Source organism: Paroedura picta, chromosome 7 (assembly GCF_049243985.1).
Source record: "Paroedura picta isolate Pp20150507F chromosome 7, Ppicta_v3.0, whole genome shotgun sequence".
NCBI lineage: Eukaryota > Metazoa > Chordata > Lepidosauria > Squamata > Gekkonidae > Paroedura > Paroedura picta.
The window spans coordinates 96559453-96682484 of NC_135375.1; the positions used below are offsets into that span (position 1 = coordinate 96559453).

The window sequence follows — 123032 nt, forward strand, 5'->3', positions numbered from 1 at the left end:
CTGTCTTGAGGTTGGCAACCCTAGGCAGGTGTTAACTTACATTTCTTACCAGCCTTCAGGTGGGTCCTGGAGGCCCATCAGAATGACAACTGTTCTCCAGACCAGGGGTAGTCAACCTGTGGTCCTCCAGATGTTCATGGAGCCAGCATTTGCTCATGGGAATTGTAGTCCATGGACATCTGGAGGACCACAGGTTGACTACCTGCTCCAGACTACAGAGATCAGTAGAAAATGGCATCTTCAGAAGGTGGATTCTACAGCATCCCATCCATCCTGAACTCTGCCCACTCCCCAAACTTCACCCTTCCCAGTCTCCACCTCCACATTTCCAGAAATGTCCCAAGTAGGGCAACCTTAGCCTTGCCTCTTTCAGGAGTCTCAAAGCACAATAACTGCTTTGGTCACTTTCTCTCCAGTCTTCTGTACCCCTAAGGGCAAGCTACTCTTCATCTCCCATTCCCCAGGTGCCCCACTGCCTTGGGGTCCCTCTGGGAGTGAAGTGAAGTCATGGAAGTGCTTGGTCACCCTTGCACACTTGTGCCAGACTCTTATAGGAGGAGAGAGGAAATCAGGAGCACCCAGGGGGAAAAACAGCCCCACAATGGCAATTAGCGTGATCTATAATTCATTCTTCAGTTGTCAGCACTTGCAAGCTTTGTGGAGGCAGAGCCCGTGGGAGCAGAGGGCAGAGGGGCAAGGAACTTCGACAGGGTACGGGTTCCATGGCAAGCAATTTTGATCCCTTCTAAATTCGGGCGGCTAAAGTTGGTTCCTTATCCTGTATTCTTTCCTTATGCATGCTATATTTGCCAATTTAACCTGAAACAGTGAGGAGAGTTTGAGAGCTGCAAATGCCCAAAAGAGGCTTGGACCACTATAAATCATACACCCTCATGCTCAGGGGACTCTCTCCTTCGAGAGGAGATGTGCTGTTTCCTGGTCCAAAGCCCAGTGCTTGGGCCAGCTGCTCCAGACTGGGGTTCCCCCAGAACAATCAGGCGGACACTGGGGCAAGATTGCGCCTTCATTCAACGGTGCTTCAGGAAAAAAGATACATTTGAATATCCAGTTAATAAAAGGAGTAGGATTGTTGGGGGGGGGGAAACCCATCCCTACCCACAAGATTTAAGCCTTCCCCAAAATACTTTACATTAAGGTAAGGTGACCAGATTTTATTGGTAAAGCAGGACACCTTTGACCAGTAGGGTAGGGGTTCTTGATTTAAAATTTGGCCTATATGGAGCAACAAAAAGTTTCATAGAATGCAAAAATAGTACTGTAATATATATTTTTAAATTTCAACGTAAGTACAATTTGCCAGGTGCCCCCAAATGTCCCTTCAAAAGGGAGACAATCTGGTCACCTTAAATTAAGGGCCTGGTTACTTTTACTTCCATGGTAAAGATTAAATACTCCCTGAAAATCTGTTACCCATCCAAAGAAGGAAACCAAAAGTCCTCCTGTTCTTTTAGGCCTCACCCATCTTTTCTTTTTTTGTAGGCAAGACAAACATTTTCTATGAGAAACCTGTGCAATTGAATCTAAATCCGCAAGAGGGTTCCTGGAAGAAACTGTGCAGCTGATGTCACACCCTGTTCTGTTTGTAATAAAATCCCTCCAAAGAGCAAGTCAGAGCTGACTTTCTCCCTGCCCTGGGGGACACTGAGTGTCAGCCTGTTGACTATGATCCCGTAGGTTGCTCGAATCCGGTTCCGTTCATGGGGAGGGGTTTCTGAGGGGCCCAGCAGAAGTAGTTGGGTCAGTTGACCTCAACCTGGCAGAAGAGCTCTGCTTTACAGGCCCTGTGGAACTGCAATAGCTTAGGCAGGGCCCTGATCTCTTAGGGGAGCTCATTCCACCAGGTGGGGGCCAGAATGGAGAAAGCTCTAGCCATGAATGAGGTCAAGCGAGCTTCCCTGGGGCCAGGAATCACCAGGCAGTTGGAGGTAAGGATAGAGAAAGCCCTGGCCCTGGCGGAGGCCAGATGTACTTGAGGGGGGAAGGAGGAAGAGTCGAAGGATTACAGACAAAGTCCAGAAGTAGACTGAAAGCCTGCCACCAGCTGCCAAACAGACATGTAAATAGAATTAGAGTACCCTTCTGTTAATGCTTGGCAAACCAGGAAATATAGGAACGATCCTTGTAGCCAGAGAGAGGATGACTGGACTTGTGCTGCTGAAGAAGAGTACCTGACTGTCTGGAATAATTTAATGATGATGGATAGTAAAGAAGACCAGTGGGGAGAAGATGTATTTTTATTGCATTGTTCAGTGAGACGATGAAGAGACCAGGCATTATAACTAATTGCACAACCTCACCTTTTAATACAGAAACTAAAATTGCAGTGGTCAGCAGAGACATCTCAAAACCCTCACTTTAAGCACGCTTAAAAATTGCTTCCAGTTTTAATTAATAGATACTTTCATCACAGATTAGGATTTGCCTCTCAGTCCTTGAGACGGACAAAAAACAACGCCGGGCTCTTTCTTACGCAGTGCAAAATGCACACTTTTTGCTTCTTCATCTCAAGTTGCCGGACTGCTTCACGCAGTCCCGGATGAGCAAGCTGGGGTCCAGAAACCCACAGACATCACCCATTAAGCCTTCCCTATGATTGTAATACTGGATACCTTCTAGCCATTAGCACCAGTTGCTATTATCAGGACGAGAAACTAGAGAGAAGGTCACCCCTCATTTTGCACAGACAGACTGTGAAAAGAAGGGGGGAAAGGAGGGGAACACAGTAAAATAGGGGATCCAAAACAAAGAGAAACGGTAAAATGGCAAAAAGAATACCTCAGTAAAATGGCAAAAAGAATACCTTCAAAAAGAATGCCATCTTTTATAAGATGGCATTTTAATTTTCTTGTATAATATCACAAAGTATACAGAAACAATATCAGCATGGAAAAAGTCGCTTGGGCTGATTCTGCACAGGAAGGATAATGCACTTTCACACGCTGGATAATGTGTGGAACGGGAAAATCTACTTCTAAAGTGCATTGAAAGCATATTATCCAACAAGTGCAGAATGGGCCTGGGTTTTCCTCTGCAGAACAGGAAAATCTCTCTCTAAAGTGCTTTGAAAGTACACTAACCAATAACCACTGTGTGTGGAACTAATGTGGCAAAAAACAAACAAAAAAGACAAATAAACCGCCTGTGCAATTTCTGACGACAGGAGTCCTTCCTCAGTTTTGCACGTGACAAGATATTCTCACTACCAACTAGGGTCTGTACCGAGATCAAGGGAGGAGATTAAATTGCCATCTTATATGACTGTGGAAAGAATCTGGTAAGGAACCCCGGGCATCTCTTGAAGGGGTTTGGATGGCTTGTTAGCAGGCACAGTTGCCAGCCCTTTATGGGAAACCATTGGGAATATTGGAGGGGCACACAGGAATGGCATCATATGACAACCTCCATTATCATAGATTTCAGGATTCCTAGAACATAATGTGTCTTACTTCTGGCTTTGTGCCAGGAATGTCCTGCAATACCATTCCTTCCCCATTTATTGAGCACCAGTGAGGGGACAGGACAAAAGCAGGCAATCAGCAGCCCTACTTGCAGATCCAAGAAATCAAGCCCCCCCCCCCCAAATGTGTTCACACAGGTTGTAAAGGGGAGGTTGCATGTGTCCATGGGTTATTGCCCTTCCTAGCCCAGACTCAGGCTGCAAATCAAAGTAAGATGGGAAAGCCAGCATGGTAAGACCCACAAGGTGGAATACAAACCACCCCACAAGGCAGAGGGGGAATGGGGAAAGGGAACTTGGTAACCCAAGAGGTCACGGAAACATTGGCACGATTATATAGCTACTGAGTTCCAGCTAGCAGCCGGAGGTCTAGGAGACTTCCCGTCTGGCAGTTCTAGCCAGTTAGGGAGTCATAATACTACTTTGAATCACCAAACAGGAGAGGGAATCAATATAATTATTGACCACTCATATCGCCCGTCACAATTTAAAAGCTCCTACCCCTTTTGCTCCTGTTTTAAGCTTTATGGCTTGGAGCTCCTGGAATATTTTCACAATAGGGTGACCAACTCTACTGTGAGGCCAGAGTTCTCTCGGGATTACAATTGATCTTCTCCAGAATATAGAGATCAGGACATGAACATTTCAGAGGGTAAAGTCATCCAGCCGAACTCCCTCCTGTCCGTAAACTCTGCCCTCTACAAGCTGCACCCCCAAATCTCCAGGAATATCCTAACCTAAAGTTATCAATCCTTAGAGTGATTTTTGCAACTCCCCCCCTTCCACTTTGGGCCTCTGGGCCTTAAGCAGAAGGTGGGATGTGAGGTCAACCTCCATGGTTGGAAATCTTTTTGCCTGCAGAAAGGTTCTGGTGGGTCCAAAGTGAGGGGCAATTCTGTTGGACTATACAATATCAAGCATACAGTAACTTTTGGAAGGGGCACCAAACGGAAATGCACAGTAAACTCTGTTTTCATGGCTGTTCCCAGAATGCCGCTCTTAAATTTGTTTCCTGCTCCCCCCCCCCCCCATCTCCTGTCAACCATGTCACTAGAAGCTTGGAAGAACTCCACTCTCTCTCTTTCTCTCCCTCCGGTATTGTTAACTTCTCAAGCGAACACTTTGTTCTCTTTAACTGGCTGTGCCTCCCAGCACAATTCTTCATGAACAAAAACTCACTCTGCCAACAAATGGCGCCTTTGTCACAACTGAATGACACACCAGCGCCCACTTGATGTGTGACATACTGTCTGGACAATCCCCTCAGTGACAAGGAAAGGAGGAGGAGGAGGGAAGCTGAATGTAGAAATGAGGGCTCTCTCTGTACTTTGCTTTCACCAATTTAAATTATGGACTCCACCCCCCCCCCTTTTTTTTCTTTACATGGAGTCCAGCCAGGACCGTCCAGAAGAGGCTGAATACTGGGACTTTTGATCCACTTTCTATGCAATTTGCAAACGGATTTAACTGTGTGAAATAGCCAAAGCCATTGGCAAACAATCGCCAAAGTGGTTGGAAAATGAACAGAAAGTGCATTATTGAGTTGAGGGTCAAATTTTGTCCTCACTGTCAGCTTGCCAAAAGGCTACGGGCAAGAACATAGGCCCCTGACCCGGTTTCCCAAGGGAAAGTGAGGTCACCGTGTCAGTGACACTGTAGGATTCACCCGAAACTCAGGCGAATGTCACCCCTGGATGGTGACATCATTTCCAGGTTTGTGCCAGAAGGATGCTGCCCCCCCCCCCGATATTACTCCTGCTGCTCCACCAATAAGCAGAGGGAGCAGTGGGGCAGGAGAGGGGTTAAGATGTGCTTTCTCTACCGACCACCTTGAGGAGGGCGCTGTGGGGCAGAGGAGATTGGGCCAATGGAAGGCAGAAACCCTAGTGGCACACAGCTACCAACCCCTGGGGTCTGGATGGTCCTAATCATTGCACTTCCATCTTGCCTCCCTTCCCCTTTGATTCTCCCTCCTTTCCTTTAAAAGCAGTCTCTTCTGCTGCCATTGCCATGTGATTGTGCTCATTTCCCATGCTCTGGAAAGCTTCCGCTGTTGATTTCGACCGCTCAAAGGGCTCTTAAAGCCAGAAGAGAGCAAGGCAGGCTGGGGTAGTGTGTGCTTATTTTCTCAATTCTGTAAAGAGCATCTGGCAACCCTGTTAAACTAGAACCGGATCTCCTGGCTCCCCGAATACCCTGAATCCATTTTGAAGAGTTTTTAATTGGGGACTGGATGGCGATGTAAAAACTCCAGTGCCGAGTCAAGGATTTCCCCCCCACCACAAAAAAACGCAGTGTATAATCATGCATTGATGTTGTGTGTTAATAACAGAGAGTTGCAGAGAATCAGGTGACTTACAGGCAGGGAGTTGCTTATTAACACAATGCATGAAAAACACAGGAGCCATTGTTAAGAGGAGATTTCAGACGTTATGCCGGAGGGACTCTCCAAATGACCGGTACGTTGCTGTCCTACAAGCACTTGCTTAGGAATAAAGATGCTTCCATTTTTGCAAGGTGCGCCTCTGGGAATCAGACTTCCCCTCATAGCAAGGTTTTTTTATCCTACCTCGAATACCCCATACGATCCTATTGATGATTTGCTATTCAGTACGAGTCAGGTTTTGAGTAGGCTCACCCTGGCATCAGCTGGCACAGTGGGCACCACTGATGTATGCTCAGTTTACTCACTAGCTTGGATTACACATCAAAATTGAAAATACGCTGCCTTTGGACAGTCCGCATGGTGTCAGCATCTGCAGCATGGGCAGCATCCGTCTTGACGGCGCATGTGCTGTGTGCAGTTCTGGTGGCCATCCCTCAAAAAGGAGGTTGAAAAATTTTTCTGTGAGGGGAAGCATGTTGTTACCTGCCCAGAGCCAACCGGGAAGGGTGGGCTATTAAAGTTCTTATTAAAGAGTATCTCAGTTTTGAAAAAGTTCTGCAAGTTGCAGAACAATGGACCATGGGGAACATATTAGGGATTTACCAAATTGTGCAGAGAGAATTTGCCCCCCTCCCCAAATAATGGAAGTTGAGGATATTCATGAAGTTGATAGTTGAGCAATAAGTTCATGACAGGCAAAAGGAAGCACTTCTTTATTTAATGCGGCCTTTTTTTCATTCTTTCGATAGTGGAGGAGCCCCTTAAATAATTTTCCAGGTTTCGAGGAACCCCAGAAGAGACGTCAGCCGGCCATGCCTCCCTGCCACGCCCCCTGGAAGTGACTTGTTACCAGAAGTGACATCACCACCAGCGATAACAGGCTCAAGCAGGACTGAGGAGGGGAGAGACAGTAGGCAATCAAAGGCAGGAGTAGGCATGCAGACTCCACCTCCCCCCAGGCACAGACGCCATGTGGGGACTCACTCACTCATGCTTGGGGGCGGGGAGGGGAATATTGGAAGCGGCCAGTTCTCTACCTTGTGCCAGAGTCTATTAAAACAGGAGGGAACAGCAGCAGGCGCCCTTCAGACCCCTGGTTGTGAATCCCTGATTTAATAATTAATTTGTGGCACTCACTGCAAGGGGATCTAGTGCTGGCTGCAGGCATCAATGGCTTTAAGAGGCTATTGATCTCACAAAGGTCCATCATTCACCTATAATTTTTTAAGGGAAAATTCCATGTTCTGGATCATTCAGCCTCTGAAACCCAACACTAGGAGGCAACATCAGACCTGCCATAACCTGAGGTTGGCCTTCCAGAGCACCTGGCTGGCTACTGCCCTGACCTGGATAGGCCAGGGTAGTCCCATCCCGTCAGATCTCGGAGGCTAAGCAGGGCTGAGCCTAGATAGTATTTGGATGGGAGACCTCCAGAGATTTGGATGGAGTTCCTCCAATGAGCATCCGGGGTCATGATGTGGAGGCAGGCAATGGCAAACCAGCTCTCAACATCCGTTGCCCGGATGCCAGACTATCCTCGGACCTTCTGGCTACATTACCCACATGGCATACAATAAACAAGGGGTTAGCTACTGGCTGAAACAGGATCCTGGACTAGATGAACTACCGGTCTGATGCCGCAGGGCTCTCCTCACCGAGTGAAACGACAGTTCCCCAATGGCATTGCAAGAGCATGCTAGGCGTTTGCAACCCAATTTAGAACTTTTGATCCAATCAACACCAACATGGCTGCGAGGTCACAAGTGATGCCCTCTTGGGCCGATTCCACTCACGCTCCCTCCTGTCACAGTGGTCCAGATACAGTTGCATTTGGAGGGTCACAGGCTTTCGGCACAGGCAGGCTTCCAAACACATCCGTCTTCCCAGATCAGAGGCCTTTTGTAGCTGGTCGCCTGAGAAAAGTGTATTGGGTGGAAGGGAAAAGAAAGAACCAGCGATCCCGAGAAAAGGAGAGAGAGAGAGAAAGCAAGCAAAGACCCTCATTTGTAAACAGAAGACTGAAAGTTAGTAACTAACCTGGTCGTCACTGTGGATCGTGTTCATTCTTGTCCAATAATACAGGGACTGGTGGTGGTGTAAAGTGCCGTCAAACCACAGCTGACTCATGGAGAATCCAGAAGGTTTTCAGAGAAGACATCATGAGGGCCGGCCTCTACTAAGCAATCTTAGGCTTCCTTGATAAGACCCCTATATTCCAGCACTGACCAGGCCCAGCCCAGCTTAGCTTCCAAGTTCTGATGAACCTGCGCTACGCAGGGCCATCCAGGTCTTTAGCAAACCAAAGGCAAAGGTTGCAAGTTCCCTTCCTTTTAACAGGCACATAAAGAATACGTTTAGGAAAGCCTTTCTCAACTTCTTTAACCTTGAAGCCCTCTTTAGGCTTCAAGAAACCCTGGAAGTGGCTCAATCATGCAGAATATGGTTGGGAAGCAGAGCTGTGTACATGCCCACCCAGGGAACCGCCCCTTCCCACCCTCTCCAAGCCCATCACTGGCCATCTTGGGAGGGGGTGGGTGGGAGGGTTAACATGCCCATATATGGTCACAGCACCAGATAAATGATTAGCAAATTTAAAAAATATATTTAAAATTAATTAACTCCCACCCATTCAGGAAACCCTTGCAAGATCATCAAGAAAACCCAGGGTTTCAGGAAACCCTGGCTGAGAAAGGCCTTCCCCTGATGTTGCTGCCTGGCTCTGGGACTCACCAGAGCTAGCAGTCCCTGATAGACCTACATGCCATGAATCCCTCTAATTGCCTTCTGAAGCCATCTATGCCCGTGGCATCCTCTGTCAGCAAATCCCACATTTAAAGCACTAGCTGAGACCAGGGCAGAGTCCCAGCATTCCAACTAAGGATCCCCCAAGGTCTATCACCTCACTGGAAGAGGACGTGGCCTCTGGCTGAACGAGATGAGGTTTGGGTAAAGAGGCTGCAACCACTGCTGCCTTTGTTGGTATAATGGGTAGTTTCACTGGGTTTTATCGTATTAATAATGTTTTATTGTGTGAACCACCACGAGACCAGTCGGGGAGCAGCGGTATATAAATTGAAAAATAAATAAATAAAATAAAAATGGCTGTGCCATAAGAACACAACATCAAGCCACCTATGCACAGCTGTTGCTCTGAAACACCCGCAGTCCTGCTCTCTGCACGCTCCAGTGCTTATATAGGCCAGGTTTGTGACTTGGGGACAGCCGGTCAGTGTTCAGAGCTAGAACGGAAGGGACGGGCACAGGGAATAGTTCACAGGAAGCGGCCCTCCTGCGAGGGAGATCTCAGGGCCATAGACAGCTGTTGAGTCAGACGGACTGGTTTTCTCGTGCTGATGGGGTGCGGGAGAGTAATGTTTTGCGGCACCTGGAAGCAAGTAATGCGCAGCTTGGCTCTTGAAGCCTGCTGGACTCCCTTCCGGCACCACTGCTGATTCTCACTTTAGTTCAAGGGCAACCGAAGGCATTCATTACCGGTGCCACCAAGCTTAGAGCAAGGATCCTTGTGGTTTTGGCCTACATTCGCCAATGTTGTTCTACTACATGTTCTTCTCAGCGTCACACAGTGGGCTGGCTCACATGGTCCAGTGATGGGTCACAGATCAGTTTCCAGCCTAAGGGGAGATGTGCTGGCACAATTGTGACGTTCAGACACATTAGCCCAGCGTGTGACCTTGCTATCGATCCCCTGCAAAAAATAGACTGTGATCAATGAGGTTATTATCGTCCAGAACATATTTAGAAAATTTATTTATACACTCCCGTAAATACAGGTTCCGGATGCAACCACCGCGGGCTGAGACGTCCCGCCTTGATGAGATGAAAGTCGCTGTTGTGGGGGATCCTAGTGCGAATCCTTACGCAAAACATATAATAGATTGGTGGAAATTCCCCCACCCTACCAAGCTGCTGGGAATTCAGATCACAAAAGCACTATCCCTTATTCTGGGGTGCAATTCCATAAGAGTTTTTGATTAAAAAGTTAAAAATGCTGACAAACTGTGCTGTCATTCAGAAGAATTGGTGAGGCCTTCTGGCTACTGTGTGATCGGGGCCTGTGAAAAGAGACTGGAGCAGTGCTGTTTGGGTTTTGGTTTGGTTCAGGGAGAAATGGGCCAAGGCAGAAAGGTTAAAATGTCCTTTCCACATACTGTTCTCCTTGATAAAACAACACTAGCCACTCTGCTTGTAAAGAAATAAAAGTTTGGGGGGGGGGGGAGAAGAAATTGCAACAGGTAGTTGAGCATCTCCAGGTATTGAGATCTCCTGATATTGCAGACCTCCAGACTGCAGAGATCAGTTCCCCTAGACCAGGTGTAGTCAACCTGTGGTCCTCCAGATGTTCATGGACTACAATTCCCACGAGCCCGCTGCCAGCGAATGCTGGCAGGGGCTCATGGGAATTGTAGTCCATGAACATCTGGAGGACCACAGGTCGACTATCCCTGCCCTTGACTAGAGAAAATGGTTGCTTTGGAGGATGACTTTTATGGCATTGCACCCAGTTGAGGTCCCTCCCCTCCTCTCCTCCCCAGGCTCCACCCCAAACCTTCAGGTATTCCCCAACCCAGAACTGGCAAACCTAAAAGATAGGGAGGGGAAGGGCTAGGGAAAAGAGCAGGGCTCTTACCACAACGGGGCTTAACAAGAGGACAGCACCTTCCAGGCTAGAAAAGCAATATTGTCTCTGAGCATGTGCAAAGTGTATTCTGCCCTCAGCTCTGTACAGGGTGTGGGGCGTGGCTTCCAACACAAAGGGCGTGGCCTTGCTAGCGGCTCGGGGACTTGGCTTCTCTCTTGGCAAGGAATCACCGCCTGCCCAAGAAGCCGCTGAAGAAATAGCCTCCGGCAGGCAACGCCAGAGGCGGGACAGAGGGCGGGGCTTGTTGCCATTAGCTCCGCCCCTTCGCGGCGCAGCCGGCACCTGCCACCGATTGCCAGTCAGACGCTCCAAAGGCTTCCTCGCCGGCCGCAGCCGAACTAAAGCCGAGCGCCCCCGCCCAGGTACCGTAATTCTCTCTATTTCTGCGCGCGGAAAGAAAAGTTGGAAGCGCCGCTCACGCCCCGGCGGCGGGAGCGGAGCGCGACTAAAGATGCTTTGAGCATCGCTCCGACGAGTTTGGTTTCCCCCTCCTTCGCGCGTTTCCTTTGGCAAGCCCGATCCGGGGCATGTTTTATTCGTTAATCCCATTACGTAATGGGGTTTACTCCCAGGTAAAGCGTTGCAGCCCGATACTAGGCGCGTTGCCTCGTAAATGCCCTTATGTAATAGGGCAAAAACAAAACCCAACAAAAAACACACACACACGGGGTTGCAGCGCGGCCAGACGCCTGCTGCTAATTCGGAAGTAAGTCCGGCGGACTGCAAGGCTTGGCTCGGCGAGAGCGCCGGATCGCAGCCTCCTCCTGCTGCCCTTTCTCCCGCGTCCGCTTGGCGTTTCTCCGTTGGACGGTGCGCGGCAGGCGCCCGGCCGGCCTTAATCCCTTCTGGGCCCCGAGAGACGGCGGGAGAGAGCCGCTCGCTCTGTGCGCGGAAAGCTTTCGGAGCGTCTCCGGCGGCTTGCCGGGGAGGAGTCCGCGGAGTTGGCGGCGAGCTTGTTGGAAGGGCTCGGGGCCGGTTCAAGCCGGAGCGTTTGCAGACTTCGGGCCGGCTGCTTTCCGCGCCCTCGCAGGGGGCTCTCCTGGGCGGATGGTCAGGCGGAAAGTCGGCAGGTCGGGCAAGGGGTCCGTTCCTCTCGCTCGCCCGCGTTGCCCGGCCCGCTCCTCCCTGAGTTGGGGCTGATGCGATCCCAACGTTTCCAGTTTGGCGATCAGGCCACTCCCTGGTGGGAGCATTTTTGGGAAGCGACACACACGCCGATCCCATCCTCGTCCCTTGGGAAAAAAGGTCCCGGGGAGTTCCGCGGGCTTTACTCTCTCCCTGGCAGGTAGGATCATTACTTGGAGAGGGGAACGTGGTCTCCTGCAGAATTCATTGCCTTGCAGCGATTTTGCCGGAAAGGTCGTCGAGGTGCGTTGGATTGGCTTAGGGCTGCCAGAAACAAGTTGGAGAAATATTTGGGGTCGGAGCCTGGGGAGGACAGGGGTCTCAGCGCGCTACAGTGCCCCCGAGTTCCCTCTTTTCTCCAAAGAAACTGATCTCTGTAGTCTGGAGAGGAACGGGAATTCCTGGGAAACCCAGGTCCCACCTGGAGGCTGGCATCCCTAGTTGGGACCCTTTCCTAAACTTTGGCTTGCAATCCTATGCTTGCTTACCCACTGAACCCAGTGGAACTTAACCTCTGATGAGCTATGGATTGGGAGAGGAGTGTGGGGAGGTTGCATGCCAGCGTTTTTCTCTTCTGCTTCAAAACTGCCGTTTTTGCACAGGTCTTGCCCAATCTAGACAAAAACAGCGGTTTCATCTTTTATGCACACACAAAAAGAGCCCAACGAAAGGAACAAACCAATACAGGATGTTAAAAGTGCTTTGGGGGAACTTCTGTCTGCCAGAGACCGTTCTCCAGTGGCAGAGGAGGGGAGGGCTGCCATCCCCTTGGAAGTTGCGGGGAAGAATCCATCCCAAGCCACTGGGGCTATGATGCATGTAAAAGTTTTCACTGGGGGGGTCCGCTGTGCTCCACAGCCACATGAGTGGGGAACCCTGGCTGCTTTCCCCATGGGGTCAGCTGTGGTGACCCTTCCTCAGGGCTTTGCAGCCGGCTGGAAGAGTATTTCGAAAGTGCTCTGCTGGGCCTTTCTGCCGTTTGGGAACGAGAGCATAAAATATTCAGAAGGTAATGATTTTCTTTTCTCGGGGAACCACAGAGCTGGGCTCTGCTTGCGCTTCTTTTTTTCCATATTCTTTTATTCTCTTCCCCTCCCAGGTGAAAGCAGGATGTAGCCTTGTGCCTTGTCTTTCAGAGGTGGGAGAAAGGGAGGACCAAGTGAGCAAGCGGCGGTTGGCTCATTGCAGATTGTGCCTTAACGTGCGTTTAAGTGTCCGAAAAATGTCATCTTAGAGTAGCCAGGCTTTTTTCCATTACTCCTTTGTATTTTCTAGCAGAAAGAGACGTGGTAGGTAGCGGTCAGTGGTGGACTAGGACAGGGGTAGTCAAACTGCGGCCCTCCAGATGTCCATGGACTACAATTCCCATGAGCCCCTGCCAGCGAATGCTGGCAGGGGCTCTTGGGAATTGTAGTCCATGGACAACTGGAGGGCCGCAGTTTGACTACGCCTGGACTAGGATCTAGGAGGCCTGGGTTCGAGTTCTTATTCGGTCATGAAACTCACAGGGTACCCATGGGTAATTTCCTCTCTCTGTGCATAACCTACCTTACAGGGTTGTTGTGAAAATACAATGGAGGAAGGAAGAATAATGTATGCCACCCTGCACTTCTGGGAAGATGGGATGGGATACAGATGTCATGATAGGAAGTTCCCTGAGTGACCAGTCATTTCCTCTCAGCCTAACCTACCCTACAGAGTTGTTGTGTGGAGAAAAGGTGGGAGGAGAAGTCATGCGCACCGCCTTGAAAGGGGCAGCAGCACAGGACGAAAATGCGCTCGCCTGATGTGCAGAAGTGAAGTTCATGAAACTCGTCCTGGCATGGAGGGAAAGTGACTGAATAAAGTTTTTCCTAATGGATTTCGCCGGGAGGAGCTCTCAGGACTCTTTCCTGAGAGCAGAGCCCAGAAAATAGCAGCACAATGCTCTCCACAGTTTTGCCTCTTTAGAGATAGTTGTGAAATCATTCCTCTTGCATTCTTTTTAGAACCTCAGGATACACACGCACGCACGCACACGTATCACAGCATCTTTCTGCTGAGTCAGTAGATCAGAGTCTCTATTGCAGAATCTGACTGATAGAGGCAAAGCAAGAAGTCTTTCACATCACTACTTGATCCTTTTAAGGTGTGATGCTGGGGGAAGGGGGGGCTTATTTATTTATTTATATTTGTTAACCGCCACTCGAGATGGGAATACCAGAGCATCTTATTTGTCTCTTGAGAAATTTATATGCAGAAGCAATAGTGAGAACTGAACATGGAATCACTAACTGGTTCAAAATTGAGAAAGGAGTTTGGCAAGGCTGTATACTGTCGCTTTGCCTATTTAACTTGCAGAGCACATCATGAGAAATGCGGGATTAGAGGAGTCACAAATTGGGATCAAGATTGCAGGGAGAAATATCAACAACCTCAGATATGCAGATGATACCACTCTAATGGCAGAAAGTGAAGAGGAACTAAAGAGCCTGTTGATGCGAGTGAAGGAGGAGAGTGCAAAATTTGGCTTGAAACTCAACATCAAGAAAACAAAGATCATGGCATCCGGCCCTCTCAATTCCTGGCAAATAGATGGGGAAGAAATGGAGGTAGTGACATATTTTATTTTCCTGGGCTCCAAGATCACTGCAGATGGGGACTGCAGCAAAGAAATTAAAAGATGCTTGCTCCTGGGGAGGAAAGCTATGGCAAATCTAGACAGCATCCTAAAAAGCAGAGACATCACCCTGCCAACAAAAGTGCGTTTAGTCAAGGCTATGGTATTCCCAGTTGCAATGTATGGCTGCGAAAGTTGGACCATAAGGAAGGCCGAGCGTCAAAGAATTGAGGCTTTTGAACTCTGGTGCTGGAGAAGACTCTTGCGAGTCCCTTGGACTGCAAGGCGAACAAACTGGTCATTCCTAGAGGAGATCAGCCCTGACTGCTCCTTAGAAGGCCAGATCCTGAAGATGAAACTCAAATACTTTGGCCACCTCATGAGAAGGAAGGACTCCCTGGAGAAGAGCCTAATGCTGGGAGCGATCGAGGGCAAAAGAAGAAGGGGGCGACAGAGAATGAGGTGGCTGGATGGAGTCACTGAAGCAGTAGGTGCAAACTTAAATGGACTCCGGGGAATGGTAGAGGACAGGAAGGCCTGGAGGACCATTGTCCATGGGGTCGCGATGGGTCGGACACAACTTCGCACATAACAACAACAACAACCGCCTCTCCCGGACCCAGCTGGCTCGTGGCGGTGTACAACAAGGTTAAAACCCACATAAAATACAGACAGTATCATAAAACCATAATGACGGCAAAAAAACAATCTAAAACCTTCCCCCCTCCCACGCTCTATAATAGCAACCATGACCGCCCACACCCAGTGGGGGATCTACTGGGGAAACCCAACCTGTAGGCCTATATAAGGAGGGATCCGTTCTTTCTAGCCTGTCGTTAACCAAGTGCCTGATGGAAGAGCTCCGTCTTGCAGGCCCTGCGGAACTGTGATAGATCCATTAGGGCCCTTAGCTCTTCCAGGAGTTCATTCCACCAGGTTAGGGCCAGGACCGAAAAGGCCGTGGCCCTGGTCGAGGCCAGGCGTGCCTCCCAGGGTCCAGGGACAACCCACCGATTTGAACCCGCAGAACGAAGAGCCCTGTTGGAAGCATAAGGAGATAAGCAGGGCCCAGGCCGCGGATGGCCCTAAAAGTAAGAAAAAACCTGAAACCTGATCCAGAAGTTAACCGGTAATAAATGTAGCTGCCTCAGCACAGGCTAGTTATGGGTCCTCCAAGATGACCTCGTAAGAACCCTAGCAGCCACATTTTGCACCAGTTTCAGTTTCCGGGTCAGAGATAAGGGTAGGCCCATGTAGAGCAAGTTACAGAAGTCTAATCTGGAAGTGACCATTGCATGGATCACTGTGGCCAAGTGTACTGGAGACAGGTAGAGCACCTCACCAGGCGCAGATGGAAAAATGCCAGTTGAGCTATCCTCGTGATCTGAGACTCCATAGAAAGGGTGGCATCAAAGATCACCCCCAAGTTCCTGGCCATACGTACAGCAATAAACTGCACCCCATCCAGGGAGGGGAGGCACACTTCCTGATCCTGCCCCCTTCTACCCAGCCCCAGGATCTCCATCTTGGAGGGGTTGAGCCATCCAGACACCGCTTCCAAACAACTGGCAAATGTTTCTTGGGGGTGGGGGGGTCTGGCCTGCCATTCGTCAGGAGACACAGCTGGGTGTCATCCACATACTGGTGAGAACCCAGCCCCAAACCCCAGACCGGCTGTGCCAGAGGGCGCATATAGATGTTGAAAAGCATGGGGGAGAGTATCATCCCCTGCAGCACCCCGCAAGAGAGCGCATAAGGCCATGACAACTCTCCCCCCACTGCCACCCTCTGTGTCCGGTTCTGTAGAAAGGAGACTAGTCACTGTAAGGCTGTCCCCCTGATCCCCGTTCTGGTGAGACAGTGTGCTAACATCTCATGGTCGACTACGTCAAATGCAGCCGACAGATCCAAAAGCATGAGGATAGCTGAGCTGCCCTGATCCAGCTGGCAACGAAGATCATCCATCAAGACAACTAGCACAGTCACCACCCCATGACCAGGTCAGAAGCCTGACTGGTACGGATCCAAGGCCGAAGTTTCCTCCAAGAATGCCAGGAGCTGGTCCTCAGAGGCCCTCTCAGCCATCTTACCCAGAAATGCCATATGCAAAACCAGGCAGTAGCTGGCAGGGTCCCGCGGATCCAGCTATGGGTTTTTTTTAGAAGAGGGCAACCCACTGCCTCCTTCAGCCCTTCAGGGAACTCTGCAGATAGTAAGGAAAGGTTGACAATGTCCCTCAAAGGACCTCCTATCCGTTGGTCACCCAGTTTGAGTAACCATGACAATGATCTAAGTCAGGGGTAGTCAACCTGTGGTCCTCCAGATGTCCATGGACTACAATTCCCATGAGCCCCTGCCAGCATTTGCTGGCAGGGGCTCATGGCAATTGTAGTCCATGGACATCTGGAGGACCACAGGTTGACTACCCCTGATCTAAGTGACATGTAGTCGCCCTCACCAAATCCAGCAACTTGTCCACTTTGGTTAGAAAGAGCCACCCGAGGACCTTCTGCATGCCAAGCAGATACTGTTCTGAGCCACAGCTCTTTTCCCTGCCAGCCTTGGAAAGAAGAAATGTCCTGTTTGTGAGAGAGGATGTGAAAGGGTGCATGTTTATTTCTCTGAATAGGAGAATCCGTCCCACACTCCAGACATGCTAATACTAGTGCTCGTTGCCTTGACGACTCAAGGTCATTTGTCTTCAGATGGCTTTTAGAAGATGCCACAAGTCCTTTTATTTTTTTTCCCCCTTCCTGCTGCAACAGACCAATATAGAGAGGTCCGTGGATTCTGCACCCAAAGCACTATCTGTATGGCGGCCTGATTCTCTTTTAGGTTTAAAATCCTGCCTCTCCCCACCCCCCAGCTGCCACCACCACTACCACCACCAAAGTTCAAAGGGCCCAATTTCAACTCAGTGTGCCTAGATCAGGGGTAGTCTAACTGCGGCCCTCCAGATGTCCATGGACTACAATTCCCAGAAGCCCCTGCCAGCGAATGCTGGCAGGGGCTTCTGGGAATTGTAGTCCATGGACATCTGGAGGGCCGCAGTTTGACTACCCCTGGCCTAGATTGTAGCCATAGGGAATTAAGGCTGCAGTGTTGATTGCATGATGAGTTTAGAATTTAACAGCTTCTAAATGACATATATAGTAAAACAAACCTGCAATTTGTGATTCACTTCCATAGCATGCTTAGGGCTGGCTCAGGATAGCCGATGATGGCTCGGAGAGCGCAGTGGCAGGTGACTACGCGCATGCCATTGCTCACCAAACCCCGCAATTATAACTTTCATGTCCCTTGATGCTGCTGCTTCACACACCGTGCTTTTTCAGTCCGTTCCGTATTGCCCACCCTGAATCATAGAATCATAGAGTTGGAAGGGACCTCCAGGGTCATCTAGTCCAACCCCCTGCAGAACGCAAGAAATGGCCACAAGAGCCAAGCAACTACACAAATAGTGTGAGGATAATTCGAGAGTGAAATGTCCTACGATTGACGTGCTTGCATGTATCATCCTTTACTTCCAATGGGTTTCTGAGAGATGAACCTGCTGGGTCATGAGCCCAACAGAGCCGCCATAATATTTTGGTTGTTAGTCTTCAGAAGGACCTGATGCCACAGTACGTGTGTGTGTGAAGAACAAGGCTGCCACTAGCATGCTTCTAGCCTCTCTCTGCATGAACATTTTGGGGCACAGTGGAAGGGAAGGCCAGTTAGTGGTAGAAAGCATTCCTCTATGGCTCTACCCCATGGCATGTTCCTAGAGCTGTCATGTCCCCCTTGGCCACTGGTTGGGCATGGGTGGGCAGCTGGATGACAATTCCCAGATGGGGAATCTCCTGGCTTTACAGCTCATCCCCTGGAGAAAGTGGCTGCTTTGGAGGGGGACTCTGTAGCATTAGACTGCACTGAGGTCCTATCCTGCCCACTCCCAGCTCCTCCTCCAAAGTCTCCAGGTATTTCTCAACCTCGAACTAGAAACTGTAGTGGATAGAATTGCCGGATCCACAAAGGAAAACTGGAGATTTGGGCATGGAGTCTAGAGAGGACTGAGACCTCAGTGGGTACAATGCCATAGAGTCCCCCCTCCAAAGCAGCCATTTTCTCCAGGGGAGTTAATCTTTGTCATCTGGAAATGAACTGTATTTCCATGGGGGATCCCCAGGTCCCACCTGGAGCCTGGTATCTCTATGTGTTCCTTACTATGGCACACTTGCTTTTCCTGTGTAGCTTTCTTGGTCCCTCCCCTGTTTTCCTGGCCTTGACAGGCATTCATAATCCTGGCTCCCCCTTTTCCTATCACATATTTCTGATTGGCAGTGATCATTGATGTGGGTCCTCTGCTGTCCCCTAGGGGCTAAAAGTGGATCTGGGACTTTGAATCTTGAAGGGCTGTGCTCTGTAGTAAATTTGGCATGGCCCTAGGGAAGGAGGCACATATCCTCTGGTGGTTTGCAGCCCCTAACAGGAGTCTTGAAGAAGAAATGTACTTCCTGAATGAATCCCCTAAAGTTTGCCTCGGTCTTTTGTCTTATTGCTGGGGTCAGAAGGCCCAGTGGGCTGCCACGTGCCCCCGCCTCCTGTAGTTGTAATGCCAGAGAAACTAGGCTAAACTTTTGAGGTAAAAACCCTTGCCATTCCAAAGAACCCCCCCCCCCTAAAAATCAGTAAGACTTCAGTGTGGCTAAGCTGTAAGCCCTAGTCAATTTAGAGGGCTGGAAAGGGTGGCCAGGTCTCCTTAGCCGAATTGCATCATTTTATATAGGAGAATGAGATGGCTTTTCCTTTTGGTTCCTCGCGGCCCTGCCATTTGTGCTACAGTTTATTGATACTAAGAGCCTCTTGTGGTGCAGAATGGTAAGGCAGCAGACATGCAGTCTGAAAGCTCTGCCCATGAGGCTGGGAGTTTGATCCCAGCAGCCGGCTCAAGGTTGACTCAGCCTCCCGAGGTCGATAAAATGAGTACCCAGGTTGCTGGGGGGTAAATGGTAATGACTGGGGAAGGGAATGGCAAACCACCCCGTATTGAGTCTGCCATGAAAACGCTAGAGGGCGTCACCCCAAGGGTCCGACATGACCCAGTGCTTGCACAGGGGATACCTTTACCTTTAACTTTTTATTGATACAAACAGCATGATTACCCTTCTCTGTTTTACTGGGAAGTGGTTACATACTCCTCAAGAGAGGGACAGTTGACAGGTATCTCTGGGAGATGACTCCTTGCCCTTTAGCAGCAGGGGAATATTTGGTGTGTTCTGGCATGCGCTAACAGTGAGACCCCAAAGGCCTCATTGGTACTTCCTGTGAAATCCATGCGCATCTGCGACTCTCCAGACCCCCCTGCAAGAACTTTGCAGCAAATACAGAAGAATTCCTTAGGTGACAAGTGGAGGTGGAAGTGAAGGTAGAAACATTTGAAACTGCTGCTGCGTAGCAGAAGAAACATCTATGCCCTTTTCCTGTTGGCAACCATTGAATTATTCTCCAAGGAGAACAGGGCAGCACGTGAGGTGAATTTGCTGTGTCTTTATAATAACTGGGGAGAAGACAGAAGGGGAGTAAGCAGTCCAGAGCTGCTCAGTGAGGTAGGTGGAAAATTGAATGCAGGGCCCATTCCGTACACATTGGATAATGCACTTTCAATGTGCTTTTGCAGCTGGATTTTCTGTGGAATAGGCAAAGCTGCTTCTAAACAGTACTTGTAAAGGGCAGTCCCTTTCCAACACACCGCAGTTCTTCATCATTAGTTCAGTATTTCTCCAGTCAACTGAACGCTTACTCCAGCCTTAACTGGAATTGTTAAAGTCAGTTCCATTAGGGGACTTGAAGAAGAGAAGTAGGGTTTTATACCCTCTTTTCTCTACATTAAGGAACTTCTCCCCACAATAGGCACCTTGCTAGGTAGATGGGGCCGAGACAGTTCTGAGAGAATTGTGACTGTCCCAAGGTCACTCAACAGGCTTCATATGCAGAAGTAGGGGGTTAAACCAGATTAGAGTCCAGGTTAGAGTCTGCTGCTCTTAACCATTACACCACACTGGTTTATACTGCCTTACACTGAATCAGACAGACTGATAGTTTATCCCTGTCAATCCTGTCTACTCAGACAGCAGAAGATGTCCAAGGTCTCAGGCAAAAGCCTTTCACATCACTTGCTACTTGAATTTTTAACTGGAGATGCCAGGGATTGTACCTGGGACCTTCTGCATGAAAGCTGATGCTCTAGGTCAGCAAAAAGATTCTGTTGACAAAGTGCTACCTGGGTTTTTTTTAACTGAAATTTACTGATTTTGAGCCTTGCCCTTTTTGAAGTGCATTACTCTTTCTAGATTACTAGAGTCCCTTAGAGCAGTGGTCCCCAACCTTTATTAGGCTGGGGACCGGCAGGGCATTGGGCCGCGCCCGCAGGGACCGCGCGGGCCACGCCCACGAGCCGCGCCCGGCCGCGCCCGCGGGCCGCACCCGCGAATCGGGCCTGGGAAGTTTTTTACTGCGGGGGGGCGGGGAGAGGGAGCCACGGCCCGGCACCATGGCTTTTGCGGCCCGGCGCCGGGCCGCGGCCCGCAGGTTGGGGACCACTGCCTTAGAGTAGCGATCCCCAACCTGTGGGCCACGGACCACATGTGGTCCTTCGACTAATTGGTGGTGGGCCCTGAAGGATGCCTTCTCCCCCCCCCCGGCACTTTACTTCATCCCCCCCAGCCCTTTACAACACACTTCATTGTTGTGGCGTGTCTGTATCTTATTTTGAAGGGATGTTTAAACATTACCATAGCGATCAGAGAGCCTTAGGGCAGTGGTTGAGAATAGAGGAGTAAACTACCCCCCCCTACCGGGCCTCAGTAAAAGGTGTTGAGTGGTCCCCGGTGATAAAAAGGTTGGGGACCACTGCCTTAGAGCAGTGGTCCTCAACCTTTTTACCACCGGGGACCGGTCAACACTTGACAATTTTACTGAGGCCCAGGGGGTGGTAGTCTTTTGCTGAGGGATGTCGCTGCTGCCACCTGAGCCCCTGCTCCACTTGCTTTCCCACCGGAACCCTGACGTCCTGCTGCCCGCTGGGGGGTGCTGCCAGCAGCAGCTGTGCAGTGTCATGCTGAGGGGGAGCCCCCGCCATGGCAGCCGCTGGAGAGCACCAAAGGTGAGCCGGTGGCAGAGTGACAGGGCAGCCCCCAGGGAGGAGGACAAGGGGGAGCCACAGCCCAGTACTGACTGATCCACGGACCGGTACCTGTCCCCAGACTGGGGGTTGGGGACCACTGCCTTAGAGTGCATTGGTGTGTGAGTAATTAAGGAAGGAATTAAGGTCATTTGATTTCCACATTTATTGATCAAGGTTCTGCGTCTTATCAGCATTGGAAGGCCGATGTTCTCAGGCTGTTTCAGATGAGAAAGTCAAGGTGGCTGATGTTATTAGGGTGGCTTAAGCGTTCTTTGTGGATTTATCTCTGTATCGGTATGGATTTTGAGAAGAAATGTTAATTTGTGTCAATACCACAGTGTTCACCACAGTAAATTGGATCATAGGGAAACCAGTCAGTTGCTAACAGCTGGAAAATTCCGGACCCCACCTGGAGGTGAGCAATTCTGGTAGGCCTGTGGACTTTAGTCAGTAGATTGAAATTGGCTCAGATTCCCCCTTGGCTGTGAAAACTCCCTGGGTGATCTTGGTATAGGCTGCTAGTTGTCAGGATGAAATGGAAACAGAGCAAACGTTGTAAACCACTTTAGGTCCTTATTGGGGACAAAAGTGGATATAAATGTCCAAATGAATCCTTTCTTGGTGAAGTGGATATAAATATCTTGGGTAATTAGTGGAGTAAATTTCAGTAGGTGGGGCACATTTCTTTTTTAATTTAGAGAAGCTGTTTTTCTTCTGGTGGTGTGTTATTGAAGTCAGAAATTAGGGAGGATATTCACAGTTTCCTTTCCTTCTAGCAACTGGAGGGAGCTTTTGATGTTTAGGTTGCAAGAGCTCTCTAATCTGTTTCAAGATCTTAAAAAAAAACCTCGGTTGTGGTTTTTGGTGATCTATTTAACGGAGTAAGTTACTTCATTTAAAGGCAGGTGTGAGTCACCTAAATTTTATTTAGTTGAGAATAGGCATCTTTGGTAAGGAAGACCCCAGGCCCATAGTCAGAAAACTTTTATTGGGGAAGGACAATTAGTAGATGGGTGATCAGGCATTGTTATTTATTTTCTCTGCTTTGCTCCAACATAATCTTACACACACATACACATCTTTGCAGATGTTTTGAAAACCAGGATTCTGGACTCTTCTGCCCTGCTAACCGCTAATACTGTTCTACTCAATTGCATAGAGAATTCACATTTGGAAGATTTATGACAGGATTCACACCTTTTTACCTCAACTCCTTCCTTTTTTGCACAGACAATTTACACTTGAAAGACTTGTGACAGATTTCACACCCAACCATGAGTGCTGATTGGAGAGGCATGATAAATAATTGATAGGCCCAGCTTTCTTTTCCCACCATGGTGGCTAAGAAGAGCTGTCTCATAACTAACATTTTAAGCTCCATTCAGTACATGTTGACATGGGTGCCATCCCTGTTCTTATATTGTATGTTTATGCCTAGCGTGGCCAAAGTGTAGCTCTCCAGATTTCTTTGGATTACAAATCCCATGAGCACCTGTCAGGGTCTCATGGGAATTGTAGTCCACTGGCAGAGTAGTAAATAGTTCTATAGTACATGTCCCCCCACTGTTCCTGATACACTGTTCTCTGTTCCTCCATTTTTATATTCATAACAATCCTGTGAGATATGCTCATCAGGGAAGGTGACTGTTCCAAGGCCATGTATTTAGCTTTGGGCCAGAGTGGGGATCTGAACTTGGCTCTCCCAGTTCCTGCCCTGACTGGATGGCCTGGCTAGCTTGTTCTCATCCAACCTTGGAAGCTAAGCAGGGTCAGCCCTGGTCAGTGTTTGGCTGGGAGACCACCAAGGAAATCCAGGGTTGCCACACAATGGCAGGGCAATGGCAAATCACCTGAGTTCCCTTGAAAACCATATGGCAGGGGATGCCAAACTGTGGCTTTCCAGATATCCATGGACTACAATTACCATGAGCCCCTGCCAGCATGGCCAATTGGCAGGGGTTCATGGTAACTATAGTCCATGAACATCTGGAGAGCCACCGTTTGGCCATCCCTGCCCTCTGGGGTCACTATGACTTGACTGCGACTTGACATCACTGCCTCCCAATATGTACTCCAACGTTTTAAAAGCTATGCCTTTCCTGAGCTGGGGACAAGGTAAAGGGGAAAGCTTCACCGGTTGTACTTCTGATTGTCCGACTGTTGTTGAAGACACTGGAGCAGGGCCAGGGTAACAAAGAGAGCAAACCCAGAGCTCACACCTGATCAGCTTCGTTTTGCCATTGTTAAAGGCTTGGGAACTCTGCCTTGTATCGAACCTGCTAGCCCTAATGCATTCTGTAATTATTCCTGATGTGATTTCCTCCCCGCATTTGCACCGGATTCTCCCATCCTGCATTTCAGAACTTCAGTAGTGATCTCTCAAATGCCCTGGCAGGAAATTCCAGGGAGCCATTTGACAAGGATGCCCTGTCCAAGGGAGATTATATGAAAATAGTGCATGCTTGTTTTTCTTCAGAGGATCCCCCCCCCTCCCCATGCTGTGATTGTCTTGTGCTAGGCCTTCACCTGGCTCTTTGTTTGAGCTCTGTTGTCACTGTGGCATAACATGCGGCCCATGGTTATCCAGTCTTATCTATATAGTTTTGGGAAATGGTGTTAAGAACGACAGAAACCATAAGATGATATATGTATTTCCATGTTGTTGCCAAAGGCTACTTATTTCTGGAGCTTCCAGCAGGGATTAAAAGCAGGGATTGTCTCGTGCCGTGATATGGTTTGGTGTGGCAGCCATTAAGAAGTGTGTCAATGGCTCCTAATGCGTCCAAGCTGGAGACTTTCTTAGAAGCATCTGTAGTGATGCAAAGTAGGGCATTCTATGATTCCAGAGAAATCGGCAGACTTCTGAGTTCACATCAAGAATCTTGTGGGCCAGTCTAGAATCTTGTGGCCACTATGAGGGGGGAATGCCATGCATAATCACAAATACAATGGTGGCTTTTCCATGGCAAAACCAGCTCCACATGCAGAAATTTTAAAAAAACAATGTATTTTTGGGCAGGATTTTGATAGGTTTCCTGCCATGCACAATACATAGTCTCAACAAGACTATGCATAGTCTCAACAAGCATAATGCATAGTCTCCACAAGAAATGCACTTCCTCCAACGGGCTTTTTCCAAAGCTCTGATGGGCGCCTGAATAAAGCAGTTCTCCGAGACTCAAGGCCCATGAATGAGATCTTCACAGCCTTGTCTGAATGCATTACCTTTCCTTTTATCACACAGCCTCGACTGGCATTTCTCAACTTTTTTATCATTGAGAAACCGCTGAAACATTTCTCAGGCCTCAAGAAAACCCAGAAGTGGCGCAATTGTGTGGAATACACCCACTTGGGACCCCTCCCCTCCCCACCCCCTCCAGGCTCATCATTGGCCATGGTGTTGTTGTTGTTGTTGTTGTTTTTTGATATGATCATATATACTCATTTGTTGTTGTTGTTGTTAGGTGCGAAGTCGTGTCCGACCCATCGTGACCCCATGGACAATGATCCTCCAGGCCTTCCTGTCCTCTACCATTCCCTGGAGTCTATTTAAGTTTGCACCTACTGCTTCACTGACTCCATCCAGCCACCTCGTTCTCTGTCGTCCCCTTCTTCTTTTGCCCTCGATCGCTTCTAGCATTAGGCTCTTCTCCAGGGAGTCCTTGCTTCTCATGAGGTGGCCAAAGTATGACCTAATAAATATTTGACCAATTTAAAAATAGATTAAAAATTAATTAACTCCGACCCATTCAGGAAACACAGGGCCATCAAGAAATCCCAGGGTTTCATGAAACCCTGGTTGAGAAAGCCTGGTGTAAACTGACCCACTGATCCTAAGCCAAACCAGCAATACCTTGGATTGGCCAGGTGTAAATGCCTGGAGTCTGTCTTCACCTGGTCAGCTGAGCAATGCCTTCTGTCTGATGCTGTTTGGGCTATAACTCAATGCCCCTTGCTGCAGTTCCCAGGGCAGGTTCTGCACTTACTTTCCCCCCCCTCTGGTCGGTCCTGCTGAATTCAGAATGATTTGAACTCTGGTCTTCCTCCTTCCTTTTTCCTGAATTGAAACAGATTGTGTTTTATACTTGTGTGGCTGCTTTCTCCTTCCCGCTTGATTGGGGAAGCTCAGAGGGGAGAGGGGAGCGGTGGTTGCGAAGCTCCAGCCGGCAATGAAGGCTGTTCTACAGCCAGAATAAGCGGGGGGTGGAGCATGAGGCCGCTTGTTTCTTTTTCTTTTTTTGAACTTGCAAGGGGGGAGGAGAATGAGGGGGCAGGTAAGACAATCCAGAAGTTAAATCTCGGCACATAGAAGTATGGGCTTGGAGCATAGACACTTTAGAAATGAGGGCAAAAATAAGTTTTTTCGAGGGAATGGCAAATGAGAACTAGGCAGTCTTTGAACTGACATCCTGACTAATCAGCGACAGACTGTTTCGCTATGTCAGCGTTGGAAAGCGCGGGGGAGGAAGTTAATCCTGCAAAATGCAGAACATCTACACTTAATACTGGGGCTCTCAGAGCAGTTTCCTCAAGTGTAGCAAGTTATATCCACTCCTGGATATCACGGGAGGGGGAGGTAGTGTCACCATGGATCAATCATAGATGTTGCAAATGTAAAATTTAAAGCACTAAATATCAGAATGGAAATCAAATAAGGTGTAGATGAGGGCTTTTTAATTAGAGGTCACTGGGGATTAAAAAAAACCCAGTGCAGATTCAGCCCTGGCTAGCCTTTTAAAAAGTGGGACACATAATCAGCACTGACTATCTTGGGTGGTGTTGCCAGCCTCCAGGTGGGGCTTGGATAGGGTTGCCATTCCTGGGCTGACCTGGGGAGAGAGCCCAGCAGGTATGATACCATAACGTTCACTTGCCAAATTTAGAGTTGATCTCTAAAAAGCTGGTGATCAGATATAATACCGGGTGATCCCCGGGTCCCACCTGGAGATTGGCAACACTGGGCCTGATGCTCTCCTGGCATTATTACTGATTTCCAGGCTTACAGAGATCAGCACCCCTGGAGAAAATGACAGCTTCAACAGGCAACTTCTAGTATACCATAAGTTCAAGGGGAAATTCCTCTCCATATTCCTCATTACCCAAGTTCCATCCCCAGATCTCCAGGAAACTTGTAAGCTGGAGTTGGCAGCCTTAATGTTGGACCATTTTTCAGCGCTTAAAATGATCCCATCCTTCTCCCTCCAAGGCAGTTACATTGGTGGGTGAACTTGTAATTCCACATCTGGGGGAATTGCAGTCCTTTGAGACTGTCTTAGGCTCCACTTATTTGGCAGCTGATGACAACTTCATTTCTTATCCCTTTTTTAATGGGCATTATGCCCCCTTGAAGCTCCTCTCCCCGAACCCCACCCTCCTCAGGCTCTACCTCCCAAATCTCCAGGTATTCCCCAACTTGGAGGTGGCAACCCTAGGCTGTAGTCAAATGAGAATGTTTTCCAAGACGCCATTTTCACTGAAGGACAAGGGCTGTCGTTGATGGGACTGTTTATGTGTTATCTTGTTTTTCCTGCATTGTTTTCTGACTTTTACATACCTTCTACGGTTCCTATTGCTTTAAACCTTTTTATTCCTTGAGTTTTTTGGGGTGGGCTTTTTGCTATACATTTTTTAGCTCCATGGGTCTCAGGGAGAAAGCGGGACTATAAAAAAGTGAATAATTAAATGGCCATACTGCTGAATTGAGTTCTGATGTCGAATGAACACACATTAACATGTGGATCTGCCTTATACCGAATCAGACCCATGCGCCAGAAAGGTCAGCATTGTCCGCTCAGCCTGGCAGCGACTTTTCAGGGTTTCAAGCAAAGATCTTCCTATCACCTTGCTGCTAGGTATGCCAACTTCCAGCAGGGACCTGGGGATCCCGTGGTATTGTATCTCATCTCCAAATGCCAGAACTCAGTTCTCCCAGAGCACGTGGATGCTTGGGAGGGTGGACTCTATGGCTTTTCTCCATCAGGGTTTTCTCCAGGAGTTGTCCAGCCTGGATCCAGGAACATGATCCCTCCATCCCCCAATGGCGGCCAAAGGGACAACCCTGCCTGCCACCTGATTTTAGAAACTGGAGATGTTGGGGATTGAACCTGGGCCGATGGTCATCCCCTTTCTGAATGTAGCTTGTTGTCCAGGCCGTGGCCTGAGAAGGCCCTTGTGAGTTCCAGCGGAATGCCTGACTGTTCGGAATGGCTCAAAGGGGACAACTGTCCCTTTGTCTTCTGTTTCTGGGTCTGGCCAAGGCAGCAAATTTTTGTCCGTGTGTTCATTTGTTGGGGATTTTGCATAGCTGGGAAGTTTTTGCAAAAACACTCGTTGCCGGAATTTGAACTAGGCAGCATTTTAGCAAACAGGTTCTGCATAAGAAGAAGGGGTAGAGGGGTTGCGGGAGACGGGTGCTGTGAGCGGGCAATACAGCAGCCCTTCAAAAGGACTGCTAAATTATCTGTGGGATGGAGTTGCAATTCTGTGGTCCCTGTAAGACTAGAACATTTTTCTTTTCAAGGTATGAGCTTGCCTGTGCAGGCATGCTTCATTGGACACAGCACATGCACACGAAAGCTCATACCTAGACTAAAACTTATGAGCTTGCCTGTGCAGGCATGCTTCATTGGACACAACACATGCACACGAAAGCTCATACCTAGACTAAAACATTGTCGGTCTTAAAGGTGTCACTGGACTCAAACTTTGTTCACACACCACCTGAATTTGCCTTTAGGATAGTCATTTATTGAAATGTGTGTGTGTGTATCACAAATCTTGTAATTTCAATTCCTAAGGCCTGGGGGCAGCTCACAGCCTATAAGCTAGCACAGTGTAGTGTTTATGAGCATTGGTGGAATGGGGTGTCAGAGACCCAGGTTCAAATCCTTGCTCAGTTCTGGAAACTTTCTGGATGACCTTAGGCTGATCACACTCTCAGCCTAACCAATCTCACAGGGTTGTTGTGCGGATCGCATAGAGGACGGGAGAAGGTGGCTGTTAGCCTCTTTGGATCTCCATTGTGGAGAATAAGAGTCATTGAATCAGAGTTGGAAGGGACCTCCAGGGTCATCTAGTCCAAACCCTGCAGAATGCAGGATACAAACAACTTCTTATTCCTATTATTTATTTTATTTCTCGGCCAACCCTCTCTGGCAGCAGTCTGGAGGCAGCTAACAACAGGTTAAAAGTGCATACAAAAATAAAACCATATGCCAGGATTTCCTAACCAGGGTTTCCTTAAACTCTGGGGTTTCTTGATGGTCCTGGAAGGGTTTCCCGGATAGGTGTTAATTGATTTTTAATATATTTTTAAAATTTGTTAAATGTTTATCGGGTGATAGGACCAGATACGGTCACATTGAATCCCCCTCCTTCCCAAAATGGCTAATGGTGTACCTAGAGGGGATGGGAAGGGGAGGGGCCCTGTGTGGGCATGTACACAGCTCTGCTTCCCAACCATATTCTGCACGATCCTGCCACTTCTGAGGATTCTCAAAGCCTGAAGAATGCTTCAGCGGTATCTCAATGGTAAAAGAAAAATTGAAAAAGGCTGTCATATATATATTTAAAATATTCAATTAGCAAGCAAATAAAAACATGCACCATCACTAAAAACCTGGGGGCAGATGGATTGACCTTTCCACCCAGGCCTAGAAGAAGAAGAAGAAAACCAAAATAATAGAACATATCAACTTTATAGGTGAAATGGCCATACTACATGGTGAGTTCTTTTAGAAGATTTGCCACCAGTGTTCTTATTCCTGTCTTCTAACACTTACTGTGGTAGTGTTTCCACAGCTTTTCTTCATGCTAGGCTTTGCAACACTGGGTGGGGAAACACCTGGATATTTGGGGAAAGAGAGGGACCTCAGCAGGGTATACATAGAAGCCAAGGATCCATTTTCTCCAGGGGAACTGATCGTGGTCATCTGAAGGTCAATCATTATAGTGGGAGATCTTCAGTCGCCCCTGTAAATTGGCAAATCTACTTCATGCCAAGGAAAGCTTTACCGGTCACAGATGTGTGGGTTGGGCTGAAATCAAAAGGCACAGGAACCAAACTGGATAAAAACTTGGCAAAGTTCATTTTTTGACAACTGAGCATGTCCGTGTGGGAGGGGTTCCATTCGTCCTCTACATCTATGTGTAGCTGGTATATTTAGCACAGGGTATCTTCTCCTCATGTGCAGAGTGGTAAGGCAGCAGACATGCAGTCTGAATCTCTGCCCATGAGGCTGGGCGTTTGATCCCAGCGGCCAGCTCAAGGTTGACTCAGCCTTCCATCCTTCTGAGGTCGGTAAAATGAGTACCCAGCTTGCTGGGGGGTAAACGGTAATGACTGGGGAAGGCACTGGCAAACCACCCTGTATTGAGTCTGCCATGAAAACGCTAGAGGGCATCACCCCAAGGGCCCGACATGACCCAGTGCTTGCACAGGGGATACCTTTACCTTTATCTATCTTCTCCTCTGACACAATCTCAGTCTTTGACTAACATTCCCCGATACGTTTTGAGCCGATGGCCTATTGATATTATTAATATAAGGAAATACTGTAGGATTTTTTCACACTAATCGTTCACTGTTGTTACCACAATCTTATATTGGAGGACTCAACCACTGAAGAAGATACTGAAAACAAATTATCTAGAAACCGTTATGGTTGATTCTTCGCGTATATATAAACATTGTATTAAAATTGAATATATATTGTGTTATAACAAGTATATTGTCTTGGATAGGTTCCTTGTTTTTCTGTTGACAATCTCAGCCCCAGCAAAAGGCAAGCAAATGCTTTTGAGTTGTGGCACAACCTGATACACATTTTGCCTCTTTGGATCTCTCTGGTGCATGCCCTTCCGTATTCTGAACTGACTTTGGTTGCTTCCTGCTCTTCGGTGACAATTGGAGGTGGCCCAAGTTCTCAGCTGTGGGTGAGTGCAGTGATTTCTGAACAAGCAGTAATTTTCTTGTAGATCATATCCGGTCTGACTGCTTCTGATCAAAAAGCGACACACCTGGCTCAAATTCTCCTTTCCATACACCTCTTATTAAGGGCAGAGTCGCTGCCCTGCCATTAGATAGAGGGAAGCCTGAGGGGGCAGATTTTGATAATTTGTTTTTATCATTATTATTATTTAACAACGGGAGGAAGGTGTTTGCTGACTTTTCTGCCTCAGGCATACCTTAGTGCAGGGGTAGTCAACCTGTAGTCCTCCACATGTCCATGGACTACAATTCCCATGAGCCCCTGCCAGCGTTTGCTGGCAGGGGCTCATGGGAATTGTAGTCCGTGAACGCAATTGCTGGCAGGGGCTCATGGGAATTGTAGTCCATGAACATCTGGAGGACCACAACTTGACTACCCCTGCCCTAGTGTGGGTCCTGTTTGAAAACAAATTATTTCTCATCTTGTTTCCTAATGGACAATCAAAGTTAGGATTGGCACCTGCATGGAGAAAAAAAGTGAGCTGCCCCTTTATTTGCAGCTCAGTGAGTGATGTTATTTAGTGGTTGGGTTGCCACCTCCAGGTGGGGGCTGGAAGTCTCCCAAAAGTAAAACTGAGCTCCAGGTCGCAGAAAATGGCTCCTTTGGACAGTGAATTCTGTAGCATTATATCCCACTAAAGTTTCTTTCTTCCCCAAACCGTGTTCTCCCCTGTCTAGATCCCCAGTCCCGAGGAATTTCCTAACCCAGAGTTGGCAGCCCTATTTAGTAGGTGGTATTATTTCCCTCCATGCCATGAATAGTTTCCATCTAGCCACTTCCACACATTATGCCTCTACTATAAAGAGACAGGCCATTTTTCTCTAGGCCTGTTGGCAACCCTAATTCAAGGGAGGGAGCAGAATCCATGCAAGGCAAAGAAACCCCAGGCCCTGGTCATCAGAAAAATTTATCCCATGCTCTTTTAGTCCACGTGGTGTAATGGTTAAGAGCACTGGCTTCTTATTTGCCAAGCTGGGTTTGATTCCCCACTCCTCCACGTGCAGCCTTCTGGGTGACCTTGGGCTAGTCCCAGCCCTGATAGTGGTATTATGACTAAGCAGTCCTAGCAGAGCTCTCTCAGCCCCATCTACCTCACAGGGTTGTGGGGAGATTCAAGTGGGTAGCCGTGAGAGGAATGGAAAGCCATTGTAAGCCGCTTTGAGGCTCCTGCAGTGAAGAAAAACTAACTACTCTTCTCCTTCTCCTTCGGTGTCCTGATGAACATATTCAGACACCCCCTGGCATCTCCAGTTGTAGCAGATTATGTGAAAGACTGCAATTTGGGACTCTGGAGAGCTGCTGCCAGCCTGAGTAGACAATACGAACCTCACTTGGCCAGTAGTCTGATGATTCACTTGCTGATTTAACAAATGGAAGCCGAAATTCCCAATAAGCTGGATTCTCTGCTTTGTACCTTGTCCTGGAGTTTTCTGGGATCCCACCGAATGGTGGCATGAACAAAGCTGTTCTCCCTTGGCGTTTGTGGCCTTGTGTGGCGGGCGGGAATATGTGAAAGAGCCCTCTGCATAAGGACGTGCGTCTTCAAAAAGCTCCTGTGTGGATTTATCTGCCTCGTATTGTTTTCCTTTTCTAACCTGCTACTGACTGAGGAACTGACATCTTTCACCTCAGTGTATTTTTAGAACTGAAAAAAAAACCCTTAAAAGGCAAGGTATCGATTCCTTTCCTACCTAGCCATCACATCTGTGCCTCTCTATTTTGGAGTTATATTCCACTGTTCTTCTGTAACTTGACCTCCGTGTCGATATTCCTATTTTCTTCCGTGCCGGTGTTCTGAAATAAACCAGATCCCCGGAGGGCCTTTTGCCACAACCAGCTGGAGTGGGCCATCTGCCTTTTAGAGTTACACACTGTTGTTAATGACAATCATGTGGGATTTCATGCATGCTTAACAAATGAGGAAGGGTAAATAGAGGCACTGTAGCCCCCCCCCCCCCGTGCCTCTGGCTTCTTCAGAGTCTTTCTAAGTTTGGCTTTTGCAAGAGCATGGATTTGTACTTACAGAGAAACGAAAAACAATGGCGTGCTGTATAACTGATTAGAAAGGAACGTGTTTTATCCCGTCTCCCATCTAAAGAGCTGGAGACAATGCAAATGGTTCTACCCCCTTCCTTTTCTTCTCACAACAACCCTGCGAAGTAGGTTAGGTGACGAGAAAGTGTCTAGCCCAGAGTCACTTGGTGCGTCTAATGGGAAGCAAGGATCGGATACCAAGCCCCCCCCCTCCAGTTTTCCCCCTGTTTTCAGATTCCCCCCCCTCCCTATTATTCCCCAAATTTAAAGAAACAAATCTCCCTAGTCTGCATGTAGCTGTTCTGTAGATTTTAAGTATCTGCAGATTGGGGCAATGCTGATAACTTTTGAACTGCCGAATGAACTCCTGTGAGTTATCTGAATTATTGCTTAAAATTCGGTGTTTTAAGGCTGCCTTCTGATGCGTGCGTGCTTGGAAACAAGTTCCAGGAAGTGAAGCATGCTTCTGTGGAAGATCAGGGCGCACAAGTTATTTAAATAATTCTGTGTATCGAAGCATGCCACTTGAACCTGGGTTTCCCCAGCCCAGGTCGAACCCTGATCAGTGGCTCTCATTCTTGCTAAAATTCAAGTGCTCCTCAACTAGTTGTGAGCAGATGAACCTTGGTGCAAAATCCGTCCTGGTTTTGGTTTCCCAGTGCAGTCTTGTGCAGAGTTACTCCCCATCTAAACTCATTGAACCAATCGGGCTCAGACCTGTTGGTTTCAGATTGCAAAAAACTGAAAAGAAGACGGAAGCCTTATCCTCAAGACTGCTTAGCGTTCGCCTGTCATTTCGAGTCACGCTAGCAGCGGAGGGCGACTCTCAGCGGAGTAGGGTGGCAGCTGGTTCTTTCTGTCACTCCCACAACTGATTTTTGAGCATTTCTGCCTTCAAGCCTCTTCCAGTTTCTGTGTGTCGCTGAGTATCACTGTCAACAGTCCCCTTGTGTTGGTATACACAAATCACACTGACAGGCTCGGGCGGCAGGAGGTGGACTAACCAGCCTGACTGGAACAGTGATGGAACATCTAAAGAAATCCAAATGCATATTGCAGGAAGCTTTGAGAGCAGACACCTGTCTGCTGACGTTTGGTTCACCAAAGGCTGGAATTTTTCAGTTCTAGGACGGGAGCAACATGAGAGACCCGGAATGAAGTGGGAGGGGCCCCGAAATGTGTCTCCAACCCCCCCAGGCTCAGTCTCCAAACTTCCGGGGTGACTATTGCTATTAGTGTATCTCAGGTATGGCAACTGAGGCACATGCCTTGGGTGCGAGTTAAGGGGGCACCGGAGGACTCCCTTGACTGGGTCCCTCGGGAGCAGGCAGACTGGCCAGTGGAACAGATGCATAGGGTGAGGAGACATTTGAGGGGGTCCAGAGGAGACCCGTGGAGTGTGCTGGAGGAGACGTGTGGGGCAGTCAGGCCGGTGAAGGAGACCTGCGGGGCAAGCAGAGGAGATGTGTAGGGTGGGCCAGACAGGTTGATGGAGGAGATGTGTGGGTCAGGCTGGCAGGCAGATACACACGGGGTGTAAGCTGAGCAGACTGCCTACCTGCACCCGTGCCAGCACCCCCGTGCCACCAGCCCTGCCCACCCATTGCTCCGGGTGCCATGTAAGCCAGGTACACTTCTGCCTACTACCGTTGATTCTGACAGCTGCTACAGGCATCAGCAGCACCAGCTTCTAGCCCTCTTTTGGTGGCATTGCCCACTGACATTCTTGCACATACCCACAGCAGTTAAGAGGAATAAGAGAGCCTTTGTGCTGAAAGAGAGCTGGGAGAAGTGGATCGGCTGCTGTAGCAGCTGTCAAAACCAGCCACTGCTACAGTCACTTTGAGGCTTCTTTCGATGGAGGCTCCTTCAGGATGTCTGAGAACCGGTTCTGGTCGGAAGATGCCCTTCGGTGCAGTGTAATAGCAACTCTTGTTTCAGAGAAGCAGCAGTCAGCGTTACTGGTAACAGATGGCTTTATTATACCTTGTTTCTGAGCTGCAAAGCTGTTAGCTGGAATGACAGCGAAGTGATGTTGCCCCATTAATTATCCACCATGATTCAGTTAGCAGGACAGAAGTTCCTGGTTCTCTGCTGCTGGACTTCCTTTCTGTCATTTATTCTGCAAGTCTGGTTTTGTTCGAAGAACCGTGGAGTCGGGAGAGGAAGCGATGCCTGTGGGTCTGCGTGGCCGCCCTTCTTCATAAAAAGCGAATTCCAGCCCCCTTCTCCACCCCCAGCCTGGAGCAAAGCTACCCAAATTAGGCCATGGCGGGAAATGTTCTGATAAGTAATTGACGTAATAATGCAGCGTCTAATCCTCTTAAAGAGATTTGGCACCACCAAAGCAACTGCGATCAAGGGAATTGTTTTTTTTTTCCCCCTCCATCGCTGATAAGATGGAGAAAAACACTTGGGGGGAAAGAAGAGCGCCTGTGAAGGAAGAAGGCAAAGGTTCCACCCATAAAGTATGCCAGGAATAGGCTGCAGAGCCAGTTTGGTGCTGACTAGCACTGGGAGAGACCCAGGTTCAAATCTCTACTCTCCCATGGAAGCTTTGCTGGGTAGCCATAGGTGAGTCGCTCTTTCTCGGCTTAACTTACCTCATAGGATTGGTGTTATGAGGGCAAAATAGAGGAGGATGGTGGTGTAAGGCGCTTTGTATCCACCATGGCAGCCAAAGCAGGGTATAAATGCTTCACTAAGACCTTTTATGCACTGGAGGTTTCATGCCCAAGCTGCAGGCTGGAGTTTTAGTCGTGGCAGGTTGCCTCACCTCTTCCTGCACCCACACGGGGGAACATTTGACCTAGTGCACCTCATCCACCCCCGATCTGCGCTCCTGCATGGGAGCTGGGGCAGTGAAGTTCCTAGTGCATAAATGGTCTAACTTAGTAAATCCAAATAAGCATGTAGAGGGGTTAAGCCAATGAGAAAAAGGAGAGTTTTGTTTAAAATGAGCTGGAGGGCAGAATAAATACGTCTATAGTGTAATATACTTTAGGGGTAAACCAAGGCATGGTGTTCTGATGCCAACTGGTTCTTCAGCTATAGCGTGAACTCACCTTCTCAAGTTGTATTACTGGTGATACAAAGGAGGCTATCAAATGCTAGACTGGCAAGTTGTATCCCATGCCAAACAGGTATGTCATCCCATAGTCCTGATACACCCTTCCTGCATCAACCTGCCTTTAAAAAAATTAAGGTGTTCACCTTTGCTTCTACACATAGAAGTTCACCAGCTTGCAAGGACAGCAGCAAAACGTGTGTTTGTTTGTTTGCAACTGCATTCTAAACCAATCTATTTCCAGATTGTGTGGATTGTGTGTCATCAAGTCACTTCTGACTCCGGCGTAATGTGGTGGGTGACCTTGAGCCATTCACAGTTCTCTCAGAACTCTCTCAGCTCTACCTGCCACACAAGGGGCCTGTTGTAGTGAGAGGGAAGGTGATTGTAAGTTGCTTCAGGTAGAGAAAAACAGGGTATAAAAATCAGCTTTTATTCTTATGGTACCCTATGAATTAATTACCTCTAAAATGTCTTCAAGAACATTGTGGATGGCACAGTGGGAAATCACTGTGGAAAATAGTGAAAAACTGCCTGAAACAGGACAGTTTGTTGTATTTAATTTTACTTTGCTTGTAGTGACACACAAAATGGTTGTTTCTGCCAAACAGCTTTTATCAGTTGCTGTCTGAGCAAGAAAAAAAATTGTACAATATGTTACTGAACAAAAGGCTTATCCTTATCCATTGTTGTTCCTCTATATATTTCTGAAACAGCCTAGTGGGTGGGACGTGTCCAACTGTCCAAGTTGGAATCGGGCCAATCAGGGTGCAGCCAGCTTTGTCCTGATTGGCCCTGCCCCTGCGGCTTCCGCCCTCCGGCCCTGGACTCTAACCTCTTTGCTCTCAGACGCCTCAGTGCCTGGAGCCAGCAGCAGGTGAGAGGGCCCTAGGCAAAGGGTCGTGGTGGAGGGCTTGCTAACGAGGGCCTCCCAGCCTGCTGACTGCCTGCTAAAGAGCTCTGTCCCGGCCCTGATAACGAGCTGCTGAGCCCCAACCGCCCCACTTGATCTGGCTCCCAGCTGAGGCCCAAAGCTACCTTAAGCTGCCTGTGCAGGGGCCAGGGGAGAGGACCCTTTCAGGGCCCGTTCTTAGGAACGGGCTTTGAAGCTAGTAGGTAATAATTCTAGTAAAAAAAAATGTATTCATAATAGAATCCTTCAATGTATAAAGCACTCACCACAATAAAGAAGACTTAGTATGAATCAATAAGTACAAAAAAGTACATTCCGTTTTCCACAAAACAAAAATAACAATTTATATGAACTTCTCTTCATACAATAAGTCTCAGAAATTAGGCTAACAAGCAGTCCTAACTCTTGCCATTAGTTGAAAGTAAATGAACTTCTAAAGATACTCAGATTGTAAGAGTATTATGTTCTCTTATCTAAAATCTCTTGTCGCTGACATCATTTCTCAGGTAAACTGAGGGAAGTGGCTTCCTTGACTGACTCAATCCATCCCATATTGGGTCTTTTTATTTTCCTACTGCCTTCCAAGTTTTCCTAGCATTATTGTCTTTGCCAGCGAGTCTTATCTTCTAATGATATGACCATAGTACCAGAGCCTCTGCTTCAAGGGAGAATTCAAGCCTGATTTGATCTAGAACCCCCCTTATTTGTCTTTTGGGTGGGCCACAATATTCCCATAACTCTTCCCCAATATCACATTTCAAATTCACTTTTTCAGATTAGGGCAGCCCCAAGAGAGAATGAGCTACTGGGTTTTTGTACCCCTTTTTTTACTACCCAAAGGAGTCCCAAAGTGGCTTACAATTGCCTTGCCTTCCTCTCCTCACAACAGACACCCTGTGAGGTAAGTAATGCTGAGAGAGCTCCAACAGAACTGAGACTGGCCCAAGATCAGCCAGCAGGCTGCTCGTGGAGGAGGAGTGGGGGATCAGACCCAATTCTCCAGATCAAAGGTCCCTGCTTCAACCACTTCTCCAAGCTGGCTCCCATTACAACAGTCCAGTCTAGAAGTTATCAAAGTTTGTGCATGTGCCTGTATCATAGTGGCAAGATCCTAATCTCCCAGGGGACGGTGTAGTGTGCTGGCACGTCACCCAAAGATGATACAAAGCCCTCCAAGTGCTCATTCCTGCTAGGAGAAGAGGAGTTTTCCCAGACAAGGAACTTGGTCCTTCTAGTTGAATGGGAGTATCACTATCTAAAATAGATATTATGCCTCCCTGCCCTTTAAGCATCCCCATCTCATCAGGATTTGGGGTTCAGTTTATCCAGTCCATCAAGGGCTCCACAGCTCATTCAGTGAGTCCTCAGCTGCACCTGGGCCTATTCTGCACACAATAGATAATGCACTTTCAGTGCACTTTAGAAGTAGATTTTCCTGTTCTGCCACAGGACAATCCAGCTGCCAAAGCACATTTAAAGTGCATTATCCATTTCCCACCCCTCTCCTTTTTCTCTAAGCAAACATTGTCATTCAGGAACAGTGAGGCAGTTTTGTCCCAGAAATCTGATCGATAATAATTTAAAATATTCTTGCAGTGTCAAAGAAAAAGTCCCTGCCCCTGAGGAGCTTACAGTTACAAATGTTTAATGAATGACTCTTTCTTACCACAAACCCCAGAACTGGAGGACAGACAAAACTCCTCTATGACTCATGATGCGAGCTTTCTTATTTATTGATTTACTTAATTCATTTGCATAACATTTCTCTCCAACAGGGACCAAAATTGGCTTACAGCTGGGTTGCCCAAGCTATGGCTCTCCAGTGGTCCGTGGACTACAATTACCCTGAGCCCCTTCTAGGTGCTGGCAGGAGCTCATGGTAAATGTAGTCCATGGACATCTGGAGAGCCACAGTTTGGCCACCCCCCGCTTACAGTGTTCTCCTGTCCTCCACAACAGCTCTGCGAGGTAGGTTAGGCTGAGAGAGTGCGGCAGGCCCAAGGTCACTCAGGGAATTTCCACGGGACGAGTAGGGATTCAAAGCCGGTTCCCCCAGGATTAGTCTGACACTAAACCACAACTCCATTCTCCTTTATTGGCATTAACCAGTGTGAGGATCCGGAAGTTGCGCATGTCTTTTCCTGGTGTAATGACCCGCCCTTTCTTTCCATTCTCCGGTGGAACGGTGCCTTGGGAAGGCAGGCAGCTGCGTGGGCTGGGTCTGGTTGACGTTTGTTTCCAAACGATAGCTGATGTATTTCTAGCAATCCGTCCAGCCTAATGCAAGGGATTGGCTCAAATGGGATTTTGCCGTTCTCGCAGCTCACGTCCTTGAGTTGATGGAACAGCATCCCGTGTCTTGGGCCAGTAATTATCGGTGGCAGCATCTCTCTGGAACATCGCAAAAGCTTTTAAGCTCGTCAGCTGGGGCTCTGATGCCATTTCTCCCTCCTCCACGCTCCGTTCTCCGGGCCTCCTTTTAAAACTAGGGCTTGTTCTTCAGCCGGGATCGAAAGCGAGGTGCTGCGGGGAAGCAGATCTTTGACGGAATGGTTTTGAGGACTTCTGCAGGAAACTAGTTCCGGTTTTGGTAGCGGAAGGTGCTGTCCAGTTGCAGCTGGCTCGTGGCGATCCCTCATGGGGTTTTCAAGGCAAGAAGCGTTCAGAGGTGGCTTGCTGTTGCCCACCTTGCATCACGCCTCTGGTATGCCTTGGCAGCCTCCCATCCAAATATTAACTGCAGCGGACCCTGCTTAGCTTGTGAGATCTCATGAGATGGGACCAGCCTCGGCCATCCAGGTCAGGGCAGTTCTGATTTAGGGAGATGGAATAGTTTTGTGCTTGTTTGGGCAAGGGTGGCGACTGGAGGCGCTTTGGGAGGAAGGAGGGTAAGCCATGGATTGGCCCTCTTTTCTTTTTTAAAACTTATTTTTACTTTGCTTCTCGCCTCATTGGGACCCAAGACAGCTTCCATTATTATTCTCCCTTCTTCCACTTTTCGTTGCAACGACAACCCTGTGAAGTAGGCTAGTCTGAGAGTGTTCGACTTGTCCGAGAACACCCAGGCAGCTTCCAGGACAGAATGGAGGGAGTTGAGCTTGGGGTCTCCCCGATCCTACCAAGGGTGGCTTAACAGTCGTTCTCCAGATGCTCTTGGACTACAATCCCCATGAGCCCCTGCCAGCATGGCCAATTGGCCAGGTTGGTGTGGTGGTTAAGAGTGGCAGTCTCTAATCTGGCGAGCCCACTCCTTTGATTCCCCACTCCTTCACATGCAGCCAACTGCGTGGCCTTGGGCCAGTCACAGTCCGATCAGAGCTGTTCTCACTGAGCAGTCCTGTCAAGAGTTCTCTCAGTCCCGCCTATCTCACAGGGTGTTATAGAGAGAGGAAGGGAAGGCGATTGTAAGCCGCCTTGAGACTCCTTCGGGTAGTGAAAAGCAGGGTATCAAAACCAGCTCTTCTTCCTCTTCTTCTCTGTGCCTCGTCCAACCCTGCAGGATAAATAAGGACAATTCTCATGCTTATCCTGTAAAGTGAATCATCTCACAGACATCAGATTACCTGCCTGCTCCTTGTGATACTTGTTGGCTGACAAGGAGCTTTCCAAAGCCCTTGCATTTGTTGGGGAGGAGCTGAAGGACTGGGCATCGCATGTGCCCTGGGAGTTCTGTGCCTCCCTGAAACGCAACCAAAGCACAGCATGCTGGCAAAAACGGCTGTAGCTGCACACACCCTCCTGCCATTTTTGCCTCCGCAAACTGCTCCGGGGAGCTGCTGTTGGCTCGGTTACGAAACTTGCTTGTAGTATGTATGTATAAGACTTTATTGTTTCCAGCCATAGGCCATTACAATGCCAGCAGTCATAGCAGTTAATATCAAAGATCAGTAAAACAATTAATACAATATATGCAGTGGTCCATAGATAATAAAAGACGATAAGAATTCGAGTCTCTAGCTCTCTGGTGGCGTAAATTGCGCTCGAATTTTCCTTGCTGCTCGTGCAGATAATGAGACATTATAACTGACTAGTAAAAAAAGCCCATTGTATAAAGAAGACAATGGGCTCTAGCACAGTGGTCCCCAACCTGCGGGCCGCGGCTCCCTCTCCCCGCTGCCCCCCCGCAGTAAAAAACTTCCCAGGCCGCAAGTTTGCGGCCCGGGAAGCTTCTTACTGCGGGAGGCGGGGAGAGGGAACCAGGGCCGGGCCGCGCCCGTGCAGGCCGCGCCCGCGCGGCCTGATCCGCGGGCGTGGCTCGCGGGTGCGGCCCGATCCGCGGGCGTGGCTCGCGGGTGCGGCCCGATCCGCGGGCGTGGCTCGCGGGCGCGGCCCGATCCGCGGGCGTGGCTCGCGGGCGCGGCTCGATCCGCGGGCGCGGCCCGATGCGTGGCGCAGGCGAGGGACTGAAGCTACCTGTAAGAGGAGGCTGGCGGCGCCTCCGCAGCTCTTCACGGGTGCTCCTCGGCGGCTGCTGACGCGGCTCGTAGGGGCTTTTTGGCTGTTTTTTTTTTCTCTCCGTGGCTACTCAGAGGTTTCTTTTGTTCTGCAAGCAGGAGGGCAAGGAGGGCCCGGAAGGTGAGCTGTGCGCACGCGTTGGAGGAGGGGCGCTCCTCGGCGGCTTCTGTCGCAGCTCGTAGGGGCTTTTTGGCTGGTTTTCTTTTTTCTTTCAGTTGCTCTTTGTAGGTTTGTGTTGTAGGGAGCCCCCGGCAGCCGCGCTGCGCGCGGCTGCCGTGGGCTCCCTTGCGGGCGGCAACAAAAAAGCAACTGCGAGCCGCGCTGCGCGCGGCTCGCAGTTGCTCGGGGCTGGGAATCGGAGGGAGCAATCGGCAGGCGCTGCGCGCCTGCCGATTGCTCCCTCCGATTGTCTGTCCAGAGGAAGGGTCCAATCCGGACCCTTCCTCATCACGGACACATCCCGCCTCAGAACGCCTTACCGTTTTATTTAGTCCGTGGCGCCCGTGGCGCCACGGGCGGTGTTAAGATTAGGGAGTTGGTATTGCTTGTAGTAGGTTTGGAAAGCTCCAGGTTTGGAAAGACCTGGAGCTTTGAGGGTGGAGCCTTGGAACAGGAGATTTAGGGAGGGGATGGATTCTAGTAGGGCAGGGGTAGTCAAACTGCAGCCCTTCAGATGTCCATGGACTACAATTCCCTTGCCAGGGGCTCATGGGAATTGTAGTCCATGGACATCTGGAGGGCCGCAGTTTGACTGCCCCTGTATAATGCAATACAGTCAGTCCACCTTCAGGAGAATGAAATGAATGAATTTAATAACTAACAGGCAACCTATGCAGACTTGAGGACAGCTGTAATTGTGGGATATCTCCAGCCCGCAGCTCTGTCCCTCCAGTCGCTCTGAGGGACACTTTGCGGGTGTAAAAACTGTGGGGCGGGGGGGATTACAGCCACCTCTTAGCCTCCTGGGGTTGCAAAGAGAGTATATAACAAATTGGGATCACAGTGTAATAAACTGGAAACAATCAAGCCTTCACTGAGATTAATGGCACCTATGTTTTGGAGCGATCGCAGATAAATTATTCATGAACCTTACATGTTAATTAGACAGAGGATGAGAATAGCACAACGCTCAGTGTGTTCTTGCAACATAAGCTTAAGAAAGCCCCAGTCGTACGATAATGCCCGCTTATCTAATGAGCTGAAAACAATCAGACAAGCGTTCTAGCTTAGTCATCCCCTAGACAAGGAGACTAATAAACTGAAGACCAGCCAATAATTGTAGATAAGCGATGAGCATCTAGGTATGAGCATCTAGATATGAGCCCATTCATAGTTGGTCTTCCACAGAGGTTATTCTTAGAACGTCAGGAGTTATCTTCTGTGAATCAACCAGGCTTACACAGGGGTTACACGGCTTTTCCCAGAAGTTCAGATGGCCGCTGACATCACTAGAGCTCACTTCTGTTGCTCTACAGGCCTCATCTCTTTCTCCACAGTGGAAATTGTAAATGATTGATTGATTGGCTGGCTCCCACCTCTTACTTCCGCACCCGCTTCTCTGAAGGGGAAAGTCACCACTTCCAGAGCTCCTTAAAGGCTGAAAAAAATGTAAGGTTGGAAAAGGCTGACCTAGCTGCTTGTCACTTATCTCCAGTGGTAGGCTTATCTGCAATGTATTAGTCTTCTTGTCTACAGGATTACTAAACTAAGACTCTTGTCTGTCTGTTTGCAGCTCATTGGATAAACTGTTTTGCAGTATTGTAAGACTAGGGCTGAATCTGCACTTACATTGTTTATTCTGTTGAGGAGCCTGCTGAATTCAGATCGATTTGAACTCAGGTCTTCCTCTATCAACCCCCCCCCCCCAATTGAAACAGAAAAGTGTTCTGCATGTGATTAGGGAAGCTCAGAAGGGGGGGTGAGGCAAACACAGCAGAAGCCTCTTTCTTTTCTTGAATGGGGGGAGAAGAGGATTGAAGACAGCAGAGGAGGGGGAATAAATCCAAGAGGAAAATCTCTGCCGAGAGAAGTTAGGGCTTACTGGAGCTTCTGCCTTTAAGGAAAGCCTTGCAAACTGGGAATGAGGAAGCCTTTTAACTGACGCCCTTCTACAACATAGGGGGCTCGAGGCAGCAAGTTAGTTTGGGAAAAAGCAGAGAGCTGCACGTTTACTCATGCCGATTTTTCAAATATTGAGGGTTATATTCACTCCAGGATATTGCACGGAAAAGGTAGGGTCATTCGGGATTAATTCTGCTTGTTGCAGAGGAAAAATTTAAATCACCCCAAATCAAAATAGAAATTGCATTCATTGTAGACGGCAGGGACTGATTCAAACTGGGATTGGAATAAAAGCTCCATGCAGATTCAGCCCAGGACTTTCCTAAGTCTTCAGGATCACATTGACTGTTGTGATATCCTCAGCATTTGACCAATTAATATGTATCCCTGACCTGAATGGCCCAAGCAATTGGAAGCTAAGCAGGGCCAACCCTGATTAGCATTTTGATGGGAGACCTCTAAAAACAACTAGGAGTCATGACACAGAGGCAGGCAATGGCACACCACCTCCAAACATCTCTTGCCTGCCTGCCAGACAATCCTAGGATCTCTTGGCTATACTACATACATGCCATATGAGGAAATTTAAAAATATGTAATTACTATAAAACATAGGAACCATTAATCACAGTGATTGTTTCTTTGTGGGGCTGCCGATAGAAGCAGACTCGTGTGCATGTCTGGCTGTGAGGAGCTTCAGTTCCTCAGAAAAGCAAACTCTTGATTTGAAGCAAAAGATTTCATTTGTTGAATAAGAAAGTACTCTTATCAAAGCATTGTCAAAACTGAGGCAAAAGATATAGGTCCCCACATAGAACCCCGTCCCTGCTCCCCCCTCCTGTGGGAATCCAGAAAAAAACGGGAGAACATCAGATAGTCACAACACCCAGATAGCGGGACTTCAAGACTCCAAAGGGTGAAAGGGGGGAAGGAAGGAGATTAATTGGGTGGGGTGAGAAGGACGGGGAGGGGCGGAATGCAGGAAGGGCAATAAATATGGCAAAGAAGACATGCTGACTCCAGCCCCTCCAGGGCTGACACATACCTAGCCACATAAAAATCAGTGAATAATGGCAGAAACAACAGGATTCTGCCACTGGTGGCACAAATGCCCCATCACCACATGTGGTACAAGATTCTCACATTGTTCCCCAGCAAACATGAGGGTTTTGTAACATGTACAGAGAGCCAGTTTGGTGTAGTGGTTAGGAGTGCGGACTTCTAATCTGGCATGCCAGGTTCGATTCTGCGCTCCCCCACATGCAACCAGCTGGGTGACCTTGGGCTCGCCACGGCACTGATAAAACTGTTCTGACCGGGCAGTGATATCAGCACTCTCTCAGCCTCACCCACCCCACAGGGTGTCTGTTGTGGGGAGAGGAAAGGGAAGGCGACTGTAAGCCGCTCTGAGCCTCCTTCGGGTAGGGAAAAGCGGCATATAAGAACCAACTCTTCTTCTTCTTCTTCTTCCTCTTCTACAGGGAGCCTCACTGAGTGACCTCAGCCTGGTCATTCTCCCACAGCCTCACTGACTTTAGCAGAGTTGTTAAGAGGATAAAAGAGCAGGGGGAGATCCATGTGCACTACCCTGATGGCCTTTCAATCTGGAGGGAGGTAGAGATGGGCACTGGGTGAGAATTCAGCCAAGACTTGAAGGGATACCAGCGAGTATATATGGTAATAATAATGAGGAGGATGGAATTCACTTCAAACCATTATGTTTTGCCCAGAAACCGGAGCATCCCTTCCCTGTTAACCCTAGCACACCAGCGTCCCTTCGGGGTGACACTAGCACATTAAGATGGGTTTGGCTGAGGTGGAGTGGGGGGTGGTGAAGTGAGTCTGGAAAGTGGGAGACCCCCACTTTCCAGACCAGTAGACCTGGCAACCCTGTCTAACCCAGGAACTTGCAAAATGCAAAACCCAGGGGCTGTTTGGCTGTCTTGAAGCTGGGGTTTACACTCACACCCACGTAAGTCTTGGTAGGGCCACTGATGTGCTATGTTTGTTTTTGTTTTTTGCTGTGTGGCTTCCCTGATCTCTCTGTGGTTTTCATGGCAGAGGTGTTTGCACACAAACCCAGACTTGCCTGTTCATTAGCATTTCATAATTGTTCTTTGGCACGTGGACTCCTTGTTTCTTGTTCCTACAGGATTCCTGTATATCGTTCTTTCAACAGTGTGGTTAAGATCTGTTGGGAGGATACATAATGGCGAGGTGTTACAGTGGTGATTAGCGGCAATTATAACTGCTGTAGGGTACGAGAGACTTGTACTACCTGTAGTAGGAGAAGGGTATGCAGCCAGAGATGGCTTGGGGTTAAAACCATCGCTGGTGTCATATGTATAATTGACAATTTGTTTGCTTTTATTGATTTTTCCTTCCTTTAATGCCTTCCACCTTTCTTAATGAGACTCAAGATTAATAACAAAATTATATAGCTGTGTGAGGAAGACCTGGGGCAATGCATATAATAAATAGTGCAATAAGATTGGATTATACTGTTCAAGAAACCAAGAAAAACAGTATGGTGTGTCCAACAAACCAGATCACATAATTAGAGAACAATCAGAGAACAACTTCCTCCAGTCTAAGAGAACCTTTCCTCTGATTTAAGTGGCTCTTTCATCAGTGGAAGAGCCATTTAAGTTGGAGGAAGTCTCCTTAAAGTGGAAGAATGCTGCACGCTTGAGCCAAAAGAGCTGTCTTTGGGTGCCCCACTTCCTGAAGGTGTCTCAAAGCGGCTTTCAATCGCCTTTTCTTCCTCTCCCCACAACGGACACCCTTTGAGGCTGGTGGGGCTGAGAGAACTCTAAGAGAACTGGCCCAAGGTCACCCAGCTGGCTGTATGTGGAAGAGTGGGGAATCAAACCTGGCTCCTCCAGATTACAGCCCACTGCTCTTAACCACTGCACCAAGCCGGAAAGGTGGAGATATAAATTATTTATTATTTATTTAATTTATACCCTGCCTTTCTCCTCAATGGTTACCCTGGGTGCCTTGCATTTTTCTTCCTGCCTCCATTTTTATGCTCACATCAGCCTTCTGGGGTGAATTAATCCGAGAGAGATGTTAACCCAAGCTGAAACACACATGAGTAGGATAACCAGCACTGGGTTGGGAAATACCTGGAGACTTTGGAAGTGTAGCTGGGAGTGGGCAGGGTGTGGGGTGAGGCAGGACCTCAGTGGAGCCGAATGCTATGAAGTCCACCCTTCCAAGCAGCCCTTTTCTGCAGGGGAAGTGCTCTCTTTAGTCGGGAGATGCTGTAATCCCAGGGGATCCCCAGGTCCCACCTAGAGGTTGGCATCCCTTCAAGTGAGGGTACAGTAAGTCTGAATTAGTTCTGTTCAGAACTGATAGCTTGATGAAACAGTAATTTTACCATTGTGACCATCAGTCTGAGTTAGCACAAGCTACTACTAGAGTCCTTTTCTTGTACTACCAGCTCCATAAAAGCTCCAGTGCACGTAGAAACTTTGCACTGGATCCAGCCCTACATCCCTTTTATAAAAACAGACTTCTGCACAGTTCTGTTTTGCCACGTCCCTTTTCTCTTTATAGAAATGGCTTCTACAGAAAGCCATTCCTGTAAATGTCTTCGGGCCATTCCGTTATGTGGGGTTTCAACAGAGAGGGCATGGGTAGAAGGAGGTGTGGCTCTTACCCTTTTACAGGGTGACAACTTTGGAAGGCTTTGAATAGATGGTAGATTCAGGGGGGGTAGCCATGTTGATCTGAAGCAGCAGAACAAAGTGTGAGTCCAATGACATCTTTAAGACTGACAATGTTTTATTCAAGGTGTGAGCTTTCGTGAGCATGCGCACTTCAGATTCTGAAGTGCGCATGCTCACGAAAGCTCATACCTTGAATAAAACGTTGCCAGTGTTAAAGTTGCCACTGGACTCAAACTTGATTTTGAATAGATGAGTAAACGATCCTATTGATATGTGAGTTCAAGCAGACATGTGTTGTTTGAATTTGCAGCTCTCGCTCTGAGTGTGGGTTCTCCATTCATTCTGTCTCATGCACATAAACAGCTGTTCATTCATGTAGAATTCATATACCACGCACATATATGTGCATTTGTTCATGCTACTCACCCCATTCATATAGCTCTCTCACGCACCCGGATCCATTTACCCTACTCAGTCTAACAAATTATTATTATTGTGATAATGTGATAATAGGCTTCCTCCCTTTCTGCTTCCTCTTCCTGTCAATAGACTTCGGGACTTGTGTGCTGGTAATTCTTTAAATCACTGAGAAGGTGGAATGTTTATGAACATTCCATAACCACCAACTGAGCTCCTGGCTAAGGAGAGCTAATTTCAATCCCTGCAGTTACAGACAATCCCTGGAGGCGCTGCAGACAAACTGCATTTCACTCAGTTTTTATTCCCTTTTGTCTAACGTAGCTTTTGGTGGCAAATTAGCAAAGCCACTATTATTTTTCCTTCAGGTGTCCTGGCCTTTAATCTGATACAACATTTGTTGCTCTGCAATTACATTGTGTCCTAAGAGTTCATCCACACCTGGCTTTCACTTCAGTAAAAGGGATACGTGTGTTTCCTGACTTTGACAGAGTATTGCCATTGTATTTACATATTTGAGATTTTAAATATGACAGAACAAGCCCAGGCCAAAATACAGATGTTTGTTTTTATACTTGCAAGATTCAAATTAAACCAACTGTTTATGACCCTGGCCACCTCATGAGAAGGAAGGACTCCCTGGAGAAGAGCCTAATGCTGGGAGCGATTGAGGGCAAAAGAAGAAGGGGACAACAGAGAATGAGGTGGCTGGATGGAGTCCCTGAAGCAGTAGGTGCAAACTTAAAAGGACTCCGGGGAATGGTAGAGGACAGGAAGGCCTGGAGGATCATTGTCCATGGGGTTGCGATGGGTCGGACACGACTTTGGACCTAACAACAACAACAACAATCCTTTAGTTTTTGTACAGTTTTGTATAGTGCAATGGTTGCACCCCACCTGGGTGTTGGGACCCCTTTGGGGGTCGAACGACCCTTTCACAGGGGTAGTGGTAGGGCAAGCAGCTTGGCGGGAGGGGGGGTGCCATCCACACAACAGCCTTGCGGGGTAGATTAAGATAGAGCATTCATCTGTCTGGAGCAGCGGAAAAGAGCATGATCAGCATGGTGGGACAAGAGGCAGAACTGAACTGAGAAACCCCGAAAAAGACCCAGTTTAGATACAATCATGAACGATGGATCTTCAGGCAGTTTTAGTTTAATTTCTGTGAAAGAACACTTGCATATTTTTATGGTTGGGGGTCACCTCAGCATGAGGAACTGAATTCAAGGGTTGCAGCATTAGGAAGGTTGAGAACCACTGGTATGGTAGGTAGAGTTAGTGGTAAGCACCAGCGGTCTTCAAGCAGCAGCTGGACAGATCCTCATCCTGGATGCTTTAGGCTGAGCCTGCATTGAGCAGGGGGTTGGACTGGATGGCCTGTAGGGCCCCTGCCAACTCTAGGATTCTATGAGCGTTGAACAAGGACAAGGTAGACTTGGGTTCAGGTCTTTGTGCCCACTCCCCCCTCTGCACATGTAGACTGTAATGCTCAATGTAAAGGAACTACTCTCCCAGGATCTTAATTACATAAAGCAAGACAGCATGGCTAAGTGTTCCGCCTGTACATGGGCAGAGAGAGAGAGAGACATGGATGTTAACTTTATTTTCAGCTTTGCTTGTAACGCAGACCAAAAAGTGTTGGAGAGACCGGAGCATAAAAATTCCATCCTTCTGTGTGTGTGTGTGTGTGTGGAGAACAGGGAGAGGAAAAGAGCAAACAGCTAGCACCCTCCTTTTTAACCACAAGAACTTTGGGCAGATCTTGACGGGCTGATCGATATCAGCTAATGTGCTGAACCATTGTTTGCTGCAGAAATATGCACCTGACTCAGATGTTTTCTTTTCACCCGGGATCTTGCATTTTTTAGCCTAACTTGGACCTCAGGAATCATTTGGAATGAGTAAATCCAGTGGGCAGGAGTTGTACAGGGCAGACAGCAGGCCTCTGCACAGGATTTTTAAAACAGGGGGAAGGTTACAGTATATCCCAGAACCTTCATAAATTAATTAGTCCTTTCTCACTTTTCTTGAATTTTTAAACTCTTTTTCAATTTTGTACCATTGTTAATAGGTTTTCATTAATGAATAGCTTTTTGTATTATTTCTTTTATTTAATATTTTTGGAGGGGTGCTAGCTCCCCCCCCAAAAAAACAAACCTTGTGCACAAGTGAGTGAGTGAGAGAGAGAAAATTACCTACAACTATCTATAGATTACTTCCAATTTACCACAAGGATGTGCTTCTCTGTAGGCATTTTGCCACATCAGATGGACATACTGATAGTTATAAATATTTATACCTCTTGTGGTGCAGAGTGGTAAGGCAGCCATCTGAAAGCTTTGCCCATGAGGCTGGGAGTTCAATCCCAGCAGCCGGCTCAAGGTTGACTCAGCCTTCCATCCTTCCGAGGTCGGTAAAATGAGTACCCAGCTTGCTGGGGGGTAAACGGTAATGACTGGGGAAGGCACTGGCAAACCACCCCGTATTGAGTCTGCCATGTAAACGCTAGAGGGCGTCACCCCAAGGGTCAGACATGACCTGGTGCTTGCACAGGGGACCTTTACCTTTACCTTTATCTACAGATTACTTCCAATTTACCACAAGGATGTGCTTCTCTGTAGGCATTTTGCCACATCGGATGGACATACTGATAGTTATAAATATTTATACCACACTTTGACCCCAATTATACCATACTTTGAGCCCAAAGCTGCTTACCACATCTTTCTCCCTCTCTTTCATTTTCTCTTGTTAGCAACTGCCCTGGTGAGGTAAATTAGGCTGAAAGAGAACAGCTGATTCAAGGTCACAAGGGCAACCAGGGGACTCAAACCCATGTCTCCCAAACTCTAGCCATGTACTTCAACCAGTGCACCATGCCATAGTTCTCTCCTCCTAAAATCACTTGATATTTTAGGTGGGAAGCAATAAAATACATAAATAATAAATATTGGGCGGGGGGGGAATAAACCCTTTTCAACATTTTCCTGTCAGCTACCGAGTGCTGTCTCTTTAGATATTAATTTTTCATGTGCCTCACTTGTCCAAGGAATAAGAAGTTTTTAATAAGTGTTTCACAGGCTCAGTTTTATTTTTGTCCTAGAGAATGCTCACTCAGTCACTTGCAAGAAGAAAATACAGTGCCCAAACCCCAGAAAGAATTTAAGCGGTGGTTTCCACAGTAAAAGGTCCCATTTCAGTCCCATACCGAGTAATGGCCTTGGGGATTAAAGCACCAATTCCAACTTTTCAAGGAAGGGTTTCCTGGTGAGGAGAAACATCCAGAGTCATGCTGTTCTTCTGCATTTTTCATTGAACGTGTTCCAACTTCAGGGGCTGAAGGAGAAGAGTATCCAGGCAGTGTTAATATTGAAAGCAATCACCCCAACAGGACGATATTAACATAAGAAAAGTCCTGCTGGAGCAGACCAGTGGTCCATGTAGTCCAGCATCCTGTCTCACACAGTGGCTAACCAGTTTACCATGGAGAGCCAATGAACAGCATGGAGCTGAGGCCGTCCCCTGTGGGAGGTGGGAACTGAAACTCTCTCCCTCCAAGTCTCCCCCTGCCCAGTCCAAAATGTGGAGCTGATCTCTCTCTTCCTGGCAACAGTCCAAATGCCAAACTTTTTTATTTCCAGTCTGCAGGTAGAGAGCCAGTCTGCTGTAGTGGTTAAGCCTCTAATCTGGGGAACCGGGTTTGATTCCCTGCTCCTCCTCCACATGCCGCCAGCTGGGTGACCTTCAGCTAGTCATAGTTCTCTCAGAGTTCTCTCAGCCTCACCTACCTCATAGGGGGTCTTTTGTGGGGAAAGGAAAAGTAGGTGTTGGCAAGCTACTTTGAGATTCCTTTGAGTAATAAAAAGCTGGGTACAAAAAAACAGCTTTCCAACCAGCTCAGTTGGTAACTTCCGATTTCTTGGGATTACAACTGATCCCAGCCGACAGAGATCGATCTAGCCCGAGCCTGTCAGATCTTGGAAGTTTAGCACGGCCAACCCTGGCTAGTATTTGGATGGGAGACCTTCAAGGATTTGGATGGTAGTTCCTCCAAGGAACACTAGGGGTCATGCCATGGAGGCAAGAAATGTCAAACCCCACAGGCACCCCCCCCCCCAAATCTCCAGGTATTTCCCAATCCAGGACTGGCACCCTTAAGTCCACACCACTGGCCTCTCTGTGGCCTATTCCCACTGGCCTATTCCCTTTGATGCAGAACTGATGAAGATCTATTTATAATCCCACAAGGATGATCCATATGCCTCTGGGAGACACCCAACTGCCAGCCGCCCCCCGCAGCTGCTCCAATGGGAACCCTGTTGCTCTGAAGCGGCCAAAAAGCAGCGGCAAGCAGCCGCCGCAGGAAGTGGAGAGTGGCAGCAGGCAGCCGCAGTGGGTGGTGGCAGTAGCCAGGGGAGGAGGAGCCATGGCAACGCCTTACTCATGCCCATTTTTCAAATATCGAGGGTTATATCCACTCCAGGATATTGCGGGGGAAAGGTCACTCTGGATTAATTCTGCTTGTTGCAGATGGAAAATTTAAATCACCTCCACGCCGCCCCTGCAGTTGGGGTCGCCGAGACAGGATTCCCAACCAGGGGTCCGCAGCCTTTCCCCTCCTATCTTAATGGACTCGGCCACAAGCTAGAGAACCACCTGCTTCCGTTGCCCCTCCTCCCCCCTCTAGAGCATGGTTCTCACATGGCTTCTGTGCCAGGGAGGGGGTGGAGCCTGCATGTTTACTCCCACCTTCAACCACATCCTGTCTCCTCTCCTCCCTCAGTCCTCCTCGAACTTGTCTGTTAACATGGGTAGTGATGTCACTTCCAGTGACATGTAATTTATGGGGGCGTGACGGGGTTTGTGGCCAGATGACATCACTTCCGGGGCTCCTCAAAGCCTGACAGATTATTTTAGGGGCTCATCCATGGTCCAAAGATTGAAAAAGGCTGCTCTAGACATAGTGAAGTGTACAGGGGCGGAACAATTTGCATTTACCAGGTGGGGCTCTGGTTTTGTCTTCCTTTTGTTGACTATTATACATAAGATAACATGGGAAGCCCGAAAGGTAAACACAATGCTATGGAGCCATTGCCTCATCATGCACTCGACAACAAGCATCTCTCACAATCCTACGTGTAGTTTTGACAGAGCAAAGCATCAGTCATAAAGGGGAAAGAAAACAGAAGCTACTAAGTGTGTAGCTGCATGCCAGAGTTCTGGGTTTCGAAAAGGGCTGTGGTAATGCCCTTTAATTCGATAATCGCCTCCAAAATAGCATTAGTGATACAACCAAGCAGAATGTCCAAAAGAGATTCACCTGGTCAAACATCCATGTTGAGTTGTTCTCCCTCAATGGTGTCAGTTCCCTCTTTCTTTGGGCTGAAAGTCTTTGACCTCGTTTTTCCATTCTGGCACTGAAGCTGATTGTTTGTGGCAGATTATATGCAAGTGCACACATGACAACACCATAGGGTCACTGAACACACAAAGCTGCCTCATGCTGAGTCAAATAGTTAGTCTTTTGGATACACTATTTCCTATATTGGCTGGCAGGAGCACTGTCTCAGCAATTGCCAAGAGATTTTGAGGCCAATGTCTGGGGGGGGGGGTGGAGTTTGGAGAGAATATGACATCATTTCCAGGTGACGCTCAAGGAATGTCCCCTAATCTCTATGGTAAAGATTATAGAAAACTGAAGAAATTCCTAGATGACATGAGGAAATTTAATTTTCTAGCCTTCCACACATACCCCATCCCTCTTGCTCCTTAATTCTCAAATGCATTTTTAAAAATCTTGCTCCCCAGGTTCTCAAAGGTGGCCAGAATGTGAGACACAATGCTAGATTAGATGGGCCAAGGGTCTATAGGCAAAACAGGTGCTCTGTTACTGAGCTAAACATATTCCTTTCTGCTACCCTAAGGACCTAATGACATGTGATGTTCCACTGCTTGGGTCTGAATTCCCCAGCCTGGGTTGGTGATTCCCCAACCACCCTGTCCCGCCCCCTCCACTTTCACTCAGTAAAGTGTGACTTTCACATTTGGCCACGAATCAGGTTGCGGTTCCCCTGACGCAGCTTGCTTTCCTCGCAACCCTGCAGCAGCTGCAGAAAGCTTCATTCCCCAAGTGCCGCAGAGCCCAATTTGGATGGGAACCACAGTGCTGGGGAAATGGGGACCTTCTCCCCAACCACCCCAAGCCTTTTTCCCAAGCAAAAATGGCCTCATTTCTTTCTTTCTGCTCACATTGTGGAGCTGTACATTTGGTATGCATCGCAATCTCATTCACAAACTTCAACAAAAAATCAGAGATGGTATTGGAGAAAAGATCCTAGGAACGAGTGTTTCATGCCTGATTCTCCGATGTAAATCTCCAAATGTCCTATATAACTAATGCTAATGTTGGCATAAATTCACACTTATTGCTGCTAGGGCCTTTTGAATTTTTCCAGGGAGAAATCTGGTGGCTGCTGTAGCCAAGTTTTTGTCCATTAAGCCCAAATAATGTGAACTAGAACAGCAGTGCCAAGACAGATTGCGCTGTGAAGAAACCAGCATCCTTTCTAAGGAGACTCAGGCTTCACAGGCTTCCAAGATGAGAGGGGAGATAGGCCTCCTTTTGGTACAAGCCGGTGTGAACAACACATAGTTTTGTACTGGGTAAGGTTGCAGGAATGATCTGATAACTGTTCTCCAAAACAATGCTTTCTGCATTACGTATCCTCCGACAGCCGGTCAAAACTGGGCGAAACTCTGCTGCCAGAGCTAGATCTGTTGCTGAAGGTTGAATGTGGTGGGCAGATCTAGGGAGAGTTGTCTTAGCGCTCTTTAATGAAGGGAACCAACATGGCATAGTGGTTAGGGGTAGTCAAACTGCGGCCCTCCAGATGTCCATGGACTACAATTCCCATGAGTCCCTGCCAGCGAATGCTGGCATGGGCTCATGGGAATTGTAGTCCATGGACATCTGGAGGGCAGCAGTTTGACTACCCCTGGGTTAGAGTGTCAGACGGTGGTCTGGATAATCCAGGTTGAAGTTCTCACCGGCTTTGGAAATTTACTGGGTGACCTTGGCCTGGTCAATCTCAACCTACCCCACAGGGTTGTTGTTGGGAAGTTAAAATGGAGGAGAGAATGTTGTTGGGAGGTGGTGGGGGGTCCCCATTGAGGAGAAAAGCAAGATATACATTAAATAAATAAAAGTCAAAAATCGGATCTGCGGTGTGGTGGGAGAGGGGACATTTGTAATCATTGGTAGCCTTTGTTCTCTTTTTGCCTCCACTAAGAGTAATATATATAAGCACAGCTTTTATTTTCCTTTGTGGGTCAAGCAAACAGCTGGTGGGGAGTAATTTTCAGTAGATTAAGATGATTCTAAGCATTCTTTTAATGTAACTTCAGAATGACACATAATGTATAGTTCTTCCCTTGGGGCCAAACTTACACATTTTAGCAGGTCGGGTCCGTGTTCCCCAAGCCAATCAGCAGCTATAGGGAACGGCATTTAAAAAATAAAGGACAGCCTAAATGGGCTCAGGATGCCACCCTTTGGGGGGGAAGAAACACTCTTACCTTCCGCTCCCCCCCCAGCCATTCTCCCACACCAAAACATCACAGGAGGGGAGAGTTGTCTCATTCGAGAGGTTCACACATGCAGTATACTCCAAGTGGAGTAGCAAAAACAAGCAAAATTCCCCAGCTTTTTCCACACCAGAGAAATGGCATGGGGTGGGGGGGAGGTAGTCAGGAGCTCTCCCCCCCCCCCCAGTTCCAGGCCCATCTGGATTCTTCTTTATGTTTTACAATTAATTTCCTCTCAGATACTGTGTGGCCCATGCTGAGTCCACAGAATCCATATCCATCATATCAAAAGCCCAAGTTTGGCCCAGGGAAACAAGTTTCTGCAAAAGGTGCATTTTAAAACCTAGGAATCAACCACCCTCTCTGTTTTTCTTCCTGAATAATACTCCTCATCCAACGTGGAACGTGCCCAGCAAAAGTAGTGAACTGCTGTTAATCAAGAAAAAAGAATTGATTTTAGGAGTTTGCATTTCCAGACAGAGCGTTCAGCAAATTTTGTCAACAGATGATTCGGAGCCCTAGTTTAATCAGTGGTGATGTGTGTGCCAGCTCGAAATATTGGTGATGATATTTCCCATCACGTTCTTTGCTGCCTTTCATAGGAGACTTAGAGAATGTTTTATTTTGAAACTGTTTGCTCGGGTAAAACTTTTTGCAAAAGTCTGGGATGTCCCTATCGTTCAATTAAAAAAGTTCCAGGATAATATAGCTTCTGGTAAGCTTCTTATGTTCTGCCACCTTACAATATACCTCGTTGAGGGCATTTGCTTGTATTTCCTGAGCTGTAATTAACATTCAGACAAATTTTAAAAACAGACTTTAGTGGGTTGGATCCAGACTGATTTTTCTATTAATGGAAAGGGGCATTTGGGTTATTTCCCTTTCCCTGTTCTGACTCTTGATTAGTACCTCATACTTCCATGCGTGCATGTTGCCAGGAGATCTTACGACTGTCTGGTGGCCAAACTTTCTAGCTCTTTGGTGTTATCCAGGGTGCCCCACAAGGAGATGAGCTAGAACTGCATTAAGAATATAGAAAGATCCTCATAGGGTTGTTGTGAAGGTAAAATGGAAGAGAGAAGAACAGCATAAGCTGCTTTTTGCCCCTGTTGGAGAGGAAAGCGGGGTATAAATTAAACACAGTTAGTCCTTTTCATGGAGACAGCGTTCCACTCGGAACCCCCGTCGAGCATTACAAGCAAAAGAAATTCCCATCCCAAACTTGGTCATCACAAACTCCAGCACTAACCTGCCTTCAGCACCATGTGCCAGTTCTGTCTATTTGTACCTCCGTTGCTTAATGGTGGTCCCAATCCGGTAGCTGGGGCAGCTGCCTCCTCCTAGGGTTACCTCTACTCCTTTAAGAACATTCTTTCCACCAGCTAGCCAATCTCTCTTAATTGTTGAGTCTTTTCAAAGCCAAGTTTCCTTGTTTCCGTTACATTGTGTGCGAGATGTACTAAGGGAGGTAGTAACTGTACTGAACACACTTTCCAGGACTCGTTCTCCTCTGCAAAGCCTCTCGGCATATTTCCCCATTTCTGAAAGAGACAAGAGGTATATAATATTTATGTTCAAAACAGAACAAACACTCTGTCCCGGGATCACCAGCTCTGCCTTCTTAGTTAGACTTTCTCCCTCTTGGGTCCTGCCCTTCTGCACTGCTCCCTGCTCAGCCAGTAAATGTCTCTTCTGAGAGGCAAGTAACACTCCACACCAGCCTTTTGCGCTAAACCATTTCCAGAGCTGTGAGCCATCCAAATGCAAAGCAAGTCCCCAAAGGAACTGGCCAGGAGCAGAGGCCATCAGGCAGACAGAAGAATATAACAGGACAACAGTCAGTGATTCCTAACGTGGTGCCCGGGCTGCCGTGGCCTCTGCCATTGCTGTTTCTGGCTCCCGACTAGTATTTTTAGAAAGCGGGCTCCTTCCCACAATGGCTTCTCTCTGTGTGTGGTTGGCTCCGCCCCCCATTGTGGCCATTTTGTGGTTTCATCCATCACCCCGTGTCAGAATTCCAAAGGTGTCCGTAAGCTCCAAAAAGATGAGGACCCCTAAGACCGATCTTGAAGTCCCCATTGCAGGACCTTGGAGAGCTCACAGCTGAGATCGGTCAAGTACTCTTAGCTATGCAAGCAGGGCATGAAGACTCCCAGAGCCCCGACCCTTGACCCAAAATTTTGGCGGCAGCACTTAAACTCAGAACCCTGCTGCTTATTTATTTACTAGTGTCAAAACGTGTTTAAAAAATGGGCTTTGAAAGGGTTCCAACAGGTAAGGGAAAGCTCCCTCCACTGGTCCCCCCCCCGCCAGCTCCTCCCCCTCAGCCAGTTTCCCATTGGGCTGAAGCAGCACGAGGGCTTGGCAGCCCAATGGGGAAGGGAAAGCCCCCCCCCCCGCCGGGTCCCCCATCATGCCAGTGTCCTGTTAGGCCACAAAGTCCTCCTGCCGCCTCTGCGAGAGTTTTGCGGCCCGACGGGGAAGGGAAAGCCCCCCTCCACTCGCTGGCTCCTGTTGGCCCGGGCCAACAGGGCACTTACATGTATTCTGGGGAGTATCCAGGGGCATAGACCCCCTAGCCAGCTGGGTAGAGGGGAGTGGGCATGGCCTGTGCAAGGCAGGGCATAATCAGGTTGCTCTTGGGCCCTGCCTCAGGCAGGCCACGCCCACTCTCTGCCCTCTTAGCCCTTAGCAAGTTATTGTAACAGCGATCCCATAATACCTGCCTTTCTCCCCAGCTGGGACCCAAATTGAGACATCATTCCCCTATCCTCCATTGTGTTTATTTACTGTGTTTTTAAAATGTATGCCCTGACCTTCTCTCCAGTGGGCCACCAAAGTGGCTTATGTCGTTCCACTTTACCTCCATTTTATCCTCACGACAACCCTGTGAGGTAGGTTAGGCTGAGAGTATGTGACAGGTTCAGCAAGCAGGCTTCCTTGGCAGTGCAGGGATTCAACCCTGGGCAACCTAGAGCCTCGTCTGACACTCTAACCATGGCACCACCCTGGCTCTCCGCAAAATGACATTGGATAGTCACAGTGGAGAAGCTATTTAAATTGGAGGAAGGCCTCGTGGTAGGGATGCATGTCATGATTTCTGTTCTGTGCCCTTTAAGTTAGTAATTCTGCTCCTTACTTTCCCCTCCTGCTCAATAACCTTTCGGGTATATGGATTAAAATATCACATGACCCATTATGGGGGACCCTTTTGCTGGCCTGGAGCATTTTGAAGAGACATTTACCTTTTGTGACTGTCTGTATCTCAGCATGCACTCTGTCGGAACCTTTCCATTTGTAATAATTAATTCGGCAAGGATCCTGCCCTCTCCTTAGGAGCATGTCGAGCAGCTCCTGTTCTGCAAGCCGAGAGAGGAACGCCGGCATTCTGTAATTGCCTGAAATCATTAATGTTGTCTGGTTGCTGGCAGAAATCGCAGCAATTATCTTGCAGCACGACGCAGCTGCCCTGTTAGGGTTGCATCACGGAACCTTGTTTTATTTGGGGGGGGGGGGGGAGTAGATCGTAATGTAATAAGCTTTTAAGCCAGTAAAACAGATTAATGTGAAAATGTCCAACTGGTGATATGGGAGGCCTTGCCCTGCTTGTAGCGTGCAGCTGTCGTTGGACCAATATTTATCTCCCCGATTCCCGTTAAAAATAACTGCGATTTGTTTTTATAGAGCACAGTTTGAACACTCCTGAACACTGTCTAGAATCAGTGGTCCCCAACCTTCTTATCACTGGGGACTGGTCAACGCTTGACAATTTTACTGAGGCCTGGCGGGGGGGTAGTCTTTTGCTGAGGGACGTTGCTGCCACCACCTGAGCCCCTGATCCACTTGCTTTCCCGCCGGCGCCCCTGACTTCCTACTGCCCACTGGGGGGCGCTGCCAGCAGCAGCTGCGCACTGCCATGCCGAGGGGGAGCCCCAGCCATGGCGGCCACTGGAGAACACCAAAGGTGAACTGGCAGCAGAGTGGCAGGGCAGCCCCCGAGGCAGCAGCTGGGGAGGAGGATGAGGAAGAGCCGCAGCCTGGTACCGACTGATCCACGGACCGGTACCAGTCCACAAACTGTGGGTTGGGGACAGCTGTTCTAGATAATCCATAAAACAATCTTGCATGGCAGGGCAGTATGATATGCCCTCCTGGGTTTCACACATGGAAATAGGGCCAGTCATTGTGCTGCAGACATCATGGTCATGATTAGTGTCCAAGTCCCTGATGTGCCCATTAAATCTTGTTGCGTTCATTTGTTCAGCAATAGCCTGTCTTGCATTGTTTTGAAAGGCCAGCGTATCCTTGTTCTTTAGTCTGAAGATGAGTTTTAGTCTGAAGATGAGTTTTAATAATACTGCAGTCCATTAGCAGTGGTTTGAAATGAGCCTCAGCAGATGGTTTGACGTTTTGCAGGCGTGCTTGGTAGATTTAAGTCTTGTTTATTTCTTTTCTTACTTCATTTTTGCTCCTTCTTCCTCCCCAGTGGGAACCCAAAGTATTGATCTCCTCTCCTCTGTGCTATCCTCACGACAACCCTTTGGGGTCGATTAGGTTGAGAATGAATGCCAGAGAAGGAGAAGAAGAGTTGGTTCTTATATCCCGTTTTTCACTGGCTGAAGGAGTCTCAAAGCAGCCTTCCCTTTTTTTCCCCACAACAGACACCGTGGGAGGTAGATGGGGCTGAGACAGCTTCTGACAGGACTGCTCTATGAGAACAGGACTATCAGGGCTGTAACAAGTCCAAGGTCACCCAGCTGGCAGCATGTGGAGGAGCGGGGAATCAAACCCACCTCGCTAAATTAGAAGCCACCACCCTGAATCACCACACCATGCTGGTTCATAGAATATTAGAAAAATACGTTTTTGCATTGAAAGAATATTGTGCCACAGAACGCATTCTAGAAGCTCTTTAGCTGAAGACTCCAAAATGACCGCTTGGTAGTGAGCATCTAATCAAGCTTTGAGAGTTGGAGGCTCTCGGTTTCATAATAAAGATTCAATTCTTCCTCTTGCAGGTAAATGGAAGATCTGGAGAGCCGCAAAGCACGTCGGATAGAGCAGATGGTAGCAAAATGGCTGCGTCGGTCACGGGATCATACAGCCAGGTATTTATCGGAATGAACCAATGATTAAATCTTTGGTAGGTCTCAGTGGCGCAAGAGCCTCTTCTGGCGCCCAGTGGTAAGGCAGCTGACATGCAGTCTGAATGCTCTGCCCATGAGGCTGGGAGTTCGATCCCAGCAGCCGGCTCAAGGTTGACTCAGCCTTCCATCCTTCCGAGGTCGGTAAAATGAGTACCCAGCTTGCTGGGGGGTAAACGGTAATGACTGGGGAAGGCACTGGCAAACCACCCCGTATTGAGTCTGCCATGAAAACGCTGGAGGGCATCACCCCAAGGGTCAGACATGACTCGGTGCTTGCACAGGGGATACCTTTATCTTTACCTTTTAGCTCTCAGTAGGTATGGAATGACCTCATTTCTTAGAAGTGCATCCTGGATGTCCTCTTAGACTTGGTACTCCTGTTTCAGGCTCCAGTAGCAGCAACAGCAACAGCTAGCAGTGCCATTTGTCAACTTGGCCAGGCATTCCAGCTTTGTAGTCCTCATCCATGCCGTACCAGCCTCCCACTTAGACTGCTACAATATGCTCTGCATGGGGTTGCCCTTGGGTTCGCCTCATTTGGAACACTGTGCACAAGTCAAGTCGCTGTACCTCAAAAAAGACACCCTAGGGCTGGAAAAAGTTCAGAAGAGGGCAACCACGATGAGGAATGGGCTGAAGCATCTATACTATGAGAAAAGCCTAATGATAGTGGCGCTTTTTCAGTGGGAGAAAAGATGGCTAGGAGTGATGATAGAGGTTTATAAAATTATGTGAGACATAGAGAAAGCGGACAGCGAGAATGCTTCTCCCCCTTCTGTAATGCACGACTCAGAGGTCCCCAGTGAAGTTTCATGGGCAATATATTTAAGATGGTCAAGAGGAAATATTCTTTACTAGCTAAGTCATTGAATTGCATATGGGTGTAGTGAGGGTGGCCACAAGCATGGACGGCTTTAAAAACAGGTTAGCCATGTTTGTTGAGAATGTGTCCATCAACGGTTATGATCCATGTGCACTAATGGGGACTTCCACATCCAGACGATGAATGCTGTGTGGCATTTGGTCCTGAGTTTTATGCCTCAGATGAATTGCCCAGAATGGCCTGGGGCTTTTTCAGATGTTAATTGTATGCTGTGGAATTCCCTGCAATGAGAAATCTCTTTTGCCACTTCCCTAAACGAGTTTTGGCCTGTAAGAGGAGACCTTTTCGTACCAAAAAGTACTTTGTGATGTTGATTGGTATATTCTGAAAGTGCCACTTTTAAAAAAGGGATTTTTTTTTTTTACTATTGTGTGCTCTGATTATTTGTATCATGGGTTTATCGTTTGCTGGTTTCAGTTTCTCTTCTATAGTGGTTCTGTTGTAATGTATATTTTTATTTTGTTCTTTATCTTGTGTGACGGAACTGAGTTTCAGGTTCACAGGATATTTGCATGTAAAATAACCCAAACGGTTGATATAATTACTAGAATTTATTGAAAAGGAATTTTAGGAAAGTTACAATGCAGGAATAAAATGGATGGCATGAAAAATAACAAACTAGCGAGCTGGGTTCGCCCAGCTGGCATCCCTTCTACGTTACCTATGAGTAAGCCGGATCTTATCCTCCCGTTGTTGTTAGGAATCTCCCTCACTGGCAGTCTTTAAACTGTGACTGGGCAGAAACCTATTGTGGATGCTCTAGGCTGATCCTGCAATGAGCAGGGGTTTGACTAGATGGCCTTTGTGGCCCCTTCCAACTCTGTGATTCTGCGAATCAGCCTCGCAGGATGCTGGTGCCTTTCCCATCTAGGCAAAAAGCAGTACCTCCGCACCCTCCCTGCAACTGCCTTTAACCCTCGGCGCCACTGACCACATGACCATCCTGAACCAATCCTACCCCCACTGTTGTAGAAAAAGCCAGAATCCAGATTGCATGCTTCTGTGCCCCCACCCTGTCTGTCTTCACCAAAAAATAAACCCAGCTATGTTATAGCCTTGAAACTAGAGATGATGCTAAATTTCCCCAGCTGCAGATGATCTTCATATCTAACACCTTCCAAACCAAAGAAGGAGAGCAAAGACTTAAACAGAAGGTTAAATCCAAATAGCAGCCTAGGGCAAAGTCTATGTGAAGCTGCTAGGAGAGGACCTCAGGAGGGTTGGGCTGCAGTGTCACCAATATATGGTTGATGCCCAACTCCACCTGACTTTCCCACCTAATTCGAAGAATGTTGCTCTGTTCTTTTGTCTTAGCTGCCCTGAGCCCTTTTGGAAAATGAAAGAATAAAAATCAAATAATAAATAAATAAATTGCTATTACATGACACGTCATGCAGATATCCTACCATACTGGAATTTTGCCTTTTAAAAATCTTATTTTACTAAAGTGCTGGTTCAATAATATTTGGAGGGGGGCATCACAATATAATAAACGAACAAACAAATAAATTGAAATAATTAAAAAAAACCCTAAATAAATGGTCAAGTAGTGGGATGGCTCTGATTGCAAGAGGGAATGAGGAATTCAAGTGCCAAATTGCTAGAAGGGAGCAGGAAACAATTGAGGGCTGATCCAGGAAGAACTCATTCAAAGGCAGTTTTAAGAAATGATAAAGGAATAGGGGTTTTTTGCTGGTTAAATGCAGTCTTAGACCGTTTCCTTATTTGTGATATTCATGGTTTTTGTCTTTTGAAAAGGGCCAAAGTTTGTGTCCGTTTCCACACTTAAATCTGCCTTTTCAGGTGCAGACCTGAATTGTCTGCTCACTTATCCTGTGATCAATCATTCTCCAGAAACATTTTTGAGGCGGGTTCTAATTCAGGGCTGTCTAGTGGGGAAACTCAGATTCAGGGGGTTTTGTTACTGTGGCTGCCATTAGTACCCTATCCCCCTCTGGCATAACTTTGGTCCTCCCTCTCTCCCCCCAAAACATTAATTTTTTTTTTAAGCGGGAATTATTGCATTACAACGCATTACAACACTGCCTCTAAGGGAGCGAAATAGCAGCAGTCTTGGTTTTAACACAGCATTGTTTTTTAAAAGGTATGTTTTTAAAAGAAAATTCACATCCAGTGTACCGTGGGGGAGAGGTGGTGCATAATTAGATAAGATAAGATACATTTATTTGTATATAGCCATAGGCCTTTACAAAATATAAAATACAAATTTACAAACAGTAAAATAGAATAAAAGGAACTGTATAAAAATATAAAATTTAAGACCAAAAAACTGAAACAGCATACAAAGTGCAAGAGTGTTAAGAGGCTGCCTTGGTGGTTGTAACATTGGCCCTTATTTTCCTTGCAGCCAAGGCAAATAGGGCGGTTTTATATGTTACATCATCAACCTGGTCAGATAAAAGATAGATTATCTTTTCAGCAACGGAGTGAAGGTTAGAACCCCGTAAGGTCTCATTGAGGAATTTGGCTCTGGGTTGGGCATAAAGTAAGCAGTCAAAGATGTAGTGGGGTAAATCCTCCACAGCTTGTGCACCACAAATACAGAAACGCTGGTTTTTTGGCGTACAGCTAAATCGACCCGCCAGTACCTCTGTAGGCATCGTTTCGAATCGAAGTGATGTAAAAGCTACTCTGAGATTATGGTTACTGATTTTCATTAAATAAGAGGATCTACGATGGTCATATTTAAACCGCTTAAACCATGTTGCTGTCTTAATTTCCAAAATTTGCATTCTGTCTAACTGGGCATCACTTTTGAAGATCCAGTCTCTAAGGTGAGAGTTATTAGCTGAAGGATTTAGGAGGTCATCGGGGATGGAGTAGCGTGCAATAAGGCTATTAATAAGGCAATGCCGTGCTGGATCCTTAGATAACATTATATTAAAGGACTGATGACTAAATTTGTTTATGTTGGCTAACCTGAGGTTTTTCCACTGTTTTAAAATTGCCAAATGTACTCGGGCACTAAGAGAAGGCAGACCTGTTTCTGCCCTCATCAAAACAGCCGGAGTTCCCCTAGGTAGGGCTAGAATTCGCCTTAAGAATGTATTTTGAACAGATTCTAGCCTAGGTATGAAGTTTTCCTTCCATCCCCAGACCTCTACTCCATACAAAAGATGGGGGATAACCTTGCACTTGTATAATTTGAGGGCTGGATCGATGAGGAAGCCTCCTGTTGTATAATAAAACTTCAGAATAGTGCCCACTAGGCGTGTTGCAGAGGCTCTAATGGTGTCCAGATGAAGTTTCCAATTCCGCCTCTCACTAAATGTGATACCCAGATATTTAAATGAGTTGCACTGGCTAACAGAATTTCCAGATATGCTCCAAGAGAACTTTTTGGCCCTTTTTCTAAAGACCATTACTTTTGTCTTATCGTAATTTATTTTAAGACCTTCTTCTTTACAATAAGCACCAAGTTGTTGTAGTAGTCTTTGCATCCCAATTTTTGTGAGGGAAATTAGGGCCATGTCATCTGCATAAAGTAAAATAGATATTTTTTGACCTCCTAGTATGGGAGAAACAAATTGTGGGCCAGAGAGTCTTTCTACAATGTTGTTAATGTATAAATTAAACAGCAGGGGAGCCAACACACATCCCTGCTTGACGCCCTTGCATGTTGGAATTTTGTTGGTTAGGGAGCCAGAAATTCCCACTCTAATTTGAGCATAAGTGTCAAAGTGCAACTCCCGCAGCAGAAATAGGAGCCGCCTATCAATGTTCAAGTCTGCTAATTTTTGCCATAGGCGCTGCCTGTCTATAGAATCAAAAGCTGCGGCCAAGTCAACGAATGCAACGTACAACACTTTCTTAGGGCCATTTATCCCTGAATAGACCAGTTGCTGAAGTATCTGACATTGGTCAATAGTACTAAAGCCCTTTCTGAATCCAGCTTGATGTGGGTATAAAATATGATTTTCATCTGCCCATTCCTCCAGCTTAATCAGTAAGTACTTACTGTACAGTTTTGCTGCTATGTCTAACAAACTAATAGGCCTATAGTTATTTGGAGCTGATTTGTCCCCTTTTTTGTAAATGGGCACAACAATGCTAAGTTTCCATCCAGGGGGGATTTGGCCTGTATTGTTAATTTGCGAGAAGGTTTTTGCTAATATAGGAGACCACCATGATGGAAAGGCTTTATAAAGATCTGTAGGGATCAGATCTTCCCCTGGGGACTTACCAGATGTCAATGAGGAGATCAGGCCTTTGATTTCAGCCTCTGAAACTGTGGGCCAATCTGGGAGATCTGTTAGATCAGGAGGGATATGTTGTAAATGTGACATGGCTGTTGGGGGTGAAGCCAAATGGGCTCCAAAGACCTTGCTAAAATGCAGGGCCCAATCTTTAGCTGGTATTTGAGCCTCCAGATGATGGGACCAGGTGTTTAAACTATTGGAGACTAGTGCCCAAAAACGTGAGTCATTTTTCTCAGAAACCGCCCGATCTAATTCTTTCCATAAGGATTTAGCATGTTCGAGCTTTTTTTGTTTAATTAATTTTTTGTATTGTGATCTTAAATACAAAAGTTGGGGCATCCAGAACTCATTAGTATTTCTCCTTGCTTTCCTCATGGTGTGGGTTATATATTTTTTGAGAGTTTTACACTCTTGGTCAAACCAACCATTATTTGAATATGGTGAAAGTTTGATTGGTCTGTTATTAACAAGAAACGGCTTTAGGAGAGTAGTAATAGCTTCCCAGATTTGGATAGCATCATTATCTGACTGAAGGATAGCATGCCTCAAAGATTCTGTTTCTGGGTTTGCAAAAAATTGGGAGAATTTGGATTGAAGCTGATCAGACCATTTGAGTCTCCTAGAACATGGTAAACCTGCTAATTCAGAAACTGGTTTCAAGATTTTACTGCCAGTAGTTTTAAGTGTTAGTCTCAGTGGGCAGTGGTCACTTAACAAGCTATCAACAACCTCAAACTTGGCTACTAGGTTAAATAAATCAGATGAGACTGTGATGTAATCAATCGTGCTAGCTCGATAAGTTGATAGGTAAGTATAAGCACCTCCTGATATATCCAAGCTGGTACCATGCAAAATGTGTAGATTGGCCAAAGAGAGCAGTTTTAAAAGTTTGAGGCCAAATTTGTTGACAATCCTGTCCTTTGAGGAACGATCTGAGAGATAGGCATGGGTGGCTATTTGAGTACTCTTATTACCTCCTACATCAACTGCCCCAGAGCCTATTCTTGCATTGAAATCACCACCCATTATAATATAGGAATTTGGATAGTGAAGGAGCAAGGATTCTATGGTATCAGCCAGGGAGTCCCAGAGATCGTCTCCTTGGCTCTTACTACTATTAGGTGGAATGTATACATTAATACATATTAATCTTCTGGGGGAAAGTCCCTTAACTAATAGGACCTGGAAGTTATTGTACTGACTATTTTCTAAGATTAAAACATCAACCGTTAAATCAACTGAAACAAAGGTAACCAGGCCTCCACGCCCCCGTCCCTTTGTATGTATCTTGGTTGCTGGGACTGAGAAGGCCTTGTAGCCCTGAATAGAAAGGAAATCCTGTTCCTGGATCCATGTTTCCTGCAGGAGAATAATGTCATGAATTTGCAAAAACTTTAAAAAATCAGTGTCGTGGAGCTTGTTCTTCCACCCCCCAATATTCCAGGACAAACACTTTAATTGTCAGGGCTCATTTGTGATCTTATTCAGATCTCCCTCCGGATCCAGGACGACACAGCCATTATTACATGATGGTGCAAGTGTAGTGCTTTCCTCTCTCGGTTTTTTGGATTTTTCATTGGGCAGAGTGCCCTCTAAGATCTCCCGATTGGTGCTGGTAGTGGGTTCGTTTTGCTTCCCTCTACTTGTTAAAATTGAGGTTGGGATCAGCGGCTGAGATGACCCAGATGTACTTGCTGGTGATACATTGTTTTGATGAGGAGATTCTGTGCTTTGTGAGTGCATGCCTTTTGAAGTACTCAAAAGCTTAAGCCTTAGATGTTCCAATCTGGTAGTGATCTCTTTTTGCTCTGTAGGTGGAAGATCAGAGTAGGAGTTCAATAGGTCTTCTTCTATTGTGTTTTCAGGTTCAAAATGAGTTGGATCCAAGCATGGTTGAGTGGGTAGATCAGTCCACTGTATCAAATCTTGCTGGCGAGCATCCGTTGATGGTTCTTCAGAGTGACTACCCAATTTCATCAGGGGATTAGTATGCTGCTTCGGCAATAAAGGTTTTAGAATAGTGTTTTCAAAAATGCGAACTGGGAAAATCCCTTTTGAGCAAAGAAATAACTTCTTACGGAGTAGTAGGGAAGGAAACCTGGGGCTATGAAATTCCAGTAAGATTCTTTGCGTTTGATTCAGATTGTAGAGAGGCTGTACTTGAACTAAGTCAAGTGAAGAAGTATTCACACCGAGGATATTACTTAGATGACGTATCACCAGTTGTTTTGTCTTCCAAGGAATGAGATGGTCTCCATACTTGCAAACAACCAGACAAACTTTGCATGGCAGAAGCTTAAGTTGGTAATTTAAACTCTCCTCCGAAGACTGCAGATGTGTGCTAGCCTTTTTAGACTCTCCATTATTTGTAACAAATGGCTTCTTGTCAAAATTAAGTATTTTAGGAGGTTGATTACATACCTCTTTCCCACTGAAGCCTAGGTTAGGGCCGAAGTGTTGTGCAAACAATTGTGTCATATTGTCAATCTTATCCTCAATAAGCTTTATTCTTTCAAATAAGGCGTTCACAGTTTTGGCAGTCAGATGTGAGAGTTCACTTAGGATGTTATCGGAGGTTCTGCAATTGGCTTCAGCCTGGCCTTCTAACAGCCAAGCAGTTGAGTCATCTCCCTCTTTTCTTTCTTCTTCACACTGAGTCTTGATTATACAATTTTCCAGTGGAGCAAATCGGTTTGAGGTTGAGGCAGCATATTTTGAGATACCACTTGCCATAATAAAATCGTCTATCTTTGTCTGCTTGCTGGCAGGGGGTGGGGTAATATCGCCATCACCTTCACGCACCCTCTTACTCACCCTTTTACCACCTCCCATTGCAAAAGTCCTAAAGCTCACAAGTGCTTAAAGCTCACAAGTGAGAGGCTGTTATTGTCACAAATAGGCAATGAAAGGAACAGTCAGGAGGACAGGATATTCAAATAAACAAATGATGTTCAGGGGAGAAGAGAGACATAAAAGCTCGCTGCAATCCCGTCCACTGAGCTTATTAGTGTTAAGGCGTGTTGAAGCAAAACAAACTAAATACAGCAGACAAGGAAGAATTCCAGGCAGGAAAAAAATGAAACAAGAGTTGCTAACTATAGATAATTGGCTTCTTATCTTCAGTATAGTTAACTCCCCCGGTGAGCTCCAAGGTAAAGACTCTCTTAGTTGACGGCACTCTGTTCTCGAAACACAGCAGAATTTAAGTATAAATGAGTCCTACCAGGTGTTTAGAGTTCCAAGCTCGGATGTAAAGACACAGGGTAAATCAGGTGGCACCGACGATAATACAAGCAACTCAAACAAGCTCCAGGAGTTAATTAGAAAAGAAAATGCGTAGGAGAGCCTCTAGAAACGCTGCTACTGCTCCGTCGCCATCTTGCTTCTCCGACCAGGCAATGGTGCATAATTAAATAATGTCTGAAGGAGGACACAGATTGGTAGAATGATGGGGCACATTGAAAAGAAAGGCGCAATCAGGCACCATTTAGTAGAGCATGTGCAGACGGAAAAAAAATTGGAAAAGGGGAATGGGAGCAAAGCATGATGGGAGGCTGCCTCCTTTTGAACCAAATGCAGAAAACATAAGGCATATTTCAGCCTGGGAAATGGGGGAGATGCTCAAATGTGGAAAGCCTAGTATTGACTCGCAGCGTCAAATGTAAATCCAAAACGAATCTAAAACAATGTACGTCTCAAATGTGGAAACGGTCCTAAACACACTTTTCAGAATTGAATGATACTTATTTCTGAGTAAGTGTAGTTAGCATCTTACTAATGCAGGCAGGAATTAAAGGTTGTTAATAATTGCTGTTAATAATTGCTGTGCAGAAATACCATTTTAATTCCATGTACTGCTGATTTGTGTCAAAGCCATGTTTTAGCAGCATTAGAGGGTTCTAATCTGCAAAGGAACACATAATCCAATTTTCTAAAACCAGACATTTATTTTGGCAAGTGCATAGATTTGGCCATTATCCGGCAGTAAAAACATGTATATTTGGAAGAATTGCACAGGCATCCCGTAAGAATAGGAACCAGCAAAATGTCATGGTTAGAGGATTAGCCTAGGATGTGAAAGATGCAGGTTTAAATCCTCACTAAAAAGAAAAAAGGGAAAAGAAACTCAGCCAGAAAAGACAGAGTAATTAGGTTAAGGGAAAAGGAAAATGTATGTGCCGTTTCATTACCTTGTTTTGTATTGTGTGATTTGCTCAGCAAGAAAGGTGGGCTGCAAATACATTAGATAAATAAAATGGTACCAAAGAAACAAAATGGGAAATTTGTAGGAAGTTGAATGTCGTACCTGGTTCCGCATCTGCACTTTTACAGAATTTGCAAACAGACATTTCTGGCCTTAGTTTTCCACACACTGCAAACTTAGAGTAAGAAAACATTCCTATATTTTGTCCTTGCCCCTTTTAACAATCCTGTTGCCATATTGCTAAACAACACACCTGTGTAGGTATCATTCAGTTACATGTTAAATGGTTGATAACTGGAGAACCTTTACCATGAAGTTTTCAGCCATTCCTAGAGAGGTGTGACATCACTTCCGGGTTTCTCCTGGAAGTGACTCCATGCCTTTGCCCGCCTCCTATTGGTTGCCAGAGGCTGGCAACCCTATGTCATCCTGCCCACAGTTCTGTTTGATTAAGCTCCTTTAGACTCTTGCAAGATTGTAGCTGGGATCAATCTTTTCAGCTCGTGCATCCAGTCTATTCTGACCTAACATTACCCTTCTCAGATACTTACGTGCTTCTCCTTTCATGGATCTCTTTCTGCCAAGCTTGGTCTATTCAGTAGGGAAGGAGAGCTGGGTCTGGTGCAGCCTGGATAGAGAGTGTGAATGGACCGGTCTTGTTAACTGGGGCGTAAGTTAATTAGAGCACTTCTTGGCAGGTCCATCAGGCCCAGAAGAGTGGGCTTGTGCTGTCCTGAGCCAATAAACAGAATGAGCGGCTAATAATGACCTGTGCGTTTTCCGTGCCAAAGGAAATAAATCAAAACTCCCTACAGTCCACCAAGTGCTCCAGGCTGAGCTTCGGGAAGGAAGGTGTCTCTAAAATATGTAGGAGCACTGCCAACAGTGCCTGCCCTTAAAGCACTCTGATGTGACCCTATTGATTGCTCCCGCCCTCCGCTTGTTTTGTGCACATGCTTTGTGGCAGGCGAAATGAAATCCTTGTTTCCGAGTGAATGTTTTTAGTCTTCCTGTCCTCAGAGAACACCCTCCATCATGACTTGCCCGTTTCCTCTGCCATGGAATCCCTACAGGGTGGAGTTTGCATGGAGCTTTTATTCCAATCCCAGGTCGATTCAGTCCCTGCCATCTCCATTGCATGCGATTTTCATTTTGATTTTGTCCGATTTAAATTTTCCCTCTGCAACAAGCATAATTGATCCGGAGTGACCCTACCTTTATCCTGCAATATCCTAGAGTGGTTTTAACCCTCAGTATTTGAAGAATCGGATTGAGAAAGCATGAGAAAGCATGCGGAGCAATGGCTGCTTCGAATTTGTTGCTGACTCCGTGGTAGAGAAGCCCTGATTGGCCAAGGCTGCCCAGGTGACAAGCTTGCCTTAAAGGGGAAGCCCCTAGGTTCTCTCAGCAGAAGTTCCCAGAAGCCCTAACTTCTGTTGGTAGAGATTTGCCTCTTGGTTTTTTTTCTCTCTCCTCTGCTTCTCCAATCCTCTCCCCCCCCTTCAAGAAAACAAAAAAAGAGGCTCCTGCTGCACTTGGTTCCCCCCCTTCTGCTTCCCTAACCACATGCAGAATACTGTTCTGTTTCAATGGGGGGGGGAGGGAGACCTGAGTTCAAATCGATCTGGATTCAGCAGGATCCACAATGGAATAAACAAAGTTAGTACAGATTCAGTCCGGGCCAGAAAGGATTCTACGGAGGGCAGGGTTTGCAGAGGGGAGAGATAACAGCAGGATACAATGCCAAAGAGTCCACCTTCCAAAGAAGAAAAGCTGTGTTTTTGTCCACCATTTTTTATTCCCGAAGAAGACTCAAAGTGGCTTGCTATCGCTTTCCCTTCTTCTCTCTACAACAGACACCCTGTGAGGTAGGTGAGGCAGAGAGAGCTCTGAGAGAAGTGTGACTGGCCCAAGGTCATCCAGCTGGAGTCATTTTCACCAAGGGCATTGCAATAGCGAGTCCTCCAGATGCTACTTGGAGGTTAGCGATCCTAAATGTGAACTGAGGCTATCAACTGTTGGCAGCTTGATTATGCAAAAGAGCACCAGGATGCTTAAAGAATAAAACAGTTTTATTGTGAAGAGAAACAACTTTGTGTAGAAAGGAGCGAGAGACCTAACTAACTTTTAACTGTGATCTGTGGTTATTAATTTGTTGAACTGCTGTTCTGGAGGCAAGCAGGGAGGAAATGTGCTCAAAGGAGCAGGAAGTCTCCTGTCGAACCAGTCAGGACATAGGAGGAGATAATTTGAAAATCATCAGGCAGTTCCTATTCTAACTATGCTAAATATACATCTCCTCCAATGCCCCCTGCAGGACACTTTTCATATTCTGTTCAATCATGCACACTTAAGATCTTGCATATTCCAACATCAACTTCATGTTGGGGCCTGGAGTTTCAACTGATCAGTTCCGCTGGAGAAAATGGCTGTTTTGGAGGGTGGACTTCATAGCATTATACCCCACATTATACCCCCATAGCATTATACCCCTTCACTCCCTAGACCCCATCCTCCACAGACACCACTCCCAAAATTTCCAGGAATTTCCCAACCTAGTAACTAGGGTTACCAATTTCTGCCTGGAAAATTCCTGGAGATTGTGGGGTGGGGTCACCTTTGGAGGTGAGGATTTGGGGAGAGGTTTCACCTTCTCTGGCATACCACAGGCTTTGCCCTGTGAAGCCGCCATTTTCTCCGGAGAAACTGATCTCTGGAGCCTGGAGCTCTGTTGTGATTCTAGGAGAGCTCCAGGCTGTACCTGGAGGCTCACCTTCATTGAGGGCCACACCTATATATGTGGTCCTGCACACCTGATAATTAAATGTTTTAAATTCCGGAGAGTTCCAGTCTTAGCTCTCCTAGCACACATCATGGTGTGGCCCTACATATTACAAGCACAAGGTAGTAAGTATGTGTCTGGAGTTTACCACTTCAAATTGTAGGCAAGATTCAAATGTATGTATATTCTACGTAATTATTAAAATGTATGTATCCACTACATCATTGCACTATTAGAGCAAAGGTTAGGCTTAACCTTTTCCGCCAGTGTTATTTTTAGGAGATAAATACTTTTTAATAGTGAAGGGTTCAGTCACATGACCTCCTCCCGTTGTGGCCCAAATATGGGCTTGAAGGAAGTAAGAATGAATCGATTCCAGCGTTCTTTAAACAGAAATATCTGCTGTTCAAGGGCACAATTCCTTATGAAGCCATGTTAGACAGAGAGGGGATGATTACTGTCTCTCTCTCTCACACACACACACAACTCTTCATCGATTTCCGAGGAACCTTGGGGTCCCCTCGTGGAGTTCACCTTGGACACTAGCAGCAACACTGGGTTAAGGACACAAAATGTTCACCTTTCTCCCCAAAACCATTTGCCCGTCTTGGCACTTTTGATTTGACAGTGTTGCAAAAACATCCCTGGGATCTGGAAAATAATGCTTCCCTGTTGTCAAATGGGCCTGTCTGCCCTGAAACGCCTTCCAAAAGCACTCCTCTCTGTTCTAAGTGCTACTCGCCTGCTTGACGGATGGAGTCCAAGGAATGAATTAACAGATCTGCCAGTGAGTCTTCTGGCCTTAACAGAGACAGTGACTGGCAAAGTCACGGCAAGTGATAATTATCCCCCCCCCGCCCAATCTGACATTCAGCACCGGTTGTACATTTTTATGCACCTTGCTGATGCACTCGATGTTACTTCTAGGCATGCGTGATCTTTTATTCACTTAGCAACAATGGAGGTTGGCTGGGGGCACCCTCTTTGGGTGCCTGTAGAATTGGACACCCTGGTCCAACCTTTTTGAAACTGGGGGGTTCTTCTGCAGAGAGGCTCTCGCAGCCACGCTGCAAATGTGGTTCTTCTTCCTCAACCCCCCGCCCCCTAGGCCATGGAATAGATGGAAAGGGGAAATTTCCCATTGCTGATGATGTTGCTCTTGGTTATGAAAGCGCCTGGCCACAGTAAGTTTGATAGAGAGCTAGCATGGAGCAGCGGTTAGACTGCTGGACTGCATTGAAATCCCTACTCTGACACAGTCCCATTCTCAGCCCAACCTACCTCTCAGGGTTGTTGTGAGGATAAAAACAGAGGGGGAGAATGAGGTTGTAAATTGACAGTCTTTCAGGCATCATTGTCATTCTTGATGTGCATGTGGGGACGTATCAGTGCAGGAATACGTCAGGGCAGAAGATATTTCAGGCAATTGTGCATCCCTTTCCAATGCCGTCCTTTCTACCTTTGCAGAGGGAGAGCATCTGTGAGCGACCAGTCTTCTGATGAATGCCGGCAAGCTGCAAGTCGCGTGAAAGTCACTGTGGAGATCCAGAAAGATGTGTTGCTTGGACATTATGGTTTTGCGTTTTCCCAGAATCCTCCCTTTTTCATCACAACAGTGGCTGCAGGTGGGTCCCTTTTCTTTCTCTCTTTCTTCCCATACCAGGGCCCTCCTCCTCATCTACCATCAGATCCTTCTAGCGAAGATGCTGGGGATTGAACCTGGGTCCTTCTCCCCGCCAAGCAGATGCTCTACCTTTGAACCACAACTCCACCCTATAAAGCAGCCTTTCTCAGTTTTTTTTTTACCATTGAGAAATCCCTGAAACATTCTTCAGGCTTCAGGAACCCCCAGAAGTGGTGCGGTCATGCAAAATAAGGTTGGGAAGCATAGCTGTGTACACACCACCCGGGGCCTCTCCCCTTCCCACTCCCTCCAGGCCCATCACTGGCCATTTTGGGAGGGGTGGGTTGGCCGACATGTTCACATGTGGTCATATCACCTGATAAATGTTTAACAGATTTGAAAATTATATTCAAAATGAATTAATTCGGGAATCCCTTCCAGAGCCATCAAGAAACCCCAGGGTTTCACAAAACCGTGGCTGAGAAAGCCCGCTGTAGAGTCTATTAGGGCAGGGATAGTCAACCTGGGGTCCTCCAGATGTTCATGGCCTACAATTCCCATGAGCCCCTGCCAGCAAACGCTGGCAGGGGCTCATGGGAATTGTAGGCCATGAACATCTGGAGGACCCCAGGTTGACTACCCCTGTATTAGGGAATCTTTGATCATTTTTGATTTGCATTTCCAGATCTCGAGAACTCCAAATTCTTTCCGGTGGCTCTTGGGTTTGTGCTACGTGCTATCAAGCCACTTCCAGTTTATAGCAACCTTTTCAATGAATGGCCTCCCAAATGCCCTGTCATTAACAGCTGTGCTCAGGCCTTGCAGCCTGGACACTCTGGCGGCCTCTGCCTAGTTAGCCTGTCTTGTGTCGTGTCTCCTTCTTTTCCTCCAGCCTTAAGCTTGGTGACTCTTAGCTTGTCATTCGGGATGATTTGTAAAGCGGGGAAGCGAACCCCTTCCTTAACAAGGCCCTGACATTTTGCAGGCAGCGTTGCTGATGGGAAGCTTCTGCCCGGGGATCACATTCTTGCAATAAACAACGAAGCCGTGGAAGATGCCACCGGTGAACAAATAGCTGCTCTTCTAAGGTGATTTATGAGGACGTGTTTATAGGGCTGAATACGATGTCCTGGATCCAAATCGCTGCTTAGATTCGCTCCAGGGATTTGTGCTGGCCCAGAATTGCAAAGTTTTTGTCTTTTGAGAGCCAGCTCGGTGGACTGCAGATCTATGGAATTCTTGGTGGGGGAATGGATTGTAGTTGCATCGTTTTTTTCCACCGTATCTTTTCTTTTTTTTTCTTTTTTTTAAATTTTATTAGTAACTTTATTAATAATACATTTCCATAATAACATAAATCTTGTAGTCTTCCAATATAACATGATTAAACTTCCAGTAACACTTTATACAACATATTGTATAATTTTTGCACACTGAGACAAATGCAAATAAACAAATTCTGAACCTCCTATTTAAATCTCAACTGAGGATTCCCACTCCAAATTTATATATGTTTTCCCCATATAATTCCAAAATGGTCTCCGTTGACTTTTATACTTTTCTAAGTCTGTGTCCTTGAACAATGCTGTGAGTCTAGCCATTTTTGAAAAATCCAATAATTTCATTTTCCAGTCCTCCAGCGATGGGGTCTCCTTTGTTTTCCAAACTTTTGCTACCACCATTCTGGCTGCTGTTAAGGCATACAATAACAATATATTCACTGTATCTTTTCTTGATTGTATTTTTGGATCTTTGTTTTTTGTTGGGGGTTATAATGGGAGTTTTATTGAGGATTTTATTCAGACTTTGTAACCTTTGTTAATTGAAATAATAATAATAATATTAATTAGTTTTTTATACCATTATTCTCCCATGGTGGGCTCAAGACGGTTATAGCTTCTGCCCTGCAAAAAAGTGCATTCTCCCCCTCCAGGCAGCAACTGTTGTATTTATCTTGCAGGGACTCAGAAGACACTCTCCGCTTTACAGTCCTCCGATGCACCTCGGTAAATTGCCTTCATGTACCACTGGTGTTTCAATTGCTCTTTGGAGGGTAAGGGTTTGGCCTCCTGTTGGGTATGCACCTGAGGTCACAAAAGGGATGTTCCAGGAGGTAATCCTAGAGTTAGGAATCATAAGAGTGTAACACTCGTTAACAAATTGCCTGTCACTCTGCTGGGTGGATGGTCCAGGCCAGGCTGTTCTCATCGGATCTCAGAAGGTCGGCCCAGAGGTGGGGCTTTGCCCAGCAAGCCTCCTGATTGGCTGTTAGAGGTTTGATTGGCCGTGCAGATCCACAAATGTTGCTTTGCCAGCAGCTGCCCCCCACAGAACAAACATCTTCACTGTGTGATTGAAGGTAAGCCATGACAGTCATTTTGTGGCTAGCCCCACCTCCTGCAGCAGCCATTTTGTGCCCACCATGCTATGTCCCAATTCTGAAGGTGCCCTCAGGCTCAAAAAGGTTACGGGCCCCAGTCTTAAATTGTCATCTTCTCACCCCCAATTATTTAGCCATTCCCACTTACACCCTTAACAAGCTTTTTCTTATTGAAATGGTTGCCAGATACCCGTATGTACCCCTGTGTGTGACGTATAGTGTGAAGTTCTCAGACCAGGATTCAGATTCCTTCTCGTGACCAGACTACAAGTGACTGTAGGATATTTGATCAGATCTCCTGTGGTTATTTAAAAATTAGCAGCAGCCGTGGGGGAAATCAGACAGGAGGAGGGTTGCCCCGGTTGAGGAGATTGAGGAGGGGACAGATTGAGGAGGGGACAGTTTAAATCAGGAAAACCCCTCAGAACCATGGCCCTAATCTAGTCCCTCCTCCCCAGTGACTGTCTCCTCTCTTGTCTAACTTACTATCTCTATTTTTAATTTTCCTTATGTGGAGAAATGGGAGGAGGTGTGGGGGTATATACTACTTGGCAAAAGAGCAGGATAACAATCAATGCAATGGATAAAACTAGTTTGCTATTTGTTCCCATGAGAAAGGGTCAAAGCATTCATGGATGTGATAGGAAGTGGACACCACCAGGATGGTGGAAAGGAGGCTAAGTTTCTTCTTAGCCCCCAGTGACGCCAGCCATTGAGAATTCAAATTTTTGTCTTCACTGTTGCATCTTTGGTTCTGTTTTAGCCCAGAATAGGGACTCCCAGCCTTGTTCAGCATGCAAGCAATTTTGGAACTTTGGGAAATGGTTGTCACCACAAAATGGCTGCCAGGAGACCCATCCGCAGTCATAAAATGGCTGCCAAGAGATTGCTACTAGGAGAGCCAGCTCCAGCTATAAAATGGCTGCCAGGAGAGCCACCTTCAGTCATAAAATGGCTGCCAGGAAAGACAGCTCCAGTCATAAAATAGCTGCGAAGAGGGGAAATTAGCCAAGTCAGTTGATATAAAGGTAAAGGTAAAGGTATCCCCTGTGCAAGCACCGAGTCATGTCTGACCCTTGGGGTGACGCCCTCTAGCGTTTTCATGGCAGACTCAATACGGGGTGGTTTGCCAGTGCCTTCCCCAGTCATCACCGTTTACCCCCCAGCAAGCTGGGTACTCATTTTACCGACCTCGGAAGGATGGAAGGCTGAGTCAACCTTGAGCCGGCTGCTGGGATTGAACTCCCAACCTCATGGGCAGACAGATTCAGACAGCATATCGCTGCCTTACCACTCTGCGCCACAAGAGGCTCTTTCAGTTGATATAGAGTGACTCAAAAGCCTCCTTTGTTTCTGTTCCATTCAGGATCTTTTGAAGTTTATGACAAAGAATTAAGAGGCAACCAGGAGTCAGGAGACACATCAGTAGACACCATGATTGATGCCCCTAGCCACCATGTTTGGGATCACTGCACTAAGGGGTGGCAGGATAGAATTTCCTAAACTGGTTTTTTAATACAATTCCGTTTTTATGCTAGGTTTGATCCAAATTGCTTTGAAATATGGTTATTGCAGGAGGCATAGTCAGCTTTAAAAGGGGATTGGATAGATTCATGGTGGGTAAGCCTACCAGCCATGTACCCTAAACAGAACCTCTCCATTCAGAGGCAGTAAACCTCTGAATTCCAGTGCTTGGAGGCAACATCAGAAGATCTCAGCTGCCATGCCCTGTTGTTGGCCCTCCAGGAGAACTGTGTGTGAGAGAAAGGATGCTGGACTAGATGAACCACTGGGCTGATCCAGCAGGGCTCTTCTTATGTTCTTGTTGCTCTGTGTTCTCCCAGGGCCCAACAAGCCTCTTTAATCTATCCTGAAAAACCTGACTAAGATATAAGAATGTCTCCCTAAAAAGAAACAGCAAAACAGTTTGACCTTTTAGTTTAGGTTAAAAAGATGGTGGTGGAACACCAGCATAGGTCAAGGTGAATGTGGCTTTCTGTAACGCGCAATTAACATGGAGACCTCACCACCTTTAGCTTGGAAGGCAATGAAAAAGACTCTGACATACTTGTAAAAAACAGGTCTGTCAACAGATATTTGCCTGTGATAGTGCATGCTCAGGAGCAGAATACCTCTGGATACCAGATGCTGTGGGTAAAACAGGGTGGCCCTCTTGTGAGTTCCCAGAGGCTCCCTGCTTTTAGAAACAGAATGCAACCAGCCATCTGATTGAACAAGGCCGTTCTGGTAGTCTGTAGATTCAGTAGCCTAGCCATTCTTGTGGACTGTTTCAATCCCTGTGAAGATCCCATAAAATAAGTAGCGACAGACCTGACCGAGTATATGTTGCATCCTAACTTGTGAACCCAATGCCCTTGTTTTCCAGGGTGGCCCTAAATCGTCCTTTCTTACAGCAGAGAAAAGAGCCCGGCTGAAGACGAACCCCGTCAAGGTCCGCTTTGCAGAAGAAGTCGTGGTGAACGGACATACTCAGGTCTGTGCAGACACAGTCTTGAAGCGATCAGAAACGAGATTCAGGACTGTGATCGAAACTCGTGCTCTCATGTGAAAACTGGGGGAAATCCATTTGGGAGGCCGTGGACAAAATTACGTGCTGGGTTAGAACAGGTCTGATTGGGCTGACAATCTGTTTTTAAGAATTTAGTTCCTTCGTGACCTGGCTTTGCATTTGGGTACCTCCACATGCATTTGCGTGTTGCTAAGCCCTCATTGGGGATCCCTTTGCAAGTTACTGAGGGAAGCTTGGGCGATTGTGCGGTAAAAATAACAACCCAAGCCACAGCACGTTGTTAGAAGAAAAGGTCATCGTTTTCCATTCCTTCCTACAGTACCACAATAGTCCCTTTCAGATGTCCCATACCAAGAGCCCACTTATGGGAGGCTCCTGAGAGATGCAGTCACCATTTTGTGCGAATAGAGCACGATGGGGATTTTCTATGTGTAATAGGAGCACTGTGAGCAGTGCAAACTCTTTTTGGCGGGCTCCCAGGACATAGAATCATAGAATCAGAGTTGGAAGGTACCTCCAGGGTCATCTAGTGCAGGGGTAGTCAACCTGTGGTCCTCCAGATGTTCATGGACTACAATTCCCATGAGCCCCTGCCAGCAAATGCTGGCAGGGGCTCATGGGAATTGTAGTCCATGAACATCTGGAGGACCACAGGTTGACTACCCCTGATCTAGTGCAACCCACTGCACAATGCAGGACATGTGCTTGTAATGTCTGAAAAGGATAATTGTGGAGTCAGTCAAACCTCTAAGTGCTGTTTATAATAATGGAATATAAAATCACAATTACTGGTATTTTATAGGAGTACTAGAATGAAAGCCCATTGTAGGTTGAAATACAACAGGCGCTAGCGTGGGGGGAGGGTGTATGTATGTTTTGCACTGTAATATATTTGCTTCATTTAGAAGAAGAAGAAGAAAAGTTGGTTATTATACCCATTTTCACAACCCAGAGGAGTCTCAAAGCAGATTACAATTGCTTTCCCTTCCTCTCCCCACAACAGACACCCTGTTCAGTAAGTGGGGGTCAGTGAGCAATGACAAACTGCTCTGTGAGAACAACTCTAACAGGACTATGACAGGACACCCAGTTGGCTGCATGTAGGGGAGGGGGGAAGCAAACCCAGCTCTCCAGATTAGAAGTCACTCCTCTTAACCACTACACCAAGCCAGGTACCAATGGACCCCCCCAAGTGACTTTCATCAGCATCCTCCATTTTTTCCTCCTAACAACCCTGTGAGGTAGAGTAGATTTAGAGTATGTGACTGTCCCTTTTCATATATTACATGGCATGGGGATTTGAATACAGATATCTCAGATCTTTGTCCAACACTCTTAACCACTACACCACACTGGCTCAGTTGTGGAAGGACAGGTTATACATTTTAGAATAAAAACAGGGACATTGATGTTTTCTTGCACAGGCACAACACCCATTTCTAAAAATTCCATTCCACTTCATTTCCTTACCAGGCCAGACCGTTACAGTGTGTAGAACAGGGGTAGTCAACCTGTCGTCCTCCAGATGTCCATGAACTACAATTCCCATGAGCCCCTGCCAGCAAATGCAGCAAATGCTGGCAGGGGCTCATGGGAGTTGTAGTCCATGGACATCTGGAGGACGACAGGTTGACTACCCCTGGTGTAGAAGGTCTGTGTCGATATATCAGTGCCTCTTTCTTATTCATATTCAAATTCGACCAAGGAACGTGAGCATGGGAGAGATAGATGGGGGATGCAGAAAGTATTCCCATTTTCTATGACAACCTGGTGCATGTGTCCATGGGCGCATAGCAAAGGGGTAAACAGGGCTCTCTTCTGCCCCATGGGCATCCCTTTTCAATCATGGAAAGGGGTCATGCCAGGTAATTTTAGTACATTTCCAAAAACAACTGAATAGCAGCCTGCTTATAAAAAATAATAATAATAATGCAAACACCACAATCGTTATTTTAATGGAACGCTGCTGCTAAACCAAGCTTTGTTTGGAAAAAGCCCAGCAGCCCTTTCACACAGTTGAAATATGAACTGTTCATTTGAGGGCATGAATTGTTGATGAGACAAAAATGCTTTTCAAGTCTTAATTTTCCAGGGTAAGTCTTGTTTATTGCCTTGTGGCAAAGTAATATGTGCTAGTCAGGTCATCCAAGGATTATTGCTAGGATAAATGATGAATTCTGGAGCTTTGTCACGTCTGCTGAAAGTGCTCTCAATATATGGGCTGTGACTCAACACGGGTCATGGTTGGTCTATGGTATATCTCACAGGTGTAGCATCAATGTTACATGGTGGTGCCCTTGCACTATAAAGTTTACATAGGCACCCCTCATCGGTCTGCCCCATCCACCATCTTGTGTTGCCATGCTTTGTTTTGTCTTTTGTGCTGCTACTGGGATTTCTCAAATCAAACTGGAAACCAAGGAATACTTGTTCCTCTAGTATTTCTGCCTCTTTCCTCATTCCCTTACTGTGCATCTGGCCTTAGGTTACACTGGACAGACAATGCATGGAAACCTACACTGGAAATCACAAGAAAGTCCTTCTGCAAATAATTGAATTTTGAGAATCTTAAATGTGTCTTGTGTTCTACAGGAGGCTCAAAGCGGCTTACAGTCGCCTTCCCATTCCTCTCCCCACAACAGACACCCTGTGGGGTGGGTGAGGCTGAGAGAGCGCTGATATCACTGCCCGGTCAGAACAGTTTTATCAGTGCTGTGGCGAGCCCAAGGTCACCCAGCTGGTTGCATGTGGGGGAGTGCAGAATCGAACCCGGCATGCCAGATTAGAAGTCCGCACTCCTAACCACTACACTAAACTGGTCACCGCTCTTAACCAAGATACCCAGCTGGCATGAGATGGATATAGCAGGGAAGGTGTATTCAGGCTGATGAAAGCGAGGTTATGTTGTATGGTAAAGGGCTGTATTCTTTCTTTGATTGTGGGTCATCTGACATCGTGCAAGGTGACGTCAGGCCAAAGAGGACACTAGAATCAAGGGGCCCGCTGCTTAAAGATTGTCTTTTGGTTTTCCAGGGAAGTTCTTTGCTGTGTATGCCCAACGTTCTCAAGGTGTACTTGGAAAACGGGCAGACGAAAGCTTTCAAGTTCGACGCGAGCACAACCGTGAAGGTACTTTTTGTACTGGGAGTGAATGTAGAATGTAGAATGTAGGAGCTTGTGCATCGCAGTTCAATGTTCTTCCACATTTTGGGATGGCGAGTATCTTGGAAATAGGGTGTGGAGCAGGGATAACCTAGAAAGAAGAAACGGCCTTTGAGCAAGCCTGGTTGAGCAGCCTGCAAGACTGGCAAGAACTGCTGGGACTCCGTACACTACTGGCCCTTCAGAAATATAGCCCACTGGCCAATCCTTTGGACATCTGGAGAGCTGAGGGCCCTAATGGAACTATCAGAGTTCCGCAGGGCCTGCAAAACAGAGCTCTTCCGCCAGGTCTTTGGTTGCGGTGAGAGCTAGGAATAACGGGGGACCCTCCTCAGGTTACGCAATAACATTCAGCGTACCCCACCCTGGGGGGTGGACAGCTGCAGGGATGGGGGGGGGGGAGGATTATACCGCCAGTCTTGTTTTGTCCTCTTTTATCTGTTTTGTTGTTTTGTTATGGGATGGGGTTTTATCATGTTTTATAGGTTATTATTTATTTATATTTATTATATTTATTTATTATATTTATAGAACACCTCCTCGAAGGCTCAGGGCGGTATACATAAACCAGGAATGATACAAATAACTCCGTTTATAATAATAATATAGTGATAACAATAAACAACATTATAGAATGGTAGAACACTGGGGAGAACGTTACATCAACTCGGACTGAAGGCCCAGTGGGTTGGGTGGACCTGTGGAGATTGTCGTAGGAGAGAGGCTCAGGGGGGTGGGCAGTAGGAAGCAGTGGTTCAGGTTGACCTCAACCAAATGTCTATTATATTATACCCTGCCATGAGTCCCCAGAGAGTGGCGGTCTAAAAATTAAATAATAAATGAATAAATTATTTCTACCTTACCCTTCTGGGAATATTTGCGTTTTGCAGATTTGATCTGATTGAAAGCAGTGAGATTTTCAGTGTTACGTAATCCTTTAAATTAGTCCATGGCAATAGTCGGGCTGGTGAATCAGGGACACTGCTGGGTTTTCATGGTGCTCCTGTTCATTTTAACAGGGTATTGAGGAAGGCAATGTTTGTGGCTTGACTATCAGCTGTTTTGTTCCCTCAGTTGTGCCCTGAATCCTCCTGGTGTAGCCATTTCCCCTTCACAATAACTGCAAATGGGACCGTTGAGTAGGCACTGATGAAAACTGATGACCCATTCTGCACATGTTAGATCAGTGGTCCCCAACCTGCGGGCCGCGGCCCAGCGCCGGGCCGCAAAGGCCATGGCGCCGGGCCGCGGCTCCCTCTCCCCGCCCCCCCACCCCCGCAGTAAAAAACTTCCCGGGCCGCAAGCCTGCAGCCCGGGAAGCTACTTACTGCGGGAGGGCGGGGAGAAGGAATCAGGTCCGGGTCGTGCCCGTGCAGGCCGCGCCTGCGCGGCCCGATCCACGGGCGCGGCCCGCGGGTGCGGCCCGATCAGCGGGCGCGGCTCGCGGGTGCGGCCGGCGGGCGCGGCTCGCGGGTGCGGCCGGGCGCGGCTCGCGGGTGTGGCCGGCGGGCGCGGCCGGGCGCAGCCCGATCCGCGGGCGCGGCCCGAAGCGTGGGCGTGGCCCGCGCGGGCGCGGTCCCTGCGGCCGCGGCCCAATGCCCTGCCGGTCCCCAGCCTAAAAAAGGTTGGGGACCACTGTGTTAGATAATTCACTTTCAGTGCACCTTAAAAGTAGATCTTCCTGCTCCACACAGGAAAATCCAGCTGCAAAAGCACATTGAAAGTGCATTATGTGTGGAAACCCATCAATTTATTTTTTGGGGTTGACATGTTGTTTAAGGTGCATTCTTTGCCGTCTATAACTGGCAGGACATTATTCTCACTTTGAAAGAAAAGCTTTCCATTCGAAGCATTGAACACTTCGCCCTGGTCTTAGAAGAGCAATACAATGTGTTGAAGATGTACCTTCTTCATGACGATGAACTCATCACGCAGGTCAGTTACCATGTATTCCCATTCCCATCAGTAGTGGGCAACTGCTGGCATCTCAGAACTATGCTGTTTGGTTGTTCCAAGGGAAGCCCTATCTGTCTCTCTTGATGGTTACATTCTAACCTTTTCACTTATGGCTGAGATATGCAGAACCTGATCTTAGGTGGGCTGTCCATGGTGTTTGTGGGAGAACCCAGGAGGCTGCATTCTGGACCAGCCGCAATTTCCAGATAAGGGACAAGGGAAGGCCCGTGTAGAGTGGGTTACAGTAATCAAGCCTGGAGGTAACCATCACATGGATCACTGTAGCAAGATGCTCTGGGGTGCTAGTAGATTAGCTTGGCATTAGATGGAAAAACTCCAGGTGTGCAACCCGGAGCCTCCATGGCCAAGGAGGTATCAAAGATCAGGCCTTGGTTTGAGGCTGACTGTACAGTTGTCAGTTGTATGCTGTCCAATCCAGGAAGGCACACGCCTTCTGATTTGGCCCCTTCTTAGCAACTTGTTTTTTAAAATGAAAACATTGGCCGTCAGAAAGCAGAATTCTGGGTCTAATACCCCACACTGGTTCTTTTTCTTTTCTTTTTCTCCCTTTCAGGTAGTCCAGAAGAAAGAATCTCACAATTACCGGTGCCTCTTCAGAGTCTGTTTTATACCCAGGGATCCACTGGATCTGTTGCAGCAAGATCCAGTTGCCTTTGAATATCTCTACTTGCAGGTGAAGTGGTAATGCATCATGTGTCTGACTGTAGCCCTTTCTGCCTTGGTTTGGGTCTTTAGCCACACCTGGCTGACCCCTGAGAGGTACTGCTCCAGTTTTATTCTTTCATAACACTTGTGGTGCCTTCACCTCCCATTGAGAAGTTCATATTGACACCCCTTCACTGTCTCCATCATGTCCCTGTCGGCAGGAATGGTGCTTTTCAAATTTGGAAAATAAAATTATTTTCAGATATCAAATGTGATTTTGGTTGGGATGGATGTTCAAATGTACAGCTTCTGAAAACCTTAGGGCAATGGAATTTTAATCACATTTGGAATTCTTTCTTGTTTTATTTAAATACCAAATGAGAGGAAAAACCCAAATTATATGTGCCCTAATATATAAATTCAAAAATAATACTGTGAAATAAACTAGGGCTGTGAATGGAGGGTTTTTTTAAAAATTCAGCCCAGTGCTTCATTATGGTTTGTGAGTCGCTGGAGTTTCATTACCTGCAGAAAATATATTGTCACTCTGGATCAGTCTTTCCCAACCTTTTTACCATTGAGGAACCCCGGAAACATTCTTCAGGATTCAAAAAAACCAAGAAGTGGCACGATCATGCAGAATATGGTTGGGAAGCATCACCGTGCACACGCCCACCTGGAGCCCCTCCCCACCCTTCCAGTCCCATCACTGGCCATTTATGGGGGTGCAGGTCGACATGACCATATATGGTCATATCACCCAAGAAAACACATTTTGAAATATATATATCTATAATCAATTAACTCCCATCCATTCAGGAAACCTTTCTAGGGCCATCAAGAAACCCTGGTTGAGGAAGCCTGCTCTGAATGCTTGACGGTCTTGGAAGGAGCAACTGTTATTAGAATGGCTACTAAGTCTGCTTCTACCAAGCTGGATAGCCCAGGCTAGCCTGATTTTGTCAGATCTCAGAAGCTAAGAAGGGTCGGCCCTGATTAGTATTTGGAGGGGAGACCTGGAAACTGCTAGAGCAAGCCACGGCAAACCACCTCAAAAGGTCTCTTGGAGTTGCCATAACTTGGCTGTGACTCAACAGTGTTTTCCACCACCATTGTTTTAAAAGGTAAATAGACGTATTAGGTATGTATTTATTCTTTGACGGCTTACAATAACAATTTGAAACAAAGGGATTAAATGGAAAATAGTCTAAAATCTAAAATTCAGTTTTACAGTTCAACTAGTCCAGTTGGAAAACCTGTGTCTGCCTCTTTGTATAAAATATTAAGATGGATTTCTGCCCCAGGGGAGCCATTTGGAGTGCTTAAGATGTTGCCCACCGGTAGACTTTTGGGCAGGGAGGCTAGTCTCTTTGCAAGGTAACTCTGGCCTTAACTGTATGGGACTCAAACCCAGAATGAGCTAAATCTGGCTAAATTAATATAACCAATAGACATTCATCCAAGTATTTGCCTCTCTCGCACCTTATTTAGTCTGGATTGTACCCGTCTTTTAGATGTCACACCATTTATCTTTGAGTACAATGTGGACAATAGAAGCTTGTGTCCGGTCCTAGAAGCAACAAATACAAACCTGCAGATGTTTGCCTTTGAACTGTTATTTCAGTTTGAATGTGCACCATTTTAAGGTCGTGGTTTGTTTCCATGTTTTCACTCCACCTCATTGTGGCCACACCTGCAACATGATCAAAACCGCAACCAGCCTAATTAAATACCAGCTGAAATGCAGAAGACTAGACACGAAAAGCGCTCCCCGTGGGCACGTTCCTTTAAGTTGCAGTCCGCTTGTCCCATTGAGTCAGGTATTTGCTGCACTGAGAAAAAGGGACAGGACCAAGGGCATTTTTATGCTCTGGGGTAACCCTCCGTCATTTCAATGGGGCTGCCCCAGGAGGACTTCTCAGTAGATTGCAGTCTAGTTTTCAAAACTTCTGGAACATCTATCCAGTCTGTCACTGCAGTGTCAGTGGCTTAATCCCATCTGCAGAAAATTAGCTTAAACTCAGCTTTACCGTCAGTGTTTTCAGAAAACTATCCTTGCTTGGCCAAGTCCTCCAGAGGAAGGAATCTCCCTAGGTTTGGTACAACCTTCGAGAATAAGACCTGAACCAGAAGAGATCCCACATGACTTCTCTGTTGCTGGGCTTTGTATGGTTCACACTAGAGTGGTGGGGTTGAATAGATCTAGTTCAGAGGAGAGTGATGAGGATGATCCGGGGTCAGGGGACCAAGCCCTATAAGTAAAGGTTGAGGGACCTGGGAATGTTCAGCCTGGAGAAGAGGAGGTTGAGAGGAGACAGGATTGCTCTCTTGAAAGCCTGGCTGAGAAAGCCTGGTCTAAGGGTCAGTATGAGGCTTCTTAGTGTTCACGAAGCATGCAGTAACAGATGTCTGCTGAAGGATCATGCCCCAGTCCCGTACATGTGTGCATATCTCTGTCTCTCATTGTGATTACTCAACACATCGTGGTTGAATGCATGAGACATTTCCATTGCACACCACCGTTCAAAGGGATTGGGAAGCTTGATGTGTGGGGTTGGGTTTTTTTTAACTGCAGGGCTGTTGACAAGGGCAAGTCGCTGCTGGATAATGCAGTCATTAAGGGCCCCATTTGACCAGTTGCGGGATATTTACCCCATTGGGGGACACATGATAAACCACACAGAGGGAGCCTTGTGTTTTATTCCCTCTCGAAAAGGACAACAAACAATTCCAAGGGTCCGATTGCAGACAGGAAAACTGAATGGGGGATAAATGGTTACATAGAAACATAGAATTGTAGAGTTGGAAGGGGCCTAGAGGGTCATCTAGTCCAAAACCCTGCATAATGCATTGGAACCCTGATTCAAAACTTGCATATCTGTACCCCCCATAACAAAAAATCTGGGGAGATACATAAGACCGTGAAGTGCCATGCTGGGTCAGCACCAGAGGTTCATCTAGTCCAGGGGTGCCCAAACTGTGGCTCTCCAGACATCCAAGGACTACAATTCCCATGAGCCTATGGGAATTGTATCACATGGACATCTGGAGAGCTACAGTTTGGCCACCTGTAAGCTACTCCATTCACGGGCCTCCCAGCATCTCACTTCCTTTGTCCCTATGATGAACTGGCGTGCGGGAAATAATTTCCCCTGCCCGTCTCGGCAGAGCTCAGAAGCTAGTCAGTCAAATTTGTTGCCCTTGCTGCTAAGAACAGAAGTGATTGCTTGTGGGGAGAGAGGGCAGACTCACTTCCTGTGAACTGAAAGTGTGCTTCTTCCCGCATGCTGACTGGGTGCTGTCCGTTTCAGAGCTGCAGTGACGTGCTCCAGGAGAGATTTGCCGTGGAGATGAAGTGCAGCGTCGCTTTGCGGTTGGCAGCCCTCCACATCCAAGAGAGGACTATCACTTGTGCTCAGCCACAGAAAGTATCCCTAAAATATATAGAGTAAGTTGAAGAGTGGAGGCGTATGTTTTTCTAGTGGTCAAAATTGTTGGCAGGGTTTAAATATGCTAAGATTAAAATAATAAAATAGGGTTTTTTTATTATGAAGAGAAACAACTTTGTGTAAAAAGAGGAGAGAGAGTTCTAATTAACTGCCTAACTGTTGTTCTGCATTCATTCTGTCTGTTGGTTCTGGAGGCAAGCAGGGAGGAAGGGTGGCTCAAAGGAGCAGGAACTCTCCAACTGAGCCAATCAGGGCACAGGAGGAAATAATTTGAAAAAAATATCAAGAAGTTCCTAATCTAACTAGGCTACAAACACATCTCCTGTGATGCCCCCTGTAGGATATTCTTCATATGTCTTTGAATCATGCATGTGTTATTGCTTATTCCAGCAACAATTCCACATGACTTTTAAAAACCAAATATGATTGTTAGAGATGCAAGGCTTCGGAGGAGGACTTTTAAAGGAACATAGGAAACTTCTCACTAACTCAGTGGCCCACCTTGCAACATGGTAGCAAACATCTTGCATTCAGTTCCTATTAAGAGTGACCTCGCATATTATGCATTTCCCCCATGTGGAGATATGTCTGGAGTGTGTCACAGTTGTGATGTTTGCCCAGCTAAATGAGAGTTTGGGGGACATTTTTACTACTACTGTCAAGTGTCACAAGCAAAGTGTTTTTTTTTTGTAATGATTTTTTTTATTTTCATAAAGATAGAAATATAGGATGCAACACGAGTTGTTGATACAAAAAGCAGTAAATAAAATATAATCATCATTTGAGAATATACGACCCCACCTTGACTCCACAGTGATATAAACTTTTGCCCAAAACTCTAAGAGCCATGAGTCTAAGAGCCATCCACATTTCCACTACATTAAAAAAAAAAAGGCCTGTTTAGATATACAAAAGAAAAGTTATTACTAATCAACTTACTTGAGAGATCGTAGACCTCACGTTAACTGCTTGATATAATCTAAGAGCTATCCTGGCAGATATTTCTAGGTTTAAGTTAAATGCTTAACATTAAACATTTCTTATAGAACAGTATGAGTTTTGGCCCTGTATCAATACCCTGATGAAGGGAGAGGAAAGTAGGGCTTTGCCTTAAAGATGTACAAAGAAAAAAAATTACAAAAGGATTTCATAATTTCTCCTTATCCTTAATACAGATACATCTACAAACCATTTATGCTTGACCCATTCTAAGAGCCATCCTGACAGGTATAAGTTGAGAGCTTTGCATTTTCTACAGATCAGTATGAGCTTTGGCCCTATAACAGTACACCAATAAAAAATAATAATAAGGGGGGCAAGCCCCATTTTATATTTCCAACACTAACGATTATATTACCTATATGCCTACTAAGGAAAAGAAACAAGAGAAAAAAAAGGCACTGCTTCCCCTTTTTCATAAAAATAGCAATGTGGGATACAGTATATGTTGTTAATACAGAGAATAATAAGATTTCCAGGTTTAGATTAAATGCTTAACATTAAACATAGAACAATATAAGCTTTCAGTCTTCTATAGCTTCTCCTTATCCTTAATTCTGATACATCTACAAAACAATTTATACTTGACCCATTCTAAGAGCCATCCTGACAGGTATATTTTCAGATTTAAGTTGGAAGCTTAACATTAAACATTTTCTACAGGTCAGTGTAGGCTTTGGTCCTAGAACAATACACTAATAGAAGAAAGAAAAAATAAGGGGGGAGAACCCCATTTTATATTTCCAACACTAATGATTATATTACCTATATGCCTACAAAGGAAAAGAAACAAGAGAGAAAGAGACACTGCTTCCCCTTTTTCATAAAAATGGAAATATAAAATACAGTATAACATTAAACATAAAACAGTATGAGCTTTCGGTCTTTTTAAGGGGGTCTCATTTCGAGGCTTGCTACATCTTGTCGTTCCTGTAGAGTTATATTCTGTCCCATTGGCCTTTGGCGTAGAAAGTGCAGTTGTACTCTTTCCCGCAGAATATGCATCGATAAATCTTGAGGCCGTTGCACCTCCTGGACTCCAGTATCAATACAATTTTTTCCCCAAAGAGCTCCTTTAAATCGGTTACTTTCACTGCAGATCCATATTTCTTTTGATTGATTTTTGTACACTGTTGCTTTGAGATGGCTGTATGTCTTTTTAAAAAGGGTGTCCTTCTCTGGGCTGCAGAACTCCGGCATCCCATTTTCCGTCTCCAGAATTTCAGATTTCTCTTCTACTGTTGGTTTTCCACCTTGTTTAGAGCTGTCATCAGCCACTGTTATTGATCCATCATTCCTGTTAAAGACTTCTTCCTTGGCATCTTGGATCTCCTTGAAGATATGAATTTCAGATTTCTCTTCTGCTGTTGGTTTTCCACCTTGTTTAGAGCTGTCATCAGCCACTGTTATTGATCCATCATTCCTGTTAAAGACTTCTTCCTTGGCATCTTGGATCTCCTTGAAGATATGAATTTCAGATTTCTCTTCTGCTGTTGGTTTTCCACCTTGTTTAAAGCTGTCATCAGCCACTGTTATTGATCCATCATTCCTATTGGAGACTTCTTCCTTGCCATCTTGGATCTCCTTGGAGATATTTTTGACCAATCCATCTAAAAATACTTTGTAATCTTGGGTTTGTATCTCTATTAGATGAGCCAATCTTTTTAACATAGACATGATTTTGACTTTAAAAAAAAAACGGCCTCAAACAATTTTACAAGTGGCCAGTAGAGGTCCTCTGTTTTATCCTCTGGCATGTGACGTATTGAAGTCAGTTAAGGCAGGTATTCTCGTGCTGGCACAGAGTTCTCGTGGGATCTTCCCATTCACAGCTCTTATCTCTTATCTTCGAAAACCAAAACAATTGGAGTAAGAGCTTTTGCCAATTAATTCGAGTTGATTTGAGTCCTTCTTCTGCTTAGTTAGGAGAATTAGCCTGCCTCATAACGAGGTGGCTTCGGGCAGAGCAGAGTAAAAGGAGGGGGGGAACAAAGGGCTTTGATGCAGAAAGAGAGACGGAGAAAGAAAAACGAGAGATACTTGCAGTAAATGATGTTTTGGAACTCAGCCGATGTCCTCCCCTTAGTTCAAAACGTTCATTTGTGGTAAATCATCGTGTAGGGTTGAAGCAGATACTTTAAGATTAAAGAAAGAAAAGAAAGTCCGAGATAGAAAATGGCAGTCGTCCTCTGGACCTGAAACGCTGACAGCCTATAATCCAGGGAGATATACTCCCTAAAGGATTGGAGACGGCCCCAAGAACTTCCTGGGTAGAAAGGTGAGGTGGGGTTTGCGTACCCCTCCTCTTTTCTGCCAATTGCTTGCACAATTGACCCCTGTCAGGCTTCAGAGATAGCAGAGCAGATGCCCTGCCACCCTCTCAGGACGACATCTTTAGCCACCTCAGCAAAGTGTTTTTCTTGATGGTTATTTTAAATATAATCATCTCAGCCTCCCCTCCACCCCGATTTTGTTACAGGAAAGACTGGGGAATAGAAAATTTTATCTCCCCAACATTACTCCGAAACATGAGAGGCAAAGACATCAAAAAGGCCATCAGCTTTCACATGAAGAGGAATCAACTTTTGCTGGATCCCAGGCAAAAGGTACTGTTGCCCTTACACATCTCTTGAAAGACAGGTGTGATGTGTAGAATTAAGGTAGCCTTAAGTGCCTTGGTTGGGTTCCCCTGGAAGGTTTCTGTGGCCAGAAAGGATTTCTGGAGTGCAGCTTCCCCACCTCTTCTTCCAAAATTTCCCCCAAAATGCTGCTCTCGGGAGATGGGTGAAGAATCCACGAATGACATGAGGAAGAAGTCAATGGTCAGTCATGGGAAGGGAGACTCAGTGAAAATCACACACACCCTTGAACATGGTGGATTTATACTAGAGTGGCTGCAAGTCCACTGTGACTTGATGGCACTTTCCATCACCAGATTCGCACAGAATTGCCCTGTAAAAGGTTCACGTCAGCCATGACTTTTGAGCATCTGCTTAGAGGTTAGCGCAATGATTCCAAGGCCCCCAAAAGCCCTGCAGGAACTGATTGTCATAACTTTTCCAAAATTGCAGCACCTCCTCTCAGCAGCACAGGTGCGCCTCTGTTACCTGCAGATTCTTGGAGACCTGAAACTCTTCGGAGGGAAGATCTTTAATGTTACTCTCATGGTAAGGTTTTTTTTAAATTAATAAATCTAGTGAAAAAAGCAAGCTCTTAAATCCATCTTCCCCTTTTCTCTCTTCTTGACAAAACTGACAGTATCCCATTGCATTAAATGGTGTGGATCAGGGGTCCTCAAACTTTTTGCCACCAAACGCCTTCTGTACCTTACTTCCTATCACACAGTGAAGAGCCTTAAGCTGTAGTGGCAACTGCTGCCAAAGCAGCAAATCTCAAAATCTACAGAAGTAACCCTTTGGCCAATTAGAAGCCTTACTGAGCAAGAGTCCTATTTGGCTCTGGCCACTTTCTAAGATCATTCAGTGGGCACCAGGAAAGGTGTCAGCTGGTGCCAAGGCATCCATGGGCACCACACTGCGGACCCCATTGTGGCTCCTGACACCGTCCTGCCTCTCCACTGAGCAATCTCAGAAGCCTTCCTCCAGCCTAAGGCAATTTCCTACAACAGATGAGGCTCTTAAGTTAAAGCCAGGCTCATTAGCCTAGCTTGGATCCACACAAATATCTCTAGCACAAATTGCATTGTACACAAAACCTTACCAAGGTGGGTTAGATTCCACCTGCACCACGGATGCTAGTGTGCTCTCGTACCAGCCTTTTCCCTCCCTAATAAATGGATCTGAGGAAAGACTTCCCTGGCAGGGAGCAAAACATGATGGCTTTGCTTTCCCTGCCAGGAACTGGATGATGCAGCAAAGCTGCCAGGGTTCACGGAGGGTGAGCTCTTTGATGCCATTTCCTTCACTCCCCTTCCTACTTTCTGGCATGTCACTCTTTCAATAAAAGCCCTAAAGGTATGGTTGCAGTAGCACTCTTCTCCCTCTTCAGCAGCAGTCGCTGCAGAGCTGCTGACAAATCGGCAGGGAACCGAAGCACGGATAGGAGGCACAATTATCTTTGTTTTTTGACTGTTGTCTTTGGACCGCAGCCAGGGCTGTTGTGTCCAATCAGCTTCTGGGAAGCCAAGAAAGGAGGAGGGAGGGTGCCCTGTTACTGACAAAGATCGTGATCCTGTTCTCTCCATGAAGGGAGGGCAGCGTGTGCAGCGGCCTTTCCTTTTCATCCCATGCTGCATTTACGCACCATTAGATATCGCACTAGGATTTCACTAGCCATTAATGGCAACTTATTGGCCTGACTGCATGGACAATCCTATTGCAAATGATTGCTATTGTGTAACGATCATGCAGTATTCAGCAATGTGCAAATCCACCCAAGCCCTCTGCCCCTTTGCCTCAAAGCACTGTAATGCAGCCTAGCTAGTAATTTGTTCATTTGTTCCCCATCTTTCTACCCAGTGGTTGGAAAAGATAGTTTAGGACTATGGGAAAGACATGAAATCAAAAACACAGTATAAATCAAATCCAATAGAAATGATTTCTTTAAAGGCTGCTTCTCCATAGCAAGGGTTTTCTGTTCTGCAGTCATCGCCACTACGCATGTGCAAGCATGCACAGTGGCAACAGAGCATCCATATGGGCGTTTTCTGCACCTCTTCCCTGCATTGCGATTTTCTCTTCTTATTCCAGGATACTGTAAACTGTTACCATCTCTGCCCCCATCACAGCCAAAGGAGTCCCATGGACTGAATATATGCACTGAATTCTGATCACAGGCAGTGCTGCTCAGTATCAAGACTCCAAACTCACAGCATATTTAAATCATGGTGCCAAGTGTTTTTAGGAAAAGGGTGAGACCGGGGGGCAGGGGGCTTCTACCCAGCAAGGCTTCTGATTAACTAGTGGAAATTTTATTGGCTGTGCAGATATTTTTAATGTTGCTTTGGCAGCAACTGCCACCACAGTACAAAAATCTACACCATATCTCTAAAGTGGCTGTCTCCACCTCCTGCAGCAGCCATTTTATGACTAGCTCCACCTCCTGCAGCGGCCATTTTGTTGTTGTGCTGACCATGCCATGTCAGAACTCCAAATGTGCCCACAGGCTCAGAAAGATTGGGGACCCCCAATTTAGAAGATAGCCCAAAATGCTTAAACGGTTTGGAACTTTTCAGAAATGTACATTTTTGAGGCCAGAGAGAATGGCAGCCAACTTGGCCTGTCTAACAAAGCCTCCATCCTTTTTAACAATGTCTCATTCACACATTTCGACAGCTTGGGTCACAGCTGAATGTGTTTTCACCTTCCACTGAAAAATGTTGAATGTGAGATTATATGGAGATTATATGGAAGTTGCAGCTTATGGCATTGGATCTGTGATGAATTCTTTGCATGTGCACATCTGTGCTTGGTGTGAGGGACTGTTTCCAAATTCAGCTACAGGACAGAGAATCGTGCATTGCCCTGTTGGTGGGAGCCAAATATGGAATCAGCCAGGTTGTGAATAACAAACTGAACATCGTAACCATGCTGGCAGAGTTCGCAAACATCAGCCGAGTGGAGCTTCTCAAAGAATCAGACAAAGTGAGCATGGTTAAAATCTACCTCCAAGATATAAAGGTAATTATGGCTTTCAATCTAGGCATGGGTGAGGGTGATATTTTCATTATATAGTCTTCCATAATCCACAGAACTCGATTTTGGTAATAATGACTATATAGAGACAAGTGATTAAACCAGGTGAGACCCAGTGGACTCCAACCCAGCCATTGCATTCGGCCTCAAGTGGAGAATCAGGTTACATGATCAGGTTTCAGAAAGTATTCACCTTATTACCCTGCAAAACCAGGTCATTGTCTGTAGCCTTTTCCATCCTTTTGACCAGGGAGGAACCCCAGAATTGGTGATATGCCCCTTCAGAGAAATGAACACGGAAGTAAGATATGGGAGCCAGCCAGTCATTCAATCGATCATTTACCATTTCCAATCTGGGAAAAGAGACTAGGCCTGTAGAGCAACAGGGAAAGTGGGCTGCAGTGACATCTAGTGATGTCTGAACTTCTCGGAAAGGCCGAATTTCCCCTGGGGAGCTCTTGCATAACCCCAGGGTTCTCTGTTTGGGAATCCCTGGTCTATATGAATATAGAATCCCCTTGCCTATGGCAAGAGGTCTTAGATACTTCTTTATGAGCTTATGAAGTCCACGCATCTGCCAGATACTATAACCTCGATACTAATTTATTTTATTCACTTACATGTTAATGCACATTAGGTATGATCACATCTTGCATGAGAGAAATCAAAAGCCTACCAGCGACCTGTGACTTTCAAACCTGTTTCAGACTCTCGGCTCTGGATTTTCTTTTTCAAGCTCTGATTCAGTCACTGAACAAATGAATGAATCAGAGGCTGAACCTAATCCAAAGCTCTATCCTCACAGTAATTAGTTCTGCTGTGTTAGATACACCAAAGATGACCGTCCAGTCGAAAATTACAGAGAACAAAAAGAACTGGGACAAATGCTGCCACGGTGTCTTCAATAACCTTTGTATTTATTTTCTTTATTTCCGGAGAGGCGACTTATCTTAAAGTCTCCCACGCTTTTTTGAAGCATTTATAAGAAACACTAAAAAGTGTGTTACTTCGACAGGAGACGTGTCACTGAGGAAATATTGGAAGTACCAATAGAACCGGGGGGTGTTTTGACAAGTCATTATTCTGGAAAGGAAGAAAATAAAGAAAAAGATTATTGAAGACATTGTGGCAGCATTTGTCCCAGTTTTTCTTGTTCTTTGTTTTGTGATAATGGTATGGACTTCTTTTACTATCATGACAACAGCTCCATGGCTTGCATCTTGCTTACAATTTCCATGATTCTGAAATCACCTTTCCCAAAGACTGAAGTAAGGGTTTGGTCCTGTGTGACTGGATACAGACCACCATAAGTCCTAGTTATATGTTTTCAGCTGGGAATGTTTCCTGAAGGTCAGGACCTATTTGTTTTCTTGACATTCGTCCTTTCTTTTTCATAACCACAATACCCATTTATTGGCATGTCTTCCTCAGACCAGTTTTGAAGCATTAGAACAGGGGATCCAAACATTCTTCATCCTGTCATCGGCCTTTGAATCCTGACGCAGTGTGGTGGACACGACCACAAAATGGCTGCCACAGGAAGTAGTGCCAGGGACAAAATGGTTGCTGCAGGAGGCAGAGCCAGGGACACAGAGGAAACCCAAGTGTGGGGAAGAAGAGGGGTAATCTCACAAACGCAGGGGGAAAGAGGAGAATAAAATCAACAAATGCCATTATTGAAACATTGTTTTAAACTGCACAGTCAGTTGGCCAATCAGAAGCTTTACTAGCACCACACTGGGGATCCCTGCATTAAAATATGCATTTATATACATAGATGGTGCCAGTACATATACAGATAAAATATGGCCCCTCGAAGCTCTGGCAAACCTCAAAAAGGTGTGATTCATTATTAGGAGGAAGCGGGTCATTGTTTTTGATGTTTTTATTGATTTGTATGTTTTAAAAGTCTGTTGTTATCCACCCTAAACTGACTAGGGAAGGGCGGGATAGGAATAAAAAAATTATTAGTAGTAATAGTAGTAGGTTTTACACCCGTATGTATAAAAAAGGACAAATAGAGAATCTGTCACTCCCTAGTGTGGGTCCCTGTTTATGCAGATGCTGTAGCTTTTTTAATTGTCTCCTCTTAAAGCTGCTGACTCTGATGCTGGAATCTAACAGTGCCAAAGACCTGGCTTGTCTCCTTGCTGGCTACTACAAGCTGCTGGTGGATCCAACCCGTTCCATATTTGTTTGGGGGGATGGAAGGCCCCAAACACATCGCTACTCCACAGAGGAAGGTAAAAAGATGCTTTTGTGAGCAATGGAAGATGGGAAAATGTCACAAATGGGGTAAATAAGTGGCTGCATTGCTGGTTCTGTCATGGCTTTCAGTCATGGTATGCCCAGCGTTGTTTTTTCTTATCAGTGAGTTACTGATAATCCCTTTAGTCTTCCTCTCTGTTGGTCTGTGCTAGGGGTGGCCGAACTGTGGCTCTCCAGATTTCCATGGACTACAATGACCATGAGCCCCAGCCAGCACCTTGCTCTTCTTTTCCTCTCCTCCAAGTCCACTGTCCCAGGCCCCACTCTCAAATCTCTAGGTGGTTCCAAACCTGGAGTTGGCAACCTAACGTGGGCTCATAATCCCGTGGGCAGGGCAGTACTTGTATAGGTATCCAATAGCATTCAAGATCAACCGTCAGAGGTCGCCTTCTTTGAATCTTTCAAGACTGAATTGTCTATTGATTGTTTCTAGATCTCCATTTAGGCCCTAGGCCAGATTCCAAACACGGCCAGTTTCATAACATTCTCTCCCCTATTGATTTGCAGGGTACGAATCCCGAACGTGCAGCGACTCCGAGGAATCTTCCGAGCTGGATTCCTCCTTGGACCGGTTTCCTGAGATGCATTCCCCCAAACACAGCTGCATCAGCCCCCTGCAAGAGGAAGAAGGAGAGCAAGAGGAGCCGGGGCAGGAGAGGCCTGGCCTGCAAGACCAAGAGGTGACCTTCTGCAATGGATACGACAACACGAACGACAGCTTATCAGAGGCCTCTGACTCAGCCAATACGGAGAGCCGGGGGTTCAAGACCAGCGGCTCGACTGACTCTCTAGATGCTCTGGAAGAGGATGATTTAGAAGCGTGCTCTTCAAGCCGTGCGGAATTTTTCAGTTTTGGTACACCCACTCTGCAGGACCTCACCAACAGTGACAAGGTCTTCTCAGGAGTGGATTATGAAAACAGATCCACCCCCGAGGATTTCTTTCCTTTCCTTCCGCTGCCCCCCTTATCCACTTCTGCGCTTGCACAGTCGGCCGTGGAATTCAGAAGGGAAAGTGAAATAAACGCTGCCGTTCTGGAGTCCAAGCTGGCCGAGAATGATGCCATGGAGTACTACAATATCTGTGCTAACATCTCCCCCACCAGCAGTGGGGAGAAGAACACCCATGAAGATGGCACAGAGGGTGGCTCTTTGCAAGACCTGTCAGCTGACCCCAGGGCGGATGAAGGAGTGGGCAGGCCGGAGTCACGTGGCTTCACCTTGGCTCCTCCCTCTGGCTTTGGAGATAACAGTTCAGAGGATGAATTCTATGACACAAAGGAACGGGTGACACCAACAGAGGCACGAACAGGTGAGCTGGACAGAGATCCTGGGGTGGAAGGTACCATAAAAGTGGTTATCAGAAAGGCTGCTTGGACTAACAAGGGGCTCTGTATAGCAAATATGTGAATAATTCTGAGTATTTGCGTGGTATTCTATTTTCAGTGTTAGGATCTCACTGTATCACTCTGACAGTTAGCGACCGTGACTCAACACGCCCGCCGTTGATGCAGCGGGGGGCGGGCCAAGGACGGCGTAGACGAGCATGGGCACGTAGCCCAACATCATGCGCTGGGGGCAGGGCCCTGGTGCGTTTGTCTAGGCACTACGCGGCCCGCCGCGTCCTTTTGCCCGGGCCTTCAGCCAGAGCAGTTTCCCTCCCTCCTGCCCTGGGGGTCATGCATGGGTTGTGTGGGTTGTGTAGTTTCTTGTCACAGCCGCAATTTAGGCATGACAGGGGCCTGTTGAAATGGCGCCAATTTGTGCACTGGAAGCCCTGGGGGTGTGGGGGGTCTCCATAATGAGACCGACAGGGATGCAAGTGTGGCTTACCCGGCTGGGAGGCCAGGGGCTCATAGCCAAGTGACCAAGGGGCCCCAAAGTGAGGTGGATGCCTGGTGGGCCCGGGTGTGGTCGCTTCCCGGTGAAGAGACGGATGACGAGGGCCTGCTCTCCCGGACGTGATGAGGCAGGCCACGGACATCTATGTACCCTCGGGCTAAGCAGCCAGATGGCTGAGGGGTCAGGCCCCTGCTCATGCCAAGCCAACCCCCACCTTAGGGAGGCATTCAATAAATGGCTGTGGCCATTTTTATGCCAAAAGTGAGTTGCGTCTTCCTTGGGAAGCTGCTGCCCTGGTAATCAACCGAAGCCTCCATGGGGTATGCACAGATTGTCATGCACACGTCATGAAAGAGATGTCCAGCAAGAAAGTAGGGGAAACCTTGATGGATGGTCAGGAGGGAATCTATGAAAAAAATTAATCAAAACAAAACTTTAAACCGTTGCTTGCAAAAGCCTCTTGATTTAGTATTTTAGAATTAACAATTCTATCATTGTGCTTTTAAAAGCATTTTTACGTCTTATTCAAGGCAAGTGCTCATTTATCATAACATAATATAGAAGTCATTTCTCTGCATTAATGGCCACCTCTCTCTTTTCAGGCTCTGGAAGCCCATGGCTACAGAATTCACAAGATGTTGGCATCTCAAAGGCGCCATCCTATTGCAGCTTGGTTGAAAACATTCTGTCAAGACACAGCACGAGGGTCCCGCACAGGGCAGAAAAGGAGCCGACACGTAGCAACAGTCTGAAGAAAAGACGGTCTTTCTTACAGACGAATTATACCTCGCAAGTCAGTTTCCCTTTTGATCCACTTCGCGCTCAGGAAAACATTGAGTTTAATTGCTGTGGTGGAGAAGTGGAACTTTCTGGTGCCTCATGTTCACCAGCTGGACTTTCCATCGAGGACACGGAGAGAGACCTGGATCCTCTCAATGCCGAACAACTAGTCCAACTGGACTCTTACAGAGAGGCCACGAATTCTTCTACCTTAATGGAGATGGAACCGGAGACGTTGGAAACGAAATCAGTAACCGATTCCGTTGTTTCTTCGATCTCTGCTGTTCGTTTGCTGGGTGCTCAGGAAAGTGAACAGATTTCAGATTTCCCAACTAGCTCCTTCTCCAATAAGGGGGAGGACGAGAGTCTTATTGTCTCTTCCTCTACACTTGATCAGAACATCCCTTCATCAGAATTATCCTTTCAGCTGGAAGAGATTTGCCCTGAGAAGGAAGAAGATCCCCCAGAAACATCTTGTCGCTTTCAGGAGCGTTGTGTGGCGACCACAGAGCATGAGCCAGAGGAAAAACTGGAGTGGACATCAGAAACACCACTCGACTCCGGGGTTAGCTATTTATTGATTGAGGAAATAATACATACAACCACCAAACCCCCTTGGTCTGTGGACAGCCATCAGAACAAACAGTTAATTTGTGAGCCAGCTTTGGATCCTGATATTCCTTCTACGGACCAGGTGGAAAATCATGAACAACTTGTTCTGGACCCCTGTGAGAGAGTCCACGATAACTCTGCCTGGAGTGAACCCAGCCAGGCATCTGAAAGGCTAGAGAATACAAGTAACAACTTCAGCAAAGATTCCTTTCAAAAATCTGGAGATCCAAAGCAAGCGAGTTTCCCAAGTGTGACCGAGCTACTTTCTGACGGTGAAGGGACTTCAGAGATAGTTACTCCTCTCTCCTGGCTTTCTTTTAACTCGATGGTCGATAACACAGAACCGCATCAACAGAATGACGATAAATACGAAAGCATTGTCGGCCCACGTTTCCCATATGTTAGTCAGGCCTCGTTCGAAGAGGATCCTGTGCTCTCAGATTGCTGGGGTCCACCCGTATGCCACATATCAGCCGTAACTATGTCTCATGACAGGTCTCTGTTTGCGGAATTGGACAATGACCAGAAATCAGATGGGGAGCCCATCACAAATAGTGCCACAGAGTATAAAAACAAACAGCCCAGTCCATTGGCTGTTCCCACCGAGGATAATGTGGAACAGAGAAAATACGACCATTCGAACGGGCTGGGCTACTTGCCATTTGGCATTTTGTGTGAGCCTGCAGGGCCTAGCGGGGAAAGCGGTGTTTCAGGGCCATCATTTCTGCCCTGTAGCCCGACAGAAGGTGCTGCGGGCCCTGTGATCTGCAGCCACAAAGACTCTCCGGCTTTGAATGCCAAGGAAACCGTTTCGCCCACACCTCAAGCAGACAAATGTAGTTGCCAGTTTTCTTATGCCAGCTGTTTCCACGGGCTAGGCAACGAGTCGGCATTTGAGGACACCAACCCAGCTCTTCAAGGTGCTTCCGAGGAGCCATTAACGACCCCGCCGGCAAGAAGCCCCCTGTGTTTAGACTTTGCCTCTGTGAGGTCTGGTCGGGAGCGCAACAGCGCGGATGCCGAGCCCAAAGACTATCACAGCCGCGTTTGGCTTCTGGACTCCCACATCGAAGCCCTGGGCCACGTCAAAGACCGGCTCCACGCCTCCCCGCTCGACTTCTGCCATTTGTTAGACCACGTGATGGAGCTTCAGGAAACCTTGAAGCTCTTCTGGGGGAACCGAGCCAAGCACCCTCGGGAGAAGTGCTCGGCCTATTTCTCGGCAAGCAAGAACACCTTGTGCATGGAGTCTCAGAGGCTGATGTCCAGCTGCCAGAAAGTCATCAAAATATGCGGGCTGTCCACTGAGATACAGGGCGCCATTCAGGAGACCTTCCGGCACCTTCTTCAGCTGACTGAGGCGTGCTTCCATTTCACAAACTGTGGCCTTTGTAGCGGGAGGCACAAAGATCTCGCGGCCAACTTGAAGGATGTTGTGTGCAGTTACCACCAGTTTGTTCAGGCGGCCCAGCAGGCCGGTGAGAAGGGCTGTCCTAGCTTGAGCATAAAACTGCTTGTGTGCCAGTACACCGCCCTCACGGCCGCCTTGTTCTGCCTCGTGCAGCAGTTCAAGGCCCCGCCTTCTCTGTGAGATGGAGGCTCTTCCTCCGGGGACTCTCCTCCCTGCACCTACCCCATTGCTTTGTGGATAAGAACTCAGCCAAGTGTCTGTTGTTGAAACAGTTAGCCCAATAAAAAGAAATAAGCTAATCTGTAAAAACTAAAGACGATGATTCAACTTTCTGGCCCCATTCTTTGAGGGATGTTCATGCTCAGAGCTTACATGGAGGTCAGCATGGATCACTCCTTCCTCCTGTTTTGGGTGGATGCTCAACTGGTTGTTTTTCTGTGCCACAGGGTAAAGCTCCCACAAGTGATGAATGTCTTTCGTGAGTCTCAGGGTCCCTTCCAAACCATTGCAGTTGTACATGTGTGGTCTTTCGGTATCATGTCAACATTATCGATAAATGCTCCAGGGGCTAGCTTGCTGAGCTAAAATATGTCGCCTGGATTGGCGGGTCAGAAAGGTTTCCACTGGTGTGCCAATTTGCGCAAGTAATAACCAAGGCTGAAAGTCAGCAATCTCTATTTGGGAGAACCTGGCTTCCGATGCTTTGGTGAGGCAGACCGGTGTCTTTCCAAAGAATACCAAAGGGCAGATTGTTATTGAAACGAGATGGCTGTAATGTTGTGGGATGAATGCACCTTTTCAGCACAGTCCATCCGCCCCTGCTGGTGTCCTGTCGATGCCCACGGCTGCGTCACGTGCAAAGTGTTGGTCGTGCAACACGTGCGGCTTGAAGTATGGGGTGGAGAGCACTTCCCAGCTCTTAGTCAGCTGCCGGATGGCCACAGTGGGAGCTCAGGAAGTTTCACTGCCTCTTCAGGCTTAGGTGCTTCCCTTGAAAATGTATTCCATTGGCAACAAAGCACTCTCCGAGCAAAATAAGCCCAGCGCATTAATGGCCATTCCCTGAAAAGCAACATCAGACTGCTTGCCTTTACAGATTGCTTCTCTGTAATTAGCTTTAAGGCCAGAGCCCCCAGTGTATCCTGCTGGCTTACCTTCTAGCGGACCTCACATGTATGTATTCCTAGCATTTTCTCAGTTCACTTCCTGCATCTCATGGAACAAGCGGTTGCCTACTAAAATCTGTGCCACAATAAAACAGTTACTTTACCCCCCACCCCGCACAGGATCTCTTTGTCATCTTAGTTTCCATACCTAACCCTCTGGATCAGCCATTCTTAACAGGGGCCATATGGTCCCCTGGGGGGCCCTGGCACATTTGAAGGGGACCACAGACTGAAAAGTGTGAGAAGGTGGAGGGGCAAAGTGTTTACAGGGGACTCTGGTGATTGAATCAATGAAATATCCCTTTTGTCATATGTGACATTATTAATTGCTAGAAAGTTTGACCATCGTCAAATAAACAGAAATCTTTGCATCCGCTGGAATTAATGCATTCAAGGAAGCAATGGATGCACATGCTTCTCTTGGTTGAATTTCTAGAAATCTGTCTCATGTATAAGACAAGATACATCGATTACCATTAGTTCACTGTTGATTTAGGCCTTTTTCAGCTTGGCGCAGTGTGTAAGCAGCCAGGGCACCTGGAACCTCAGAAAAGTTCCTAAAAGGGCCATGATGCAAAAAAGGGGGGTTGAGAATGGATGCTAAATTTACTGTCCTGTTATAAAGGGAGGCCCAGTGTTCTTGGAAAACCCTTGAGCACTGGGAAGTCTTTTATGTGCCTCTTTGTCTGTTGAGATGAGCCTCATGTGGCGCAGAGTGGTAAGGCAGCAGAAATGCTGTCTGAAGCTGTCTGCCCATGAGGCTGGGAGTTCAATCCCAGCAGCCGGCTCAAGGTCAACTCGGCCTTCCATCCTCCCGAGGTCGGTAAAATGAGTACCCAGTTTGCTGGGGGGTAAACGGTAATGACTGAGGAAGGCACTGGCAAACCACCCTGTACTGAGTCTGCCATGAAAACGCTGGAGGGCGTCACCCCAAGGGTCAGACATGACTCGGTGCTTGCACAGGGGATACCTTTACCTTTACCTTTAATGTATCTGGACATATGCTTAACATATGTTCAGGTCTCAAGGGAAAGTTAATATTAAACATTTCTTCTAATACACCATGAACTTTTACCCAAAATTTTCTTACTTTCCCACATCTCCACTACATGTGAAAAAAGGAGCCACTTTTTCATTACATTTCCAACAAACGTTATTTGGTATTTTAGCTATTTTAGCAATTGCTTTAGATGTAATGTACCATCTATAAAACATCTTATACCAGTTTTCTCTTAAGATTTGACTGTTTGTTAGTTTGGGAATCTTAACCAATATACATTCCCAGTCTTCCATTGTAAAATTGATGTCAACATTCTGCATCCATTTTATCATGCATGTCTTAACCTGTTCCGGAACAGGTTGAAATCCTGGGTTTCTTAACAGCCCTGGAAGAGTTGCTGAACAGAGCAGAAAATCTCCAGTAGAATGCAGAACCCACTACCTACATATTTATTCAGGTTCCCTCCTATATGCAAGGCCAGGGAGGCTGCGGTGTTGACAGACTGGTGTTGGATTTCTTGGTCTTTCTCTTTCAGTCTGTTTTTTTCTCTCTCCTCGTTACTAGGTTTCTTATTTTCTTTTGTCTTTGTACTTTCCCCTGTTTCCTTTTCTTGATTTGTTCTTCTCCTGTTTGGGTCTCTGTCTCGATCAATCGAGGTAGGTTTTGTTATCGGGTTAAGAGTCTTTCTTTGTTATGACAATTTGGTTTAGGATCTCTAGGTTGGTGATGGCTGCGATATGAACCGAATTGGCCCAGATTTGTAGGGGGTTAGTGGATTTTTTGGCAGTTAAGATGTTTTGAATGGGTGGGTGTTGAACATGCTACATGAGGTAAGACTTCCTGTTTTTGTTTTGTTTTGGTTATTCCTTCTGCCAGTGTTCGCCTGTAGCAACAAAAGATAACTGGAGTCTAGTGGTACTTTAAAAACATAACAAAACCTATTCCAGTATAAGATTTCTCAAGTCAACACTCACTGCATCAAAAGTTTGACTATTTCAATGTGTATTTTACCGTGCAGCTTGCTGTATATATAAGGCTACTGAAAGAAGAAAAGGGCCATATCAAGGTCAACAAAGAAAATAGGGGGGGGGAGAGAAATCGGGGCTTTTAGTAGAATGTTAATTTCCCTACTGCAAATATTAAACAGTCATTCAGCTGGGAAAGTCACATTCAACCAAGAATCTGAAGCTATATCCCCCTGAAGAAGCTTGATGCGAAATGCGTTGCAGTTTCAAATATATTTGAGATTCTTTCTCTACAAGCACTGGTTCATTTTTTCTATGTTCTTTATATATATAAGATGTAAGGCAGGGGTAGTCAAACTGCGGCCCTCCAGATGTCCATGGACTACCATTCCCATGAGCCCCTGCCAGCGAACGCTGGCAGGGGCTCATGGGAATTGTAGTCCATGGATATCTGGAGGGCCGCAGTTTGACTACCCCTGGTGTAAGGCCTCAGCAAAGGGCTTTCAGGGCAAAAGAGAAGCAGGGGTGGTTTGCCTTCCTTCACAGAGTCTTCCTAGGCTGTCCCCCATCCTAAACCTGGTTAGCTTCTGAGATCTGGCTATACCATCGTTTTTTTTAAATAACCAAAGTAGAACAGTACAAAATACATCTTTATGCTAAATAAAACAGGATCGTCGAGGCCTAGCTTGAAACCCACCTAGGGGAGGCTAATAGCTGACATGTTAGTCTAATACAGCATTCAAGTTTTCTTAGACAGATGTTTGAATTGCTTTCCAGTTGAAACATTCTCACAGTGAAGGTTCTGTACGCTGAAAGGGAGGGGGAGAGAAGAACATCCTGTCCTTGGAGGCCTACAATTAATGTTGACGTTAAAGAAATCAATAGAAGATTTTAATCCCTTCAATAGAAGATTTTAATCCCTTCTAAGATTCAACCAAACAGACCAATCGATTGGTCCGCATAGCTTCTGAGAAACGGGAGGGGAGATGAGTCTTCTACACTGCTGGCAATCAGAGTCCCACAATTTCTCCTGCAAATTCCTTTTGTCACCGGGCTGCGTCCCGAAGGACGTATCCTTTCCCTGGAGAAACGGCGGCTTTAAGGGCCTCTGCCCAGCTCTTGGTCTCATGGTATGTTGATAAGGCATCAAACACTATGGAAGATAAACATTTAAATCATGAACTACAATGATCCTTTGGAACTCTTCCGCAGGTACAAAATATGGAAGATGAACTTCAGTGTATTGATGTTACCCCAGTTTCCAACAGAAACACCTTGCAGAGAGCAAGGGAGGTGCCTGAACATAGTTAGCTAATATCTTTTGTCTTAAAATGAAGGGCCCATAAGGCAGACAAATCCCATTCAGAGCCCTGTTATACTGTAGCCTTTCCCACAGCAGAGTTTCACAAGTAGTAGCAGCTGCCACAGAAACATTATTTTAATTTGCACAGTAAGTCAAGCTGTCCAGTGGCCTGTCAGAAACCCTGCAGGACAGGAGATCAGTTGGCAGACACCATGGTGTCTACAGAACCCACTTTGAGAACTGCTTGGTAAGAATGTTGAATTAGAATCTGGGAGACCCGAGTTCGAATCCACACTTCACCTTAAAGCTCGCTGGATGTCCCTAGAACAGGCACTCGATTTCTCTCTCTTTCTCAACTCATAAAATTGTTGTGAGGACAAAATGGGGAAGGGGCAACAGCACATGCTGCCTTGAGCACCTTAAAGGAAGGGTGCGATAAAAATGTACAAGCCAGAGAAATGGTTTTATACCCCACTTTTTCCTGCCCAAAGGAGTCTCAAAGCAGCTTACAATTGCCTTCCCTTCCTCTGCCCACAACAGACACCCTGTGAGGTAGGTGAGCCTGAGAGAGCTTCTGACAAGACTGCTCAGTCACAACAGCACTAACAGGGCTGTGATGAGCCCAAGGTCCCCCAGCTGGCTGCATGTGGCGTAACGGGGAGTCGAACCCGTTGTGCCAGATTAGAAGCTGCCGCTCTTAACCACCACACCACCTTTGAAACACCTCCATGTGAAACCGGCAGCAGGCTACACTACCAAGCTGTCCTGGCAGTCTTCAGCCAACATAATCTACTCCACTGAGCATCCAGGAAATAGCATAAGAGCCTCACCTTGATTAATTGCCAAAGTTGTCGAGTGATAGTTTTTGGCATTGACTTTCTTTACCATGTACTCTTGGATCGGTAGCCGTGCCATTTGTAGATGCTGCTCCTGGGCGTTCTGGAAGGTCAGTCTCTACAAATAAAAATACATGCAATAAATAACCATACAAACCAATCTCTTGGGGCCTGTTTTGTGAGTCGTGACGTGTGCCACAGTGTCCAACGGATTGTAGCTACTCTGATAGCTACTACAGTCACTCATGCAGAGCACTCCTTTTTGGTCCTCTTGCTGCTCCCTGTTCACTAATTCCACCCCCCTTCCCAGGCAGAATCTGGCTTCAGGCAGCAGCAAAAGACACAGAGTCTGAACAAGTCCCAAATGGAGTGACCAAACACACAAGAGAACAGAATATAGAATCACAGAATCATAGTTGGAAGGGACCTCCTGGATCGTCTAGTCCAGGGGTAGTCAAACTGCGGCCCTCCAGATGTCCATGGACTACAATTCCCAGGAGTCCCTGCCAGCATTTGCTGGCAGGGGCTCCTGGGAATTGTAGTCCATGGACATCTGGAGGGCCGCAGTTTGACTACCCCTGGTCTAGTCCAACCCCCTGCACTATGCAGGACACTCGCAACCCTATCGCTCAGCCACTGTCACCTGCCACTCCCTTGAGCTTTCACAGAATCAGCCTCTCTATCAGATGGCTATCCAAGCGGTTTAAAAATTTCCAAAGATGGAGAACCCACCACCTCCCGAGGAAGCCTTAAATCATATTTAAGACTTTTAAGTCCTAAATATTGTACCTATATTGCTAATGGAATTTTATCTGTCATTATCGTTTTAGCTGAATTATGTATGTATATTTAATATATTTCAGCTAAAAAGATAACGGATAAAATTCCATTAGCAATTTAGGTACAATACTTAGGGCTTAAAAGTCTTAAATATCATTTTTCCATGGTCATTATGACTCTAATATTCCTGGCTGCAAGGGCATAAAGAACTAATTGGTTGGAAATATATGGATCAGTATCAGACAATAAAAATATCAATTTATCTTGCTCAGACATCGTGGATGCATCAGGAATTAACCTTAAAATAAAATTCTTCCTTGGCTCATTGTGTAGTGGAGCTCATCATACAGTAGATAGATAACAATAGGTACAGCTCACCTTTTGAATGCTTTCATCAACCAGCCCACCGAGGACATACACTTTGTGTGGCTCGACTTCCTCCAGAGCTGGTAAAGAAAAGGACATGAGCATATGTCAGCCAACGATCCAATCACACCAGAATGGTAATTAAAATACGGGAATACAAAAATGTTTCATTTCAAATGTGATGCTGGTATACTCTTAGTGCATATATGGCATCATGTGCTCTGGACCTGTGGGTACATGGCTGTGTGCTTTGTTGCAGAAATGATATCCATTTACTTTACATTCCAGGTTTGCTTTTATTTAACTATAAATCTGTATAAGGGCATGTTTATTATTTATTTCATTTCTACCTCGCCTTTCTGCCCACTGGAGATCCAAAGCTGCTTATTCCATTCTCTCCTCCCCTTCACCCTCACCATGTGAGTTAGGTTAAGCTGAGGGAGTATTAACCTGGCTCAAAGTCACCCAGTGAGTTCCCATGGCAGGAGTGAGGATTTGAACTCAGGTCTCCCAGATGCTAAGCCAACACTCCTAACCCCTACCTTTCTCACATCCTGATGACATCAGAGTGCTCCTCACCCAGCCCATGAGCAACAACCCATTGGAGTCCATGGGGAAAACCACTGGAATTGCCCATCATAGAATCGTAGAGTTGGAAGGTACCTCCTGGGTCATCTAGTGCAACCCCCTGCACTATGCAGGACACTCACAACTAAACTAATCATTCACTAAATGTAACAAGAGTCTTTAACCTCAGAGGCACAACGTACCTTTCTCAGCATCTGGAGTGAGGTATACAATTGTTTCTAATGGAAATAGGTCAAGGTAACTTTCTGGTGTGACATCAATCTGAAAAATTTTGTAACAGTCATGCATGAGATTTTTAAAAGACCTTGGGAGGCAGGCATTTGGCCAGGACTTTTAATGTGCATTTTAATGCACTGTAACCATGACTTCTTCCTCACCATTTTTCCCCAAGCGCAGTTTTTGCGGGAGGTGAAAAGAGATTTCCGATACGAATCAAACTCAAGAGAAGAGTCATTTAAATGTTTTTTTAATCATGCTGGAAAATAACTATCCAAAGAAGAAAACAAGGGTTTATTCTGTGCTCAAAGGCTGGCAACTCCAAGCAATATGGGCCCTTCAAGGATTAATTATCACAAAATTCCCCCTTCATCCACCTCTTCCTCTTCAGTGAAGTCATAATTCATTCCACCTTTGCCTGTCATGACTCCACCTTTGGGAAAACTTAAAAGGATACATACTGAAGCAACAGATCTTAGCTTTACATACACATTAATAGGGCCTGACTGGGTGAGAACAGACAAGGAAAGAAATCTTGAGGTCACAGCTGACAGCACTATAAACAATATTGATGTGCATGGCAGCAGCAGAAGTTTAACACCAGCAATTGTGAGGAAAGTTACTGAAAATGAAACAGCTAATATTATAATCCTTGGCCTGGATGGCCCAGGCTAGCCCAATCTCATCAGATCTTGGAAGCTAAGCAGGGGTTGACCCTGGTTAGTATTTGGACAGGAGACCACCAAAGAAATCTGGGGTTGCTATACAGAGGTCAGCAATGACAAAATAATCTCTGAGCATCTCTTATCTTGAAAACCCTGCGGCAGCCTTTCTCAACCTTTTTACCATTGAGAAACCCCTGAAACATTCTTCAGGCTTTGAGAAACCCCAGAAGTGATGTCAGCAGGCCACACCTCCCTGTCACACCCCCGGATGCTATTTGTCACCAGAAGTGACATCACTCAGACACTCCCACCAGATGTGACATCATACTCTGTAGGCCCTCCCCACTTCCCCAGCACCTGAAACAGCCTAGCGACCTATGCCACTGGGCTGGGAATAGCCCTCTGAACACCGACCCTTGGAGGCAATATAAGGAGACCCTTTGGGTTAGTTTTCATTTTTCATCGTTTTCATTTCAAACATTCATTTTTTTAAAAGGACTTACAATGTAATTGCTGAATCCATCATTCATCCTTAGGCACTCTTCAGCAATTGGGCTGTTTGGCACAAACCCAGTGAGGTATAGCCAAAAGGGCTTCTGGGATTTCTTGTTAGACCCATACAGCCTTCGTATCTGAGCAGCAAGGCGGCTGATTTCCTTCCGAAAAAAACAACAGACAATAAATTGGAATGTTCTCAAATACTGGCCTTACGCTCTTTTTTCCAGCTCAGGTACCTTTCAAACATCTAAAGTTTTTGTTACATTCCTGGCTGGCACTGCCTCTGCCTGGACCCTGCAGTGTGAGGGATGTGGAGGATTTGGGCAAAATACTCCAGACTTAACTAGGTACCCTCCCCCCAGCTCTTTCTATAATTTAGTAACTAGCTTAGAACAAATAAGTAAAGAAGCAGCATGAGGGAGGTAAGCAGTAAAACAGAGGCAGCGAAACAAATTTACCTCCTCACTACAACCTTCCTCCTCAACTTTCCCACAGCTGCAATGGTCTAGTATGCAACCAGGAAATCTCTGTTGCTTCCCCAGTTGCACATGAGAATCTGCTCCTTGGGTCTTTCCAGTGCAACTGTGACTTTTTGAGTCTTTCGCATTTCCTAAAAAGCTGTATGTGTGCATAAATAAATAAGTGGAGAAGGGCTCCAGGGGTGGCCAAGCTGTGGCTCTCCAGATGTCCATGGACTACAATTCCCATGAGCCCCTGCCAGAATGACACTGGCAAGACTCATGGAAATTGTAGTTCATGAACATCTGGAGAGCCACAGTTCAGACACCACTGGTCTATGCAATGTTGACAACCTGGACTCAGCTAGGTTAAGCGTGTGAAGCTGGAAAGAGACCACATGGAGACACCCCAGTCATAAACAAAAAAATTCCAAAATAAGACATTGACTGGCACACTTAATGATCAGCAGCCCCTAATCCCACACTTGTGGAGGAGCAAAAAAAATGTCTGAATACTCCTCCCAAATCTTTCCAATCCCCCCCCCAAAAAAATATTTCCAATGCTTATAAACTTAGCCATGTCAAGATTCACTTTTCTTTGCTTTTTCTACCTTTTTAGTCATGTGAGTGGTCATGCTCAGGTCCACACACAGCCAGGGGCCTGTTTCCTTAGCTCCCAGGAGGCGCAGTTTTGTGATCCCTTTTAAATCTCTCTTACTGAGTTGGGGGGCTTGATCTGAAACACAGAAGGAAATGGGAATTATGGAAGAGAGGAGGGAAAGCATTTCTAACCAACAAAATTTGGCATTTTAAGCATCTAAGTTGAACCCTCTATGAGATTATGGCTGCCTGTCAAAATGCGCATCCACATAACCTGTTTGGAAGTATACATTGGTTAAAGCTTCCCCTTTGACTTTGTTTGACCACCAATGATTATCATTGTGTCTAATTTTACACTATAGATTTATATTGTGGATCAAAACATCAAAAAAATGGGGACAGGTACAGTTAGGATGTATTTTCCACAAGCCTGGGAAAGGTTTAATTTTTAAAAAATGAAATGTAAAAAGAAAAAAAACAGAATTTAAAAAACTCCTGAAATAATAAACACAGTGTCTGCTTCTTTGAGAAAAGAATGTCATGAAATTATGTTGTGGTGGCCATTTTGGCAGTTGCTAGGTTACCACTAGGTTACCACTGACCAATATTATTATTGAGGATTCTGGGCCTCCATTAGCATCAATGTGGAGAAGAGGAGAGAGACAGCCCCAAAAATAAAAGATACAGCATAAGAGATAGGGATGGCAACAAAGGAAAACTGGATCCAACAAAGAAAAGCTGAAGAGGGGAGAAGGGATAGAAAAAGATGAGTAGATCGGGAAATGAGGAGGGCAAGGCTGCCAGAGGGGCGGGGCGAGACAAATGCAAGTGGATGGGAGAGATGGAAAGGCATTGCAGGCACACTAAGGGGAGGTGGGAGAAGACAAGTAAGAGAGAACGGGGAATTCAGATCCTCCCTCCAGCAGTTCCTCACAGGTCCCCCATTCCTGTGTGCAAAAGGTTTGTCTGGATTTTTTTAATGTTCAGATAACCACAGGGCCAAACACTTAAAAAAAAGTGTTATGGTGTTATGTATGACTGTTCAAAACTCTGATTTCAGTGGCACCTTTAAGTGTGCACACACACTTCTTCAGAGAGAGAGAGGGACTATACTTTGTTGGTCTTAAGGACTTGGTCTGTTAAAAACTCAATTCTTGATCGCATAAGCTATTGATATACAGCAAAGCTTATAAGAAACTAATTTTTGAGAAAAGTAGGTTGGGACTCTAGATCACCTGTGGCTTTCGGATTTCTAGACTCAGGGAACCATTTGACTTTGGCATGCCTGCCAAAGCTTATGAGTAATCTTCTAAGGGATCCTCAAATGACTCACAGCACTGACCAGGTCTGCTGGACTTCAGTATTACCTTGTGTGATCACAGCATGCACCCTAAAACATTTCTGACTTTAGGAATTCTGTGTCTGGAAGCACTTGACTACTTTTTGTTTAGAATTCTACAGCTTGGGACCACAGCAGGGGTGCTTAATCCTTATAACACCAGGACCCTAAGCAGAAATGACTTCAAATGTTGCCTGTATATTCCACAGGCGTGTTCCAGCTCTGGTGCAGGAAAGGCAGAGGTTTCCCTCACCCCATCACCCCCTCCACTGTTATCCCAAGCTGAACTGGATCCCCCTGGGTGCCATTTAAAGTGGGGGGAAATGCCAGAGATATCTGATAATGGATCTTCCAAATGGATTTTACATTGTACCTCTTTCTTCAGCAAGCTTAGCTCTGCGCCGCTCTCTCTCGCATTTCCGTTTCTTCTTCTTTGCTGAAATTATCTTCTCCCAGTTTCTCTGCTTCCTTAAAACATTTCTCTTAACAAAAACAAAAGAAAATTCTAAATGAATTCATATGGAGTGTCTCGTCAAGATTGGAAATAAAGCATCTCTTTTTTAAATGACATCTCCAAATGTTTCACCTGTCTATCCACACACAACAGACACCTTAACGTTCATGCTGGCTATTTGCTCTCATTGCCTATCTATCAAATCAAAGCAAAAATCCATTATCTTTACAAAAGAAGAAAGGCATACTTACAGGGGGATTTGTATCCACTACCAGTGTGGTGTAGTGGTTAGAGCACTGGACCAGGGATTTGGGAGACCCAGGTTCAAATCCCTATTCTGCCATCTAAGCTCACTGGGCGACCTTGGACTAGTCACACATGTTCAACCTAACCTACCTCATAGGGTTGCTGTGACGATAAACAGAAGGAGGGGAGGGGAGAATGTTCAAAGTCATTTTGGGTCCCCACTGGGGAAATAAACAAGGCATGTATGAAATATATAATGATGACCCCAGTTCAAAATGTAACTGCTGACCAGCCAATTAAAAATTTGTATCCACTTGGCAATGACCACATCTGTCCGTGCAGCTTGTTACGGCTACCCAGCACCATCCACTCATTTTCAAACGTAGGCCATCTTTCTCATGTAGTACATACCGAACACCCAGCCTCATTTCCCGGGACCTGGCCCCTGATGCTTTCACAGCCCACGTCAATCTGCAGGAGCCCAAAAGCATCCCAGAGGTTTTCTCCGTTTTCCTGGCAAGCAGCTCCATCGTTTGGCTCACGACCACACAGGTCTCTGTCCTCTGTCTCACATTCAGGGTAGCTCATCATGGCTCCGTGCCCCTGTAGGCTGATTTGGGGAGGAGGGGAGGGTAAAAATGAACATAGAATAAAAAAGAATGTTAACCTGACAGGGTCAAATTGCCCCTCCTGGTAACATTTGCTCCCAGCTGGAAGAAAATGCCTTCTGCCAAGCCAGATAAGAGGTCCTTCTATTTCACGAGGGTCTTTTCTGACTGGCTGAAGTATCCCAGCATATTAGCCTTCTTGCTTGCTCACTGCACAGGCTGGGGCTGGAGCTCAGGAGTAGACTTTCTGCTTTGTCTAAAGAAGGCCCCAGACTGAATCTCCAGTTAGAAAGATCAGGTGTAGTGGGTGACATGAAAGAGCTCTACCTGAACCCTCAAAGACCTGCTGCCAGTGAGGGTAAGCAACACTGACCTTAGGTCTGACTCAGCGTAAGGCACGAGAAACCTCACAATTACTTATAGCACTGAATTTGAGGATGGCTCCCAACAGTGCTGCAATTGTAATAGATGGAGCTGTTCTGTAGAGAGGGGCTCCTGGAGAGAGATGGAGCGAACCACACAAACAGGCTGGGCCCCAGGAATCCTTCCCACTGAGAATTCTCTCAGGTCATAGAAAGTCCCAGTGGCATTCTTGGGTGGCACACAAAACATGTGAATTACAGTGGCATTCTTGTGTGGCACACAATGCATGCAAATTAAAGTGATTGACATATATGTATGAAATGCACTTCAAGAAAACAAAAGAGAGGACTCCACAGCAAATCAGCTTATGGATCTTTATGGAAGAGCCAACCGTGCTTCGCTTATGAGCTCCGCCAAGATCAGGCGAGCCTGTGCTATCCAGATCAGAGCTGTACTCCCATAGCAGGTCCCTAAAACATATTAAAACCGGCTTCCGTCCAGTTTGCGGCTTCAACCCACGTGCATTCAACGTCCGCGGCGCCAATGACGCCAAAAGATCAGCATTTGCAACTTACGCCTCCTGAAAGGTGAATCAAACCAGGATGATCTGCTGCAATCAGCTCTTCCACTAGCAGGGACTGAACCGGAATTCAGAAGCGGAGCTGTAGCATTCGCACGCCGCTTCTGAAACTAAAGGTCCTCCCAGCGGAACTTCCCCGACTGTCACCTCCGCAAAGGAGCCCGCTGCATTCTGGGAAGTGTAGTTTATCAAATCCGACAACCACTCCTGTTTCAGAAGTGCGTAGAGCAGACTGAGGAAGTGTTACGAGATGGGATTATTAAGAAAGGGGCAGGATCGTGTAACAAGGTGGTACCGAGCCCAGATATCCTTGGGCGCAGGTCCCGTTTGGGAGATGGAAGGAAGGGTTGCCATGGTACCTAACTTGGTAGAAAGTTCCATTGTTTTCATTTTCGTCTCATATTCTGAAATATTTTCCAGACTTCTCCTCCTGGCATCCCATCCCCCCAAACAAAACTATAAACCAGACCCCTAAGGATTCAGGCATTATGTCGGAATGAATTCAACGGGACTTTTGAGTATACATAGATTCAGGTGGGTAGCCATGTTGATCTGAAGCAGCAGAACAAAGTTTGAGGCCAGTGACACCTTTAAGGCCAACAAGGCTTTATTAAAGTTTTTGTGTAGGGTTGCCGGCTCTGGGTTGGGAAATACCTGGAGACTTTGGGGGTAGAGCCAGAAGTGGGTGGGGTTTTGGGCAGGGAGAGACCTCAGTGGAGTATAATGTTAGCACCTTCTAAAGCAGCCATTTTCTCCAGGGGAACTGATCTATGTCCCCTGGAGATAAGTTGCAAAGCCAGGGGATCCCCAGGTCTGGCATCCCAATAACCGTTTATGCACTGGGAACTTCACTGCCCCAGCTCTCATGCAGGAGCACAAATCGGGGATGGATGAGGTGCACTAGGCCAAATGTTCCCCAGTGTGGGTGCAGGAAAAGGTGGGGCAACCTGCCATGACTAAAACTCCAGCCTGCAGAACGGCATGAAACCTCCAGTGCATAAATGGTCAATGTCCATCGTATGCATGGACACTTCTTCAGATACCTTGAAACAGAAGTGGTCAGTCCATACATAGGTAGAACGTGAGCGGCAAATTAGCATGCATTAGAGTAAAAGATATTTAACAGATGCAAGGAAATAACTGAAACAACAAGCTTAGTTTATGTTATGGACCATGCAGTGTAAAATTTACAAGACCACAACAAAGATAGCTAAGCAGCAAGAGGATTTATTTAGAAGACATGTTTGCAAACATGGAGATAAAGCCAACTGGTGCAGTCTCTGAAGTCTGCATCAGTGCAGCTCATTTTTAAGACCTTGATACGTCATCAAGAGGTATCCCGATATGAGGTATCCTGATACGTCGTCATGAGGTATGGATATCATTTCTGTCCCTCTAACCAGTTAGGTTATACGGAGGGCTCCCAGTCTAACCTATCACCAATGAATATATCTTATTTCATATACTTTTTTTAAATAGAGAGAGATACTACATTCAAGTGCTATAAATCTCCTGTTTTGTAGCAATTATAGCTGCTACATTCCACTTTTGAGAAATTCAAGGTTACCTTCAGAGATAAAGAAATAACTTTATACACTTGGTGTCACAGCAGCTTAAAATGCACTCTGTCTGACCTATGAATGAACCAAGGACAGACTGTAGCTAAAGTATTGAGTATGACTCAATTATGTTCCACAAATCTATATAATCCATATCAATTCCCCCTTTTAATTTTTTTAACTTTTTTTGTGGAACACATTGACAATTTTCTTCTGTCATGGTTTCTCCTTCAGTTGAATCTGTGTTAGAGAGTGCTTTGTACTCCTACAGAGCTAATATTTTGGCCTCTTGTTTGTCTGGAGATTATTCCACACACACCACACACATTATTTGCAGCAAGCAAAGCTAAGCGATTTTGATAAATTACACTTTTTAAACTTAGTTTGCTTTTGTGTTATTAGGCTTAAAACCGTTGCAGTTTAAGTGGCCCATGAACTGAGTTTTGTCTTTCTTAGATTTTGGATTACTCTTTTTAGGCCTTTAAATGCAGTATTTTCCCACCAGAGAGATGTATCCCAAGAGGATATAAAATAATTGCCTTTATATGCGTATTTTTTTTCCACATGTCCATCCACCTCCATTCAAATTTATAGCCATGTAGGCATTGAATGTGATAGAAGCAGGGGCATCCTGGTCTTTGATTACAGTTTTATTAATCAGTGTTCCACACTGAAGAGTTTTGCGTATCTCAAGCCAATACCTTTGGGGCTTGATGTCTGGGTTATAACAGAAAATCTGGAAATTGCCCTGGTATCTAGAATACAGTGTTCTATTATTGACTAAAGGGGGAGGCGCACTGATAGTGTTTTATACAAAAAGGTTTGTAGGATCTGGTTGATTCGCTTGTAATATCAAATATCCCAAAAGGTACCACCCAGGGCAAAACAAATTTCTAATTCATTTGTTTCATTGTGTATGTTCCTGCAAAAATAAAATCTTACCTTCCACTTCTGGTGTAGGTTAGTGTTTAAATAAAGAAAAACAACCCTTCCCCAATAAGCGTAAATAGCTGGGTCTCTCTTGTAGTCTTTCTAGATTTTCCCAAAATAGAAAGAACAGAAGGTACCCTCCTAAATCAATTGTAGCCCATAAAGAAATAATAAATCAACAATTTTCAAAAGCTCCTGCAAAGATAACTTAATGAGTCCCTGGGTCCCAAATAGGATCATCCCCATGATGACTCCTCATGAGTTCTGAGTTACTCGACTGAAAGATAGTTCTGGAGATGGGCAGTTTCAGTTGTTTATAATTCCTGCCATCCCAAATTTGCACTAGCACATGTGTTAAAGTTTTTATTAGGCAGCAACTTGTTCTTCAGACTCAAAAGATATTGCAGCAGCTCACATCTGGTAAAATGGACCCATGGTCCTTGGAATTTACATTGACACTTATTATCACCAGTCAATAATATTTAGAAAGGACTTTTCCACTTTATCATCATCAGTTTTAATTATTTGGTTTCTCAGGACTTCATCCATACGTTACCTGGTTAAGAAATAAACTGGAAAGTCATAGGGCAAAAGCCAATTTGTAATTAACTGTGTCCTAGGACTTTAAAGAATCTTTAACAAGCCCCCTAGTAATTTCTAATTATTTTTCACACTCCCACACTAAAGCTGACAAGAGCTATGGAAAGCTCTTATCAGTTTTTCTAAGGGACATGTTACTCATTTTCTCTTTGATTTATTAACATAAACTCATAAAATCACAGAACAATAAAATAATAAAATCACAAAATTGGAAGGGACCTCCTGGGTCATCCAGTCCAACTCCCTTGTTAAGATGTTTTTGCCACATTTAACTTTAATCCAAACATTTAGCTTCATTCCAAACATCCCCTCACAAGAGATGACTGAGGAGGAATAGTTTGGCCCACTCTGCTTTCTGGGAAATGAAGCTATTGCAAAACAAGTCAAGAAATTATTAACGTTTACATTTTTAACAGAGTTAGTCTTTCAGCTGATTTATTAACACCTAAAACATTTCTACACTATTTATCTATTATCTCACCTCTCTTCCAATATATCTAACTAATCCTGAATTACTGTTTCCTTTCATGTATAGACTAGAAGAACTCAGAGCAGAATAAAACAAAACAAACACGTACCTTATAGGAATAATTTTTACCAGCCAGTGTCTAGATCCAAACATCATCCAATTTCTCTCTCCTCCTGTTTTATTAATCTTTCTTTATATTTAGTGAGGTACACTTTATGCTTAATTTAAGGCACTTAACAATCATTTTGTTGCCTTGCATTCTGGTTTCTTTGGCCTTTTTAAGTCTGGTGCCTGGTGTTGGCCCTTACTCAGATCACGGCCACTTCTTCAAGGTGTTCCATAGCCTGGAATAACTTTTAACAAAATCTTGATACATTAATTCAGACTCATTTGATGTGAGGGACCCCTTTTGCTATAAGTTTTCATTTGAACTTATTAACCCATGTCTATACTTTGAGTCTATATAAATATTTTTCTTCTTACCTTTTTCTCAGGTGTAAGGCTTATATGAAAGCCTAAACCTCTGCAGTCTCAGCTGATCATGCAGGTGGGAGAGGGCTGACTTCCAGAATGTCATTGCTTGTGACAAAATCATAGCCTGTGATCCACTCTCCATTTCTGTAGATTCAGCCTGACCTTGGTGTTCACATCAATCCTATACCATCTTAATCAGGGGTCAGTTCTGTCTCCAAGGAAAACAGTGTGGCTGGGTTTAGCCAGTTGTTACAGCAAGATACTTTCATACTCCAAGAGTCTCAGATTGATTAATCACTGCCATATGGACAGTAGACATGGAGGGGCTGTTCCAATATACTTCTGAGCCTCCTCCATCAAGGTAACTGAAATGGCCCTTAAATCTTGAGGCCATCCTCTAGCCATGGGGTTTATCTTGACCAGCAGGTCCAGTCTTACCATCAGGACCAGGGCTGCCAGGATTACCAGTCAGATCTTTGGCTCCAGGGAAACCTGGGTGTAAACTGCACAGGGCTTTTATTCCAACCCCAGATCGATTCAGTCCCTGCCCTCTACACAGAATGCGATTTCCGTTTGGATTTTGGGCAATTTTAATTTTCCTTCTGCAGCAAGAAGGATTGATCCGGAGTCACCCTACCTTTATTGTGCCATTTCTCAGACTGCTTTTAATCCTGAATATATTCAGAAAATCGCATTGTTTTGAATCTGGGCTCCCCTCCGTGGTAGAGGACCCGTGATTGGCTACAGGTGGTCATGTGACAAGCCTGCCATAAAGGAGAAGCCCCTAAGTTCTCTCAACTTCTGTCGGCCTTGGATTTTTTGTGTGCCTTCTTTGGTCCCCCCCCCCCTTCAAGAAAAGAAAAGATTTTTTTCCTCCCTCCTCTGACTTCTTGGATCCTCTCCCCCCCTTCAAGAAAACAAAGAAAGAGTCTCCATTTGCCACCCCTCTTCTGAGCCTCCCTAACCACGTGCAGAAGACTTTCCTGTTTCAATGGGGAGGGGGGGAAGAGGAAGACTCGAGTTCAAAGCGATCTGAATTCAACAGGATTCAACAATGGAATAAAAAAAGAAAGTGCAGACTCTGCCCAGGTTTACTTGGGCAACCAGCTTCACTGGGAGATCCTTTGGATCCAGCAGGGCCAAGAGATCCACATTCACCAGGGGGATCCTTGGGGCCAGCAACGACATCTGAGCCAGGGAAACCACAGCTTCTGGGAACACCACGTTTGCCAGCTGGTCCAGGCAAGCCACCAGCTCTTCTAGGTCCAGGCAATCCCATCACACCAGCCTGACCTTTTGCACCAGGAGGAAGAGCATGTCTAGTGCGTCCATCTGCTTGGAAATGCAAGCAATAGGTTGCACCTTACCTTTTCATAGCTGAGTCCAGAGTCCTGAAGCTTTGCTTTGGTGTTCATAGACAAACAAAAAGAAAATCTGGCGGGCCTCGGGTTAGTGCTTGTTATAAATCTCGTTTCAGTTTTTTTAGGTTTTGATTTCTTTTGGTTTCCACACAAAGTTCTCTTGTGTTTCTGTAACACACTTAACATAAAGCAGCCTGGCCTTTCCTTTAAAATCGCAAAGTCTCTTTTGTTTCACAAATTTTTAACAAACTTACAATTGCTTGAATGCTGGAATCACATATTTTGTAGACAAAACCTTTTTCCACAGATCCTGTTTCTCTAAACATCTGTTCCAAAATAAATTGAAAATCAACAAATCCTTGGGGCAACACAGTCTACCTGTTGCAAATCTTGATACCTGTTTATTAGGTATTTCCATCTGAAAGCAAGCGGTTTCTTGAAACAATATTGTGTAAGAGAGAGAGAAAAAAAACACCCTCCTGGGATTTTGGTTTCCAGACAGGTGGTTTGAAAAATATATGGACCTGACAAAATAATATTACCTTAGCTCTGAGATTCTACACCAGTCTATACATTACCTGTATTTCCCTTATACAATGATCAATATTGGAACATTATAAAATAAAATTATGCGGCTCTTCCTATCCAAATGTTACGAGCCCAAGGTCCTATATACCTGGTAACAAGCCCAATCCTCTCTTCAGTGACATACAATTCTAACCATTTTCCTTTTCTCTCACTGGCCTTCTTTGTCTTCTTCTTCTCAAACTTTCTTATTTACATACAATACCCCATTTCTCCTTTTCAGAGTTACCCCCTTTAGTAAATGTACATAAACATGTAATTTACTCAATAAAACCCTTCCAAACAGCACCAAAAGAACAGTCAGGTATAAATCTACATGTTTGCAAGCATGGAGAGAAAGCCAATTGGTGCACTCTCTGAAGTCTGCATCAGTGCAGCTCATTTTTAAGACCTTGATACGTCATCATGAGATATCCCGAAGCTCACTCCCTATCTGTCCCTCTAACCAGTTAGGTTACGCGAAGGGCTCCCAGTCTAACCTATCACCGATGAATATATCTTATTTCATATACTTTTTTTTATAGAGAGAGATACTACATTCAGGTGCTATAAATCTCCTGTTTTGTAGCAATTATACCTGCTACATTCCACTTTTGACAAATTCAAGGTTACCTTCAGAGATAAAGAAATAACTTTATACACGTGGTGTTACAGCAGCTTGGCCCATTATGCACGGCCGCCGAAACGGCGATTTTGGGTCACATGGAAAACGCGGAGGGGGAAGACGCGACGCACACCGGTTATGCACGGGGCGGGGCGTGACGGCGGCAAAACCCAGAGTAACCGATTATGCACGCGCCGATCCGGGCGCCGCTTCTGGTTGCGCCCCGGTCACCCGGAAGCTGCGCTTTCTTCCGCGTTTCGCTAACGCGGCTTTTTCGGCGGCATGCACCGAAGCTGCGGCCGGTTGCAGCCGGCACCGTGCGTTATCAGTGATTTTAGTCACCACCATTCCAGCCCGAATGTGCGCTAAAACCCCCGTGCATAATGGGTCCTTAAAATGCACCCTGTCTGACCTAAGAATGAACCATGAACAGACTATAGCTAAAGTGTGTGTATGACTCAATTGTGTTCCACAAATCTATATAATCCATATGTGTTTATATATGAGCCTCTTGTGGCGCAGAGTGGTAAGGCAGCCGCCTGAAAGCTTTGCCCATGAGGTTGGGAGTTCGATCCCAGCAGCCGGCTCAAGGTTGACTCAGCCTTCCATCCTTCCGAGGTCGGTAAAATGAGTACCCAGCTTGCTGGGGGGTAAACGGTCATGACTGGGGAAGGCACTGGCAAACCACCCCGTATTGAGTCTGCCATGAAAACGCTAGAGGGCGTCACCCCAAGGGTCAGACATGACTCGGTGCTTGCACAGGGGATACCTTTACCTTATGTGTTTATATGATCACAAATTGTTTGGATTTAATTCAGGGGGAGGGGAGGACATAGTGAAAGAAAGAAATATATTAGAATTGGCCATTGATGTAGGCGTCACCTCCTTCACTGTGGAATGCTGAGAGTAATGAACTGAGAACTTGCTATCACCCTCCATCTTTTTGAGAGGCCTGAAAGAATATATTTGGGGAAAGCTAGCCTTGTAGAAATTGTGGGATTATTATCTGTTAATAGTTAATAAGAATACTAATGTCACTGTTTTGTATAGTGGCTAAGTTGAATTATAACCAGTATATGCATTCTGTCCTAAACGGACTGAAGTTACAAAATTCACCTGGGAAGTTGGGTTGTGCCATGTTGAACAAACAGTGACAGCACGTATACTGCGTGCCTCATGGAATCCAGTAGCACTAGTACAAAAAAGCCTATTGGGTTCTAGGGAGACTAATCACTGTTCCTTCATATTGTAATTGTTACCAACTGAAGGTAAAAAATGTGCCCATCCAAGGGCAATTCCCATGCGCATGATTTTGGAAGTGATCACCAGATTGAGAGGTATTTTGACCTATCAGAGCAGAATCGAAACAATGGATCTGGTCTCTGACCAACCCCATATCATCTTAACTACAGTATTTGCTGGCGTATAAGACTACTTTTTTCCCTTGAAAAATATGCCTCCAATTGGGGGGGGTCGTCATATACGCCGGGTGCACTTCAGTTGCACTTCAGATAGACATAGTTGCCCATAGTGGCCCATAGTACTGTAATGTAATGAAACAAACTCTATGGGCCATTCCGCACTCGTTCAAAATAGCACAATGGTTACAAATTGAAATCGCTACTGTTTTGCTGTTATGCACAACGTCGTTGACAATCTGCAACACTCCTGAAACCGATCCGCAAAAAGCGCTTCATTTTAGCGCTTTCAGGGAAATCCCAAAAAGTGGATTCACCCTCCGGAAAGTGCTACACTCTTGCAACCAATCTGCAACACTAGCGGGAAAGTTCTGTGCATTACCATTGTTGCGGTTTTTGCAAAGTCCCTCCCCCTAGCTCTCTCCTCTGATCTTCCGGCGAAGCGATTGCCATTTTTTTTTCTCGGAGCGAGCAGAGATCAACGCACCGGCGAGCCTTCGTTTACCCAGCGAGGCTTCCCTGGCTGCAGTCCCTCCCCAGAGCTGTTTAAAGTCACCAAGCACCAAGCAACACACAGTCCCGTTTGCTGGTTTATTTTCCCTTTATTTTTCACTGTATTTTCGGCTGAAAATTGCGCCCGTGCGGGGGGGGGGGTATTTTTTTTTTCACTCGGGAGGAACGTGGCAACGATGAAACAGCAGCTCAAACACCACCTGCTAGCTAGATGGGTCTCTCGTTGCAACAAATCAATGCAGATTCGTTGCAACGTGTGTGTATGTGTGTGTGTGTTTTTTAAACCTTCCTTAAAGGGAAAGGGGCTTT

General features: G+C 46.3%; 2 protein-coding genes across 6 annotated transcripts; one reads left to right on the forward strand and one right to left on the reverse strand.

The window, feature by feature from the left end:
• Positions 1–10764: 10764 nt before the first annotated feature.
• On the forward strand, positions 10765–103485 carry FRMPD1 (FERM and PDZ domain containing 1). Of its 4 annotated transcripts, none has more exons than XM_077345526.1 (16): positions 10765–10886; positions 59630–59719; positions 73315–73472; positions 74457–74559; positions 75432–75477; positions 78238–78345; positions 81415–81510; positions 83353–83478; positions 84074–84193; positions 87477–87613; positions 91093–91219; positions 91685–91780; positions 94070–94252; positions 96363–96510; positions 97043–97846; positions 98979–103485. In XM_077345526.1, the coding sequence occupies exons 2-16, from the start codon at positions 59634–59636 to the stop codon at positions 101357–101359; spliced, it is 4719 nt and encodes a 1572-aa protein (XP_077201641.1). In that variant the 5' UTR covers positions 10765–10886; positions 59630–59633; the 3' UTR covers positions 101360–103485. The 4 variants fall into 4 exon arrangements, with proteins under 4 accessions (XP_077201641.1, XP_077201642.1, XP_077201643.1 ...); XM_077345527.1 differs by lacking the exon at positions 10765–10886 and adding an exon at positions 11383–11809; XM_077345528.1 differs by lacking the exons at positions 10765–10886; positions 59630–59719; positions 73315–73472 and having other exon boundaries at positions 74518–74559; positions 78266–78345.
• A 1392-nt stretch (positions 103486–104877) lies between these two features.
• TRMT10B (tRNA methyltransferase 10B) lies at positions 104878–114520 on the reverse strand. 2 transcript variants are annotated; one of them, XM_077345530.1, is made up of 9 exons: positions 114206–114514; positions 113071–113269; positions 112333–112441; positions 110632–110756; positions 109568–109720; positions 108366–108444; positions 107608–107675; positions 106444–106567; positions 104960–105463 (listed from the first exon to the last, which is right to left on the reverse strand). In XM_077345530.1, exons 2-9 carry the CDS (start codon positions 113248–113250, stop codon positions 105357–105359), a joined length of 945 nt encoding a protein of 314 aa, XP_077201645.1. In that variant the 5' UTR covers positions 113251–113269; positions 114206–114514; the 3' UTR covers positions 104960–105356. The 2 variants fall into 2 exon arrangements, with proteins under 2 accessions (XP_077201647.1, XP_077201645.1); XM_077345532.1 differs by lacking the exon at positions 108366–108444 and having other exon boundaries at positions 104878–105463; positions 106444–106565; positions 114206–114520.
• Between the last annotated feature and the right edge of the window lie 8512 nt (positions 114521–123032).

Coding starts and splice junctions, on each gene's coding strand:
- FRMPD1 (XM_077345526.1), top strand. CDS start 59,634: ATGGAAGATCTGGAGAGCCGCAAAGCACGTCGGATAGAGCAGATGGTA. Junction 81,511..83,352: donor ACGCGAGCACAACCGTGAAG/GTACTTTTTGTA, acceptor TATAACTGGCAG/GACATTATTCTCACTTTGAA. Junction 91,220..91,684: donor TGCTGGATCCCAGGCAAAAG/GTACTGTTGCCC, acceptor CCAAAATTGCAG/CACCTCCTCTCAGCAGCACA.
- TRMT10B (XM_077345530.1), bottom strand. CDS start 113,250: ATGATGAGCTACCCTGAATGTGAGACAGAGGACAGAGACCTGTGTGGT. Junction 108,445..109,567: donor ATGGATTCAGCAATTACATT/GTAAGTCCTTTT, acceptor AAAATTTTTCAG/ATTGATGTCACACCAGAAAG. Junction 106,568..107,607: donor TTGATGAAAGCATTCAAAAG/GTGAGCTGTACC, acceptor TTTTATTTGTAG/AGACTGACCTTCCAGAACGC.